We start from the raw sequence: 105,967 nt of genomic DNA, 5'->3' as shown, positions 1-105,967 counted from the left end.
TCCGCAATTGATGGTAGTGTGAATAAGAGTCATGATATCCCTATATACATGTAGATGGTAGAGATGGTATCAAGGTCTGGTCACGGTCGGGGCGTCGAGTATTGTTAATCAATAAAGACTTCAGCATATATAGGGCAAATGCCATAAAATTGTACTTTCCGCGATTTCTTAACCAGAAGAAACTTTAATATACATATGACGACCTGAGATGTTACTTATTGAAAAAAAGGAGCACGAATTAGCCGTAATAGTTAGCGGAATAGTCATCTATTTATCCTTCACTCCGTGCATATAGTTCATATACAACCCGCGGATGGCGCTATTTATGATGTTAACTAAATACTCTCATGTATAATGAATTACTAAACTGTGAAAATAAGTCAATGCGTACGAAACTAGCCAAGTACTTAGATAACTGTATTTTTAACTGAAAATTGTAGTGATCAGTCTGTGTTATTTTGTGTCTTTCCTGTATTGTACTTTTTATGTGTGATCTTTTTAGACCCCCAACTATCAATTTTATCTTATCTTAGCTTACGGAGCAATAAAGATTGTAAAACTTGACAACTTCGTGTACGGATCATTTTGATGGAGAAAAAGGTAAAATAAACACCACATATGACAATCAACACAAGCACGTGTGCGTGCTAGTTAGTGTATAATCGATAAAATAAACACCATTTGTTAACCGTATTCACTGGCCTTACAGTGCTACTCACTTATACGATTATCATGTCATATACAACGGTAGCAACACTATACAATGGTAAGAGTTTATTAATTCAAATCACTCCCAAAACGATAAAATATCGCATGAAATGTCTAGTGAAATGACTGGAAGCCGCGATCGTTTGTCAGAGATGACGTCAGAAACACGCTCCTGCTAAGATAAACAATAACAGTGAGCACGTGCTGAAATAGCCGATTTAAAAGTCATATTTCTAAGTAGCCTAATGGCTGAACCAAAGTTCAAACCAGTGACCAGTGTCAGCAACGTCGAATTCAGTTTACTGCGGTGTAATGTTGCCAAAACGTCCAGAGAGCAATCATTTCTGCCATCCGTGGTCTGAGTGACAATGGGTTAGCATATTTGTACAGTAGAACTGGCGTACGGTAAGTCGGACAGCTTTGAGTTGGAAGATAGGCTCAGTCGGCCGAAATTCCAAGGTCCCGTTTTTTTAGTTCATTTTCCTATCTCATAGTCGGATTCTAGAAGTCGGAACTTCGGCTATGTCGGCTAAAATATTAAGCATTTCAAAGCAATGGCTAATTTCAGTTCTTTTTAAATGATCGTTACTGGTGCTCAGCGTCTATATATAAACTGGTGGATCGATCTTTCTGTCATGTTTAACGCATGTTTGCAATATTAGTCGTCTATAGAATAGAGTATTGACCCCGTGTCACTCAGTTTTTAAGGTTAAGGGTCTTAATTTGTTACAAATTTGGATTTTCCTTAGAAAACCCCCAAAATCCGTCTTACTCATAATCGGAATTTTTCGAAGGCCGACATTTTCCCGTGGCCCCAATTAAATATGAATTATTTCACTCGTTAATCAATCGTTACTTTTTATGTTAAAAATTGATTTTTTATCATTCGAAATCTATATTTGATCTTATTTTTCTAGATTATTATGTTGGACAGTAGTACTTCTTATTTGCTTCCATTTTAATATCAAATTTTTTATTAAAATTGATTTTAGAAGTTATTCATATTCATATATATGAATATTTTAAGAGTAATAGGGATAATGGGGGTATATAACAAAGGTTGAGGGGTCGAAAAATAAATTCGAGTGTGCTTGAATTTATTTTCGACCCTTCGACCTTTGGTATGAACCCCCATTATCCCTATTACTCACAGCACCTCGATCCCAGCCACTTAATATAAGGGTAATCCACGCAGATACACAGTCCCTCGATTGCAGCCACCTTACCGACTTACGTCAAGTTCTCGTGTATATTTCACCATCGCTCCAAAGGCTGTCTATTCCCATTTAGACAATTTTTTCTTTATGATTTTTTTTATCCATTCATCAATGGATATAGTGTTTTTCCTGTGGTCTTCAGGTTCTTTCACGTACTTTAAACGTATACTTAATTTTCACCCTTACGTACGTAGTTTGAAAGTTATTTTCGTTTACTATCCACAAGTTGAAGGAAACTCAACGTAGTCGATCAGTTTTGTTTGCTGCGAATCTTCAACTATCAGCTATTCGTCGATTTTCCGATTTCTTTGAAGAAATCTTTCTCATTTTTTCTTCGGTAATTGTTGAATTTTCACCTTCGGTAGATTTCTCTGAACGACACTTTGTTCAATCTTTTGCCACATGAGCTTACCTTTTCCTTTGCATCGCATTGGATTTCGATAATGTGACAAATAATGTATTGATTTTTACCGTTTCTCATAAATATTCAGTAGAAATGCAATGCAGCGGATTACAGTATACATCATTTCTAACAGTCGCGCATCTAGACCTTTTGCATGACACTTATCGTATTGTATAAGGCGCACTTTTCATTTTCCGAAAAAAACATGAACATTGTATTCAAATTTCGAAAAATCTTTATTTTCAATTTATTTTTTACCTGACTTTTTGGAGGCCACTTTGAAAATTCTAGGGGGTTCGTTCGCTACACGGATGGATTAACGCATGGATGCTGAGTTACATCTAGTATAACTGCTTCGTCGTAACAGGCGGCGGTCCATTAAATCCAGGCTCTTTTTTTCTACATTTTGTGGGGGGGGGGGGGTGGGAATAGGCCATCTCCGTCTCTCCAATGAAAATGAGCCATGCCCATGGTGCTACCCTACGTCCACTCCTGGATCCGATCCTAACGGCATATACACCAACTAGTTCAGGATATATGCAACTACTGTAGTAGTAGCTTATGAAGACACGCCCGCAGTGTGGAGTGTTCTGCACAGTCAGTCTTACCTTGTAATTCACATCTTGAATCTTATCTTTTAAATGAAAGTATTTGTCTTAATTTTCATAAAATTGTTTAAATCAGGGAATAATATTTGTTAGAAATTGCAAAGGTTACGTTGTTGATATTGCGGTAGTAATAGGGGAAATAGGCTTTCAGATCAAAGGTCGAAAGGTCGAGCTCATAAAAAATGAAAAAATATGAAAATAACAACAATTTCTACTTGAATTAGTCGCGAAACTCATAAAAATGAAAAATAATTCTCGCACGCTCGAATTTATTTTTCATTTTTTATGAGTTTCACTCCTAATTCAAGTAGAAATTATTGTTATTTTCATATTTTTCATTTTTCCTCACTCGCCCTTTCAACCTTTAATCTGAAAGCCTATTTCCCCTATTACTCTTAAAATATTTATATACATGAATAAAATATATATGAAAAACATATAAATTGATAGATTATTCAATATAAAGTGTTCGTAGAAAAGCTCTTATAGATAGATATATAGATATATATTAAACATATTTCAATATTTATATTTGTATGAGTTAGATTTTTAAACATAAAAAGTGTTAGTTAAGTGTGAGTGAAATAATTCATATTTAAAACAGTGAATATTTATATTTATATGTGTTAAATTCTTGATTTTTAAACATAAAAAGTGTGGGTAAAGTGTGAGTGAAATAATTCATATTTAAAACAGTGAATATTTGTATTTATAAGCGTTAAATTCTTATTTTTTAACATAAAAAATGTGAGTAAAGTGTGAGTGAAATAATTCATATTTAAAACAGTGAATATTTATATTTATATGTGTTAAATTCTTATTTTCAATATAAAAGTAACGAGTAATTAACGAATGAAATAATTCATATTTAAAACAGTGAATATTTATATAATTATGTGTTAAATTCTTGATTTTTAATATAAAAAGTAACGAGTAATTAACGAGTGAAATAATTCATATTTAAAACATTGAATATTTATATTTGAATGAGTTTTAATAAAACTTTTGTTATAAAAATGAAGAAAGAAGAAGAAGAACCCAACTTTAAAATCGAAATCAATGAAACCAATAAATCATTTTCACAGTTTAACATTAAAAATTATATTTCAGCAACAAATTTAGTGTCCGCAAGACATTATATATTGAAAATATTACTGTAATTAATCAAATATTATCAAATGAAACATATTTAATTACTGAACTTATTGATACTTTTGATAATGGTGTTAAAAATCCTAAAATGTTCAATACAGTTTTTAATTTTAAAGGAACTTTAGATGAAAACATAATACATATTCTTAAAACTCCTTTCAATGAAAGAAAAAGTGATATAATACTTTCTAAAGATTACAATGATTTGATTAACTTAAGAATTGAAAAAAGACAATTATATTATTTCAATTTTGATAATAAACAAATTATCTATAATGAAAATTCATCAAATATTGGTATTCAATGTGAATCAGTTAATAATAATTCTTATAAAGATATTGCAATTCAATGTGATTTAGAAAATGAATTCAAAAGATTTAATCCTAATGAAAAAATGCATTGTTATTGCGGAGGTAAATATTCAAAATCACATAAATCAAAGCATTATCAAACAATTAAACATAAAAACTGGTGTAAAGAGGAACAATTCTACATTAAAAATAAATTAAATAGTCAAATAATTATTGAATTGAGTTAAATGATTTAAATATCTAATAGACTGTTAAAATGATAAATTTTTTGACAGTTAAAATGATAAATTGTTTGACAGTTGAAATGATAAATTGTTTGACAGTTGAAATGATAAATTGTTTGACAGTTGAAATGATAAATTGTTTGACAGTTGAAATGATAAATTGTTTGACAGTTGAAATGATAAATTGTTTGGCAGTTGAAATGATAAATTGTTTGACAGTTGAAATGATAAATTGTTTGACAGTTGAAATGTTAAATTGTTTGACTGTTAAAATGTTAAATTGTTCGACTGTTAAAATGTTAAATTGTTCGACTGTTGAAATGTTAAATTGTTAGACTGTTAAAATGTTAAATTGTTCGACTGTTGAAATGTTAAATTGTTAGACTGTTGAAATGTTAAATTGTTTGGCTGTAAATTTAATTGTTATTTGATTTAATCATTTAAAAGTTTAATATTTTAAAAATGATTATAAAATATTTAGTTACAAACTAGCAAATATTTATTAATTTTCTAATTTCTTTCTTAAATAAATGGATGGTTTCATCCCAACTGGGAAAAGTGATTTGAAACATTATTTAGTAGCAGGAGGATTAATATTGGCTGCGCTTTTCTTTTATTATGAAAATATCAGTAAGGATTTGATTAATGAAAATATAAAATTGAGTAAGAAATTAAAGAAGTTAAATGGAAACAATCACAGAAAAAATAACAATAAAAAAATTAATGATTTAAATGATTTGGAGGATTAAAACAGCATCTTTTAATTTAATTTGTTCTATATATTTTGACTATAAAAATGAGTGAAAATAAGGTATTAGAAATATTACATCTAATGTATAAAAATCAACAGAATATTAGATCAATTATTATGATTTCAGGTTTATTTTCATTCTCAGTTTATGCTATAAAACAGTTGTTAGAATTCTATGATTGCTGTAAAATTAGATACACTGAATTAATAGAAAATATAAATTATATTTCAGATAGATTGAATAATATTAAATGCTGTGAAATATGCAATAAAAGATATAAAAATAAAAAATCATTAAGGAATCACATGTATATTCGTGAACTTGATGAAAAATTATATGAATCAAAATAAGAAATCGACTGTTAAATTAGCTGAAAATATAAAATATATTAGTTGAAATGTATGAAAATGAGTAAATTATATTTATGTTATAAAAGGAGGGTTGAGGTATCAATGTATTGAATACGTATTAAATACGTATCAATGTATTAAATACGTATTCAAGTATGAGTAAGAATCAAAGATTCTTGCCATACATAGATTAATAAATAGTTTTATCATACATATTTCTGTTTCAATATCTATTTATCTCACAGATTTTATTATGAATATTTGGAAAAGTATAAATCATATTCATATATTATTTTAGTTGAATTCTAGTCAAATGTAAAGTAATTTGATATCAATAAGAAATATTAGAAAAACATTAGAAAAACAATACAATTGAATAAGTTAGTATTATTTAGTCAGAGTTAAAGAAACCTATTATAATTCTTATTGAATCTATTCAATAAATCGAATCGCAATCACTATGCAACACGTGGCACCAAATTCACGGGACCATGAAGAAATACAAATACAGCTAGACTCCACTTGCCTCGTATCTATCGAGAACAATTAATTCTCCCCGAGGTACGCGTATATGTATTCCAGGGCAATCGGAGCAGGGAAAAGTTCTCATCACGAGGCAATCTAATTTGGAATAAACGGAGTCTACCGTAACCTTTTGTAGGGATTCCTTTGAATTCGGATCGGTTTTGAAAAATCTGCGCTCATTCGAACATATCGTATCATATAATATCACATAATATCATATCATATCATCATTTACCGTCAATTGAAGGCCTGTAAAAGCCTGTGACAAGACAGCCTCTTGCTTTGAAACTAATTGTACTCGTGAGGTAGGCACTTAAGGTGCCCTCTCAGTGTTCCTTTTTTTATGAGGATGCTGTCATGAGATTAATGTCTATCCTTTTACTTAGTGATTAAAAGTTGTTTTTTTTAAATTTCGTAGTCAAATTTCATTTTTAGAAGTCCTAATGGCTATTCTTTTTCTGCGCTTAGTGTAGCCCTGATTTCTCTCTGTTGTTTATTTACGTGGCTGATTCACAGGGCAGTTGATTCAGACCCCTCTAACGTAGTCTGTGCTCATACGATAAAAACCCGTGCCAGGCCACTTTTTTACGATTTGTATATTCCGAGAAAGTTTAAAAAAGTCTATATCCTTTTGCATCCTTTGGAAAAAACAAACATTGATTGATCGAAAATCGAAGAAGACTGGCGGCTTCGGTATTCCATGCTTCCACGGGGATATGATGGCTTGTAGAATTTGAAGAGCAAATATCGAGTATTTGTTTAAGTAATGGGTTAGTTTATTGATCTAATTTTAAGGTGCTGCCATCTACTGATGATTCACAATGGATGCCATGGCTAATCGTACAAGTCAACCGCAACGCTGTACATTAGATGTATCGAGGAAATTCTTCAATACAGAAAACAAATTATTTTGTTTTCTCGTGTAAAATATTTGTTTTCTCGCGTTAATTTTTGTTTTGGCGGGGCAAGCAAACACATTTTTTGTTTTGGCGGGGTTGCCAAAACAAATATTAACGCGAGAAAACAGATATTTTGAGCGAGAAAACAAAAAACAAATTATTTTGTTTCGTCGCCTGATTTTTGTTTTCTCGAGTTAAATTTTGTTTTCTCGCGTTTATATTTGATTTCTCGCTATAAAGTTTGTTTTGGCGAGGTCGAGAAAGCGAACGTTTGTTTTAACGATTTATTGCTGCGAGGACAGGTCAGCCTACTTAACATTACCACTGTGGTAATCTATTGGTGAATATATTAAAACCATACGGGATACTTATCGCATTCTGGTTTTCCTAGGAACGATGATCGCCGAAAAAAGGGATACAATTATAGTTAAGCAATTTGATTCAATGTAATGAATGTATTTGTAATTTCAATGTATTTGTCACGGACTTCGTTCCTCAAAATCCTTCTACACGTAAATGTATTACGTATACGTAAAAGTACATGTTTGTACGTAGTGTTGACAGTAAATGTGTGAATCTGCGGAGAAGCTATTCTTCATTCCGATATACATGTAATGAACACGTTAGATACAAAATGTTATACAAAATTGTATATCACACGTATCAATTGGCAGTCAGATGTTCAACTGAACTGACCTTGAACTGTAACGACATACACGCCCTACTTTCTCGGCCCCGCCAAAATAAATCTCAAAGCGATAAAACAAACCTTATAGCGAGAAAACAAATATTTCAGGCGAAAAACAAAATAATTTGTTTTCTCGCCTGAAATATTTGTTTTATCGCGTTAATATTTGTTTTGGCGACCCCACCAAAACATTGTTTTCTCGCCCCTCCAAAACAAATATTAACGCGAGAAACAAATATTTCAGGCGAGAAAACAAAATAATTTGTTTTCTCGCGCTAGATATTTGTTTTCTCGCATTAATATTTGTTTTCTCGCTTTAAAGTTTTTTTCAGATTTTTCGTGCCCAAAAAACCTCGGGATGGCCCGAATCAGCCACCATAGTCAACGATATAATGAGCTACATTATATCTTACACGTACCATTGAGCATTGCCATATAAATCGTCAAACCATTGGTTTAACCAAGAATAAGGAATATGTCAGACGGACAAAAATTACAGTACCGAGTGATCCATCTGACTGATATGTGCCCTAGTATAATCCACTCCGCTCACCCCCTTTCAATTTCCAACCATCCACTAGTGGGAGACAACAAATGCCATCATTTTTCCGAATAAGGCACAACGCGTCCTATGAGGGCATGTGACTGGTGTAACTTTAAGCATCTACTCAGTCGTGTTTCCTGGTAAGAGGTAGTCAGTGTATTTATGTTACATTTAGCATTATCAACCAGTTACCGTAGATCGTTGCAGTTTACATCCTGGCCCTGGTATGTGGCTATAGGCCCGAGGTCGGAAGTTTGACCACACGCGTCTTTATAAATTTAACCGGAAGAATAGCGAAAGCGGACAGGAAATAGAAAAAACCTGATAACATAAAAAGAGCCGTGTATGACCCGGTCATATCCAGTATTGCACCTGAAATAAAGAATAGATTTGCAGGTATGATTGGATTGTGTTTCACTGTTGGTATTCAAAAATCGCAGAAACACGAAAACGTGAAATCACCATAGAATTAGGAATTTTAGAAATCGTGGAATCTTTGGGAAACGCTGCAAAGCTGGTGATCAAAAATTCTGCGATCTTTAAACACCGTACTAGCGTATAGCTAATGCCATAACACGTCTAATGCCCACAGACGAATTAATTATTAATAATATCAACCGTAACTAACCGGATATCGAAGGCACAACCATATTTGCGAGGCCCTGAAACATTATTACTAAACCAAGTCCATGAGTAAGATGTTCAAGGCCGAGAAGATCTACCACGATTATTGAACGCAGGGAAACGTAAGCGGCTATTTAAAAAAATGAAAAAAAACATTGTTAATGTGTCATGCAATAGTTCTGGTAAAATGTTTTTGATGGTTTAACTCGGCTTTATACATGTGAATGGGCTGGAACTAGATTCACTTACACATTGCCAGGCCGAACAGAGCTGCACAAGCTGCAAATGCAGCATAGCTCGAGCAGAAAGGAATTGCGATGTTCGATACTGCAGCTAGCACCAGTCCAATGGTGTACATGATTACGCTGTCGACTCTCGGGAAATCCGTCAGCCATCCGAAGGCGATTCGACCAATGAGATTCATTATACCAATTATTGACAAAAGGAATGCTGCCTCATAGCTGCCGATGCCTTTGAAGCGCGCGAAGTCAACAAGGTAAGTAAACACAGCGGCTTGTCCTGAAAAATATTCGCTCATTACTGAACCCATGATATAAGTGTTATCAAGCCCCATAGATCCGATGACGTAACCTTACTTAAGCTAAGGCTGAAAATTATTTTGTTTCTCAAAATTCTGAAGCTCGAAATCGAGTTTTCTGCCTTAAAAATTGTTATAAGTAAAATATTGGCCCACCCGGTAGCCAATTTTTTATTTGATCTTTCATTTGAAATTAGGATATAAACACATGTCCTAAAGATCTTTATCATGTATATACATATTTTTTCTGCGTATCTCCAATCTATCTATCAAATACATGAACAAAAGCACTTGCTAGGGGTGCCGCCACATGAGGTGCAATGGCAATGATTAACACAGTTTACACCCGATCGGTTTAGTTTGTTCTTATTAAAATGAAAAGAAAATTCCAGGCCGGCCGGATTTTATCCTTTTTTTCATTTGACCCTTTATCTTCACTGAGAGATAAGATATCTTTTAAGCCTAATACTAAGAATTCAACGAACGAAATTGGACTGATACGATTAATAATAACTATCGATTAACAATTAACAACTCATACTTCTCGTCCTAATTGAATGATTGCAAAAATTGCGTTTCAACACTTACCGGTCCAGAGAATACTCGATGCGATGATCAGCACGCAAACTGGTTCCTTCAGCAGTGGTAAACCAAGAGACCACACGAAGAAGTAGAACTTTCTTTTCACTATTTCACACCACGTTATATCATCAGCACTGTGCTTTTCTAAATCGGCTTTACTGTGGTCACTGGTACAAGTCATGCTATCGACCCAAGCTTTGCCACCAGGCGGTGCTTTCATTATCATACTCAAACTGCTAGCAGTCATAGCTATATGTGACCGAAACAAAGTACGGGGTTCCTGGAAGCCTAAGTACTGAACGCTTTTATATAATTCACCGTTAGGTCTATGGAACAGACGGGCATCACTGCCAGATATTGTAGATTCGAAGATTCGATGTTTGAGACGGTTAACGGCGTTTAGATCGTGCAAGGACGAGGTTTTTAGTCTTCCCGCTGATAAAAGGCACGTTTCTGCATGTACAGATTGCTTACTCGTATGGTTGTAAGCCTTTGAAAGGTGCAGTGGGGTCAAAGTTTGGCCATTTTTTAGTACGGCGTCGTTTACACATAATGACACTCGTATTTCATCGTTAGTCCTAATGATTGTATCTGAATTCTTTAATCGCACATCGTTCTCGTTCGGATTCCCTTCATTCATTCTGCTTGAACGGCTCGTAAACTGTTTGACACAATGGGATGACTCGCCTATCGGGGGTGGTCTAAAGAGAGCGCCGCATATACAGCCTTGTAACATTATACCGGCTAACACGATAAATGTACCTTGCCAGCTGTAAATCGACAGCAGATATTCCAGAAGGGGTGAAAACACGAAGGCACCAACACCGGATCCGCACAACGCGATACCGTTAGCCAGTGACCGCCGCTTTTCAAAATACGACCCAACCATTACCATTGATATCAAATAAGGAAGAGATATGCCGAAACCTAAAAACAAATAAAATTCTGATGTGGTGAACCATATGTGCGTTGGTATGGGAATTTTTGAAAAATGGTTCAAGAAATGGCACTTTAATATAGATATCGAAACGATACGAAATAAGATTGTTATACGTACCACCGATGAACCCCATCGTTAATATCATCGTTGGTATGTTAGGAACGAAACTACTTGCTAACATGCCAGATGTAGCTATTATTGAACCAGCGAAAGCCACTTGACGGAAACCGAATACCTTCGACAATGCTCCTGCAACTGGTCCTGGAATTGTACATTTCTTCAGATAAATGTGCAAAGAAGAGTGATTGATTATTAGTAGTAAAATGAGTTTTCACGGTACTAGAAATCAATTCGGAAGTTACACGCCTAGAACTTTTCAGGTGAAATCATCGATTAGGTTATGTCAAAATGTTGTTTCTCGACTTCTATTTTGATAAGTCAGAGTACAAGTTGCATTTTTAAACATAAGTACTCGCTTATCTCCTTTTATAAATGCATTTTCGTATGCATTTGATTCCAATTGTGACATTTATTTCGATTTGATTGCGACCTAGTTTAGCGTTCGGCTGCTTGGTAGTCGTTTTGCCAACAAGCCAATTTATCCATCGATATGTTATGCATCTATATGCTGTCGTATATATGACGAGCTATACTCATGATCGTTAAGGCACATTTTGTTTGGGTCAATCGGTGCGGCAAAAAATATTTTTATGATTTTAGTTGGGAATCTGATGCGTACAATCAGATGCTGATCATAGTACATATTGTACGTAGAGTTATGGGGTTTCCAGAACGCCCGATTAGCATCGTTACCACCGAAGGTCAGCGGAATTGATTCCTCGGGCAGTTCTATGACATCCATCCGTCAACATTAATTTCAACTAAGTTCCCAACGTTGTTAATCGATTAGAGGATGCTTACCATTGAACATACACATGCCAAGCAAGAGCGACCCTACCCACGAGGTCATGCTCCGACTTTCACGAAAGTGGTCGAGCAAATGCACAAAAATGACACCGAAAGAAAAGATCAGTCCGTCACAAATCATTTGAAAGAAGAAAGATGTCACGCATATTATCCAACCATACCCGCCATCAGTGGGCACTGGCACATAGTGTCGAACGGCTTCAATGTTTTTAGCGTCGTTTTTCTCTTCCACATCTTTCGAAGTACTCATCTCAATACCATTTCTGAAAATAGATAATGGCACAAATCTAAGAAAAGTCTCAATTTCTCGTTCGGTGTAGAAATCCATCTTCAATTCACTTTGTACAGAGGCATGTTCGACAGATTTCTTTATTCCGATCTTGTTTATGAGCGTCTGTTCTTGAGAGGAATCCAATGCATTATTTTTGATCACACACCATCGCAAAGCCCGATACACAGAGACGTGCAAAAATGCGCAACAAAATACAATTGATTTTTATCCCTTTCAATTTCTCCCTTTCGGCAATAACAGAAACTTTTAACGTCAATCGAAAGTATATCAAATATTTTTCAATGTCTGTTCATTGTAAATAATTTTTTCACGATTACATTGAAGAAGGAATATAAGAGTTTAACGTCATTTCAAACACCCCTGTCTTTAAAATGGCATGTGAGAAATGAAAAACGTGTTGCTTGGTGCTGTCCGAACTTATTTTCAAAGCTAACGCCAAGCTGGAACATTTTGCTCTGGGAAAATTAAAAAAAAAACAGATGAAATTGATTTTCCCAAAAACATGTCAGAAAAAGTTTGGCATAGAAAATTTTTCAGGAAACCGTTTTTACAATCAGTTCCACTGTGTGACAACATATCATCCATAAACACGCGTCATTGCTTACATTATCTTGATTCAGTTTGATGACAATTCCTTCAATAAGCAGATTTTTTCAATTGAGTGGAATATGAGCTATAGTTAGCATTCTTGGATACCCAAGGCTTTCATACGTTCCAGAAGTATATATACATATAATACTTGCAGTCGTCAAGGTAACAATATTTACGCAAACTGGCGAGTTTGCGGTACTAGTCTGTCACTATGTTTCATTCTGTTTCTCTTGATTTTCAAAACTGTGTTGTTTCAAACTATACGATTATATCTTTAGCCCGGTCTTAAACCACACGTAGAACTTTTGCATATACTTATTTAGGTTTTATGTTTTTTATTACCAAAAACCCTATAACTTTCCCTGGATAACTATTATCATTATTTTCCTTACACTTACCAAGCAGTACTCCCCAATAGTCACTAAAAGCCTAAAGCCCATACTAGGATTTTACTGAACCCAATACCCAAGATTTTAAGTTATCTTGATTTTGTCCCCTTTTGGCCCCTTGTTTCGTCCCCGTGGAGGGCCTTAAATAATTTGTATAGGTTTGTAAATGCTCGAATATTATATTGTTAACGGCCCAGGTTCAACCGTGTTCCGTGAATAAGTCTCCGAATATCGGACTCTGGATAGTATGATCGAATACCGTTATCGTTATGTTATCTTATAGAACATTCATTTCTTATTAAACGTGTTAGTCAGTTCCACGACGTGTCAACATTGTTATCGATGTCTAGAGCGAAAAAAGATAGTCACTGTATCTATATATTTCTAAAATCAAATGAAAAGTTGGATGGTTTAATCATTTTCTATGTGCCAATGATATGTTACTCGGTACTAATGTGGGGCTTTTTGATTGTATACTGATAACAATAGCGGTAATGGCTTCAGCAGCTTCGAAGTTTATTCTTACCGAATCGTAAAAAAAACTCTGTTACAGAGTCAAGCAATGTATAATGCATGTAAGGCTAGTGTCTTCTGAGTTTTTCATGTTTCGTTGCGTTTGAGAAATAGGAACTCGGTGAGTTTAGATAAAAGATTAACATCTGCAACACAGATTCTATTTGAATATGAAAACATGTTAAACAGGTTTAATGTCCCACAGTGCCAGTCATCATTTGGTTTGAATTATAATTATAATTATAATTTCCAGAGATTTGCTATTTCCAGAGATTAGTGATGCTACTAAGCATAAAACCCATTATCGCTTCTTTGCCGCTATATGCTGTAGGTTCATCGAAGATAAAGACAAAGTTATACACCTATATAACTCATGAAGGCGACGCGACATAGACAATGTACCGTCAAAACTAATTGTTTCATTTTATCTGACTAAGTAATATTTATGGCCCGCTAAAAGTTCACAAAATGTACTTTGGAGTCATTTGTTAGTTGTATTTCGGAATGGAAAAATGTGTCGGAGATAATGAACAAAAAATCAATTGGACACAGTCGCATGCTCGTCAAAATCACGGTCAAGTTTATTTCCACGATTGAATTATTTTGCGATCTCAAAAATTGCAAAAATAATCATAAAAGACCATTTCTAACGATAATACTAGTAATGATAATAATAATAATTATTATTATTATTATTATTATTATTACTATTTTTTTATTACCATAGATATGATAAATTTGATAAATATGATAATAATAAGTATATATCATTTCCTATATATAGCACATAACTAACACTAATCTATGCGCTAATCTATACGTATTTCATACGTCGAGTTGTGGGTAGCCTAGTCAGTGGAGTTCACGGATGGTGAGGGTTATGCGTTCATGCAATGTCTGCTCTCGAATAGTGTTGAACAATTACGCGAACATGTCATTATACAAATTACAATAGATAAATTAAATGAACAAATCGGATGAATTTGAATGAATTCTAATTCTTATACTATTCACAATCAGAGTTCATTGCAATAATTTGTGCTTAATTTCACCAGCTGCTTTCTATCCAAGGTTAATTCCGTTAAACACCGGGCCGGTAAATGGGTACCGGTATAGTGGCAGGTGTTGAAATATGTCGCGTGATGAGTTATTGGTAGGGGGCGCTTGCTCTCACAATATTGATATCACCACTTCACGCAGATACCCTTCAGCGTGCCAAAATCACGAGGGCTGCTAAAAATCGTTACTGATGTAGATCATGACCTAAGGCTTAATTATTTTGGTACTAGTATTCTATCTGGTTAGTGTACAAAACAATGTACAACAAAACTTCATGTACGTCGACGAACTCATCTTGGAATCTTGGAATAACGACCGAGTATATAACATCGGATATTTGAAAGATTCATTGAATTTTGCATAAAGGCAGCATTTCTGATTATCGCCAATTATTACGTACAAAATCATCCCGAATGAATAGTAAAGAGTGAAAAGAAGCACGTTAAACACTTACGATTGCGACCAATTAGCTGCATTTTTACCAATGCCACCGTTCAGTTGAGTATCACGATTCATATTATTAACGTGTAAGCCTGGTGCATCCACTTTTTGATCTTTTGACAAAAGAAAAATTGAATGTATGGATATAGGAATAGTGACAAAAACAAAGAAAAGACAGCCATTGGACAGGAATTTAGACATTATTCAACCATCATACTCACACGTGTGATCTGCTGTCTATGTATTTTAAACGGAAATAAATCGTCTAAATATCAACTTAAACATGGCAAGTGACCTGATAATTCCCAGACAAAAAAGAAATACTGATTTAGGGTAGACTTTAAAAGATAGGCCACTGGGGTTATAGTTCAAAGATCGAGTTATGTAAGATCTGCATGAGTTGAATTCGTGACACACAAAATATGATATACCGTACACTCATCTATAAATTATTCTCACGCCGTTTAGGTTTTAAGTCGTGAAAAATGATTTTCCACCTAAATATATTTCTTTCCTAATGATACTACATAATCAGACGTGAGTATGTTTCGATATATTCGGCTCCAGATAATCGGTGCTGGTGACAAAATCAATATCTTTTAGTGACTTAACACGGTCACCATGATGCCTATGCGTCTATAGCTGCGATTACACGGATACTACATGTATACACTGGTTCATGCCATTTAGACACGGGCCGAATTTTTGTACGACCAAAAACGTCGGACCAGGCCGCGCCAAAGGTTATTCCGCGTAAATCCTATAACTGGTTTGGAAGTGACTCGACTCGAGAGAAACGGATGAGTGATGTGTACTAGTCGACGCGCTGTTCGTGGTGCGTGCATCCATTCGTAAGAGCCAAGCATCTACAGACCCCTACCCAGGGCGCGACAAGTGCAAAGGCACCTTCCCACAAAGTCCCGAGTTCCACTTGTAAGAATATGTTTTAGACTACTCCATCACTAGTTATCTCATACATTTCATTGACTTTTTATATGGAACATTCACTTAAATTAAGCCAAGAAATTCATCTAAAAGGCTTCGAATTTTAAAGATTTTTGTAGGGGAGGGCCAAACTCTCGGCAGATGTATTTGCGCCGTGGGCACACGTAATTACGGACTGGCAAATGGGTTCCGCCTAACATATTCGCACCCTCCCAGAAAGGCTGTGTACGGACCTGATCTGGCGTATTCCGTTTATGTTGACTAATTTCAATATAAAACCTTTTTTCACGTTTTCCAATATACATGTGCCCTCATTACCACAGTTAATAAAGCTCTTGACGTATCGGCCCCACTCCCCGCGGTTGCGCCACCGCGCGGGATTTACGCGAAGCAGCAAACACAAACATGGCCACTCTCTCAATTTTCAATGATAGAAATCGTGGTTGCATTTCAATTATTTCGGCTGTTAGGGTTTTAAGGCACAATATAAGTTGATGATGTGATATGGCGATGTTAATTAATGATAATTCCGCAGTGAAGCTAGTCACGAACGGTGCCGATTGAGTGTACAGCTGCAGAAAACACTGAAATGTGCGTAGTTGGGTAACTATTTTCAGTGAATTGCAGACGAAACATGAAGCCTTAACGGCCGTTTACAAAAAATTATACCAATCGCAATTGTAAAATAAAAATGAGATAGAACCTAAGTTAAAATTCTGGCCATTTCTAAAATGTTATTACTAATTTTAGTCAGTGCCGAACGTTTAGTTTTCCAACAATAATGAGGGGTGGTAGATAGTCATGCAATTCAAGTCATCATTTATTACACGTTACTTCCGTGTTGTTGAAAATCTCGCGAGTCCTGGACCAAACCCCATTGAACAATGTGATCTGTGTGCTGGCCACAAATGCACACAGATCACACTACACTACCCATTACACACTCCAGGACCCACAGCTTTCCCATATATCCATCCAAATATTTAGAGTGTCTTTCTTCCTGGGTGGCAAAGAAGAGATCGGTAACATCTTTGAATTTCCTGATATATAGATGCACGCATGAGACGCGTGTGGTTGAAGTTTGACTCGCCTTTACGCAGCATAAACTATTAAAAGAATACAGCTGCAGATCAGCAATAAAGTGATCGTGCTCCTTTCTGAATAACTGAAAGCTAGTAGAAATAAACATTTAGCTAGCTATTTTGGTAGTGATAGTCGTATAACAAGTACAGTGGAACGTTCTCCGTGGATTTAACGATTTGTCGGTTATTACAAACCTAGAATTTTGTCCGAAATAGGAAAATTTCAATTATTCCATACTGGATATAACGAACTATCGGTTATGGGACATATTTTCTGGTCCCGTGAAGTTAGTTGTATCGAGGTTCCAATACATAACTGAGATGCAGGCGAAGGAATATTACATGAGCTAATCATTTATGACATTAGTTAGTTACCTAATCGTTGGTGGTAAGCTTTTTATAATCGAATGGGCTTATACCAACGTTAGGGATGACAAGGACCAAAACACGGTTGAAAAAAGTAACACTTCAAAAATATACTTTCTATTCACTTCAGTCCACAATTAATGGCTTAATTCACAAACTAACACAGGTACCTTTCGAAATAATCCAATTTTATGTATGTTTCGAGTGTTTAATCAACATTATTTTGAGAAATTAATTAATTTCTCCACCAATTTCGCCATTGGCCGCCATTTCTCTGTATTGCACATGTGGCATGATAAGACAAGAGGACCTACAAGGATTTATATAAAACTTCCAAGACGAAACGACAACTTTTATTTTTGATGGTGTTCCAACTTATATTTCAAATCTTCGTGTTTTCCATAATAAATAATGAAATAATAAATTCTGGTAAAAGAAAAATGTGAATAAGTGTTGATTTCTTAATTTTTTTCAATTTCGTCGTTTCGCTTCGTTAGTTTGTGCTGTTGTCCTGGCCTCAGTCCACAGGTGCCAGCACCTCCAGTAATTTTCAAAATGGCAGCTGTTGACCCGACGGAAATTTACTCTCACTTTACGGCCGATTTGCACATGGATTAAGATCGTCAGGTGAGGTGTTATAGGTATCAGACAAACTACGAATCTGTTGTGCGTCGATTACAACAAAAATTAGACGGATATCTTAAGAGACAATGAAATGCTGGGCAAATTACTCGTTAGTCAAATTGGCTGACGAAGATTTCATACAAAAATGACCTTCCCATTCCTGACTGTGGTTTGTGAAAATATCCGATTGTGAAACTAAACCACAGACAGGTTACTGACTATTATGACATCGGCTAGTGATTCTTGAGATAAAGACATTTGTCGAAAGCGCTGCCTAGTTGAAAAAGATGTAGATTTACTTACTTTGAAGGTCATTTAAGAATTCTTGGTGACAATCGTTTGGCCGATGATCGCATAGTGTGTCCGATACTTGCTTGGAATTACTTATTCAAAACTAGTAAGATCGTGTATTACAGTGGAACCTCATTACAGCGAACTTCACGGGACCAGAAAATATGTTTGTTATAACCTATTGTTCGTTATATCCAGTATGAAAATAATCACATTTTCTTAATTGGGACAAAATTCTATATTTGTAATATCCGATGAATCTTCGTATCCGATTTCGTTAAAACGAGGTTCCACTGAACGTGTGGCTCAAGTCCATTATAGCATTAAATAGTTCCAGCAGAGACTTATCACATTTGACTGGTATTTGGAATTAATCCGCCAATATTGGACTGATTGAATCTTACGACATTACGCCATAGGGCGTGCGGCTCAACTCCAGAACAGGTAAAAGTAGAGATCTATCAATCCTAAATGTCGGCCGATTCTACTCGTCGACAATGTCTACAACCCCGATTGTCGTCCGATTCTACTCGTCGACAATGTCTACAACCCCGATTGTCCGATTCTACTCGTCGACAATGTCTACAACCCCCGATTGTCGACCGATTCTACTCGTCGACAATGTCTGCAATCCTGATTGCCGACCGATTTTACTCGTCGACAATGTCTACAATCATGTTTATACAATCTTATATAGAGTGGCCGGGATCGAGGGGCTGCGTGTGTGCGTGAATTACCCTTATATAGAGTGGCCGGGATCGAGGGGCTGTGTGTGTGTGTGGATTACCCTCATATAGAGTGGCTGGGATCGAGGGGCCGCGTGTGTGAGTGGATCACCCTTATATAAAGTGGCTGGGATCGAGGGGTGGTGTGTGCGTGGATTACACTTATACAGAGTGGCTGGGATCGAGGGGCCGCGTGTGCGCGTGGATCACCCTTATATAAAGTGGCTGGGATCGAGGGGTGGTGTGTGCGTGGATTACCCTTATATAGAGTGGCTGCTATCGAGGGGCTGCGTGTGTGCGTGGATCACCCTTATATAGAGTGGCTGGGATCGAGGGGCCGCGTGTGTGCGTGGATCACCCTTATATAGAGTGGCTGCTATCGAGGGGCTGCGTGTGTGCGTGGATGGCCCTTTATAATGAGTGGCCGGGATCGAGGGGCTGCGTGTGTGCGTGGATCACCCTTATATAAAGTGGCTGGGAGCGAGGGGTGGTGTGTGCGTGGATTATCCTTATATAGAGTGGCTGCGTGTGTGCGTGGATTACCCTTATAATGAGTGGCCGGGATCGAGGGGCTGCGTGTGTGCGTGGATTACCCTTATATAGAGTGGCTGGGATCGAGGAGCTGCGTGCTTCCGTCAGTTGCTTTTCACAATCAGGGTTGTAGACATTGTCGACGAGTAGAATCAGTCGACAATCGGGGTTGTAGACATTGTCGACGAGTAGAATCGGTCGACAATCGGGGTTGTAGACATTGTCGACGAGTAGAATCGGTCGCAGCCGAATAACCCCTTTTCTATAAATGTATCTTTGAGCGGGGAACTATTCGTCTTGAAATGTTGATTGTTAGTTTAGTCATCAGCCATCCCAATTCTGATCGGCCGTGCACATAAGGTAGATATATGAACATGTACATAAATCAAATAGCAATCATCCGTTAATGAGAAAGATGATTTCTGTCTACAGACGAACGGAACGATGGGGTCCTGATACCGAATAAACTAATGCCGATGGGACGGAGCAAAGAGGATCAAAACTGAAGTTGCAGTATAACATAATATATTTGATAAAAGAAATACATTCCTGGCTGCATTTTTTTCATATTCAGCCAGTTTTCACATTTTACAAATGTATTGAATATAAACATATATATATATATATGTATATGCTATGAACAAATAAAATATAGATTCACTTCAGATAAAATACAGGTGTATAATTATAAACTATTCTAAACGTATTGAGTTTCGTTGGTGTCATGGCCAATTATCTTATTCATCAGTTACGTGCTTTGCATACATGTATATAAATAATCTGACAAGAACAATCATTCACTCGTTATCCAAAAAACTTTATCAAAAAAGTATAAGCAAATAACAATTAACAGTTCAATGCATAGGTACACGTATATCCATTCCCATAGTAGACGAGTAGATGTGGATACATCTTTTCTGGAAATTTCACAGCATAAATTGTTCATATCCAGCAAGTTTTCACATTTTACAAATTTATAGAATACAAACATATATATGCTATGATAAAATAGAATATATATTCACTTCAGATAAAATACATGTACATATAATTATAAACTATTCTAAACGTTTATCGAGTGTTTTTGGGGGTGTCATGACTAATTAACCTGATTCATACATGCTTTGCTGTATGAAAATAATGTAACAACAAAAATCACTCACTCGTTATCCGAAAGACTTAACAAAAGTTTGCAAATAACAATTATATAATTCAATGCATAGGTACATGTACATCCATTCCCAGACGATGCTATTGCATAGATATGGATACATCATTTCGGAAATTGGAAATTGCAACAAGACCTACCGGTACGAATCACCTGATACATTGTTGATAATTTATGACCGGCACCGGGGAGACCATGCCTACCTGAAAACTGATTACAGATTAGACCCAGTGAGACCCCAGTGAAACGATTGACAATCAGACATATTGCGGATGGCAATTACCGAACCCGTCACAATCATAAAAACTAAGGCGTGACTACAATCGATTTATTAATGCAAAATGCGCTTGGTATCGAAAATTGTTTCAATTGCCAACGCCCCTTCTTGGGAAGAACAATACATCGGATAGTCCTACGTTCGTCCTAGCATGGACGTATAAAACTAGATTATACGTCCATGTCTTGGACCGACAGGAAAACTTAGCGTCAAAGCTTGTTGGTATTTCCCTACAAAAGGCATTCCACCTGGCGGGAATGAAGCAAAAATGGCTACCGATTGTGAAACAAAGGACCAACCGAGAATCCACATTCATATCCTTCATAGTTTCGCATTTTGAAGAAAATACCAACTAAATAGCTTCTCAATGAGGAGGGCATAGATTGCATAAATGAATACATGAAATCTATCACGATTGATAAAACACTATATCGGTGTTGAAGCGATATAGAGGGAATCCCACAATAATAACGACAAAAACAGTTCGAAAATGTATCTGAAGCTAGTAGTTTGTTCAACGTTTCGACTATCTCCTTATAGTCATCTTCAGGAATAATGTTCATCATAATCTTCATAATCCTAATCATGATCTTCGTGCAGGATTATTCCTGAAGATGACTATTAGGATAAAGTCGAAAAGTTGAATAAACTACTAGCTTCAGTTACATTTTCGGACTGTTTTGGTCGCTATCATTGTGGGATTCTCTATATATGAAATATATATTTATTACCAAAAATACATAATGATACTATTATGTATTCTTTGATATTCCACACCAAAACTCCACCCGCATGGCTAGCCTAGTAAAAACGAAGAATGATACAAATCAGTTAACAGAGGAAATAGGGAAATTCCAATTACAACCGTTGGAACGCTTCTTCATTGTCCCATGTGTTTATAGATACTGCCGTGGCATCAAAAATCAATTAATACTAGTCTCAACGAATTCTTGATTTCTAGTAGACAGCAGGGTGTGTATAGGGTGTGCGCGAATTTATTCGCACCATGGACGAACTATAAACTAGTCTAGCCTAGCTTATAAGTCCATGTTCGCACACTGTCTACGATTTTAGATAAGCACCGAATTATGCATAGTGCGGTAGCTCGGCTAACTTTGAAATCGAGCCAATCGTTGACGAACTTAATATCACACGATTGACGCCACCATCTGATTTCTACTGAGCTCAAAAAGTTCACCGGTCGGGCCGCCTATCTACCCTGTACAATCCGTTTTTTATCACGATAAAGGTAACTATAACAGACCCGGCAGCTATAGAAATGAATTAGTTACAAATCTCATTGCAGTTTACAAAATTCACCCAGCCGATTATGAGGAAAAGGTATCATCATTTTAGCCTAATATGCGGTGTCGCCGCACCTACAGCGTCATATAGCGTACATGTACTGAAAAATACTTCATGGAATAGACGATTTCGAACAATATTACATGTCATTTGTCATCTTGCAGCCTTCCACTTCTTAAGTTTCACGGGAAGTACAACGACAGCAGCGAGTAGATAGAAACAACCCGATGTTATGAAAAGAACGGTGTACGAACCGGAAATATCGAGTATTGTACCTGAAATAAAGAGATGTCTCCAATGAATAGGAAAATAACGGCGGACCGAAACACTACAGTAGCGATTAAGCCCTAGCGAGAGGTCAGCCCATTCACTGTCTCCTCAAATACTCAATCAAAATCAGTTTTTCATCTTAAAGTTCCATACATTACAAAATATGTACGTGCAAAAAAGTTGTATTGGTCCTAACGCGTATATACGTGAAAAAGATCAAATCAAATGATTTTATAAGTGTCTGATCAACAAATATCTGGGCTGAGATGGTGGGTCTCCCATTCTTACTTACCGGCTATGGAAGGCACGATCGTATACGAAATACCCTGAAACATGATGACTAGTCCAAGACCCTGCGTTAGATACCCAATGCCTAGTAGATCTACCACGATAATTGAACGCAGAGAAACGTATGCGGCTGTAAATATACGAAAAAATAATACAGTCTAACCTCGTTACGATTCGGCATACAACGAAAAGCTCAGTAATACGATAAAGTTAAGAATTCCAGGCTCTGCTTATAGCATTTATAGGCCGATATGACTTGAGCCCAACGCATATGGCACAGGGAACACAAAAGCAAAGCGTTTTTTCTTGGAGATATGCATTTACTGGAAACAAGACACATGGTTTCAGAAACAATGTTTCCCAAATCAAATAAGTTTGATTCAGTATTTCCATTTCCGCCTGCCTTCTGCGTTTAACTTCCTGCCAAACATAAGATCTGGTCATTAAGTCCATTCCAGCCTGCAGATGTATGGATGAACACAGACAGCTGGAGATAAGTCATTAGGTAAAATACTCACACATAGCCATGCCGTATAAAACTGAGCACGATAACAATGCCGCATAGCTCGAGCAGAAAGGAATAGCGAAGTTTGCCACAGCGGCTAGCACCAGTCCAATCGAGTACATAATTACGCTGTCTACTTGAGGGAAATCTGTCAACCATCCGAACGCAATTCGACCAATGAGATTCACCATGCCAATTACAGACAATAGAAATGCTGCCTCGTAGTTATCGATGCCTTTGAAGCGCGCAAAGTCGACGAGATAGGTGAACACAGCGGCTTGTCCTGAAAAACATACTGAAGATGAGCAGTGGTATACCGGTATATGAAATGAAAATGCTCACCGGGTTTTCACTTGTCACTATCGACAAACCTGATTCTAATTAGATTGAATGCGGTCATCTTTGCACACTTACCCGTCCAGAAGATATTTGAGGCAACGATCATCACGCAAACTGGGTCATTCAGCAACGGTAAACCTAGAGACCAAACCACCAGGAAAAATTTCCTTTTCACCAACTCGCACCAGGTGATATCGGCATCAACTGTTTCCAGTGCTAAATCTGTGTTACTGTGATAACTGGTAGATGTCATATGATCGACCCAGGCTTCACCACCAGGCGGACTCTTCACCGTCAAATTCAAAATGCTGGCATTCATAGCGATTTGCGACCGCGACAGAGTATGCGGTTCTTGGAAGCCTAAATACTGAACACTTTTATATAATTCTCCACTAGGACGATGGAATAGACTGGCATCACTACCAGACATAGTAGATTCGATGAGTCGATGCTTGATACGGTTAATGGCGTTCAGGTCGTGCATAGACGAGGTTTTCAGCCTTCTCGAGGGTAAGGGGGACGTTTCAGTGTGTCTATGGTGGTCAGTATCAGCATGATCAGCGTGTAACTGTGTATAGAGCAAGGGCCGGCCTTGTTCTGTAGTTGCATGGATTGTAGATGACGGTCGAATATTGTCAGTTTTAGTTGGGAGATCTGTAACAGAGATTGAATACCTCCTTTCCGTCTTCCGGTTTTTGTTCAGATCAGCAGATGGAGCATCACTGATAAGGCTAGAACAGCTACGTAAATCACAATTCATTACCTCGCGTACAGGAGGTTGTCGGAAAAGAGCACCAAATATACAGCCTTGTAAAGTTATACCCGCCAATATGATGAATGTACCTTGCCAGCTATAGGTGGACAGCAGATATTCTAATAGGGGCGAAAACACGAACGCGCCAACACCGGATCCGCACAACGCGATACCGTTAGCCAGCGACCGCCGTCTTTCAAAATACGACCCAACCATCACCATTGATATCAAATACGGAAGGGACATTCCAAAACCTAGAAAAACAAGTTTGAAATTCTAACTCGGCAAAACAAATGCGATTAATTATGAATCATAACACCTAGAAATAGCGTTACCTACCGCCGATTATTCCCATTGTAAAGATCATGATCGGTATATTAGGGACGTAACTACTAGCCAACATACCAGCTGTTGCTATTATGGCTCCAGCGATAGCCACCACACGGAAGCCGAATACCTTCGATAGTGCTCCAGCAACAGGCGCTAAAAATATAATCATCCGATTGAAATGCATTACCATTGCAATTTTAGATCGGTAGCTAAAATTATGGCCAGGTACGACCATAAACCACGACTATTGACCAAAACTACAAACTTGCTGATCGTATATTGATCTGGTCTTCTTGAATGGAAATAACATATATTTAGTATTCGGGATGGTTCTGTAGGAATACATGTATAGCTCTTTAGAGCTGAGCTTTATTTTCGGGTCAACGGAGTGTGCTTTGCTATCGTTTCCAAGAAAGATAGCGAAGGTAGAGGAGAACGTCGTTAAATGTTAGTAGCGAACTTAAAAGTATCGATTAATGATGGTTCTTTATTGTAATGACTGGCAGGCTCGTGTTTATAGGAGGGTTCTAGGGGTTTGAATCCCAACCCGCTCATTGCGTAAAGGTACGGCTTTCATTTGCGACACTCTTTCGGTTTTTCATACTCTCTTCTTACATACCCCACACCACACAGGGCATTGGCCTTATTTCCTTTTTCCCGTAAAGGGAAATATCCACGAACCTTTCGACCACCCGCTTTCGAACCGAGGAACCCTGGATTGGTGAGACCATCACTCGGTGGCTTAAACCACTCGACCAAAACGTCTCCCAACTATTTTCGTTAGTAGCCTATGCCCGTTGTTTCAAACTTACGTCATTCGAGACCAAAATGCAGGAAAAGAAGCAAAATGTTCTCCCGTTTCCACCAAATATATCAGAACTTGCGAAATTGCTACTCTATGAATTTAATTTCCAAGAATGTTCTGGGGGATCACTCCCCAGACCCTCTACACCGACTAAAACTACACGCCTGTTTCGCTCCCGGCCGGTGTGGTGGGTCTGTAAGGGACATTCAATCAAAAAAATCAAACGAAATTTACCAACCAAATAAATAATAGGTACAATCACTAATTAAAGATAAAACAAGAGCCCAAAGGGGCACTATAGCTAGCCAGTCAGCTTTTCATGCATTCTGTGGGTTAAATTTGTCCAAATACACGGCGCAGCTAATAAACTAGTCAATCCCAGGCTAATAATTTACACAATTCAATCGTGTTTTCCTAAGTAGCACAGACAGAGACTGGGGCTGGAACGAACAAATACCTCAGATAAATCTTTTCCCTTGGTCTTATTGATTTGAATGCGGAATGGAATTGAATTTTCTGAAATTTGCTCAATAAATCAAAATTGAATTGGATTTGCTGTTTAACCTTGTTCAATAAAGTAAAATTGAATTGGATTTGATATTTTTTTGCAGAATAAAATTTGATTGAATTTGCAGTTTGAGCACATGGCTAATTAGCATATCAATGTCATCCATCCGATTCGAGAAAAAGCTATTTTTCCCGGTTTTTGCACAATTGTCAATGATATTTTCTGTAGTACAAATAAAGATATTCCTCCCAAAAACTAAATCAACTAAAGATTTCACAGAAATCGATATTGAAATACAATTTTAGATCTTAGAATAAAACCTGGAAGTAAAACGGTGGACGATACCGCGGGTTCGCGTGAACACCTGCTGATCTTTGCGGCTAGGCCAATCATAGAGGAGTCTTTGCTCTCTGATTGGCTTTTAAAAACAGATATTTTTGCGATCAGAATTTCCCGAAAAAGCTCATATAAATTTTTACGAGGCCCTCTTTCAAAATTCAGCTTCATAGGGGTTGGAGAATGGATAATGCTCTAATGAATGATTTGTAAGGATATATGTTCAGTTGCACAGTCAATGGGTCTTAGCTCTAGAAACCATGTCATTTAAATTCGCTCCATTTGTATAGTAATAGGCTCAGCCTACGGCTGGCCTAAAAACTACACGCCTTTGGCGTGTGACTGCACCTTACAAAAAAATCCACTTTTGTGATAATCCACACACGTCTCTTCTTATACCCCATGGTGTATATGCACTCGAGGTACGAGTACGACCTAAACTTTTAACCTGCTTCCAACACTATACCCATTTGATGATTTTGTGACCTGACCGCATCGAAATCCGTGATATGCACGTTTTTCATTCATTTAGAAAACAACGTCGCGTAGTGTTAACACATGTATATAGACCCAGCGGTCAAAGGGACAGTAGTTCCTATTTCGTTCGTTAGATAGCGGGTGAGCGACGTGCGAAAGAATTAGAAACCAATGTTTTGGCCAAAATTATTGACATTTTAGAAACGATCATTATGTAGTTTAGAAAATAGGGGGTTGGCCAATTTGATAACGCCGTTTCATGGGATTCTGAGAGAAACAGATGTTGCAAGGGAATGCATCAGCATGGGAAAGATTTACTTCAAATGTGTGCGTACATATAACAAAGGATAGTTTTTACTTACCGTTAAACATGCTCACACCGAGAAAAACTCCTCCGACCCACGATGTTAAACTGCGACTTTCGTGGAAGTGTTCGAGCAAGGTCACAAATACAACCCCAAACGAAAATATCAGTCCATCGCAGATCATCTGACAGAAAAACGAACACACGCATATTATCCAACCGTAGCCGCCGTCAGGGGGTGCCGGTACGTAGTGTCTGACCGGCTCTGACTTTTCGTCGCCCTTTTCTAGGTCGCTGTTCTTCGCAGTTTGATTCTCCCTAGTACGGACATTACTGTATAAAAAAGAAGAAATCTTCGATGCGATTTGATCGAACGTGAAAAATTGATATGTCAAATCCAAACCAGCATACACGCGCGACTAGTAACGCAATACTTTCATTTGAAAAAATAAGAGATAACTGATCGCGGGCTTGGTTACTCGAGTGAGTTTACCTGGTTAATTTCTGGCGAAAAAAAAGAAACCACAGGTGACTTACTTTTGCGACCGATTCGTTGCATTAGCGATTACGCCATTCTCTCGAATATCAGGATTCATATTATCATCCATCCACATGTGTGTGTGTGTGTTAGTAGTCTCTAAGTGTTCGCAGGGCTGTTCATCTTTTACCTCCACGATCCCGTACTACGAATCTTCTCTAAGAACAACAGCCTATAGTATATAAATATATATATATATATATATATAAATATAAATATATATATATATATATATTTGTTCATCTTGCGAGAAATGAATATACATTTTGTATCCTTGAATTTCAAAAACATGATACATATCGAATTACGTTATTTCGAGCAGCACGCTCGTTGAAAACCATCTCTCAAAATGCTTGATAAACAGCTCTGCTTCGCCGACAGGGCACCCCAGAGCTCTGCGGATTACGAACGGCTTTCGTACGTAGCAAAACATTAAACGCACACAGACAAATCGCTGGGTTTGAAAAGTTCACCATCACAGTCTGACACTATGGAAGACTCGAAACAACAATTCTATGGATACTAATCTTTACCATTCGCTCGGCAAAGAGTAATGTTTGCGTTTTACCCATCAATCATTCCGTCGAGCGCGTAGAGGAGTCGACACTACTGTTTAGACTAATCGTGGCAGACTCAGATGAGAGTCAGGACCGAGGCGGGCGTTAAAGAGTGGTGGCATGTTTTACTTAGAAATATATGCATATACACACTCGTTAAAAACAGTCCACCCTGACGACACAAATTAAATGACCGACTAGCTTTCCTCTCATATATAGGGCCTACGGACTTATTTATTATGGACTATCACGATTTTCGATCAATTTCGAATGCCAGCTGGGACTCACTGAATCGCGAGTATAAAAGTCTGCAGGGGCTATTTGTTGCTCTCGCTATACTACAGTCCTAAACTACATGGGCCTGAACGTTCCTAATATATGCTGCTCAGGAAATCTTTTTCTATTTTACTCGGCAATGGAAATAGATCACGTGTTATATGGTTTATCAAAAGAAACTTGTACAAGAAGCGTGAAAATTAAGTTCCGTAGTTGATAAACATCATAATATAGTTCAATTCTCGTACCTAACCATGTGACATAAATGAATTGATGCATGATCATACAACATTAATGCTTATTTATCTCGCATTTATTCCAAGGTAGAAGTGATGTGAAGATGACTCAGAATACACCAAATCGTGTCTTGAAAATAATAAGTTTCGGGGAAGGACCCCCGGATCCCTCGTTTTTACCCCTGCAGGCTCGGTTCTAAAGCCCCATCCCGAATTTTTCTTCTGCGGGCACTTGTACTATACGTAAACGCCATACCCAACAGCCGAAAAACGGATCGAGAACCAAGGTTAAATCGCATTAACAGAATATGATCATTTTTACACAATTGGCTGAATGAATAATTATTTCAAGCATTAGCCGAGTAAATTTTCGTTGCCGCGTAATGTTGCTTCGTTCGTATCTGTCCCAGCGAGTGCAGTGCTGCGAATAGGATTTCCGCGTTTGCTATATTCGCCAAAAAATTAAGTCCGCTCTCGAAAATGTATTTCTTTTCACGACGGGTGTCTTTAGCTATACAAAAGGGGTGGCGATAACGCACATTCGAAACAGGATGCATGAACACATATATAGCTGTTATTATATACACAGTCACATATTGCTTTGCACTTATAGCCTATTTAGAGTGGAATCGAATTTTCTAATCGCATTGAACTTGTGGATATCTAATTATATGGTATATAATACTATACCAAGATAAATTGTATTTATCAATCATCAAAACGCCATTCTAATTCGGTGTAAAAAACACACGCACGTATATCCCAACCACAATGAAACCACATAGACCTCACGTCAATATACTACAACCGTTATATAGCCCATACCTATGTGCGAAATTGTGTCTGTGAACTTACCATCGCCGATTAGATCTCGCGTCGGGTAAACTCGCAAACCTCGGACGATCGAGCGTAGATCTCTCGCTATCTCTCTCTCTCTAGTCCGTAGTTTACAAAACGTAAACGTTTTAGTGCGCAGCCGAATATCTATGATCATTCGCTCTGCTATAGAGCATAATAACAGCATATAATGCCGACGCGGCGCGTATACGAGAAACTGTCGCAGTCAGCGATGGAACATTCACACGTTGTCGTGACTACTACTTCTATGCTAAGCGCAAACGGCCTAGATGATGAACAGACAGTTGAATAATAGTCAAATATCTCTATAGCAAGTCGTATATACACATGTACCTATCAATTTAGCTTTCGCGACAGTTCTACTAGGCTTAAAAATGCGCATATTATAGCAATCGTCCTCCAAATGAGGGCATTTACCTTATGAGCCGCTCTAGTTTTAAGAGACTTCAGAAAATATTCTAACAGACTACAACATGCATATTAAATGGAGGGCATTTTCCGCCACCTAGTAACTATACCAACCTTGCTGCTAACCTACGACAATAGCCTTTTACAACAGCGTTCGAGCGCTGGCGATGGATTTTTATGTTCGCTATGTCCGTATACGGGGAGTATTATATATATCATATCTACCATTTGAATGAAGACCTCGTAAACCGTACGTTCGACCCGTGTGACAGACGGGACTAAACCCGTACATAAGCCTACAAACAATTTGCAAAGTCAAGCTGCGCGTCAGATTGGCATATGAATCCACCCGGTGGGCAGATTTAGCCTCGGCCTTAATGGTTCACCGATTCGAACTGCTTGCCATAACGACTACGCTTTGTCCACCGAGAGGTGCATTGTTGTTTTAGAGCAGGTCGATACTGAAAAATCGCAGTATATGCTATGTATGTTCAGACTGGTTCGTAAACGAATTAGCTCGCGGATTTGCTTGAGCAGAGCAGTAAAACATTGACGAATGAAGAGGAAGAGCGTGTTCACTCGGATCGAACTCGCGGGTCTCGTATATCTCCAAGCGCACTAACCCCTGCGCTAAACCAGTAGACCAAGCCGAACTATGTCGATTACTAGCCACCATGGTTATGTGTACAATCCAACGAGGAAATATTACACGCGGGACATTTAAAAAAACACTTTTCATAAGATGTTTCTAGCATGAGCCGCAATCACACGGAGACGATTTCGCCGGTATCATTTCGCAATTTCACGATTTGGCCCGAGTCAAATTTGGCCCATTCCTTCTTAGAGAGCGCGTTCACATGTAATCCGCTCATTCGATACTAAACAATGGTTAAACAAATCGAAGTGAGTCATTTCGGGAACTAGCTGCAATTCGAACGCAATAATTTCACCCGTGCTAAAATCTACCAACCAAATAAATAACAGGGACAATCCCTATTTTAAGATAAGAAAATGCTGCTCCTGGTCCGTTTTATTTCGGTCGGGCCCATTTGGCTCCCGTCTGAACAGTTTTACACGGGCCAAAATGCTCGTGTGAAACTGTTTTTAGTAAACTAGGTGCGTATCATGAAGACAGAGGGCACGCGTTGATCTCGTCAATACATTAGCATTGCGAATAAGGCAGGTTGTAATGAATGGATTATTTGACAAAGATTACGACACCTCAGAAATTATTACCTGTTACTCGTCGAGATTTTCTCCTTGAAGCAAGACTGATATCCGCCAACACGACAAGTAGATCTCCTTAAAATTGACTGATAAGAGGTGCCTATATATTTACAGACTTCAGCGATTAGCGCGACTCTCAATACGTCAATTATCTAAGACCCGGTGCGATAAGACATATCAATGAAATACTCTATAACCCTTGTAAATCAAATGCGTATTGTCCATTGGCGTTTAGTCCAAAGATCTCTGTATTTTTTTCTCATTCAAACGTGTCACATACTGCGAATATGGCTGGGCGAATAAGAATCAAAGGAAGAACGCGGTGTCTAAAAACCTGTACAATGAATGGTATAATATTCTCACTCCCTGCTGTGCGGACATACTACAGAAATATATAGTTATGGGGAAAAACCGGTACTTCCCAAGCGACGCACCAAAATCTCCGAAAAAACAAGCCATAAAACCCCAAAACTAACATCCCAAACCCCAAACCCAAACCATAAACTAAGGGGAGTTAAACATTAGATCAAAACGGCGAGCGCAAAGAAGCAATATTGAGAACATATGTAAAAGCCTTACGGGACTGAACCTCCCTAATCGCTCAAAGATAAAATATATACACGTGTAAGCATCATCAGCCGCGGTAACATGACCAGAGGGAAGTAAAAGTAATTCCTCAATAGTTACCCAACGGTAACCACAATCGTCGAAAATAGAATCCACACCCTCAAAACAGATCGTACCGTATCCAAAAGGCAACTAAAAGGAGTATACTAAACCAACCCTCCAGCCAACATGACCGAAGCCATGACAACGGAAACTAAGAGGCCCGCGGCTGGAGAATTGAAAACATGACACGATAAAACAACAAATTGAAACTGATCGACGATCTAACTTCACTACCAGCGCAAACAATCAACAGATTTCAGACGCCCAAATCCTTTGCAATTTTATTTCCACCTCGGAAAACGGTAAAAGACAAATTGACCAACAGGTAAAAGCCCATGGAATACAAGGACAAACGCAACACGAAGCTGACCAGCCATAAACAAGAAATATGAAAATGCTAAGATCTGAGAAGTCAAAAGGCTCGCGTAAAACTGGAAAATGTAACGTATTTGTCACGCGTCCCGCACGAACGGAGCAAACTAAATCAAGCGTTGAGCGCGAGTAAACAATCCACGGAAACAAAAATGCGCTAAGTAAAATCACCGAAACAGATCAGAAAACCGAAATAATAGAGGAACTCCCTGACCGATAAATCTCACAATAGTGAGGCCAACGTAGTATACCGAAATACACTTAGAATATGGAGAACCAACAACCCTGACCACTTGAGTTTTCCCTGCCCTAAAATTTCATTTATTCATTATCACTCTTTATTTTTAAACGTAACAATTCTTCCATTCTTTTCTCACACAATCCGGGACAGGGCACAGAGCCCTCCATCCCGCAGGCAATAAGACGCACAGTCCTGTGACGCACACAACCTCATGTCCACACACAGTGGCTACAGCAATTTTGTCCAAAGACATTGGACACCCGCACACAGTGGGATACAAAATCTTTCCAAACACAACGGATCGCTTAAAATTTGGTCCAAACACATTGGACGCTCGCACCCAGTGGGCTTTCAAAATCTATCCAAACACAATGTCTCGCTAAAAATTTGGTCTAAACACATTGGACGCCCGCACACAGTAGGCTTTCAAAATCTATCCAAACAATTTGGATCGCTAAAAAATGTGGTCAAAACACATTGGACGCCCGCACACAGTTGGCTTCAAAAATCTATCCGAACACATTTTTTCTAACCACACACAGTGGAATACCCCGGACTCCAAACTGCACAAAAGAGGACACACAGTTCAACAAAAGTACATGCCATGGTCACAGCACAAAGCCGAACCGTGAACCACCACAACCGCACAAGCACGTCCGACAGCGAGGAAAACCAAAGCCAAACTGATTTCTTCCGTCTGTCCGCAGCGCCACGAAGTGAGAATACTGACGGTTGATCGTTGACTGAACTAATATTCGCTCCTGAGAACGGCTCGGAGAGAACCGAATCCGGAGAACACCGACTCCAGAGAACACCGACTCCGGAGAACGCCGACCACTCCGACCTGAGGACACCGGCTCGGAGAAAACTGACTCCAGAGAACACCGAATCCGAAGAACACCGACTCTGGAGAATTTCCAGCATGTCCCAGCTGAGATATTTGTACCTATCAAGCTTTAAATATTACGAAACCCGTTTGATACGAGAATTTCACTTTTGCTCGCAAGATTCGTATAAACGAGGTTCCACTATAAATGCATAAGGCCACGCAAAGAAATGCCCTTATTTCTTATCAGCCCTTTTTGGACTTAAGGTGACGAGGGTGGTATATTTTTATTTTTACATCCCTTTGAAAGAGAGAAATGAAAATCCTCCTTCCAAATTCCAAAAGAATCGAGGGCATCTCAGTATTTTTTGAATGGGGACGGAAAGCACTTCGTTACCGAAACACTTACCTGCCACTGTAAGAATTGGGCCGGAGCGACCGTGAAGAAAAACATAAAACATAACAAAGTGTGATTAGGTTGTTTATCGGGACGCATGCGGGAGTGTTTTACTTCTTTTAAAAAGAAACCAAAACAGATATTTCTTCTGCGTGCGGGATGCGCATTTTTATTTCTAACTAACGAGTTGTGACCTGCGCGGAAAATGAAACTGACGAGAAAGAAGTTGCGTGGCCTTTAAGTAGTATATACTTACCGAGCACGTCGACAGTTTTCTGCTAGGATGTATGTATGAATCTATTGCATGTAGGCAGCATATCAATTCAATTTATGTCATGCCATAAAGCGATGATGATCTAGTGACCTGACAGAGATTGGTTTCACTTTTTTATATCCATATATGTATTCTTCTCAATTTATCCCGTTTACCAATGACTACCATCATTTAATCACATGACTCGTTTAGGCTATAACTTAGAATTTGGCATCCTTCTCATTATCCAAATAGTATTATTCCATCATTCTCAGTCTCCTCTTTAATTACATAATTGCATTTGTGATCTGCTCCAGGACCTCGGCTTGACAATCATACAATGATTTCCGAGGTCCTGATAGTTGTCATGTATAACAGATTTATGTAACTAATTATGTATTTACATTTGTACCATGATGTTAATCGTCAAATCAAAATAAAACTAGAGATAAAACCATTGCTCTTAACACGTGACTCGTTGTTTGCATACATAGACTTTTCCAGTGATACCAGCTTCAATTAATTTCTTCCACAGCATATCGTGATTAAAGTGGTCAAAAGCCCTAGAAAAATCAACAGAACCCCGGCATGCATTTTCTACCTTATTCTTTACAGATGACAGTACGAAACTTTGTTGGATTGTGCCATTGTCAGGCCTGAAGCCAGCTTGGGAATTATTTATACATTGAAATGTTTCAGTCCAGTGAATGATACAGGTGTTTATAATGATACATCCAAAAAGAAGATCCTTCCAAAACAGCTGAGAACAGTTATTCCGCGATAATGACTTGGGTTATTTATTGAACCTTTTTTTGTGGATTGGTGATATGCATCATTTACTCCCAATCGTGTTCATTTTGCGAATTGGTTATGTCTAGGTCATTTACTAATAGATTTTGGTTTATATTTTCATCCGCGGTTGCCTGACTGAGATAACAAAAGAAACGTTCAAATTCACCTAGTGTAGGATTTTCACAGTAGTTTTCAGTAGAGTTCGGATTCTGAGTGGATTTGAGAATTTTCCAGAATGTCTTCGAGTCATTCCTGAAAAGAGCGTTGCTTAATTTTCTGACTATCTTTTTTTCCGGTCTTAATTTTTATTCAGAAATCATGTGCCTATACTCCTTTCTTTTAGTCTGAACGTCATATAAATTATCATCGTTGGGAAATCGATGATAGAGACGATTTCCCTTGCTAAATTTATTGCGTGCTCGGGCACACTCTCTATCAAACCAGTGGCGACGAACACGCCGCCGTCTATAGACGAGTTTTCGATTTGCTTCACAGCTTAATAACAGCAATTACGTCAGGCTATTGATGATAGTATTTTGACGTCATTTACATTGGGAGATAAGTTATGTATTAGTATATCAATAGACGAGGTCAGCTGTTCATTGAAATCAGGGCTGCCCACTTTTCTAATAAAGTTATTTTCGATTTGAGCGTTCCATGCACAGCGGCTTCAGTGGCTTTTATATACGGTTGACTTGGTAATCGTCCCGGTCTAGGTAAATTTTCGTTTCTCTTTACCGCTATTGTTAAAAAGGAGAATGATCAGAGAAATATTTACGGGCAGAGATTTAGAAATCATCAATTATACCTCACGCTGCATGGTTCATTAAACAGTAATCGACCACACTATTTCTTCTTACTTGTAAACACGAAGGTTTACAAATATTCTTATCTTTGAAAGCACGACCGTTTAGTACATTAGAACAGTTCAGTACTTTTACATAAATCTAATAAATCGTTACCATGAGCATTAGAACAATTATCGGTCAAGTCCGATTTACGTCGAAAATAATGCGATATTAATGCGCGACAACAAGGATTGCTTCTGGCTTGCCTGGTAGTTTGGGAGGCACAGACAGAACAGTCTCCGGGTTGACAATGAAGATCTAGGAATAGAAAATTGTTAGCTACTACCTAGAAATAATACCAGGTCTCTATTGGCTTCTGGATTATCGATTCAGTCATCATCAATTTTGTCATAATTAAGGTCCGATTTGTTTGCTGTACGGGCGTTGAAATCACCCATGATTATAACATTACCCTCGAATCGATAGAGTTTGCGACAATTTCCACTTCCAATGAAGCTAACAAATCGTGTCGTATACGTTGGGCACAGAGAAATGTATCCTGATCGAGGTTGAGGGTTTCCCGGCAGAGCTTTAACCTGGCAGTTGGAAGCAAGTGGACGATGACGACCCCTGTATTCCTCGAAGCATGACCCTGACCATCTGTCGACTACTCAACACCAACATAATGAAATACCATAGACGTTATTTGTGTTATAACACACAAAAGGATTAAATTTTATTTGGCAACAATATACAAACTACGACGACTGGATTAAACTACTAAAAGTGAACTACTGCTGGAAATGGGAAGTCAGCCAGGCAGTAAAACAATACAATTCGTATACAATATACATGTAATAATGGGTAACAACTTGTTCATGTTTCCGATAAGACAAACTAAAAAAAAAATACACCGGATTCAACGGGTTGACATGGGAATACGCACCTATAAAAAATTTAAATACATCCTCGACATTCTAGAGGGCTATACAGTCAAACGTCGTTAGTACAATGTACGCAGGAAAATGATAAATCATCGTACAACAGAACGAAAGAAAACCCTGTTTCTCGGGCCCCACTGACCTGATACTTCGTCATTTAGAATAATCATTTTCGAAATAAATTTGCCTATCACCCTATTTCAAAATTTTGGATGACATAACTTTTTTCCAAAATATATATTTGACCGACTGACTACAACTTTCCATTCTCGTAAATATCATTTTTTCAACCAAATTGTGATGTCGGCACCAAGACCGACGTCATAATTAAACATTTAATTACATCGGATTTAACAATATGATTCTATAATGGTACAGCTGTGCTCAATCAGACGTTGATGGCGACCTTGGATTGTAAAATTCCAGGAATTCCATATAAAACATATAGGTCTATTCAAGAATTTCCAAGTGTGAAATATCTTCAAAATGTTCTATTTTTAGTTTATTGAACAAAAACCTCAACTTCATTTTATCATTGTGGTCTCCTAGCTGCTACATGTAATCTATAATTTTAATTTTAATTTTGGTCCAGTAAAAAAATTATTTACATCGACCTACCCGCTGTCAGAAGAATACCCTCATTTATTTGACCCACTTTGTCAATTGCTCGCCAGAGAAACAGGATTTTTTTGGTCTGGCCTAACCGATTTTCGTGGTAAACATTTGATAACTAGGGGTCCAGGGACACCATGCCTACTTGGGAAGTGGTTTCAAATGGTCAACAATCCAACAATTTCAATATTCAACGCCCCCTGGTGACCATATACAAAAACCAATGACCTTGAAACTCACTACAATCATAGAATATGTCAGCAGCTATGATTTTGTAATTGATTGTGATAACAAAATATGCCTCATTACCAATTTAATATGGAAATACAAACTTATTCTACTATTCAACGCCCCCTGGTGACCATATGCAAAACCCAATGACCTTGAAACTCACCACAATCATAGAACATGTCATGAACTACAAATTTGCAGCTGATCATGGTAACAAAATATCCCTAGGTACCAATCTTATAAGGAAATACTAAGTTATTCTACTATTCAACGCCCCCTGGTGACCATATAGAATAACTAATGTCCTTGAAACTCACCGCAATCATAGACGATGTCATGAGCTAAAACTTTGCAATTGATTAAGGTAACAAAATATGCATAGGTACAAATATAATTTAGAAATACTAAGTAATTGTATTATTCAATGCCCTCTGCTGGCCATATACAAAAAGCAATGACCTTGAAACTAACCAAAATCATAGAACACGTTATGAGCTACAACTTTCCAATACATTGCGGTAACACAATATACTTAGGTATCAATATAATGTATAAAACTTTTTCCCACCTATGAATGAGTACTGATGACACCAAGATGGCTGCCAATTGTGCATAATTGGCTATCAAAAATACCTGTCTCAGGTATAAAACATCCCTTTCCAAAGAATACCCATCACAAATTGCAATGAGAAATGGCAAACCAGTAGGAAGCTACAGAACTCAGCCATCTTGAGTCCGATCGACCCAATTTTTCTTATGCTGATGGGCCCTTGGGGGATTCAAATATATACGAAAGATCAAGGTAATTGATCAAAAATTCCCTCAAAAAGTTCAAAAACGTGTAAAAAATGCTGATTTCGGCGAACAACAATGGCTGCCAGTCAGCCATCTTGATTCCGACAGGGCCATTTTTTGGGCTGAAGATGTGTCTAGGGTAGATACTTGTGTAACCCAAATATCAAGACATTACCTTGAAGCGTCTTCAAAACTTCCCAAAATAACTGGATTCCGTCTACGGACGGACGGACGAAAAGTGAATGCAATACCCCGCTGGGACTAGTTCCAAGTGGGCTTAAAACAATTCCATAACTACCTTAACATATTAACAGACACCCCATAGAGGTATTTATTGCACATGTGGGCAGTGCCATAACATATACAAGATAGCTAAGACGATGCATAAATCATCCGGACGAGTTCAACTTTCATAAGTGGGAACTCATTATGGTTGTTTTCTCATAAATGAAATATCAGCTTTCACTATATTGATGTACTTATTATCAATACTTATAATGCCCTCCTTGGACCTCGATATTGTGTTATGTATTCCAGTCAAATTTATCTTTTCGTAATAAAACTTCTATTACAATAAAAAAAAGTATGGACCATCAAGGTACAAAGCGTTTTTATTTACTATAGAGATGAATGGGAGCTTGTAAATTCTAAATCGTACTGGAGTTTCGTATGAACATAGCAAACATTTTTATACGAAAATGCTTTGAAGGATTCTTAAATTCATCGTATTACTGAGGTTTTTGCTGTAAGCCAAATCATACTAGATAGGTTCGACTGTACGTTGATATGAAAGTATTTTCTCTTTTTGACTGTCGCCTCTATGTTTCACTACACTTTCATTTTCTTCACAAAAATTCACTATTTCGCCGGTCCCAGTTTGCCGTGGTTTAATACGTTAAATAGCATTTGCTACTGCTATCGCGTGGGCACATCCCATAGCATAACTGATTCACGACCCTTTTCATCGTCTCCGATGACCGTCCTCTAATATCGACACAGTGACTTATATACCTACGACACGAGACGTACAAAGATGTCAAGGTTTAATAGTAACGCACTGGTGGTTGCTGCGTTGGAGTACTATGGTAAGTGTGCCTCTGCGCCGGATGTGGCGAATTATTTTGCTGACTAGCGTTATACGAGCCCTGAAATGAAAGTCGATGCAATATCATATTATGATATACATTCACGAGAGAAATCCCCACAACGATCCAGCCAATGATAAAAAAGTTCTTGAATATACAACGTTTCAGCTATAAAGACTATTAGCCATCATTATCATCATCATTTTACAGAATTAATTTACAGGATATTAAAGAACAGGCCCATAGCCAGGGCCTACCAAGGGGGGTGCGATATAAACTCATGGTCCCTACAGTTACATGAAATAAAAATTCCCAGGTTTTTCCCAAGTATTTCATGGGTGATTTTTAAAATTTCCTAAATGGAAATGACCAGATACAATCATACATTAAACAGTAAACATTTTAGTGGTGACTGGTTGTTAAAGATGATTCTCAAGGGAAATCACAAAGGAAAGTTACCTATGGCAAAAACAATATGTGAAATGAAAATCAATTTCCGAAATAATTCCCAGATTTGAGGAAAATTCTCCAAATATTTCCAAACTGGGAATCATTATTTCAAAATTCCCGAGTTTTTTACCAATTTCCTTGTTCTGTGGGAACCATGTAAACTACAAGTGGCACCCGGCGCATCCCCTACTGGCTACAGGCCTAAAGAAATCAAACAAATAGGACTGAGTGAGTGACGAATATATAAACATATATACTAGGTCCCCTCAGCAAACACATAATTGAATGTATGCATGCACTCCTTGAGTTGTAAAACTAGCTCTACGTGTATTTACATATCTTAATAGTGTTGCTATTTCACTTAAAGAGCAAATGCCATCAAAATAGAATATTGCGTAAAATTCATTTTCAGATGTGATATATTCACAAATATCAAACGTGCCACTGGTTTGAGTTTTAGTTCAGCCATTAGTGAGAAATACTACTTCTAAATCGGCAATTTCAGCACTTGCTAACTGTTATTGTTATGTTAGCAGGTGCGTGTTTCTGATGTCATCCCTGACAAATGCTCACAGCTTCTAGTCATTTCACTAGAGACAATCATGCGGTATTTTATTGATTTGGGAGTGAGTTGAATTAATAAACCCTTACCATTGTATGCAGTTGCTACCATTGTATATGACATGATAATGGTATATAAGTGAGTAGCGCAGTAGGTCTGTGAATGCAGTGAACAAATGATGTTTATTTTATCGATCATACATAGGCAACGCATACTAGTGCGCACATGTGCATTTGTTGATTGGCATAGATAACATCATAAATAGCAGCGCCACTGCGAGTTGTATGTGAACTATACGCACGAAGTGAAGGATAAATAAATGACTCATTTACAGCTAATTAGAGAAACTTTTTTTCAATCAGTCACATCTAAGGTCGTATATATATATATATATATATATATATATATATATATATATATATATATATATATATATATATATATATATATATATATATATATATATATATATTTTGACAGCATTTGCCCTTTAAAAACAGTCTCAGTAAAATTACCTGTGTGGTCGGATAGGTAACTGGTGTTGACTGTGGCTGAGTGCGTACAGGGTAACCGCTTACGATGCTTCCTTTATTTTGAGCTTGTTGTTGCAACTGGACCTGAGGTAACATAGCTACTTGTTGAGGCGGTACACCAGTTATGCTTCTCATCGCAGCCTAAATGTGTGCAACAATTTTATCAACGTTCTTATCTCAAATTCATTTCAGCTATACATGTATTTGGAGAGCCCTGAGCCCTGTTTCGCGAACGGGGATTAAGCCCGTAATTCATTTGGCTAATTCGAATCAAAATTCAGAGGTTTACTTTCGATACCCTGAATGCTAATTGACTCTAACTCGAGTAATTATTTCAGCACAATTCTGGATATCATCAATGCCATTTTCAATCAACTGCTCAAACTGGAGAAGTGTTCTAGTATTGATGCAAAGAACTGAGGTAAACCAACTAGAGACCCTGGTGAACATGGCGGCACATGAATCAACCGATTCAAGCAGTCATTCTAACCTGTTGCATTTTGTATTTTTCTTCAGCATAAACTGATGCCGTTTTCTGACCGTGATCCAACTGTTGTTGCATGGCAGAAGTATGCTGGGAACTCAAGTAACCTAAAAAGACAGCAAAGGAATTATACATATAAGATACCGAAAACCCCAGATTAGGCTTAACTATGACACCTTGTTTCTCAGCAATGGCCAAGTCATTTTGTAAAATGTAGTAAAATTTGTAATTAGTTCATTTCCATAGCAGCCAGGACTGATATGGTAAAATTGATCACAATTTTAAAAAGTCATGTACAGGGTGTGTAAGCGGTCGACCAGGTCAAAGTTTAAGCTAAGTAGAAAGGAGAAATAAGGTATCAATTCTTTAAGCGCCTTATCTAGATTTTTATCTTCACTAGACATCATTGACAGGCCACGTTGCTGTAAATAATATCATCTAATGTTTTATGGCAAAACAATGAGAGGCTACCCATTCTAGATGGGACTATTGCACTGACCCGTTTCATATGAAAGAACATCCGAAAAATTCTTTCACGGGATTCATGTCAAGGCAATAACCCCCTACCTAAATGTCGAACCAGATGTACGAGTTCAACCCGAACAACCACCTGTACGTTTAACCAGGTGTAACCAGCATGTTTTTTTCCAGAATTCTATAGGGGCTTTCATGACGATTAACTCAAGACAGTGCTTATTTGATACTTCATCACAACAGATGATGCCGCTAGTGATTTCACCTACCCACGTATTGATGCTCTTCAGTGGTATTGTAGGATTATGTAGACATATGTAGTGCTTTAAATTCCCGTGCATTTACAGAATCCTTATACCCCAAAACCCTAAAATCTACTTTAACACTCCCTGAATAGAAGCTTTATCGATCAAAATACAATGGATCTGCCTTTCTTTGAAGAATTTGAATTCATAGTTATCATTCATTTTAAGTATAATTGACATTATAAATCCTTAGCTAAAGTCACCTAAGAATGAGGGTTGGGGACACCCCTCGTTTGATATCTCTGGTAATATGTGTGGTAATCACAATATGAAAAGAGAAGATGTTCATACCTTGTTGAATCCGCTGAATAGGATATCCAGTAGGATAGTGGTCCGTTAACTGTTTCTGCTGGTGGGCATAGTGACTAGGATATGAGCTAAATGCTGACTGACTGGCTGGATATTTGGCGCTGGTACTCTGCTGGCTGGTAGTGTAACTAGCCGCGTGTTGTTGGTAAGGTGTATGGCCAGACTGACTGCTATAAACATGACTTGTCTGTGGTTGGAAAGTTGTGTGTTCTGTAAAAAGAATTATAGCTAGGGCTACAGGAACATCAGGTTGTACATTCTGTTAAAAGAATCGAAGCTAGGGCTACTCAAACATCAGGCCCAGTTGGTGTAATATTTGACAATCTGACAATTTAAATGCACAGTACAACATCGGGTGGACAAATACGGAATCTAATAACCTCAATACTCGCCAAAATCACACAGAATGGGCCCGTGTCATTAAGTACAACATTGCAATTGATTGCGATTACAAATATACACAGGTACCACTATAGATAAACCATTTGGTCAACATACAGTACTTTAAGTAATAAGAGTGTACCGAATTATAGGGGGAAATTATGCTATTGTTGCACCAAACACATGGCGAATTAGCATAATACAAACCATTAAAGATCAAGTGTAGCCTATTCATCAAAATTCTTATTATGATCTCACTATATGGTTAACTAACCCATCTACCAGTAAACAATGTTATTTTTTCCGACAATCACTGCATGTGAAATAAATATATATGGAAAACAAATTACAGGTGCGCAAAGAACACACACTGACTACTGGTATTTGCTATGCGTGTGACATCATACTGCCTATAAAGTGCGCGGAACACACATTAGGCCTATCAGTTTTTTTTACCTACATCATCGTCAGCACCATCTACATAGGTATCAGATGATGAACTATGCCATGTGAAAATTCCTTCAAATTTACACTTTTCAAACGTTAATATTTCAGAAATCCATCAATCATTACGGCTAAAATTTTACAAGAAATATGCATTTATGTAACATAATCTATCATTAAAAACAAAAGCTATTTTAGGCTACACTTGATCTTTACGGCGATTTGCTAATTACGAATGACACTACTTAACACAACAAAGACGTAGCTTCATAGTCTTGCAATGCATATTAAGTATATTCGGTTTCAATCTATAGGAAATCAAAAAGTCCCAAGTGGGCTAAAAAGTATGTAACAACTGATAAATCATTATATACGAGGTTATTATAATAAGGTGTCACTGTATACGATTTTGATATTCAACTCCCTCTTGCGGCGAAAACAAACTAAGGGTCCAAGGTGAAATGCTTGACAATCTGACAATTCAGTATTCAATATCTCCTGGCGTGCAAATACAGTAATCAATAAACTTGAAACTCACCACAATCATTGCTGCAACTGATTGTGGATACAAAGTACGCATAGCTACCGATACATACGGAAAATTACAGAAACTAATGATTTTGAAACTTAGTATAACAATAGACCACTTAATGAGCAACAATTTTGCAATGGATTGTGGTAAAAAATTGTGCGTAGGTACTGATATAATTGTATATAATTCAATATTCTCCCCCCGACGGGGAGAAAAAAAGACTAGGTAATCCCAAAACCATGTTAAGAGATGTGTCCTATGACAATGCTGACAATTATCCCATATAAAGACTCAAAGTTGAAATCAGTAGACGGGTTCCCCGAAAAGAACCTTATGCATCAACGCATGCAGACTGATGAAACCAAGATGGCCACCAATTGCATAAAAGTTTGACTGATCAAAAACCTGCCTGATATGTTGAAGATCATTTCTCATGATACACCCATCACGAATTTCAATAGAAAATGGCAAAGCATTAGTAAGCTGCAAGTCTCTGAATTCAGGAAAAAAATAACCTTTTTGGGCACAAAAAAGGTTACAGGATGGCCATCGTGCATCCAATCAACCAAATTTTTCTCAAGATAACACAAATACATATGAAACATCAAGGAAATTGGTCAAAGCCTCTCCTAAATTTCCCCTGAAAACTTCAATGAAACAATTCAGGAGTTTTAGAAGCAAGCAATCAAATCAAACAGCAGATGAAGACAAAACCACGTGATTTTACTAGATTTTTGTAGTACTTACTCTGTTGAGGACCGTAAGGACCTTGTTGAACCTTACTTTGTGAATACCCAGAAGACTGAGGATATTTACTACCATCCTGATAGTGCTGTCCATACACAGATACTGGTGGATGATGTGAAGGCTGTGGAGATGGACTACGTGGTCGTTTAATACCCTATCAAAGTCAATTTCACAAACATTAGTTTAAAATGAAATACATGTAGCATAGGTTAATTAACACTTGAAGTCTAACCTGCATCATATGATGTGATTGAGGAGGCTTGTAGAGTGATGGACGCCCAGCCGCATGTGCAGCACCATGTAAAAACACCGGATGAGAGACAGGTATCTGCTGGGCATAATGCTGACCCATTTGTAACAACTCACTGGTGAAAAAATAACAGAAACATGTCTTATGGAACTAGGGGTCCAGGGACACCATGCCCACTTGGGAAGTGGTTTCAAATGCCCAACAATCTAACTATTTCAATATTCAACGCCCCCTGGAGACCATATACAAAAGCCAATGACCTTGAAACTCACCACAATCATAGAACATGTCAGCAGCTATGATTTTGTAATTGATTGTGATAACAAAATATGCCTCATCACCAATTTAATATGGAAATACTATGTTATTCTATTATTCAACGCCCCCCCCCCGGTGACCATATTCAAAACCCAATGACCTTGAAACTCACCAAAATCATAGAACATGTCATGAACTACAACTTTGCAATTGATCATGGTAATAAAATATGCCTAGGTACCAATATAATAAGGAAATACTAGGTTATTCTACTATTCAACGCCCCCTGGTGACCATATAGAATAACTTATTTCCTTAAAACTCACCACAATCATAGATGATGTCATGAGCTACAACTTTGCAATTGATTGTGGTAACAAAATATGCATTGGTACAAATATAATATAGAAATACTAAGATATTGTATTATTCAATGCCCCTGGTGGCAATATACAAAAACCAATGACCTCGAAACTCACCACAATCATAGAACACGTTATAAGCTACAACTTTCTAATTCATTGTTGTAACAAAATATGCTTAGATATCAATATAATGTCGAAAAACTTTTTCCCACCTACGAATGAGTACTGATGACACCAAGATGGCTGCCAATTGCGTCATAATTGGCTCATCAAAAATACCTATCCAGGTATAAAATATCCCTTTCCAAAGAATACCCATCAGCAATTGCAATGAGAAATGGCAGACCAGTAGGAAGCTACAGGACTCAGAATTCGGGCCAAAATTGACATTTTTGGGCACTTAAAAGGTCATAGGACGGCCATCTGAGTCCGATCGACCCAATTTTTGTTACGCTGATAGGCCCTCGGGGGATTCAAGTATATATGAAAGATCAAGGTAATTGATTAAAGCCTCTTCAAAATTTCGCTGAAAAAGTTCAAAAACGTGTAAAAAGTGCTGATTTTGGCGATCAACAATGACTCCCAGTCAGCCATCTTGATTCTGACAGGGCCAGTTTTTGGGCTGAAGATGTATCTAGGGTAGATACATGGATAACCCAAATATCAAGACATTACATTGAAGCGTCTTCAGAACTTCCCAAAATAACTGGATTCCATCTACGGACGGACGGACGCTACGACGGACGAACGCTATGACGGACGACGGATGAAATGTGGACGCAATAGCCCGCTGGGACTAAAGTCCCAAGTGGGCTAAAAACCAATCCGACTATTTCAGATGCACCAGGTGAACAAATACAGAAACCAAGCAGCCTAAAAATGTACCAAGTGATTAAGAAAGTTCAGATATCTGTGATTGGAACACCTGCAACCTCTGAACCCTGCCACACCTGTTCATGAAATCATACATACTTATGCTCTTTCAATTGAGTTCGACGTTTCGTTTCATCTTCATGATGCAGCACCTTCTTCAATGATGAAAACAATTCATGTTTTTCAGTTCTCAAAGACTCCAGTTTTTTTTCGAGTTCAGACACTTGGTCTTTCGTTTGTTCCAACGTCAATGAATCTTCTTGTTCTTTCTTCTTTCGCATTTCCCGTTCTTTTCGGACCCTTTCTTCAGCTGCTTCTTGATCTTGTTCAGCTACATTAATTTTGTGAATAGATAATTGGACAATTCTCGAGAGAATTAATTAGTTGTCTTCCACTTTTCTTAGCCTTGATCAGGCAGGGTTGCTAGGAGCAGGGAGGCGATTCCCTGATGAGTAAAGTCGTACAGTATAATGAAATAAGGTTTCTTCCTCTGTTTTAAGTAAACTCTAATAGGATTTTATTTTATCATGTTCCAAGTGCAACCAGCCATAAGTCAAAAGACATACCAGAGTTGCCGACATGTAAGTTGAATCAAGGACAATCAAAGAAAATTCTCAGGAACCATCCTTGCTTAACAGGGTTCGATTCCCTTCAGCCGAAGATCAAGCCAACACAAATCCTTCATTGGTCTACTACACCGAAGATTTCTTAGGCAGACTGGTGGCCGCTAAGCGGCAACCTGTCTGCACAAGAAATCTTGGTTGGTGTAGTAGACCACTCGAGGGTCTTCAGCCAGGATTTGTGTTGGAGAGAGCTTTGGCAGGAGGCAATTCTTACAAGCAAGGATGCTCACGGACATGATAAGCAAGTAAAATGAAATAAATTCATTCAGGGGGATATAAGACAAGACTGTTTGTGACGGTATTATCAAGGACATCAACCCATTTTGGGGACTATCCTTGTTAAGTGGAATTGTAACGGAGGGAAAAAGTTCTTCTAAGATAAGCAGGGGAGTTTGACTAAATATTTGATATCGTTCCTGCAAAATGGGAGGAATCAAGGCAACCCTGGGACCAACTTACCTTGTTTAATTTTGTCACGCTCTCGCATGATATGTCGTTTCAAGGACTGATACATCGTCCTCGTCATTTTCGGTCGTTCAATTAAAGCAGGCATTGTTTGTTAATGAAACAGCTGGAAAAGTTAGGCAAAAACTTTGGTAATAGATAACACAGTAACAATTACCGGCAGTTATAAATTGTCAGTCTTGAGATGGAGTGCTTAAAACCTCGGCCTAGGCAAACATGTAGACCCCAGGCAATGTACTTTGCTCAGACTATGATGCATGAAAATTGAAAATTTCTTCTTTTTGGCCCAGCCTACAAGGATAGTGACACTAACACAGGAGTTAAGGCCTAAGGCCTTTTTAATATTCTTTGAAAATAATTATTGATATGGTCTCCTGAATTTCTCAAGATGTTCTGATTTAATAATAAATATAATCTTTAACCCTTTCAGTGCGGTGTAGGCTATAAATCAGTGATATATTTTGTTAATACAACGCACTGTGGTGTATTGATGTAATCAGTAATTATCTCTCTCTTGAAAAATGGTAGCAACAGTCAAACAGTGAAATACTAGTAACTAACAATACACCGCGCCGCGGTGTAGACGCACTACGGTGGTATTCCAATTATTCAAGACACTAGGGTGGAATTTTCTCCAGCACTATAGGGTATCAATAAGTCAGCACTGAAAGGGTTAATTCAATATATTTGGGTCATTCACAAGAGGAATGGATGGATCTGCACTGTTTTGCCTATGTTTTTACTTACTAACTAGACCTACCAAAACTGAATTGAGCTGGGCCACCTGACTGAAAAAATGTTGCAACCCAAGTTGAAGTATACTATACCTAATCTGAATGAGTTGTGGCACCCAAAGTCCTTTCAAACAAACTGGGCATATCACGATATTTGGGGGTTCAAATCAAAGATTTGACCTAGTATCCCAGGTACCACATAGAAGAGGGAACTAACATTTTGACACACAAGAATTGACATTCTCATTTCGATCACCCAGGCCTTTCATAGCGTCTCACATCCCCATACATTGTGTGTCATAAGCTATGGTTATTCTATGGTCTTAAATATTTGTGATGCGCATGGCAGGCTGAACATTTTAATCGCATATAGCGCTAGAACTTGCTGGGATTTTCTGTGATGTCACCGCGGGAATATACAACGCGTTTTCCATTAAGTTCAGTTAATAAGCTATCCAGCTATCTATAATAGGCTTATACATGTAGATGGAGATTAACATCCGGAAAGCATATCAGCTCTTTCATTTTTCTTTGGAAATAAGCCACATCAAGGCATCCTAAAATGTTCTCTGCTCACATAGGCCACTATTCTTTGTTTGAATATATTTTCTCAATTTGTAGTAGTAAGCATTATGCCAACGCAGCATTATTCCAGTTATCACTATTTTGCCACCTTCTACATAAGATAAACTGCAAATAATAATATTATAATGTAATTAAACCTAACCCTCTAGACCCTAACCTTAAACTTAATATATCATATTAGGTTTAAGGTTAGGGTCTTGAGGGTTTGGGTTAGTTTTAGCGCTACGGCTAGGGTAAGTGCTATATCATTCGATGGAGTTCACAACAAGCCTCAGTCTAGTGGGAAGACGCTGCACTAGCAATATGCTGTGCTGGCCCGTATATTTTCTCTACCTCGGCTGAACCCTAAAATTTTCTAATTAACGCACATTAGTTTAACTAATCAAAATGGGTTATCAGCAAAATAGTGTCGACTAGAATAATACTGCGCCAGCAAAAAATATCACCTGCCTTTGGTAATTTGTAGTGGGCCCAGTCTAATTGTACATTGTAAGATAACGCCGCTAGTGGGGTCTGGGGTTATGTTGAAAATGGTGCTTCCGCTTGGGACGTCGTCGACGCATCGAATAGTTGAATCAAGTCGCCTGGAGGTATTCATGAAGATCCCACGTTGTTGATTTTATTTAGTTGGAAGGACCCTAATCAAAACAATGGCACCTAACATGTGAGGCAACCTTACGGGTGAACGATTTATTTAAATTTCATCATGTTTTGTGTGTGGTTTGGCACGTGACAAGATGGAGCACGCCGCCCGTTTAGGATGATGGTTGTCAGATGTTCAACAGAGGGGTCATCCACGTAAGATTCAGTCGTCTGTGTGTGATTTAGTTGTACGTCTCGTTCAGTAGAATCATCGGACCAACTGAGCGGACATCCGTGTATGATCTATCTACTGTCTGTCACACCTCCTCTACGTGCAACGTTTTGGTCCGTAATGTTGTTAATAATCAATTGATCTGCGAATACTATCTATCAATTCGTCCAGTAAGGAATTTGCATTCAGAAATAAGTAATGAATTGGTATTAATTTGTTTGTGTTTTCATCTATCAGCGATTGTTTACGTAGCATACACTTGCGTAATGCTGAAAAACGTCACGTGGCGCCACCTACATTATTTTGTTATGCTAATGATTAGGATTTCCAAGCATCTGCCGAGCATTTTCAGCACTAAGGCCCAAGGGAGCGTATGCCGAGTAAACTAATGTCTATTTATTAATTGATGAGACCTGTTTTTCTTGGATATTTTGCTTACTTTTTGGGGTACATACCTCATTTATGTCTTAACAGAATGCCAAAAGTCGCGGACAACAACTGAATATCCGATATATTTCCAGTTCTGTACCAATTAGATGGATTGGCAAAAAGACTCCTTAAGTCAGATTGAATGAGAGAGAAAATCCTCCATTTTGTGAAATTTCTTGAATTTTAACATCGTCACCATGCCTACGAAATGAAGTTATTTTTCTTGTGGGGTCTCAACAACTAAATCAGGGTGGCGTAGGCATGGTAACAATGTTCAAATCCAAGAAATTTGACAAAATGGAGGATTTTCTCTCTCATTAAACTGGACTTAAGGAGTCTTTTTGCCAATCCATCTAATTGGTACAGAACTGTAAATATATCAGATATTCAGTTGTTGTCCGCGATTTTTGGCATTCTGTTAAGACATAAATGAGGTATGTACCCCAAAAAGTAAGCAAAATATCCCAGAAAAACAGGTCTCATCAATTAATAAATAGACATATTAAACTTCGTTTGCCATTGGCATTGGCGCTTATCTTTGATTTGAAACCCAAGCCAGGCCTACTGTGATAAGCCACTGCGGTTAGACTCCAAAGCTAATCCTCTATCGGGACGTGTGTATAAGGGGCCTATAAAAGCGCCTACCTATCTTGAATATCATAAATATGCTATCGCTAAATATAATGCGAATTGCGTCCTTCGCGAAATCAAACCGACCGACCGACCTGCCGTCTAGGATAAGACAAAAATGTGGTTACGGACTTTATGCTATAGCCCTATATTCCGGAGAGCGGACTTCACGAAAAATTTCGATTTCCCGCGACCAATATTCTTTCCGCACACTTGTCGCACACTAGTAGCCGTTGTTCCCCGAATTACGTTGTAGCTTCGGTTTTATCAAAATTAAAACGATGACCAGTGTTCCAAACCAGAATTGGCTACGCCACTAGCCGGTTTTTGATTGATAATATCGTTTTTGTGTTCCGAAATTCGAGTTTTTAAATCACGATCAGTTTCTCCGAAGTAAATTTTGTCACAACCGAAACGAATGTAAACTCCGCAGTCCAAAGGTTTAGATTGATTGGTTTTTTTTTTACCTAAGTCTTACTAATTTTGTCTTCATACGTAAAAATGATTGTTTATCCAATAAAGGGAAAGAGTGGCGAAACTGTTCCAAAACGTACATACGGAACTACAATGAATTCTGAAATGTGTTCTTTATTTTTAGGTTTAGAATTAAAGAAAGTTCATTTAGCCTTAGAAATAGCGATTTTCAAAATGTGATCGGGGTAAGCCAATTTGGAGTTGGAAATGTGGTCTAATTCAGCCGAAGAGAAGGTTTCATCGCAGATCCGTAGTGCACGGAGAAAGAGGCCGAGTCCAATTTTGATTGATTAAGCAGCAAACGAAAAGAAGATATGCCTCAGCGTTGGTTGGTTTACTGTAGACTGAGAAAATCAAATGAGAATATTTATTGCGAATTAGAACATCTAAAAACGGAATTTGGTCATTTTGTTCCCATTCAAAAGTGAAGATGGATATTGGGAATTAATGAAGTTGATAAAAGAGGATCAAAATCATCGGAAACTAAGCACAGAATGTCATCGACATATCTAATCCAAAAGTTAGGTTTAGAGCCTGCGTAATTTGGAATAATTTCTGTGTGAATGACACTGTTTGTGGTTCGGTCGTTTCTCTCAGCTAGCCTATGATCACCATCACCGGTCTTATTTTAGAGAACCCAAGGGGTTTTAATTCCACTTTCGCGTACGGTAACCGGTGCAAAAGGTTTTTTTAGCAAATTGCTTCATTTCCAATCAAATTACCGGGTGATCACACATTTTCGGTTGTGGCATAAGGGCCGAGGGCCTCAAAAAACCTTCCAGAACTTCACGGTCAATGCCAAGTTTGTCCAGTGTACCTGAGTAGGCCTATGTGATAGGCTAAATGATGATGGGGTACAAATACACTAAGTTATAAACAGCAAAATAATAGGCCTTCGCGGCGTTCACCCTACTTTGGTAACATGGTTCTCTTACCAGGCATACGCGACGACCCCAAAGTACAGAAGCGTATTTTTATTTTTGGTTAGGCGTGCCGTATCGGTGAATTTTAAAAGGAGACCTGAAACTTTAAGAAAATGATAAATCAAAAATGACATTTCAGTTTATTTCATACATATTTTATTGTAATTTCCATTTGTAGAGAAATCACTGTTCCTCCATATCTCTGTATGTACACGATTTATTTACAAATAACTTCATTACACAAAACAGATTTTCAAACATGATTTACACCATATATATTTATAAAGTTTTTGACGTTTCACAAAAATATAAAGATGGAATTAAGTAAGGCACATCACATTTGAAATTCGACTAACCTGTTCCCATCTGTTTAGGCTATATCAAGTACATTTACACATTACTTTTTTTCAGTTAGAATAGAATGAAACGCTGAAAAACAGATGACACGCGCAAAAGTTGGGAATTCGATTCCCTTCGAAATCAAGCTTTCGTCCAATGGAAATGGTTATGAAATATTTTCATAGCCTGCGGTTGCCAATTTTAGTTGGTATTTCATCGGTTTCGAGGATATGAAAAAAATACACAAACGACAGTGCTGCGCAGTTTCCAGCCGAATAATTGTCCGAAAAGATTCGTTTGTACGTTGAATATTGTGCGATTCTAAGTAAACTACTTGTTTATATTACAACGGTAAACCCTACGGTCAAATACACGCCATCTTGTCCACCAACGCCCGTCATTATAGACGCCGTCGAATCTCGCGAAACAGAATCGAAAAATAACAACGGGAAGGACCCGCAAAGTCTGCCTAAATAGCTACTTTATGTCAACGTTCTGCTAGAACAAGGGCAGAAATATTCCGTAAGCGGCGACTTTTCGTGGACAAGACGTCGGTGTACACAGTAATGACCGAAGTTTGTCATACTATGAGAACGCTAGCAAACCATTTTGTCAAGATAACACGTAATAATCAGATCTAATAAGATTTTTAAATGCAACGAGAAGTAGAGTTGTCGAAACAGCCAACAAAAGTTACGTATGCGCACGTAATACGTAATGCCCGGCGATCTGTGCGAAATCTCTATAGCTAAAAACCGAATTGAAAACATTACAACATTATTTAAAGTTATATACACTGGATGGACTAAATCTCTGTACAATCACAACCCAGCTTGTAGATAGCTAGAATTCAATTTTTATCCATTAGTTAAATTCGTTTTTCATGTCTTTGATAATAATGATAATAATCTAGTATGTATACTTTTTTTCAGATATCGTTGAAGATACTGGTATATTTTTCTTTCCCTGCTTGATACCCGTCCAGCTTCGTGCTGTTTCGAGTGCAAATGGCGACACCCGGACTGAGAGAGTAAATATAGCATATCACCGATCTCATATACTCGGCAGTTGACCTCTTTTTCAGAAACAATAAGAGACTTTTTGTGCGTCACAGTGGAATTCAAAACAGCATTTTCGTTGCATTCGCTATAAATGGTTCCTATTTAGAAAAATATAGCACAATATTATATTTCACTGATCAATTATCCAATCGAACTGGCATTCAGGTAGTTGCGTCGCGATCATTTGTTACAGTTGCAATCGGATGAATCTTAGTCGCCGTTTCAGTTTCCGATTTACCCACTTGCGTTACATCGCTACCGTCTACTTTCTCCTGTTTTATTTTACCGTGTTTCCTGCGCTTGTGGCCACGGTGACGGCCCCGGCCCCTACCGCGGCCTCGGTTTCTATGTTTACGTCTACGCTGTCGTTTTTCAGTCCGTTTGTCCACTTTGTCTTTAGCGTCCTTTTTATCTTGCACCTCGGGAATTTTCGTTTTATTTTGCTCCCTTAGATATCGTTTACACTTACAGCTTCGTACGACTTTCACCCTGTACGTTCGCAGTTCTCCGTTTTTACACAAAAGTCGAATGCGCTTTTTCTTCACGACATCGTCGTGGCACCGATATTCGACCATTTTTCTAGCCGACCACACTTTCAGGTACTCGGCGTACCATGGTAAGTCCGTGGGCAGACAATGTCCCGTACACACAACTTCTGTTATTGGTTTTATCGACGTACAAAACCCGTCGGAGAAAACTCGTCTTGACCGCAATTCACGACAACCCCATTGTTGGCTTTCTAGATAATAGAAGAAAAGAAAACACATTAAAAAAAATTTCAGGACATTAAGTGATTAGGCAAATGGCTTCTATTGATATGCTTTGTTTGTTTTTATTTCCAATCGAAAAGAAATATCAATACTTCATCTGATACAGCGATGGGACCGAAAATCAATTTACTGTCGAAAGTTTTTCATAGCGTTGCATTTATAAAGTACAAAACAGCGCTGAATTGGTGACCTTCAACGAGACAACGAGCCATTCATATGTGTCGCTTTCTATTCATAGCAATAATTAACGAATGATTTAATATGGAACAGGTAAAGGGAAGAGATTTAATAACGCCTAGTAGAAATGGCATATAACACAACCGCCTCATAATGAACCTTTTCATGGAAATAATGCTTCTAACGCTATCATCGCATTCACGACCTTTCACAAATATTGCAGGAATCTTTGTCCCCATATGAACGTAACATTCACAATAATATAATTATCTATGAATAAGACACAATTAGCGATATGGCCACTGCTGCATGATTCATGAAAATAATGTTACAACCGTATATTTTCTATAAACTGGGCTAGCTCATCTTCGCTTCAATAGATCTGTTTCGCTGAAACGTCCAAGAATAACAACATAGTTCTGTGACAGAAACATCTCCAGAACACTGAAAAATCTTTTTATCGTTATATTTTATTGATAGGCCCCGCGTGTCCATGAGAACTCTGGCATACGTTGATATAAAAATGAATAGTACGTAAGATTTTATCATATGTAGTTCAGTTATCCGCGGTTATTTGCATAACACGGGGCAAATAACGGATATCGCGCATAGCATTTGAAGATTTCCCTGGTATCCTATAGTCGTCAAGCGAGAAGCACATGAATCTACAATTATCACGGAACTACTTATCATGACCTATGTATATATATATATATATATATATATATATATATATATATATATATATATATATATATATATATATATATATATATATATATATATATATATATATATATATATATATATATATATATATATATATATATATATATATATTAGAATGTGTTATTAGAATTAGTTTAGAATGTGTTTATTTTAAATTTTATGTTGTACGTGTACCTTTTAATGACAATAAAATGCCAAGCATATATACGTATAGTTTGACAATGTGGGCCTACTACGTATATAACAAGCAAATGCAAAATATCATATGCAGACTGTTGACGGGTATTTCTCATGAAAATGAAGGCGAGACGCTAACTGAGACCCGGAAGGCGTTTTTGTTTCATAAGTGCGCCTTACATCGGTGAAAAAAGGAAACCTGTGCAGTCGGGTTGTTGTCGGGCTTTGGAGCAATTTCAACTGCCAACATCGTCCGATCACGAAGTACTGTTTGAACGCTCAAACCTTCACCTTACCGACGACGCGATTAAATGGTTCCCTCTCATCAGTTCATAACCTGTAAAATCTATGAAGAGCAATTGAAGCTATGATGTAAATATGGTGTGTTTAGCCAAGATTTTGACGTTAAGTGCAGAAGTATATTTTTAAAGTTTTTCGTCGTGAATGAAATAGAGTTAAGAGCACGTTCAGGTTGAAGCATGTTTATTCAAAAAAGATTGGTAGAAAATATCCATGAATGTGCTTACATTTTCGTATCATCGCATATTTTTCATTGTTTGTTGTGTCGTCAAAAGATTCAATGCTCAAGGTCAACATTCTTATCGAAGTTTTTTTCCCCGGCGATTTAGAATACATTCTGCAAAGTATTCTATTTTACGAACTAGAACGCGTGGAATCTTTCCGACAAAATTGACCCGTGTTTAACCTTTGTCAGTGAAAATCACAGCTTTTGTAAGGGCAGGATAATTGCGGTTTTATGCCCCAAATAAGACGAGCTGATGTAATACTCCAACCGGCTGATGACGTCAGCTAAATAGTTTTTCAGTTTTTTTTCTAAAGGCACTCAACTTGTGTGGGTGTATGGGCGGGAGGGATAAACCAAGGAACGACGTCTTACTACAGTAGAATGCGCATTAATAAAATGACGTCATTAGACCAAGCAAATCTACCTATACGTCTACTGATAGATTCTCGCATATTCGGAGTAAAATTATCGTATATATTTGTTAATCGCCGTAGAAATGAGGATGAAGAGATGTAAAGAAAACAGCAATTCTAAGATGGTCTAACATCGAGCAGAGCGATAACCGACGACGTGTAAAAAACTCCTTAATTTCGATTTTCTCACAACGTGGTTGAAATAAGCAGAGCTATCTGCATTGTATAAAAAGTACTAGGTTTCAAGAAATAATTCTACGCATTTATTGTGTCAAGTTTTATTTGAATGGCATGTTTAAAATGGAAGTTACATAAATACATACAGAAAATACCATTTATGTTCAAATGTGACGCAGAAACCTGTATTTACCAACTTGACAATAATAACCATATCCTTGCTGATCCACGAACGTTTTGAGTGACACTAGAGAATGGGGAAACAAGATGCGAGCTTGGGCCCAAATTGGAATGTACTTAAATAAGCAAATGTTGGTGAATTGACAGTTTTAAGTCAGCAGCGAAATGTCCTTCAAAAACATTGGCTAATCCGTTATTTTTCCAGGATAGTATTACCAGTCTTTTCCGATTCAAAACTCCTCGTCACTCAAATTCAAACAGTCACGGTGGTGGAAAGGGGGAATGTTGAGTTCTAGGGCACTTACGACTTTTATTACTCTCAAGTCAAACGGTCCCGGATGGAAGGCTCGGTGATCGAAATTCGTGTTTATTTTCGCCGGTGCCTGGTTTGAATTCATGGAAATATATCATAAACAACTGGCATTTCAAACACGTCTGTTTTAACATTCATCACACGGAATGTGTGCTCAGTATATTCATAATCCATTTGTTGTATAAGGCACTAACCCCTTGCCAGGTTTCCACCTGCATTTTGCATCTGACATTTTCAAATACATGTATTCTTATTGTCATTTCTTGTAGCGCTTCAAACAACGATATTTCGAGGAAATCATAAACCCTAGAAGCATGGGCTTCGTCGTAATATTTCTCACGGTCCGTGGGGTAGCATGTCGATCCATGTCAACTATTTTGCTCTAATTTGTTCAGAAGCCTTTATTAGCCAATAAATCAGCAAAGCCAAAACATATAAGTCAGCATAAATCCATATAATTTCGCTTTCTTTTGGCAAAGAACAAGACACTTTGCCATGCCATTGAACGGTGTGTTGATTTAGAAACCTCTGTCAAGACCATAGTTTAAACACAAGAGGTTTTAGAAAACGTTCAAAAAGATAGGTCACACATGTACAACGTGTATCGTGACAGTATGCGGGAAACGAATGTAAGGACTCGAGCTCTATGTGGGAACCTAACCGAGGTAGTCACTATCTAGAATGATATTGTAATCAGACCTGTAAAGAACAGCTGTTCCGCTGGGGAAAAAATCATAATCAACTGGTCGATATCGTGCATAATGAAATAGTCAAGCAACAATGCAATAAAATTGAACCGATAACGGTCAATTGTGAATAATATGAGTAGGGCAGGAGGTTTCCGGCTGCCGTGTGCTTTCTTTTAAATGCAGAAATATCAATAGAGTATATACTGCTTTCACTGCGCTCCGACGTCGCGTGTAATAGAAGTGGTTATAACAAATTCAACTTGGTCGTACGACACCGTCCATGTTTGGGAGGGACGTAATCGTTTAGTTTGAGTATTTCTATCGTTCAATCTTTTAAACGGAGACATTTTCCGGTGGCATTACGTAGTACGCATATGTATAGCGATACGTATACAGAAATCAATATCGGCGTAGTTTTTAACAATGCACTACCGCAAAAATAATCATCAAAAATGTGCAATGTAGACGATCACACTTTTACTATAGTTATGTGTATAGGAGATAGGAACACCGAATTAAAAGCGCCCTTGATTGTACAGCATGACATTTTGTCGCATCGACAACTGGCCAATATTTTAGTTTGAGTGTCCTTATTAGTACGAGATGAATCTTTACTATGGAAATATAGGTGATATCGATAAAAAAAAATCTCTCCAGCGTCGATCAATATACAATAATCACCAGCGATAAATCACCCCGAAATTTGACGACCTGCTAATAAAAATACGATCTCGTATCGCGGCAGATATATTATGCACCAAGATTGGAATTCAAAATATCTTAATAATATCAACGGCAATAACTGAATGTCGCATCAATTTCTAGGCACCGTTATGGAAGGGCACCGCATTTAAAGTATTGACTAAGGATTAAGTAAGATTATCAGTAGCTATTTCTTTTTATCATACGTCTGACGCTAATACGTAAAATTCGTGCTCCTAGCAAACAATGACTACGCATCGGGCATAAATACGCCAGTCTCATAGATGGATCTGATAAAACTGCAATAATACTTACGTACAATGAAGTAGGCAGGGTGAGAGTAAAAAATGTCTAGACTTTTTATAATGCAATAAGACTATCGTTTCAGTTAATATCTCACTATAATAAGACCTATGTACAAAAGTTTTAAAATCTAGCATTTATTCAATGAATAATAAGCTAAAAAGACACGTCGTTTCGAGCTGACACTAGAGATCATCGTCAGGTGTGACCCATCTCTAGTGTCAGCTCGAAACGACGTGTCTTTTTAACTGATTTTTTATTGAATAGATTCTCGATTTTAAAAACTGTTGAATCTGTATTTGTTTTTCATCTTATTATCTGTTCTCCGCGTTTCAGTGTGGTTATTCTGCTATAATCTTTCTTTAGTCTCAATCTTTCATCGATCATCGCCGTAAGGTCGATATTTCATCTTAATTGAGACTTTTCCATCCACGCACACGCAGTACACTAGAACGTGGATTGAACAGCGAGAAAATAACTACTTATCATAAACAACGCTTCGACTCAATACAATAAAAAAGCATTACTCATCGTTTTCCTTTTCATGAATAAATCTTACATTCAACTTGAATTTCAAATGAGATATTTTGACATCCGGTCGCTAACAAACTTGCCTTTTGTTCTCAACATTTTTGACCTATGGCATTTTAACGACTGTGAAGTGCGTGTCAGGTGACATACGTATATCGTCATCTCGAGGAGACACAAAAAATGATCAGTACATGCATTTTTATCTGTCCAAGCGGAAGGCAGCTGCTTCGTAGACATCTGCTGGATAGCAGATATGTTTCTTCTTGAGTTAGCAACTTGTACAACTTATTATAGATTTCAATATTATTTGATATCAATTCTTATATATGCGATGCTTGCTAATATTGAACTTATGAGTACTTTATGAAATATAAAGCAAATTCCAAGATTACCAACAGCAAGCGAGTCCATATCACTAATGAATTGATAAATAGACGGTTGGAAAAGAATTATTCCGATGGCGACCGATCAAATTACGAGGCTTCGGTAAAATGGGAGAAATATAATGCTGTTGAGAACCATGAGATTTAGTAAAAATACCAGGACATGCACTTGACTCTTTAATTCTATGGAAGTTATCCACAGATTTGAAAAAAATATTGGTTTAAGTATGTATTTAAACGTGAACCATACTAGGAAATAGTCCCCAAAAATCGTTGCACTCAGAAATGCTAAGAATAGACTTCTTGAGTTGCACGTGTCGCTCATATCAATTTTCTCTACGATATGTTTTTCGCGTCGTTAAGCCGACTATGAAAAATTGCTAGAGTTCCGGCCCATTTCACCAATCATTCGAATAATTCTTGACACTGTGAAATTAACCCGTTAGACTTTTCTTTTAGAAACGTAATCTTAAACCCTACCTTACGTATATATCTTTGATTCGAATGGGAATTATCTTTTTGTGGTGTCTATTGTTTTCATGATGTGTGGAGCGCGGCCATTATTTTTATAGTTCGCAATATAAGCGAAAAAATTATTATCAATATCATCATCATAATTATTATTATCAATATTATTTTCACCGCTGATAACAGATGGAACGGATGTTTCGGGACTAGACGATTTTCTCCCACAAGACTCCGACTATGAGCAAGTCGGATTTTCTAGGGTTTGAGTAAAAACAACGACTCAAAAACGTAAACGGTCTCAATCTTTGAACCATCGACTCGTCTTATATAAACCCTTATGAAGTGACTGCAGAAGCAATGCCTAACCATATCTCGGCCTATTTCGGCGTGGCACGGACGAGTTTATCATAGCGTGGTTCAGCCAGTGGTTTCGATACATCTTTGATTATCATTTAGACCATAAGTATACTACAATATGGCAAGTTGCCGTTTGTGGCCGAAATCAATTTGAACAAGACGAAAAAAAAATGGATCCAACCATTTCCTTTCGACTGTAGAGCGTTAATTCATTCGAATTTAAGCGCCGACTTATACGCATAATTCACTGTATAAAGCAGATCGGATTTTCCGCCGCATTAAGCTTACTATTTGCTAGGGTATATTCCCAACAAAAGAATACGCTCTTTTTCTCGTCCTCGATTTTTGCGCCGCACTAAACGTTGATCAAAAGCCCACCACACGTTCAGTTTCAACTTAAAATACAATCACATTGTTAAACAAATCGTGAACTTTGATTTCACAAAAGATATTTTTTGCTCAACCCACATTGTCTATAAACCGAGTTTCTGATTTATAATCCATTCTCACGGCTATAATTTAATTTCCATGAATGGCAATGTTTGATTTTTACTTCGGGGTTTATAAACGAAACTGTACGGCCATTGTTAGAAAATGAACCTTCCTAAGTTTCCTTCCTGAAAACATCAAAATAAGGTCGAATACTCCATTTATCAGTCGATTCATTGTATAGGAAGTTCTATTCACTTTTCATTTCTAAGCGTACATTTTGGTCGCCGTAAACGTGAAAAATAATCATGCTTCGTGTATGAGAAATGAATCAAATTCATTATTGAATGAGATCTCTTTATTGTTCGGGGATTATCCAATGCGCAAAACGGCAATTGACTCTCCTTTCTCGCGCAATAAAATGATTTCGAATTTGCGCACATGTATATGTCCTAAGTCTTAGCAGTAGATTTGTCTCTAATCATTCTCGCTACTTTTCGGGTTCGGGCCTAAAGAACGCTGACTGATTAAAGATTTAAAAAACGAACAAAGCATCCGGAATGACTCAGAAATCGTACGATAAATAGAAATACTGCATGCACGCCAAACCTTTTCGATCGTGAGGTAACTTCATTTTTTTCCCAGGTATCGAGCCACAGGGACCAGTGACATGAAAGTGTTGTTTAAAGAAGCTTCAAGCCAAGCCTGTGACAAAGGAAGTTCCACAGAAACATATAAATATTCGAATTCTAAATATTGTCACGTTTACTTGTCAACCTCTCCCCGTAGTATTTTTTTCTTTTTAGTATAAATGCCAATAAACATTTGAAAATACAAACTGTCATTGAAGTCAATGTTTTACCCTGTTCAGTTCTTTCCTTCTCGTAGGATCTAAAGCCAAACGCGCACAACAACAAATTATGAACCCGAAACATGAAACAGAAATGCTTTTCTGATCTTCTGATGAGACGGTTGTTAATTGACCGTAATGTGTTTTCGCAATTTGAATGTATACCATGTACAGTTTCTATATAACGTGCTTGTACGTACATATATCAAAGTAGTCATATCTCATTGTGATACAACTTTTCCTCTGCTCACAGTCGTGATACGTAATTTGTGCCCGATATCCGTGTGACTCTGTCCAAAAGTAGAGTGATTATAAAGGCTTACAGTAAGCGAGATAAGATTGGTTGATTTCTTCTACTTTTGAAAAATCGACTATTCTTAGAAACAGATCGGTGTATTCCTTACGACGGGTAGTACCGACGACGACAGTGAAGTCACATTGTTTAAACCCTTTCAGTGCGGCTACACCACAGTGCGGTGTATAAATCAGTGATAGATTTAGCTAGTACACCGCATCGCGGTGTATCGATATATTTAGTAATCAGTTTTATCTCTATTGAAAAATGGCAGCACCTGTCAAACATAGTGAAATATTAGTAACTAACGACACACTGCGTCGCAGTGTAGACGCACTATAGTGGTATTCGTGTTATTCAACACACAAGGGTGGAATTTTTTCAAAATTTTCATATCATCTCCAGCACTATAGGGTATTAATTAGTGAGCACTGAAAGGGTTTTAAAGACAGTTTGCGGTTATTATCAAGTACGTATCATTCCAGGACTTTAATGACTTTTGTGCGTCGGGTGTCATTATTTTTCTGATTTTCTTATCTTTTTTGTACGATTCAAGAACCTCATTCGTTTCTAGTAAAAATTCACATTTGATCGAAATACACATTCTAACGCATTCTGTCGAAAGGTCACTTTTATTTTGGCATGCACTAAGTGCATGTTTGATATCGCTTTGCTTTTGATACGTACGATGAATGAAGGTCTATTAAGTTCGATAACACTCTAAGGGTATCGATATCAACTATAATGTTCACTGTTCACTGATCCCATTAGCCGCCGGGGTCGTAGAGGCGTTGCAATGACGAACGCTGCACCAGCTTGCTCCTTGGCGGTTGTGGGCTAGTGCCTGGGTTATGGGGAAGCTTGTCTTGGTCTGTTCAGCTATGTCGTCTCTACGAGCAATGAGATTATTGCTCGTAGCAGGTGCGGATCCAGGATTTTTTCCAGGAGAGCGTTCATAAAGTTGTTAATAATAAATTGCCGACGAAAATCTCTAATGATAGGGGCCTATGACGTATTGTTTAGTCAAACATAAAATGATATGGTACCGATTATCTGGTATTGTCCGCCCACTTTGTCTTGAGAACATTCCTTCACGAAAACAATTAAAACATTTTTTGGTAGCTGAGCAGGTGGGGGCGGGGGTTACGACCCCTGAACCCCCCCCCCTGGATCCGCGCCTGCGTAGGTTGTACGTCCATTTCTTTGATCATCAGTCTTCCTCGCCTTTTCTTCCCCTGGACCTTCCCTTGTGGTATGGTCTTGGAAAGCCCTTTTGATCTTGTCACATGCCCCACATCATTAAATATGACCCCTATCGAATGTGTCTATCAATATTTTGTCCATATCATCACTTCTAGCGGGAATGTGATATATACGTATATAAAGCCATTGTGACGACATTTGCATCGGAGCACCTAAGAAAGGATGGACGACCTTGGCGATGCCTTGAGAGAGCCGATCGATTTCCACCCACGTTTTTTTTTCGTGACGCATCCAGACTCAACGCGTCTAAGCACCGTGTCTTTTGTGTCAATTAATGTCAAGGTGAAAATACACCATTCACACAGATTTGAGTATGACATATTCAGTGCACACACACATATATATATATATATATATATATATATATATATATATATATATATATATATATATATATATATATATATATATATATATATATATATATATATATATATATATATATATATATATGTATATGAATCACTTTTTTGTAAAAGATCCTAGGAAAATGCGTGTATATGATTCACGATTTACTATGTAGTAATTCCAATTATTTGGACCATGGATACTTTTAAGACCAGACGGAGTGGTAGCTGAACAAAAAAATATTAGTGACGTAAATTTGTGAAGAAAACACAGATTTAGTGTACACATCAAATTGATTTAAATACTTAGAATTTCCTATCTTTTATCGTGAAACTGAAACCCTGAATTTTAGTGAAAGTTTTGCTGATCAGTTGAATATCAACTGAATACAGTTACTCTTGTCGTAGTGTTAATAACTGCAATGACTCAGAGTACTTCTTTTTCAGACTTATCGTGTGAGTGGTTTGTCGGTTAGATTTCAAAAAAAAAATATTTCTCATTGTAGGCCCTCGAAAGGTGTTGTGAATGATAACGATTTTCGAAGACCTACCGTATATAGGTCGTGAGAAAAAAATACAGCCGTACTATAAACCCAACATTAAAAACGTGCGAACAATGGCGATTGTAAGATCCATATATGGTAGATTGTTCAACTGATGTTAAAACAGAGACGGCTACGACGAAAACTATTACAAGTAACTTTCTTGAAATAGGCACGTCTGACAGCATGCTACGTATAGTAGCCTGTCTCGGAGATTCCAAAGCACCTGACCTTGGCAAAGGTTGAACGATCAATCCTTCATACAACTGGTACAATAAAAAGGCCACTCCTTCCGATCGGAATCCTTTTCAATCGCTAAAAAGGTGACCATCGGCATCACAACTGGTAATTGTGCATGCTACTGAACAAGGTGGGGCAGTGACTCGAATATTACTTGTTCCCTATAGGTCTACATTCATACAAAACTGTTCAATGCAGACTCGGTAGTTATCGACTCCAGCCCATCCCTTCCACATGACCCAGTAAATAACTACAAAGACAACAACGTTTTTGGGATCATTCGCGTTGTTCGCGCGTTCGAAAAAAGAACTGTGTAGCCTAATTTAAGAATTACAGAAGTCCCAAAATATTCAATATTCACCTCAAAGTTTCTGCTCCATCCTAACAGCCGGGATATCTATGGTTATCTAAGATCGAAAGCATCGTATGATACTAGATTGCTATGATGCGACAGAGGCTCCGTAACTAAAATTGATCGGATTGCTGCAACCATGATAGATGTGAAGAATGATTACATAATAGAACCAGATAGAAATGTACACGTAAAAGTTGAATGACTTTTGATAGTGACATATTTCACCAGTATTACGCTGACATGATTTTGAGAAGGGCTTCACGTTGTTAGTAATTTAAAGCCACTCGAAAGAAATCCATAATATTTAGCTGAAAATGCACTGTCGGTGTTGTGAGAGCCTATCGTGTTTAAACTATGTATCCTAGCATCAGTTGACGAGGAGAATAATTATCGCGCCGTGACTATTGAATTATGGACATACCATACAAAAACCATTTCCAGTAATTTCCACTAACGTTTATTCTATAGCCCCATTAAACCTATTTGAATAGTTAGGACAGCCTTCGACTCCGGTTGCCGTTGATTCACTAGATCAATGTAAATGATTCCAAATGGTACTTTACGCCATAGGTTAGAAAGCTACCCTGGATTCTACTGCTGGTCTTCACCTGTGCGTATTCGCTGTTCAAACGTCGTTGGAAACCTCATAGCGGCAGAATTCTGTTAGTCAATCATAGTAAGTTATAGGTTTTGCATTGGTTGACATATATGAAATATAAATGAATGAATGAACCACCCCACTTCTTGATCATAATCTTTGATCGATATTTAGTATATGTGTAGTAGGTTTTGGTTTGACTAGCCTCGAAAAATGTTAGAAACACACGGGCATGGTATATGTGCCAGCGATAAATTGGTTTGGCTACGTACTTTGCGTTATTACGCTACGTACTTTGCGTTATTACGAAGACGACCAGCCTGACAACTGGTATTGTTTGCGATTCAACGTCTTAAACAGGTTCAGGCGACTCCAAGAGTACATTTGGACCTTTTGCGTACGTATCAAAATCTTAATAAAACCTGCATGTGTCCGGTTTATAGAGATCTAACAAACACTGCAATCATCCTATTTAAACGCGTCTTGATGTCAACCTGAATTGAGGCGTACACGTCGAGCTAATCAAATATTGTTGCATAAAATCATCCCTAAAGACTTTGACTCATCGTAGTACCAGAACATTTAGTGACAATTCCATCTTGATATTAAACGTATCTTTGAAAACATAGATGTCAAGATCAACTATGTTCTGTTATGTGTATAATAACCCGTTGTGTAATTAACATTCTGCATACTAAGCCTAGCTATTTAAAAAAAAGTCCATCAAGAATCATTCATAAATTAGAATACGCATTCAGCTAGCAAGTAAAGCTCGTGTTGTTCATCGTCGTGTTAAGCTCGATCATAAAGAGTTTGTTCCGTTAAAAGTTGCAGGCTCATCAGTTTCACGAAAGAATCTATTAAATCGACGTCTTTTCAATATTAATGCAGCCTTTTTCGATTTGGGAATTTATCCTTTATAGTGAAACCGGACCCCGAGGTTCATAGATTGCTTTTTTGTAGTCTCATTTCAAAAATGTTCCATCCAACGACAAAATACCATCGCCAAGTCTACAATGTATCAAACCACTTGGTGACATTGACCTACATAGTTCGAATAACGTCTGTGAAAAGCCAGCCTCCAAATTATTAAGATGATTCTCCCCGATCAAAAAGTTGTTTTAATGCAATGAATAACGTATTATGTTTGTAAAGGCAGGGATTCGTATCGCAACGCAGATGTGCATCTGTCACTCTGCAACTAGATGTTTATAAGAGGAAATCAAAATCAAAAACATGCAAGCAGTACGTACAACCTGGGACGCGTGTCCCAGTACATAACGTACTGAAGTGGAAACGCTCAGTGTGTAAGACCTGCATACTTAGTTGGAAAACATATCAAAATGCGATGACACGATATCATGCATGGAGACATTGTGTAAACGGACATACTTTTGGAAACCGGACGCTTCCGTTCAGGGAAAGAATGTCACGTTCCGTAAATCATACTTCCTTTATACACAGAACAAGTATGTTAGTTTACAGTAATTGTAAAAACATATAACCCTTCCACAGCTGTCACATGTTTGTGTGAAAAAAGGCTTTTTTACCTGCATATACATATATACCTGTATATAGTAACAATTTCATGGATTCAGTTCATGCCATGTGTTGACAAAGCTTTGTGAAGGAAAACCAAATGACCTAGATTTGGTTGAAATCGGTAATAGAAACGGTAACGAAAAGTGGTACAACTGTAATCTTTTAGTCTTTTTGAAAGTTCAGTATCAAGTATACTTTAGTAAATACATCAAGAATACATTTCGAATGAAAAGAAACCTACGTATTTGGTTAATTATGTCGATCAGGTTGCTCTGTCGAGGCATTTAAGCGATTATTTTGAAAGTGTGCGTTCCCCGGAAATTGTGGCATTGGTTACCGCGCAAATGCTATACCGAGCGTATATATAATACGTCGTTCAGCACGATGAAGAAATTGTTACCTATGTCCAGGTTGTTTTTGAATTATTTTGGTTGACTCTTCGATGTGACCTGACGTGTACGTGTGTTTTCGCAAACAACAACGACGACAGCGTGGAGCGGTTCTACCGAACCATCCACCATCTTGTTACTATACGTAATCATTGTGTCATACGTACGTTGCATAAAACTGCGGATTAGCAGAAAAATCTTCTCTACACGCATTAGATAGTATTGCATACTCTTTCCATGAATTAAAAGCTACGCGAAGCTACTAGAAGTGTGGACCCAGCAAAATTGATAGCGATACAATGTTTCGTAACATGGGTTTGAATTATTCATGTGATAATTCTGTTGCAGGTAATGCATTTGAAACAAATGCTGATTTACGTAGATATGTTGCGAGGGGATTAACCCAAACTTCCATATTTAGAAAGCGTAGGCGTCTTGATAGCACGTGTTTACCAACCTGGCCGAGGATTCCGGTATCTTGACATCAATGTCGCCATTTCTTCAGCGGTACTGTTCACAATATGGGGTACATCCGCAGATTTTTTATAATCCGATCGTCGCGCCAAACTGGACACAAACATTGCCAACGTTAGCACAAAGATATAGACTCCTGTCGCTGCTAAGTACATGATTCCAGATCATATGGAAGTCACATTGTCGTTCGCGATAAACGCTATATCTCGATTAGACTGCCACCAGAATCTGCACGTGTAACTTTGAAGGTAATCCCGATGCGCAAATACCATGTTCCGGTCGTGTAAGACTCATTGCCTGCTTGTGGCATGTTACGATAATCCGAAGATGGCGCCGGTTTTGTGTTTAGCCCTATAGCATAGCGAATATTATTAGTTGTAAGGTAGCTATATGCTTTTAACGTTTCTTCTCCAAGTATAATGCGAAAAAGCCATGTAGGCGTGTCGTTTTACAAACGCGTCACGTATCGCGACAGCTGTCATTTATGTGTTCTTTTGGGTTCATGCCAGCATTGCTTTCACATGAATATCCGTACTACCATTGATTCATACGTTGATTCTCCGTGAAAACTATACCTACGTACACTATACACTCACGAGAGCTCTTTAAGCACCTGGATTTTATAGTTTTATGTATTTATGTGCGCGAGTTCAATTGAAAAAGTATTCAACTGACTTCTGCGGGTAAAGCTCCACATTGAGTTTCGCCATAAAGAATTTTTGGCGCCGCGTGTATTGTGCGCCGATGACCTTACTTCAGTTCCCGAAAACCTGTTCTTTGGACTGAGAGCGTCGCTCTTTAGTATTGAGTCGCCAAGACAAACTGAATATTCGACCGGGGATTCAAAACCCGAAGAAGTGTCCGCTTCGGTGACAATGCAAGATTTCACATTTTCAAATGCTTGACAAAACCTGATTATATGGCACTTTTAAATTGTGCTCTTCGCGGTGGCGGAATATTCTTCTGGCACAGATACTGGAAAATTTGAGGAAACGTCCAAACGCAGCAATCGAAAGTATAGATATCCTTCTATCAAGACAGCGCGATCGAATGCATACCGGTTACTGGACGTTTCACGCGATAACTTCCGGTTACTGACTCCCAGTTACCAAGCAATATTGTGAATCGGACCACGAGCTACATTGTCAATTAAACTCGTGTTTTGTTGTAACGATACGTACATGTGCATGAACTAAATCTATGATACTTATTTTGTTGTTTTAAAAAGTTTTTCCAAAGAGATTCGAATGGATGTCGAGTGTAACGCATTATCAATGGTCTACGTACGCTATATACAAAAAAAAGATTTCTTTGGCAGATAATAATTCATTCTGTATATGTAACGAATTTGTGATAATCCACAAAAAATCATCTCTCTGTATAGGATCTCGCAAGACTGTGAGCTTTGAAAATTTGCACAACTCATTTTCGGAGAGTGTCTGTTTGTTATAGCGCGTTAAGTCATAAAGACTAAGATATCTAATCAAACGATCTGCAAATATACATATAAAAAGCCACCTGTGGGTACGAGTACTTCGTTCGGTTTAATACCTTGATATTAAGTCGTACGCGTTTAATTACTATTGACCTGGATTTCATTTCGAAGTAGAATTAACTTACTTCTTCACGTTTGATAGTTGTCAGATTTTTTTTGTCATCATCGTAGAAGGAAGTAATACCATTCCGCGGTACCATCGTATTAAGGGCACATCGCTGAAACGCGGAATGTCTTCCAATCGTTTCGGCATCAATGACCGACAAGAAGAAGTATGGTACCGGTGTCTGTCGATTGATAGGACGCCGGAATCGTTGAGTCGGCTGTTAAACATCCGCCATCTGTTGGCGCGTTTGTCGTTGCCTCGCATGTCGCACTTACTCAAACACGCCGAGTCCTCCACTGAATCGTAATTTCCTGCCCACACGTCAATCGTACCTTAGTTTCATCGTGGTCTGTACTAAAGACAGTCGAAAATACGCGCACGCGGTTGATCTTGCGTTGCAGCAGCAGTGCCGTTGTAACGATAGTCGATATGGAAATATGCATCGGTCGTGACACGTCCGCACCGACATTTTGCGAGGCATTATCGCAACGCAGCCGCCGGAACCGCATACATGTCAGTGTCTCTATCGTCACAAATGTAAAGGAGTGCAGCGACATCCGGAGCCATCACACGATCGCGAGAGATCAAACTCTTTTCAAATTGAAACTGAACCAATGCGGTAAACCTAATTAACTGTTAACTCGGACATCTTCGATAATCGGTATTTTTTCCGAGTTAACCGAAAATACGTGGGAAAGTCAGACACCGATTTCATTTTTGTCCGAGATGGTTAAAGGACTTCGCCGTATCGATATCGTGATTTGAAGTGAAGAAGTACTACAATTAGAATTTAGATTGCGTTGTATTGAAATTACAACTTCTCAGATGCATAATTAGACCCATTTGTTCGAAGCTTTTAAACAAACTACTACATCATGTAAAGCCAATGAGCACATTTCATATAGATTTTAGACTCGATATTAGATGATGATTATAATATTGTTATTATTGTTATTGGATATGTTCGCTTGCACCCGACCGCGCAATAGCCCCGGGAGTACAAATACCTGTAGCCAAATGAAAAAAAGAGCGATAATGCAACACAAAGTATGATTTAGACTTTTTTATTTATACCTTCGTGAGTTAATCTTAACTTTGATTTGGAGCACCATTCACAAATTTGAAGGCGTAATTCAATTACAACATTATTACTGTACAATTCATGCAAATTACATACAAAATACACGTGATCTATACAAAAACAATACATTAGAACATTCTACATCTTTCTATTTTTGTTATAATGCATTTTTTTAAATGATGGCAAGGTTTTTTCGTACATCCACGCACCAAGGTGATTATTTCAACATGAGATTTATTTGGTTTGCTTTTGCTATCACTGGTCGGTGATGTCATACTTCAAGATATCAATTAACTGGATAGTACATTTCTATTTATAAGGTTCTGGGATCTGATTTGTTTATACTTGTTTACGTCGATAGTAACTACAAAATGAATCATACAATAAAAGATGAAAAGTTTTTTTTAGAATATACAATGCATTCATTTCTGAATACAGATGATTCTCCCATATTTTTCTGGATATACAATTGATAATAGTATTCCTCTTCACAATCAGCTCTGCATCTGGTTGTATAATATCGACCATTTTCCGATCGAATATACGTTAGGTGAAGGAATCAAATAAAGGAACGTATACAGCAGCCCCATAGCCAGCCATGTCTTTGGAGGTGGGGGTTCGAATTTATTGATAGTGGAACATTTTGTTAGATGGTCCTGCGGGAGGGATTGTCCTCGCACAACAACTTCTGGCATATTTGGCATACGGGCCTGGTACAGACAGCTACGACAGGTATATTCTAATAACAAATGTCCAATATGTGCGCTTGATAAAGACCTGGATTTAGATCATTTTTGTAAGTACACAAAATCAACCGTCGTGTTTTACTGACAAATTGACGCCTCTTTAAGAATTGCGAATTATAAGGCGATGATCTTTTTTAACGAGGGGTACTTTTCGTTATATTATTTTTCTTATTAATAAACACAGCTTTCCATATATTGGCCTGCATGGTACATGTGCTGCGGAACACTATGATGCTGGACGTATGGGTTGAAATGATGCTGACTGCCCGGGTGTTGCGTCGACTGGCTCTGATTGGCGTATTCGAGGGGATGGTGACGGGCGCCGGTGCTAGTCGGACAAATCGGATTCGGAATAGTTTGGGGTACGGTCACGTGACAGTCTTCGAACATAACGGGCGTTTCGCGAGGGACGCATTCTTCGCGCGGTAGTTCCATTTTGAGAACGGGTCGGTGGTTATCTGGAAAAGCCATATTAAACAGCGCCTCTGGATCACAGACGAACTTATACACGTAACGTTCACCGGCCACTTTCTGCATGATGCCCTTCTCGTAGTAATACCTCAATGAACGGCTGAGTTTATCGTAGTTCATCGCCGGCCGATTCTTTTGGATACCCCATCGTCGTGCCACCTGGAAAAAGCAAAAGCCCATAAAGAATTGATTCAACAAACAAGATGCATATCTGTAGTATGTAACTTATCCATTAGGTGGATACATAATCTGATAATTCCGTGAAGATTTTCACTGAACAGATATAAACGCATTCTGAAACATCTACTTTTCTGTAAAGCGTATGGACTGTAGACGCAGTTTTCACTAACCTCATATTTTTGTTGAAACAGGTGCTTTATAAATTTGTCTGATTATTATCGTCATTATTATTTTTATTAAAAAAAACCCAAATAAAAATGTGTAAACTTGCACTTTTTACGAGCCGTGCGTAACCCCACCAACATCTTCGCTAAACGTTCCCCTAATCGTACGACATCGAACGAAAAAATGGTATATTACCTCTTCAGGTTCTATGAGTTTGAACTCAAGTCCTCGTCCTGTCCATGCTATGAAGTTGGAGTTTGTCGGGTCGTCGAGTAAGGCTACTAGAAACTGCCATAGCTGTAGTGATCCTCGTCTCTGGTAGGACGGATGAGAACCCTCTCTGTATTGCCTTTCGATGTAATTATCTTTGCAGAAATCGCCATTTTTCGTATCAACTATAGAAATAAAAGGTAAGACAATTTAGGTGCAGTGTTCAGTGGTGAACATGTTTTGCGCCATCGTATTGCAGTCGACGAGCAACAGAGGAGAAATTAACGCCATTATCAGAGTTAATTCAATCCCGATCCGAAGCTCGTCAGTCTTTTGTTGCGCGTGAGAGCTTAAGTGAAAATCGTCTCGCGGAACGATGAATAGAGGTGGTACAAAGTAATCTAATAATTCCGCGATTCACTAACCCCGGACAATGATGCAATGTCATAAATCATGGACGCATCTTAGGCGTCAACCAGCTTCTTTGTTACTGGTTGCTGAAGGCAAACGCGTATCAATTTTTTGTTTCACCGCTCGCGGTCCCGTGGCGATAATCAGTAAAATCTGGTGTAAATACCGCGAACGTTTCGGCGTTCGGCAGATTCTATAGCGCGTTATGGCACGTATAACGAATTGAATAACATCAATATCGATCGAAACGGGTATTTCTCATTTTTCATCGGGAATTCATTTTCGAATTATCTAGCTCATGTTCAGTATACGGATAGTGTCCCCCACACCGCATTATCTATATTATCTATACGACGCCCAGTTGCAAGTTCCGTCCTATCTACATAACTTTTCAATATCTATCATTCGACTGCCGAGCAACATTTAAAGAATCTACTTAATTAGAGCATAGACTCTAAAATTCGTTTTAGAGTCTATGGTTAAAAGCGCGGACGTATAAAACTAGTTTATGCGTCAATTATTTAAGAAAGCCATACGACAGATCGTCGGGAATTTATTTTCCAATTATCTATACGACGCCCAGTTGCAGTAGCAGTTGTGTCTACCTTCTATTGACCTCGTTTTAGAGTCCACGGTCAGCCGACCGACATGTAATGGCGCATGTAATCCAACACAAATGATCCGTATCCGTATTTTTTGTTTGAGATATTGTGGCTGCGAGACACAGTTTACTTAGCGGTCCCAGTTAACAAGGTTTATTCGTTAATGTAACAGACAATCAAGGATAATCTTGTTGTTGGTGATTTGATTATCTGGCGACGATTTACAACGATTAGGTGGCAATCACTTATCTCGAAGCTGACATAGAATACCCATTAGAAACGTACTGTGGCACTTCGCTGAGATGTGGATTCGAGAGGGAGGGTGCAGCAGAAAACCCTATAATTATTCGGCAATTACTCTTTAAAAAATGAGCGGAAACTATTGCAACAACAAGGACCACGCCGTAAACCTATTGAAATAAGTACAAACCTCGGTAATCAATAATGGTAAATGATAATTTCAAGATCTTTTACAGGCAACAGCCTGTTACGAGAGGCGGTCGGAGAGGACATTGCGAAGACTAAATATACACACGTGTAAAAACAAAGAATGCGCATGATGATCGTTGACAATTTCCAGATGGTTGGACATCGTGTTTCCAGCTCGATTCACTAACCGTACACTGTCAACGGCCACGGGCTATGTTATTCATTGAGAGTCTAATTTGCAAACAGTGATGCGGGCAATGCTGGAAACATCGTAATTATTGTAATTACGACTGGCTCCCGAGTTGCAGCATGACAACACGTCATTTCTCGATGCTTTCAAGCGGCTTTAATTAAAGTGGCTACTAATTGAAGCTAAGAGAAGACCGAGTTCAATGAGACCGTGCCTGCAGGTTCGGCGACGAGCGGCACACGGCTCAGATCGTGTACATGACCAATGCATATAATCCCCGAGTCCCCAACACAGGTGCATGGCGCGAGTCATAGCTCGAATGCTGCAAGGATAACTCGGGAGACTCATGAAATATCGAATACACAGAGAGCAGGTCCGTTTTGCGGTGTCATCATTCACTGGAAATCGGCTTAAAAACGTTGTTTTACTAATCTAGAATCCCTATCGTATCAATTATAGCTCATAATATCGAGCGTATATTGTTTTAAATATGATTCCCCCCGGTTTTCGGTACAGCAGTTCTGGAGCCCGGTAGTATGCGAAACTGCGGCGAGGTTTAAGAAGATTAGTCCGGTTACATTTTCAGTGTGTCGTTTCAGCTTCGGGTTTTACACAGTTCGAGATTGAGCGTTAATTCCGGCAAATACACCAGTGACCACACGTGACGCATAAGACGTACGTCATTCAGCCCAATCGGGCGTTTTCTTTTGTTTCCTCTAATTTCAAATTCAGTTTTTATTTCTCGCTACGCAATTTCCGTTTTGTGGTAAACATGTGGAAAAAACTAAATAATTCCTATTTTTACATAATTACATATACAAAAAACCCAGGAAAACATATTCTGACAAAACAAGGCCCTAGACTCGACTGAAATAGCCGATTTGTTTTCTAAATGCGTGCCATTATTCAGTACGGTACATCAGAAGTGACGTATACTTCGTATGACAATCGTTCCCGTGAACAAGAATTTGTAGATTTAACCCAGCAGCAAAAAGAACAAAAACTTATAGCCGCGCGCGTTCGTCAGAAATCGCCTGAATACCAGTATTTCGAATAGAATAACATTTGATGAAATTCACCGCACAATATTGTTCGGGAAACGAGCTTCGTAAGAATTTACATGTAAATGCGGCGTGAAAATTGTTTTCATTGTTCGCGAGGTTTTTTATGTTTGTTAAACGAGGCAGTCGCCGCTAGGAGATTCAAACAACTGAACTGCGAACGAGTGTTTTGCTCCCGCCTGCAGGCGGCCGTGTTTTAGTATAATTCTCAATGTCGAATTACTTTTTCAAAGAAAAACAGAAAGTTCCATAAATGTGAACTCGGCGACTGAGCCTATTATTAGCCGAAATAGTTCACGAAAATCCCGTCGACAACTGTCGTTACTTGGCATTTAAGCGTTCCATATGCTAGTTAATTCTGGTCGTGAATTGATCTATTCTCGATGACTTTCTGTCTCGGTCGGTATTTCTGCAGCGGTGCTTTAGTTTGTTATCCGTTGCCGAGGTTGCGGCGGCAAAGAACGCGGATAGGTAAGGCGAAGCCTAATCACGGTGCTATCTGAGCTTATGGCTGGCATTAAGGATACAATTAGCGTAATACACGGATTTAAATTAGTTCTTTTCGTTGTTACACAGTGCTTTTACTCCGTTTGACAGGGTGGCATTTATTTTTCCCGGGGGTGTTGGTGGCACCATACGGCGAGTGTCTGCTCCCGCTATGGAGCCATGGAATCGATCATACGCATGGCGTGAAACAAAGAATGAAATGAATCTAGCTCCGAGAAGGCCATAGAGATAATTTTCTTGACATGAACTGGATTGGAAAATGATGATATTACCGAAGCCAAGTGTTCAGATTTAATTCAACCTTTTTTTAAGTGGTATAGAAGTCAGTGACTCCCAATCTGCTGTGAAATGTATTGAATGAAAAATGAAAAGAGATTTGTATAGAAATTGCCATCCCTCCGCTTAACCTCACCGAGGCAGAAAATGATATTATATCGTATACACACGGAGAAACAAAGCAAATGCTTAATACAAATATCTCATTAAATCAGGACATAGCGAAGAGGAAAAGGGAAAGTTGAAGAATGGCCGAAAATAAATTCAGAAACTGAATCATTAGCATTACCGAAACGGAAATGTGGAATCAACAAACAACGAGGTAAATAATGCAGAAGATCTTAATCTTCGAGTATTTTTCTATTCGATGTGTTTTACCCGTGTATTACGCATGAAGTGAACTGTCCACAACTACTGTGGCCATCAATCTTTATCAAATGTCAGAAAAGAGCCACACTTAAAACTGTTCTGATTGTTTTACTGATCGGCTGGTTTAATTGGCTGGATATAGTGCCATATATCGTCTTTCTTCGGTTGTAGTACGGGGCAAATAGCGCGTTCCTGATCGCTGTGTGTTTGTTAATGATTTCGCCAGGGCTAATTTGTCGCCGGTGAGCTTAACGGCGACTGGTCTAATGCGGTATGATGGATGGTCGGGGCTTAGGGTTTCGATTCATTGCTATCTCATCGTGATCTGGGTAGATCGTCGGTAACACTCGTAAGAGATTTACGCGATGAAATTCCATCTCGGCCCCGAACACACGAAGTTGCGTAATTGATCCACCGGCAGAAGACATCGCGATGCTATAATATATACGCACATGCTCATTCGACAATACCGCAGCGGAAAGCTATCCATGCTATCCATGAAAGCTATCCGCCACATCATGGCAATCGGGAATTACAGGGGCGAATCTAGGGCCCTAGCTCGAGGGGGTTCCGAGTTGTATAACGGCACTCACTATTACGGGGGAGGGCACTTTTTATGTCAAATCACGGCAAAATGGGGCACTTAACATCAAACCTGTGGTACCTACTACGCCAAATCATGCCAAACGCGGGCACCTTTACGTCAAATCCCTGGATTTTGCGGCATCTCCAAGGGGCTCAGACAAAGCTCGACGGTATTCCAGAACCAACGGAGCCCCCCCCCCCCCTGGAAACGCCCCTGAATATGAACATTCTTCTTTCATTGATTCAAACCCATATCTATAAGCTCATCGTGCCAGCCCAGCTTGTTGACGATCTGCTTCCCAACATTCGCACGTAGACTGCGTACATTTTTCTGGCCTAATTAACGATCGTTTTTTGCCACATACACCGCGGACAAACTATTTTATCAGGACACTAATTAAATCCCCAGCGTACGGTATTAAACAACATACAACATGCCGATCTCTCCGCGACAAAAGATTCGCTAATTAATAAGCGCGGTAAGTCAGACAATTCTCCAGACACGAATGGCGACGGAGGCTGAACTGAATTCCCTACAGAAGAAACTTCAAAATGTCCGATGTTACGAAACGTGGATCCCAATTTTAGCATTTATTTCATCGTAACTTCTCCTACCGCGACGCAGGGCTTTTTTCAAATATAAAGCGAACCTGCCCGATGTCGTCGGAGAATCACGTACTACGACAGTTGAGATGTTTAATAGGACACTAACGTTTAGAAAAGCCCACCGACTGGAAAACGACGTGGTTAAGATGAATGAAAATAGTTATTACAAAGTTCGGCTGGAAAATCGTGACATATCAATATCAATAAAACTCGGGTGATAAAACGTAACGAACTGCAGTGAATATGATTGATACACCATTTCCTCGATACATTAACAACAACGCTTGAACGGAATCTCCAGCAGCGAAATGTATCGTGTCAATTTTTCTCCGAGCGCCAGTCGCTCGAAATTTTGTTTGAATTCGAGCAACTAGCCCAGGAGCTTGTTATCTAGTTGAAAGATAAAATATCCAATAGGCCGTGAGATCATACTATATAGAAAAGGCATCATTCTCTATAGTCATCAGTCGTGAAGCTTGGAATATTCTATTTGTTCTATCAGTGTAACTCGAGGGCAGATCCGGGGAGAACCACGGGGCTAGTGCTCCCCTTAATTTTTTGAGGTGCCCTCAAAACTTTTTTCTTCAATTTACAAAGAATTATGAATGGTCCCCCCTTCCAAAAATCCTGGGTCCGCCCTCGCATCTACCAACCGCTGAAGACCACATTCCGCGTCATGATGGGCTCAATGTGTATTCTTCTAACATTGTGTAGGCGAACCAGAGATAAACGAACGTTGAAAAGTGACTCTGTCATCGCAAGGATTTGGTTTTCAACTGAACTGAAAAATTATCTTACAGTTTACGCACACAGACCAGACATACACACACGGCGCAGGCCTGTAGTGAATTCGGTGAAGCGTCGGTACGAATGATAACTGCATATGAACTGGAAATGTTACCACGTATAAATCCTGGTTTATGTGCCAATTAAAACGCGCACCTGTCATGTCGTGTAATTCTTCACGTAGACCAGGAGAGCGATGCCCGCTTCTGATGACACTTTTCTTTTTGATCTTCCTTTATTGAGCATTATCATTAATCCTATTATTGCAGTCTTACGCCGATGACTGAATGATCTTCGTTAATAAATTGCGTCTCACACACGGCCACAATGACCGTTATTACGGCTTCCATTGTGCATCGGCATATGCTGAACGTTCATCAGGGGGATTTTATTTTAAAGACACGACGACAACAATGGCGCCTGATGCTCGCGAATTGCTTGATTTTCATATTATTTTCATTGTCTCTCGTTTATGAAAGAACGTTTTCCCTAATCACCCGAGAATTCATCCCGTACGACGCGCGTGTAAAGGAATATTTGAAAATCAGATTAAACCGATTCATCTGCCGTACGTAAATACCATACGACATAGACCTATTTATCATAACAGAGGCAAGTAATCTGTATACTGAAAACCGTTGACAACACTGAAACAAGAAAGACAGCGCTATACATAACGATTACGATGCAACAGTAATAGTTCGCAAGATTATCGAAACAAATTCGAACAACAGACGTCGTTCTAGGGCGATTTCTTACATTTCTACGAAGTTGTTTTACTGAATATGATAATAACTCATTTAGATTACATCGCGGTAAGCTCATAATTCGTCTAATCATTGGTAATTTACATACAACCGGTAGGTTTCTCGCTGTTAGTACAGTTCCTACCTCATATGAATCTAGATAAATTTGATAAAGAACATCGTAAACGACTATGGTAAGATAGAACGATGTACCAACCAGTTACAGTTCCAGTTAGAGGGTGCGCAAACCTTAACAGCGCGTCATTGGCCCAGGTCATTTTTGGAGAGAAAATCATTATTGAGCAGTAAAACGCAGCAAACTTCCAGCGGCTCTTCCATTGACCATTGGCCCGAAACAATATTTTCAATGAAATTTGTCTAATGTACTTACGATCGAATTCCCGGTAAGAATCCTTCGATGTGTATTTGTCGATTTTGTCGTTATCACGAAACTTTTCTGGTATAGGCGGGTGGTTAACGTGTGGACTGTGGCCGTACAGTTTCATCGAGCAATCCGTCGGATATTGAAAACCTGAAGAAGAAAATGACGATCACTATTTATTAGACATTATATCCGTGTTGTAACGATAAAGGGAGTCCGAATACAAAAACGAAAACAATAAGTCATTCGCTATATAAAAAGGACGCATAAAAAGAAAGATAGGCGTTTAGGGAAATTGTTGAGGGAAATTGTTTCTACATTTATTTCACTGAAACAAGAGCCATCAGTAGAAAACATTTCAGAACTGAAACGGGCGTAAAACAAAGAAAAACCCTTAAAATCTGCGGCGTTTTCCAAATGAACTTTCAAAACGAACACAAAAGATCAGTTCTAGTCCGTGAATAGAACGACAAATCCATGATGGATTCGGTACACGCGTGCCACTGGCCCGGCCGCATTAGCATGATGTGAAAAGACAGCAAACGAGGCGAATACAATAGCCCGTATCATGCCGCACAATTTTATGCAAAATCCCTTTCTAGAACCACCGATCGTTCAATGAAGTTCGTCGCCACTCGAGTAAAGTCAAGATAATAGCCTGAAATAATCCAGGGTAATTGATTATTTGATTAGCAAAATGAGAGAAAATCCTATCACAGCGCGCGAGCCAGACAAAACTTCGTGCATGTGACGCGTTTACTGGAACTGAGAAATTACTAGAATTTACACTGTTGAAGACAAGTTTTCTATGACAATTGAGGTAAAAACCTACGAGCCATTTTCAAAACTGAATGATTATACAAGGGCAATATGTTAAAATTAAAACAAAGGTATCGACATGGTTACTTTTTTTAGTCGGTTGTAGCTCACAATATCCGTGATAAAACGATAATAATAGTAAAATCCCACAATAAACAAAGTACTTCATTTATTGTTGATCTACTATTTCGGTTAAGATGTGATGCCTGTAGAAGCTAGAGCATAAAAAGTGATCAGTTACATTGGGCGGGGGCGGAGGTGATGGTAAATATGCAGTATGTGAAATCACAACTTGTTTTCTTCATAATAGTGGGTTGCTTCTTTTGTTAAATTATAGAGTTACTTAAACCAACAGTTTCCTACGATTCATTTATCTACGGAAGAGCAATGCGGCCAACAACATTTTAGTTCCAGTTTAAAAAGTCGACTTTTCGACTTACATAAGTCGTGTATAATTACTTGTTCTGTTATCACGGGATTTGTTCCTATTCCTATCTCCGTTCTCGTGAGAGTCGAGAGCGACATCGGCGGGATCGTAACATTGTTCATTATATTCAAACGGTTTAAAAAAGATCTGCTTCCTTTAGGAATTTCAATCAAGGTGAAAAAGCATTTAAGTAATTGTTTTCGGGAGGCAGTGGACGTCAATCAATTAAACGAAGCAAGAATGAATATTTCATCCGGTGCATGTTAACATTGAAATCTGACGATTCGTAACCCTGAATTTACCTACACAATCACAGACATGATGAATTGACATGAAAAGTATCGTCTCAAATTATGATTGCATCGTTATCGCAATTACTTACCGATTCAAGGTAGCGTCCACATATATTTATACATTTCAATTCAATGCGGGGACTATAACCTAACAAAACTTTTCTAACAAAACCTATATGGGACAATTATTGTCCCATACTCTAGCCACTGAACGTAACTTAGGTTCGAGAATTCTTTTCTCCACTTATTGGGAGGTAGGCCAGAAAAGAAGCTAGTCGACCAAGACGTATGCAGCCGCCACCAGGGACCAGTATATATATATATATATATATATATATATATATATATATATATATATATATATATATATATATATATATATATATATATATATATATATATATATATATATTTGTACAACTTAAAATAAGAAATAATCATGGTCAAAACAGATCAAATAACGCTGTTGCAACCTTCATTTCGTATGCGCGAACGTGAGAAGCTCATTATCTTTAATAAAACTGAAAAAGCACTCGAGTTGATTGTGTTTTGTGTTCACCGGGGAGGCGTTCAGTTTCTATATTAACGACATTTTTGTCCTCTGGTATATACTGGAGAAAGGATGGATTATAACTAGAAATCGGATAACTATCACACTCTCTTTAGTTAATTAGATAATATTCCGAATTCTTTTCCCGTTACTCCATGCGTCATAGAAAGCTATCGGCGGGGTCGCGAGTACAAATGGCTGTTTTGTTGAACTGATACGCTAGGTTTCTATGAACGTCGGTATTGGGGTAATACTACTGATGACTGTAATGAACTGATATCAATCTCAGTACAGTTAACAAATAAAAACCCACAGTAAATTGTAGAAGGAGTTTATTTCCTAACAGTTTAGAAACTGTTAGGAAATAAACTGCTTCTACAATCTACTGTGGATTTTTATTTGAATACTACTGATATTTTGTGTAACGGTGGTAGCTAAGCGTTGGCTTTCTACGACGAAAACAAATCTTTTCTCTCGAAGAAAAAGGTTCGGTGTAATGGGCAGCAAAGAGGTTTGTGCGTAGCGAGTGAAATGCAGCGGGAATATCTGGGTACGGCATATAGTCACGTCCACCATATCCGCGAAGGAGATCTCCGCGAGATAATCGCGTCAAGCGTTTCAATTGACCGTCGAACAAATAACGACCTCGTCTAAATTGAACAATCGTAATTGACTCTTAACACTAGGGCTTGGAGCTTTTTGTTACAAGTATACGCCCCTTGGGGGTGCCTGTTCTCCTTTTCTTGTACTGCATTTTGTGTAGAAAAACACCAACATATTTTTGACGCCGTAAACACCGTTACAATGCTGTTTATATACATTGATACCTTAGTATGCGTTATATGAGGTGAGTCGATGTGCACTACGTCATCAATATTTGCGTTTCAAAATAACAATTACAATTGTGAATTTTGGCAATTTTTGTAAGTAGACATGTTTCATAACTCTCATTTTATTTTAGATAAATGTTCATAATTATTTTCTAGAAGATGTGCCCTACGTCATCAATATGTCAGGCCAAGTTTGGTTGCCGGTCAATCCAATTCAATCATCGATATATTAAATTCCAGAATACGTAGCGTTATTGATCCTTGATATTCCACATGTATAATTTGTGTATTATTGATTGTCGACAACATTAAGCAATATATCTGCATCTTTCAAGTTAGTTTTCTTGTTTCAATACAGTAACGCTGATGTGACGGTATTTTATATTTTACATTTGTAGTGAAGATATGCATTAATCATAACGTTAATATTTGAAAATGCGGGACCCGGGGTTTTCTTCCGATTTGAGCTAGTGCTAGCGTAGAAAGAACTTTTTTACCTTCGGTGGGACTGCCATGTAACGAGGAATAGGTGTTGCGTGGATAACTGACACACGAGTTGGACGTACCTTAAAAACAAAACAAAAAAAAAACTTATTCATTTAAATCGTGTCGTTTGTGTAAGCTAACAGGGCGGCCACTTTCCGAGAAATTTATACATATGAATATTACACACTATCAATGCATCTTTTCACTGAATCATGTACTGATAAAGAAATGCGGGGTCAATAAAATTTCCAGATTCCCTGTGTTTTCCAGGTTTTTGGTAAAATTTGTCAAGTTCCCTGAGTTTTCTGTGATTTCTTTTCTCTAGACTTTTCTAGATTCCTTAAATTTTCCAGGTTTTTTGGTGAAATTTGTCAAATGTCGAGTTTTCCATGATTTTGTTTTTTTCAGATTCTAATAGATTCCCTGAGTTTTCCAGGTTTTCCAGGTCCGTGCCAGCCTTGCAGAACGCGTGCGTTGAAGCTCGCAAAACCCCCAAAATATAGAATCCTCGAAACCTCATTTTTGATCGTTACAGCGCTTTGAAATTGTCTGAAATATAACGAATATTGCAGCCGTAACGCTACCGCTAGGAATAAAACTATTAATCACACGTCGCGTCATCAATGTGTAATTTATTCCGACATTTCGCCGGTTTTATGCAGCAAAATTGTCGTATATTTTGCCCCGAACGGCTACGTTGCGTTTCCTAGGCGACTCCACAAAGATACTTGGTCAGAGATGATGAAATGCGTATAAATTTATTCTCTCTTGCGCTAATGATTGTGAGCCCGGTTTTAAGCATTAATATTTTCTTATCTGTTCGCCGGCCCATAAGAAATAATAATAAAGTGTGCCGCGATAAGCCTCTTTCGGCCATATTTTGTGACTTCACCCCTGATCCTCGGTGAATAAATACAGCTCTACGAAATAGACTATTTCTAGGCGATTACACAGCGCCCAGAATGTATTAAACATTGTATATCATCTAGGCGGATTTTGACGGCTTACTGTCGTCGAGTTGACTCGAGAACGGATGTTCAGCCAGGATTCCAGGTTTTTACGGCATTATGACCGTTATGTAGTGTAGTTCGTATTAATTTTTTGCCTATTGTGTTACTTCTTCGCGCGGCGGTACGGTAAGCTCCCCTGAGCTGAGCCTTCGACAAAACAACTCGAAAAAGAACATTTGTAAAGGGTACAAGTCGCCGAGGACATAATCCACCGCACTTATTTATTGTTGTTGCCAATGTCATCATTTATTTCCATTCGTAGGATTATTCTAAGTCTCGATGTCATTCTCGCACCTTCGAAGTTTACCTAATTGCAGTTTGAAACTTCAAGGTGTCGTCGGCATCGAATTGTTAAGGCGTGATCGGATTCGTATAAACGATCCATCTTTCGTTGGTGTCAGTCGGCGTTTCTTCAAGTGGTTTGCCTTTTAGCCACCAATGTCGCCAGCCAACACTCAAACGAGTCAGTGTTTGTTCTAGTTGATTACGAACAAAGACAGATTATCACTTGAATAAACGGCTCAGTTGCCAGTAAATCTCAATGACACTACAAGTCAATGCATTTTGAGAAAAGCCAACGCAGATATTTATACAGAACAAAAAAACAGCAAAGGTTACGTAGTGTCAAAACTGGAAAGAATATTTCCGTATTTCACAGTGGGTTATTGCTCAATCAGTTAAGTGGACCTTGGTTTAGGTTCACTACCGGATTTTTTCACAAATGCATTATCCGATATACGTAGAAAAGGCTCGACATTAACTAGCTTTCTAACTATGTCGAATAAGCATTTTGTGCTAACCCCGATACGCGGTGACTGGAAGACGGACCCGTACAGGGGCGGATGTATGGGAATTCGAAGGCCATGGCCCCGAAGAAGAGAAAAGTCCTTTCTAGGATAAATCAGCCATATCAAGAGCTACTAGTGTGGGGCACCATCAGTTCGTATATATTTTTGAAGAAATTTACCCTAAGAGATGAAATTCCAAGAGGACGAGTGTCAAATTTGTATAAAACAATCCACCCCTGTCGTAACCCCTGTCGCTAGCCTTATAATCAGAATTTATAATCTTATCATTCTAATAGGCCTACTAAGAGCCCTTACCTATGCGCACGATAAAGACTGCGTTTTAGTGTTTTAACTACAACAAAACGACATCAATTTCAATAACTCTGGATAAGGGGATAACCGTGAGGAATCCGGGTCTCATTCGATCCGGTGGATAATTCGTACGAAAGGCATACGATGTCAAGTTGTGGTAGAAATAATCAAATTCAGGAATCAGACAGGAATTTCAATGACGCCTGCATTAATCTGGATCAGTTTCATTCAGATCTTCGAAATTGCATACAGTGGAACCATGTTACGGGCTGTCCATAAAAAACGTCCACACAAAATATGGAAAACCTAACCCCCTCCCCTATGTCCACATAAAATCCATATCAGCTTGACCACCCCCTCCCTCCTTGTCCGGCGGACAGTGGACCTTAAGTTTCACACTTGATAAAGAGTTGATGCAGTCTTAAATATTATCAATGTATTTACATTTATTCCCTTAACCTTGTATTATAATTATAACTTGTAATATTCTGGTAACTTGTCATTGGAGGATTGCATGATTTTACTTATACTTTTATTACACAAAAGATGTCCCTAAACTAGTGATCCCCTTTCAAGATGGACATCCATATCAGAGGACCCCCTCGCCTTGTCCACAAAAGTCCAAAAAATCTAAAAACCCCTCCCCCTACAGCGTGGATGTCTTTTATGGACAGCCCCTAAGCCAAAATTGCGTCCTGGTCAGGATTTCGGACGACAGTGGGCGATTTGAGTCTGGGTCCGTCGTTTATTCACTACCGACATGATGCGCAGTGGGCCCAAAAATAAAGTTGATGGTCACTTTTAAAAGATGTGGCCATTCTATACAATATGTGCGTTATTACTAAATTCCTCTATTTTCAAATCCGTTAAGAAGGCGAATATTGACCCGCCGCGGCCCGGCCTGCTGCAGGGTCTTATCCCTTGAGATCGGGTGATGATCATAGCGCGTTACAATTTAAAACCAAAAAATTCGCCTGATATTCACGTCAAATCATGTACAGTCTATAGTAAAGCCATTTCCCATAGCGAAACACGTCTGTTATCATATTTAACTCTTTCATATCCAATATAGGTTTTTTACTTTATTTACATAATATGTATATACATATACATACACATATACATTTACCAGTAAAACAATATCCTACGAACTGGTTTTTTCATTCGTCCGACTCAATCTCGTAATTGAAGTCGCACGACGAAGATCATTACCACCGATACGAAGTAACGCGAACAATGAATCCGACTCGCCAAATTGGAGAAAAACTCGAGAGGCCAAATGGCAATCTATTACCGGGGCCATGATTTTTTTCTACTACCAGTCTGACACTGGTAAACGAGATAAAGACCACCGATAAAGATACCTGAGAGTCGTGTAACATAATTACGTCTTCGTATATCTCAGTGCGTTATTAATCAACAAATGATTCCTAAAACGTGGCGAGAGGGAGCGTCATCCCTTGTCAAATCGATGGAAGATATTTTCGCCGCGAAACGCGCGCGCCAAAATAATGTGCTACGTCCAGCTTTCCGAAATGGCCGAATCGCTTTACGAATCTACCATATACGTATAAACGCTGGCGAATAACCTAAAAACGAAAATCGGCCGATTCAAAGACTGCTTTTTTAATGCGCGTTTTCGTCGCTGTCATTAGCAGAAATTCAACACCGTTTTTGTAAATCGCTGATGCGCGTGGATGACGGCGGCGCGGAGAGACGAACGCTCAGTTGATGACTATCTTCGCTGTTTGACAGGTCAGCCACTTTGGTGAGATGGGTTTTATCGGGGAAGCTGTACCGTTACGGGTAGATACAAGCTACGGTGAAATGACTCGACTAATGGAAAACGTATAAGATTTCACGTATAGCGCGCGCGCGTGTGCGTCTACGCAGATATCATCCGAAAAAAAACCCGGGTCGTTTTATGTGTTATCGTTGAAACATTTAATCTAGCTAAATGCCCCCCCCCCCCCAAATGGTTTTAATTACTGATGATACGCGTCAGATCATCGCCAATTTATAACTGCTACTTCATTTCATATGCATTAACTTACACAATGAAATTTAATATAGTAAATGGGGTGATTCAATTGGAGATAAAATTTTCTACTAGGAAAAAAAAGTGATGAACTTACTTGATTCGTATCCGGTATCACGCGGTTCCTGTTTGACAGAATGTGCCATGTGAATGGGAACGTCGTACGGTTGTTCTGCTCCGGAGCAGAAATCGTGTTTGAACATTTCTGGGCTATAGTGTGACGGTATTGGCGGCACTCTAGGCGGAGGGGGGTTGTACGGTGGGCTGCGATGGTGATCTATGGCGGTGGTGGCGTATCCTGCCCTTAGGTCACAGTTTGGTTGGTTGTATCTAAAATGCACGATTGAAATTATAAGATGATTAGAAAAATCGCTAGGATAATTCAACCAAGGCAAAAAGAAAACCTCAATATACAGATTATGGGCAAAAAAAAGTTCTGCTCATTTTCTATGCTGCCCTGCACGATTGGGCACAAACTGCCCTGCCTTTGGCCTGACCAAAAACGTCGGAACTGTCCCGTGCAAAATTTTAGCACGGGTCAAATTATTGCGTTCGAATGTTAGCACATGCCAGAATTGACTTCCTGGTCCACTCGGATCAAATAGACTCCTTGTAATTGCGGCCCGTATAATAAAGATAGATTATAAGGCTAAGTCTAATAGGGCATCGACCGTCTTGATATTCGTGACATAGACCGGTATGTATAAAGCAAATAAAGTGTGATCCAAATAATGAATGATCATTAGATACTTGTTACGGAGCAGCGAACTGCTTGAAAAAAAATTAAAGATCAAGATACGGTAGACTCCGATTGCCTTGAATCTCGCAGAACTGATGAATTCTCTCCGAAGTACGCCAGTTCAGGGCAGTCGGACCAGGTAGGTAATCATCACGATGAATTGCAGTATGTAAAATAACGAGACGAGTAGAACTATTATCATATAAATTCTTATTTACTATATCTATTACTATTAATATTAATATTTATTCTAAAACCAGTTAATACGGCTACTCTACGAATATTCTCATTATCTAAATTGTAAAATTGATAAGGGATACACGACAGCTGTGTTAACGGCCACTTCTATATTTCTACCCGAATCGAACTTTAGGGTTTGAACTATTTGCAGCCTGTCGTGCGCTCCTGGTCCCCACGTAAACGCTGTTTATTTCCTACGTCAAGTCATCACGGTATTAGCGCGGTGATTTGCCTTGATCACGTACCCGGTCTGTATAGTAATTACCCGCCATCATTGCCCGGCTATAATGGTTTTACTTTACCTCGAAACAAGTCTATTACACCGGGAGACAATGTTACAATCGTGAACGAACGACGGTGATGACTCGGGTGAAAAGAATTTAGAAGACTGACTAAATGAATTATCCCTACTTGGTTTTAGCCAAAGTATCCATCTTTCCCCATTATCGTTTTACATTATTTCCGTGACGTTATTACATATTTACATTCAATTAACAAACCCATCCCCATTGAATTATATGCTGATCATAAGCTATTTTTAACTTAAAATTAGTCAGTTTATTCATCATAATCAAAATCAGCAGAAAAATAAGGAAAGAAGTACCGTAGTGTAAACAATTTCAAACATCAAAATTAAACATAATATTCAAACCCCGATTTAACATAGTCTCCCAAATTTATCAATTCCGATTTACTGCTGATATCATTAAAAATTCTATTCACATCATTCGCACCAATATTTGCCGAATGAAATTGTGTTCTAAACGACTGGTTGCGAGGGCACTCTAGCTTCTGAACAACTGAACTTGTCTTTTTATTGGTAAACATCGACTTGTTAATCCATGAACGAAACGTTAGGGGTTTAAGAACTTTCAAAGTAAACGTTCCCAGAACTATTCGAGATGTAATCAGATTATGTATCATGGCTGCTATCCTTTGATACGAATAGAGGCTATTATGTAGATACAAACTTTAACATGTAACCTAATAACTTTAAATACCATTAGCAAAGCTGAAACTTTCTCTTCTCTCTGCGAACCCTCATTCAACAATGTACTCTATATTCTGAATTCTGAATTCTATAAAGCAAAATCCTGCTCTTTAGATAGAGTAAGATGAAAAATGAATTACTGTAATGACTATCATTGCAATATACAGAGCTTTACAATATTTCAAGCAAAAAGTGCTGTTTCTCCGCACATCGTATTTTGAATTTGATGCGCAGAAGCCCCGAATTATCCATAAAACTATTTTTCAGAGCTAATGATCCTCGAACCCATCGAAGTGCGGTATTTCACCAATTACGCCAGCCCCCCGCCAACTAATTTCAAGTGTATGAATCGGTCTCTTAAGATTGCCAGAATTTTAGATTTTTGACACATGCTGATAAGCTAATTGCCGGAAGGATTTTTCCAAATAGAATCTTAACGAAGAACCCGTACTAGAATCCACCGCGAATTGGGCTGACTTTCAGTTATTCTGACGATTCAATCGAACGCCCGTGGAGGTAAGAATTTGTGGTCGCTGTGACAATGAAGATGTCGCAGACGAATTCCATTACGTCATTAAACACCCTGCACCATCCGCACTAAACCATTTTTCAGAACCAGGCCGAGCGTGCACACATATTTCAACCCAACTAACGAACACTTTGCATGCATACAACTTACCCAATTCATGAAAGCCGCTTTCAAATTTCTCTTTTTGTATGTGCGTCTATGTATGCTAACTGTTTATTGATTATCGACTTATGTAAACCGCACATTTGAATTTCAATTAATTTTTGTTTGTTTTTGTGCTCTTAGCAACTGTATTTCTTTGTCGATCAGTAAAATATTTTCTATTCTATTCAGTAAATCAAGATTATCAACCCGATATACCCGATTATAAGTTGTTTCAAATTCTTTCTATTTCTTCAATTCATTTGAAATATCAGTTTTCTTCGCATTGATAGAATTGAGTTTATGCAATGAAAATAATTGATCGAAATTATAAAATCCCATTCTTGCAGAACAAAAGTCTGGAACACTTAATCGAGCTAATGATTTATGCGACGTTTCGACTAAATCATAGTAGTCAAATGCTATTAGGATATTGTCGAAACGTCGAATAAGCAATTAGCTCATGGAAAAGATTTGGACACTTTCTCATTCCTAATGTTGGATTTTATGATATACATCTTTCCGCTCGAGCTCGGTGTTTCATCAACGGGATTTTTGAGCTATGAAAATTTTAGTAAAAAAAGCCCCTCAAGCCGCGATCACACACGGATAGGATTTGGCCCGAACCAAATTGACACGGAGCAGGCCCGAGTCAAATTTGGCCCGAGCCTAATTAGAGAGCGCGCTCACACGTAAGTCACTCACTCGATACTAAACATTGCTTAAACAAACCGAAGTGAGACACTTCCGGAACCAGTTGCAACTCAAACGCAATAATTTGACCCGTGCTAAAATTTGACTCGGGTCGAAGTTTTTTGTTTGGCCCGGACCAAACGGGGCCCGTTTGGCACCCGTGTGAACAGTTGTTCCGGGCCAAATTTGGCACGGTCCGAAAACGCTCGTGTGATTGCGGCCATATAAGAACCCATTCCGAAACATCTATACATATATATAAATACTTTTTGAGAAAAAGAGATTCGGCGCCGTATACAAGAAATGTAACGGGCGTGTAGTAAATAGTATAGTCATGATTGCTCCGCGATAAAAAGAGAAAATCATCAGCTAAATTAAAAACCTATTCGCCGACGAGAGGTCTTACTTTGCTCGACTGAGGTAGATGGCAATCTCATTTGCAAGATTAGGTTCGTCGATACGATGCGCCGAGAACCGGGGATCAAAGATACAAGAATCTAAATGAAAAAGCTACTGATGCGAACTCCGTGTATCCTATCCATTATCCATTGTCGTGCCCGTTCTAATTACACGCGGTAGAAAAGCTGTAACCCGCTAATTTACCAGATTTTATTAGTTTACTTAATATGAAACTCGGATATACGCTCCTCGATACTAGTCGAGACATTTCCGCGAAAGTATGAAAGAAAATTTGATATTCTTGAAGATGTATATATTAAGCTAAATACCGTTATCAACTACGATATGAGGTATTGACTTGTTAAAAGTATGGAAAGAATATTGTTCAGTGTAAAATTTTCAGAGAACAAAAATGGAATAAATGAAAAATGAATAGACCAAAAATTGAGTCTATGAGTAACGTGATTAAACATTTTAACCGACAATGATGTACAAAGATTATAGTGAAATTTAGCTTTGCTATACCGTTCCTTCTTTTTAACGTCTTAGCTCTCAAAAAAACTGAAGAAAAAGACGTTATATTATTCACCTGAAAATGCACCCGCAGGCGTCCGCAATATTCACTTTTCAAATTGCATGCGATCGAGATCGATTTCCGTGGTTAAAAGTTAAACTGATAACCGGACTGTTAGGTAAATGGAGGCGTAATAAAATTGTGGTGTCTGTGGAAGATCTGTACACTAGGAAGGTAGCAAAACAGCAACTTTACTGATTGATAGTCAACGACATTAGGATTAGGTATTGAGGTAATATATATTACCTTAACATCAAACTATCCCCGACGTACGAATTATATTGTTTTCGTTGCAAAATACAAAATACAAGATGTCCCAACGAAAATAACCCCGTCAAATATTCATATAATCATTTTTTAGAAGTCGGGATTCAAAATCAAATATCATATAATCATTAATGTTAATTTATTGGTCTTTTTCATGCTACGCTTCATTGGTCATGTTGACAATTCGGACTCATCGATTAACTAAGATTCGGAATAGGAAATCATACTTATTTCTTAAATTGGAGCGTATTGGCATTTATCAGCAGAACGACGGGATATTATTCTTTGACGTAGAGCCCTGACGTTTCCATTTTTGCAGAATAGAAATTATTACTTGTACCTTCGATTATATGCTGTATATATGCTTCTACTACTCAACACAACCACACATATTCATTTCAATCTTCGAGAATGAAATGACTTATAAACCCATATTTGATGGGAAATAGTTTCAATAATGTTTACGTCAACTCAGCCGAATAAAAGTATATACACGTTTAAAGTTTGATTCGCGCGTTTTCTGCTTTTGCACATCACCTCAAAAATGTAACTTTTCTTAGACACAAAGGCCGGTTTTATAGACTGGTATTACCTTTAACCCGGGGTTAACTTAATTCGAGTTAGCCCCGGGGTTAAAGGTGTTACAAGTCTATGAAACCGAACCAAGAAATTCAACGTCTATCGGTCGAAAAAACCTTTCCTTCGATCATCAGTATAGAATTTACACAAAAGTAAGGGATTTATCATACCTAGCAGCCACGAATAAAACGATAAATTTCGTATTATAGAGGACGAAAAGATAACAACAGATCGATCAACTTATTGACTAATTACGATTTACAAATTCATTATCCCGTCATACAGATACACGGTTATCATTGCAGGTGATAAATCAGAACGGTAAACTGCGATAATCCAGTTCGTTTATTTGCTTTGATTACGACGAAAAAAATAATAATTGCCGTTCAATTACCTGAAATAAAGAATACGTTATTATCCCTAAGACATCCGGACATCCGCTGGCTGTAACACGCTGCGCGACGTCGCCAGGAATTTACCAATTTATTCCTGGGACACACGCGAGCATTCGCTGTCTAGGTTACAAATGTTTGATTTAGTAAATTGTTGAACGTACCTGGCGGACGTCGGTATGGTATGTTCCCGCGTGTTCGCCGATGCGTATTGGGACGAGCCGTTGCTGCTTCCTAACACCATATTTATCGACTCGACTCGTAGTTTATATTATATAGATGGTCGAGAGAGAGAGAGAAAAAAATTCCAGTTTTGCAATTGCGTGCGGGTGTATAAACTGTGCGTACGAACTAACACGCGCTAACCGATAAAGCGAGATACCCTAACACGCGCACGATTACCGACTCGGCAAGTGATGCGCAGTGATTGTCTCGCGGCGACCAATCAGTGCTCTGGCGTACAAATCTGAGTGCGCTGATAGGAACGTCGTCGGAGCAGGGCTGCAACTTCAATGATGCATGCAGGCGATATTACAAGAGTGTCGTTCGTTATATCGGACGAAGTAACGCGCCGAAGATTTGTACGTGAACTAAGAGACTATTATAGCGAATAACAAATCTCGATGTCAAAGCGCTTGTGAGGAAACTTCAGGCTATAGTCTACCAAAATACGTAATAATGCATCGAATGAATATATATCAAACATTCGTAATATTGGATATATTATAAACATAACAAATTCGTGAGAGGCGAAAGGGAGATATGCATTTTTAAAATAAATGATTTCTACATATAGCATATGTAATAATGAATCAGCTGAGAATCACAATATCCGTGATAAGATGATGAGTAAAAATTCCACAATACATGAACGAATCTAAAAAGTCTATTTAAAAATTAGAAATATTTCGTGTGTTCGCTACCGCCCTTCTTCGATCTAATCTTTTTGGCATTTTAGACTGAAGATAGGTGGTAGCAACCACCCTATATATTTCTAATTTCTAAATAAACTTTTAAGATTCATTCAATTTATCGTGGGATTTTTACTCATACTATCTAATAGCGTTGCACAGTTACAAAACAAAAGATGAATCAAAAATACACACGTATATGTATATATATAATCACTTTTACGGTTGTTTAAGGTGTGAGTTTCGTATACGCTTTGTGTAAAGACCTTCAAAAAGAGGTCGCATCATTTCTTTCTTATCACGTTAAGTGGCGGTGTACGAATTAATAACCGTGATTACACATTTCTCATCTACGCAATTATACCACGCTTTCAATTAGTAAAAGGAATCTAGAAAAGGCCAACTCCGATGGTTCCTACTATAATAATAATAATAATAATTGTGTAACGAGATATACACCTATTCTAATATCTAAGGTTATCCTGCGTGTAAAAATTCTGAATATTGAACTAATTACATGAACATGATATATGTATCCAGTTTGTATGCTTTATCGTGAATTATTTATGAATTTGATATTTGACATCCGTGATTCGACGACTTTCTACGATATAGGCCTTCACGATGACCGGTCGGCTGATAATTGCGGGGATGCGTCATAAGACATTTAGAAGATCCGTCACCATTGAGCATGTGACTTAGTTGCAATTCTGATTTAGCTGATACGAAATTTGTCATAGTCGATCGCCAACTTTTAGGCTGTAGTTTCAACGTTTCGTTGGCCTACCTTTTTTGCTCCGCCTCTTGCGCGCCAGGTGCCATATTTGCGCAACAGTAGTGTTCGTAGAGCGTGTGGTGGGGGAATTGATTCAGCGGATAGTCATTCAGATATCCCATCGACAGAGGTCTATTGACTCGCATCATTATACGGCAATCTATAGTGAAGTGTTGTCGATTGTGTGACTGGTGTCCTCTGTGATGGGGCAACTGCCTATTGCCGTGACATTGGCCTTAATAATGTAGACAAATTAAATATATATCAATTCTCCGTCGAACAAATAATTTACGAAAAAGCGAATGGGTTAGGTCAAGTTTTTAGCATAGCATCCAAAGATGTTTACCCCATGGTCAAGATAACGCCTGAGTCCGGTGATAAACACAATCTGCAGGAGTAATAGCTCTTCGATAATGATAATCAAAACTTGAGGGCATCCATTGTGTAGATTCATAGGGGTCGATTTTTTTTAAACTAACACATTTTTTGTTGCTTAATTTTTAATTTTCGTTTCAAAATTGGAGATAAGATATATCTTAAGTTCCTGGTGGGTTTTGATGATATATGAATTATGAATCTATAAATGATTAGCTTACTAAAAGAAGCTTTCCGGACTTCATCTTACGTTTGGTGTGGGACATCGTCACAACATGGACTAGCGTTTCACCAATGGTTATGGGTTTTTTAAACAATATTTACCAACATGTTGGCGCCAAGATGAATGTTGTGATTGAGCACCGAGTTGTTGGTCATCGCAATGCGGCCTTGCGGCGGTCGTGGTGCATGGCACATCTACTGTACTGGCAGGTGGTTGAGCGCTTGTGATCGCTTGCTGTTGCGACCGTCGTTGACCGCGTATCAGTTCCGGCGCGAAGCGGATTAAATCACTGACGTCGTTAATGTAATCGTCTGGAAAGATTAGTAATATTACCGCAAAAATCATTCATTCATATTACAGTTGAAATATCGAAACCACAAAAATCACAATGAGGCGATTACAGGGGCGGATCTAGGGGGTTTAGGGAACCTCGACCTCCCTCCTGCTCCGCGTTCGAAAATGTTCTGGTATCGATATCAATGCTATTAATGATGAAACTAACCACAATTCAAATTTCATTGATTGCGGTTTAGGCGTCTGCTAGAAATTACTGTTAGGCAAGTAATGCACAGTTTTTTTTTCAATTTGGTCATCGAATTTCAGGAGAATGCATTTTCATAGAAATACAGGAAAGTTATATCTAGGGAAAACACCGCACTTGACCCTCTGTTGTTTGGCTGTATATCCAAGGTATTCAAACACCTTGACACAAACATGAGCAAATTAAAGAAAAAACAAATAAAAAGGGATGAATTGATGAAAAATGATGATCAATTTATTTCATACAGAAGTATATATCACTGAATGAAAATAGTATTTTGTATGGTCTACATTAATCAAGTACCTTAAACAAAATATCAATATCAACATCCGTTAAAGATATCTCCTTTGAACCTACTTATACGAGGGTGTTGATATATATATATTTGAAAAAAGATCGGATTTTCTACGCCGAAAGTGACTGAGATTCTAAGGTTTTGTCTTAATACGCACGCAATGTGATTGATAATAATGACGGTATCAAATTCATTCGATCACTTGAAAAAGGCTTTTTCCCGACACGTGGCCGCCCTGTACGCTTTGCAATATGCGCCACGTTCTAACGCACGCGCAAAGAATCGGGCCACGCGATACGCATCAAAAACACCATGAATATAAGATAATACAGCCAGCCGACGACGACAGCGTGTGTTTCGTTTCGAAATATAATAAAATGCAAACGAAATACCGCGCAGAATGAAGTTGCCGGGTGGAGATCCCAGAATTAATCCCGTCAACGTATGTAATATTCATCGTTGTCAAAGTATGTTTGATATTCATTAGCATCGACAGACACTGGATTAATGGCGAATTAATTCGGAATACTCCACCTAAAGCTTACATATAAAAGAAGCTCAAACGAATAAAAATGAGCGAGGACAACCGGGTTTTGCTATCAGGTCTCTGCAATTTGTTTCGCTTTTCAGTGTATCCAACAGCCCATATCAAAACCAATTTACCAATAAAACAAGTGAAAGCCGTGTCTTGTATAGTTTTGAGGCGTGAACGCTTCGGGATGATAATTGATGGAATTGTGTGCTTTATCAGCGTTGGAATCGCCAGCGAGTAATTTTGTGGTAAGATGGGCTTCAATATGGTGTGGTTGACGAATTACACCCTTGACAATGGGCAGTCGTGTCAATGGTCCATCGGATGAAACACTGGGATGATACAGGTTTCAGAGCATAACTAACTAATGACGCTTGCTTAAAATTGTTCTTAAATCCGTATCCAGCAAGCCATAATTTTTCATTACCACTGGCAATTCGGTACTACCATGGACTCTTCGTTTTAGAGTCCATGTTGAAACTAACAATTTCGCAATGGATATACAGAATATTCATATGTATTCTAAGGTGATAGGTTTATCTCAAAATGGGAGATACTTGCGAAGATATTTTTCAGAGATCTTATTTCGTGTGTTCATAGCAGCTACCTGCGCAACGATGTTACATATATTCCTAAAATCGTTATACCGAGATGGGAATTCAACAGATGGAAAGCTTTATGACCGCAACCTTAGAAAAATAAGTGAAATTGAAAATCCACCCTTTGTTGGTGTTCAAGACAATTGATGTGAAATAGTGGATACAATTTCTTTAAAATGCAGAGGCAAAACGAAGCGTTTAATGCAGGGAAATGAAAGAAACAGAGGCCGCGTTAACAACATCTGGAGATAAAATGAAGTTTCAATCTTATTTTGCAAGACTTTATTTTCATCTAGGTCCTACATAATCAAGGGCGTAATCCAAGGGCCCCCTAAAATGTCAAGTTGCCCTGGAATTATACGGGGAAATGAAGAATATGATACTGATACATACAAAAAGTTTAAACTCACGACCCTAATCAGCTATAATCAAAAAGCTAAGGTACACACACATTGTGACGTAGGGGTGAGTGTCTCGTTGCTGTATACCATTACGCTTTCATCAGCCATGGGTATTAACAATTGATAATTACGTTAAATTAACGCGGATTCCTCGGGATTTCACAGACTAGCTGCTGCTTACGCGGAACCCGTCAAACAGATGCCAAACGTTACTAATAGAGCTTGCATATAAATGAGAGGCGTGCGTTAATTAGCGAGAATTGGCCGCAGCCTTGTCGTTCAGCGGACGATGCGTATGTAATAATACCAGGGAGGGTTACCTTCCTGGATATACGGAGAGATGGGAACCGTATCACTCAGTGCTGCACAGTGTTTGGCTAATATCCCACTATATGCAAATGAAATATTGTGGTGCCTGAGAAATTTCTGAATTCCGAATTCTCAAACTGAAATTCCCTGATGAGCATCGTACAGATTTCTTCGACGAAAACAAAACTATATCGGTGATAGCTAGGAAAGCAACCCGGAAAGCGATTACAGAGATGATAACAAGATGGCAGGAAGGTTTGCCTTCGTAGAACCATGGACGCTTGATTGTTGTCCCTCTCCATATTGTTCAACTTTCTGCGACTGGTGACTGACGCTCAGTCAGCCGCTCGAAATCCAGTTGCTTCAAGTTCCGTCGTGTCATAGAGGCCGACCCGAGCAGGGCCTTTATATATCAATTTTCATTCTTTTAATTCGTATATAATTTTCTTAACAATCGATCATTTGGTGTCCTTCATATATCGCATATACCGAGGAGATTAGATGAAAATCTTTCGTTGCGAATATTCGACGACGACGGTTGAGAACAAATTGCTGGCAATAGAACTAACTTGTCGTAGTCGGCATTTTATTGTCTTTCTATGACTTGACGTATTGCTTTAACTGCCTTCGCACACGTGTAATTTCGTCGGCAAATTTTCTCTAAAATTGATTCAAAATGCGCGCAAACTACCGGGTTGGCGATACCTGGTGTGAAAATTTACCGCGTTAAAAGCACACATTACCCGGCGCAAGTAATGAATAGACACGATATTATATTGCACCCCGGGGTATAAATTATTTCATGTAAATGTAGTTTTTGTCAGAAAAATATGTTTTTATTGTGAATTTATTGCTCGCAGATTGTCGGCGTTATTCACGACTGAAGCGCGACAATTGCCCATATTTCTCAGCGCTCGGTCGTCATTAAATCGGCGCGCAAAAACAGATTCGAATGCGCCGGCCCCAGTGTCGATTTTCCCACCACCTAGATAAACTCGAAGGACTAAAAACGGGATCTCTGTTTTGTGCGTTCTCTATATGGAAGCTTGGCTATATCAATCATCGTTACTGACAACGACACATAACAATCACCGTTATTATCTCATCAGCACACCTTATGAAAGGTTTTTATGAAAATCGTCTTTTTTTGTTTCATATACATTTCAGTTTTAGAGTTGAATTTAGCGTTTTCCGATATTCTAGGGTGTTTTAGGGTGGCGTTTTCGAAATGAATCACACATTCAGTTTCGATTCGTTGTATTTTAAAACCATGATTAAAAACATAATTTCTGGAACTGGAATCGATATAGTATTTTAAAAGGCGCGTTGGATACAATTTTTGATTGCCGTGGCCAATTGACGATTTTTTACAGGTTCTCACATGTAGCCGCGGCGAATTTACTTCAATTTTGTCAAAAACATGATATTCAAAGTAAAAAAGAAATCTTTCAGTAAATCATTGTCGCTGCACTTAAAACTTAATGACATAACCGCCCGTTAAGTCATGTTCATCTTGTAGTTAAATAATGAGTAAATAAATCAAATCCTTAGTCATTGGAATATCGACGACTTCTGAGGAATTGGACCGTCATAAAAACAGTATAACGCCGTAAACTCTGTAATGGATTGAAAGATTTCCCTGGTGTTGGTAGATAGCCACACTCAGACGTGGAGAACAAAACCCACTATATACGGAATTTAAAAGATTAAAAACGAATTCCATTTTTTGGGTTTTAAACATATTATTCAATGGGATTATACGCATTAAAACATGCTACTGGTGATTGGTTCGACTATGTGATCATTCGAAATATCTACTTCCTCATGAATATAGTCTTATATTGTCAAAGATCCATCTTGTGTGGATCTATAGAGATCCATCTCGGTTGAGTCGGGAAATTCCCGGTAAAACAAAGGCCCATCAAAAAAAAAACTCGATTCTCACTGTCCATAAGCGTGGATATGTACGGTGATTTAATTCCTCGAAGATGCCCTGAAGCATTGATCTCAATGAGAGGTAAATGTTTTATTGAGTATGCAACCATATGGTCACAAGAAATACGAACGCATTAAATAGCGCATTAGATCGGATTAACATTGAACAACGCGCTCTGTCGTTTTATGACCGCATTGCCGCATTTCAGTTGAGCGAAGGCGTATCTTTCCGCGCGTAAAGTAATGCTTTCATTTAATAAAGGATACTTTGCTTTTAGTTGTGGAAAGATACTTTCATAACAAATCATCATAATCAATACAGTTTTATTTCGGTGTTTCGATCGATATTTTCGCACCAACCCTCTTTTCCAGCTCTTTGGCATCACGGCAATGGTAAGATACATTGAATCATTTTGATTTCAGATTATGAAATATGACGAAGATACGAACAAAAATTACGTAAACATAAAACTTTGGATAAAAATGCTATTCAGGATGTACGGTACTATGTACTTGGAAAGTTATCCTTCATTTTCAATGAGCTACGGCTTTCCTTATTTCATTCATCTTCAGAGCGAAAACTTTTGTTTTTTTTCAGATTAGAAGACATCGAAGTTTAGATATCTTAACATTGTGATGAATCCTACATCACAGTCATCCCAGGTGAGAATGAACATGAAAGTCCCACATAATTACGAATCAACTAAAATAGTCTAATATACTCGGGACTACCATCCTTTGTCTGTCTAGATTATGTCCAAATGATCATGATTATTTTCATTTAACCAGAATTACATTCATATGAACAACATAACAAAGTAAAATTGGAACTCATGTATTTGTTAAAGTCATGTTCTGAAGTCAATGAACGGTACTCAAACGTCGGTAATGCGATACACAGGCAGATGACGATTAATCTGAGCATAGACACATAGGTTTCTAGAAATCGCGATCAACTTACGTGTATTCAACATATAAGCGACATTTTGAAGGATTTCTTAAACAAGCTACACTTAATTTTGACATGAATTGCCAGATAATTGGCCGGTTTTTCTACGCGGGTTATCGCTGCTGCAGCGCGAATTACCAGATTTGTGTGCAGATCTATTCAAATATTGTCTAATGCGTCACTATTCAATCAATATTGTGTGTCTAACTAATGGTCGAAGGCCTTATCGAGATCTAAACAGTTGACAAAGTGTTTGACTTCTTTAGCGTCCACCCTCCGGACGACTGAAAATACTCGGCTCTGAATTTCCAACTTTTTGTTGGCGACGATATATTAACGAACGAGGTCGTTGCTGAACAGGAAATCGCGAGCGAATATCGAGACGTCGCGCGGTGCTTTCGATGGATTTGAAGGGCGCATGCGTTTGGCCGAGTAACAAGTGAAAGTCTTTTTTCACCGATTTCGCATTTATAGCCCTCCGTTTATAGGTCTCCTCTTTCGCGTGTGGCGTATGTTATATTAGGCCCCCCTTCTAGGTAAACCCACAGTAAGCGACACCCACGTAAGCACTAGCAGGTGCTAAGCTTTTTCCCGATTACGGGTGGGAAGCCAGAGAAGAGCAGAAAACTCTTTGCCGGCAACAGGATTCGGACACACGATCACCGACTGGATCGATGAAACGACCGCTTGCTCAGAACGTTTGGGCGAATTTCGGCTTTCGTAAGCAGAGGACTGTGGGGCACTTCGATCTTACTCATTCCGCCGTGTCCGCCATCTTGGAACTGGCTCTGAACTACAGCGACCGCGCTCAATCGCATCGTGCTTACGATTTTCTTCGGACTGTAATTCGGTCTAGCCATGGACGTATAATCTAGTTTATACGGCCATTGTCAAGCCGACATGAACTTTCTCTAACAGTCGACTAACTAACAAAAACCGAACTTCGCCTGGACTGCTCCGTAAAATCAATAAAAACGTTAATTGTTGTTCGTATCGTTGCTATAGGACGAATTTACCTTCGGCTTCAATGGCATTTTCTTCCTCTTCCTCATTCTCACAAGACGCTGAAAGGATGAAATTTAAAATTGAACAAGTCGTATACCGCAGGAGAAACGAATAATTTCATTTTTCATCAGTCACCAGAATATTTCGAGCGAAAAGATTTCAGAGTTTAGGATTGACTATAGAATCTCGTAAACCCTTTTCACTTATAATCGACTTATTTTTCATACGGTGAAATTCAAGCCGCGCACTTTTTGAAAATCTGAATGAAAACACTCGACTCGCGCCCGGCACACATTGACTCTTCGCGATGCGCCGCGACAAAAGGAGCGTTTTGAAAATTAATTGTGATTAATATCTGATCATCGCGATAACCATGTTCATCGAGTCCAATCGCCGTCGGCTATCGACGGCAAAGATGTCTTTTGAAAGAAAATGGATGTAATCTTTGATTAGAATAATGACATTGTTACCGTGGGTAGCTTCATTCAATTAACGGGCGCGCCGTGATAATAGATCGACTTTACGACTGACTGCTGTATGTTAATTTGTGCGTCGCTGTCGGTTGCGCAGTCGAACTCCAGGTGCGCAGTCACAGAACAGGGGTGGCAGGCTGCTAACGCGTTGACAATAAGATTTTCCACGTTTGGTCGACGAGAGAGAGAGAGTCTGTAACACTGTAAAACTGCGCGCGCGATAACGATTCACTTTTCCATACGATAACTACATACAAAGCTTTTCTGTTTAACGGTTAATATTGTCAACTGGAGTAATTGCCCTTAGATTTATTTTTCTAGAAGTAAGAGAATGACGATAACCGTGGGTTTTACTGATCTGAAAGATACACGTGTATTTTGCCCCCTATGAAGGAACGTATATTATTTTCATCCAATTTCATACTAGGACCCAATATTGGTAAGCAACAAGCTGCTATCACACGATTGCCTTTGGCCCGGAACAACTGATTACATATAGGCCCGAGCTGTTTTGGTCCGGGCCAAATTCACAATTCATAAAGTCATGGCACCAGGCCCGAGCCAAATTTTAAGCACGGAAAAATTGGGTTATTGCGTTTGAATTGCATCTGGTACCGGAAATGACCGACTTCGTTTTGTTTGAGCATCGTTTAGTATCGAGTGAATGGTTTGCGTGTGAGCATATGCTCTCTAATAAGGCACGGGCCAAATTTGCCTAGGACCTGATCCGCTCCAGTTTGGCCCGGGATAAATCTTCTGCGTGTGATCGCGGCTAATGTGTATACGATTCCTACGCCTCGTATTTTGTACATTGATATATGTATCGTTGAAATCAAATCATCCGATGGTTTCCTTGTGTGAAGCTCAGATTGTTCACCAAGCCACTGTCTACCGTATTATAATGTCACTGATACCCAATTACGTAAATCGGAATAAAAATTCTTCTAATTCTTCTATACATCCCCTCGGTTGAATTCGAATAAACATTTCTCTCGAATAAATCTATGATTGATGAAAACTCTACATATACAGCACAGAGTAGAAAATGAGCTTAATGTATATTTCGTGGGTGCTTCGGGAGCCGAACACCTCAGTTCAAAGTTACTGATTTTGACAACGTTTTTGACTGAATACTTAAGTCGCTTCATCTTGCGGGGTAGCTGGTGTTGCGTTCCCAATTACGAAAACAAGTTAAATTCGACCTCAAACAAGAAAAGTAAGAAGTAAGTTTGTCCACGCCTTGAAAATAAATAAAAATCTAAATCGGCGATGATAAAGGAAACAAGGCACAATAAAGTTAATTTGAATTTGAATATACCGACAATTAAATTAATTTGAATGGGCCGGGAAACAGTCTAACCCGATATTGATGACTACACCCAATCGCACAATATTCTAATTCATTATCAAAAATGCGTGAAAAATCATTAAAAGTAATGAAATTCTCTGTAATTGTTATTTTGAAACGCTGATATTGATGACGTAGTGCACATCTACTTATGCAGAACCCTTTGAGTATCAGTCTTTGAGTATTTGAGAGTTATTCAACAAAAATGCTGTTTCTGTAACGGTTTTATACGGAGTCAAAATAATTTCCCCATGCTTCCGTATATGCCGTTCGATTCAATTCGCCCAGATATGATGCGTTCATCATTCGCCATCTACCGGAGTATCCGGAATACACGCGGAATATGTCACCACGCACGCACGTATATAAACGCTAGAGTCGCCGCTGACAATTTACATGTTTACCACAAAATAAAAAAATGTTTATTTACCTTCCAGTAGCCACGTTTCCTGTAGTTGACTAAGGTCGTTGAACAATTCTGAAACAGAGGATTGGTAGTATCTTAATCTTGTAGTCTGAACGATAAATACGCATTTGCATTTGTCCGAGCGAATCGCCGGGATTCTAGGCTCACTACTATACTCGGACTGATGACATCAACTAACCTCGAGAGTCCTTGCTACAGTCGTCGCCTACGGAAACGTTAGAAACGCTTTTTCTTTCATCCTTACGGTTTGATCCTTCTAGTTGAATTTGACCTAGTTGATCGACGCTATTTCCAGTTTCAGACGATTTCGGCAATTTTTCATCTTTTTCGTTGTCTTCCTAGAAAGAAATAAGTTTTAAAAAGTCAGCATATGTATAGTATTTTCCACGCATAACCAGCTCGTTCTGCGAAAATATTCATTGTTGATTGGATAATCATTTATCCTTTGACGGAAATTCAGAACAAACTAAATCTATGAAACATCGAACGAAATACAGTAATCCCAGATTGTCTGTAGACTTGTAAATTGACCTGCAAATTGAGAAGTCGATAATAGGATATGTTCTGAAATAGGATCCGACTAAATTTAACGGACAAAAAAAACCAGGAGCCTTCATACATTATGAATTAGGTATCAAAACATTTTTTGTTTAATCTCAAAATAGCGATTGACCTCATTTTTCATTCATTCGATTGGTTGATTTCTTTTGATTTGTTTTGATTTGGTGTCCCTTACAAAAAAGCCAGCAGACCAACCGGGAGCGAGACAAGGGGTTTGATATTGAAATCGGAAATCGAAGTACAGATATAGTTGTGTATCAAAACGTTTATCGCCCTGTCGATGGGTGGAAATAAGTTAGATATTTTCAACGAAATAATTTTCTGGGGATTGAACCTCTCCCCTTCTTTTGGTACAGTTTCTAGACTTAAGGGCGTCCTTTCAGTAAATGATATCCTGTTAACGTTCTATATTGAAACTTTCGGACTATATATACAAGTGGAAAACGACCAAAATGTAAGAATAGACAAAAATGATCTTCAACCGTGTAATATAGTATTTTCCAAAATCTCGATGTATTAGCTGAGACAGCCGACAATATTAACCCTAGTCGCTTGCCGGTTCAGGCTGGTTGGAAGGTTGTTTGAATGAATCAAAACCGAAATTTCCAATTGCACGTTTGTACTTCGATTTAAACACAAATATTCTGTAAACTTGGCCGCCGACCACACAACTATATCTGTACTTCGATGGATTTTTGATTTAAATATCAAACCCCCTGTTTAACCCGCGGTGGATGTGGCGGGTTTGTAAGGGACACCGAATCACAACAAATCAAACGAAATCTACCAATTAGATAAATAACAGGGGAAATTCTTATTTTAAGATATAAGAAAATACAAAGAAGCTTCTGTAATTCCTAACTGATCACACAACTATATCTGCACTTCGGTTTCCAATTTCAAAATCAAACCCCCCCCCCCGTTTCATCCCCGGTAGGTGTGGCGGGTTTGTAAGGGACGCCACATCAAATCAAATCTAACGAAATGTACCTTATCAAATAAATAATAGGGTCAATCCTTATTTCAAAATGAAAGAATTTCGATATTGGATCATTTGAATTATCAAAATCATGTTTATCATCTATTCGAACATTCATCGTGGAACGAAATGCATTTATTCATAGAAACTGCCAGGAATAGATGGGAAGAACTGTGATGTTCTTCGAAAAATGCACAAAAAAATTAATGCAAATCCATAGCTTTCACTACTTCGTAAGGTCGGTGGGTGAGAGTATTGCGCCCACTGTGTGTGCGTGTGTTTGTTGACGCGGTGCGGTGTTCGTGGTTAAAAAACCGTCTGGCGCAACTTTTGATAGAGCATGTAACACGTTCGATAGTCAAATACTTCCATCGATGATAAACCGTGCGCGGCGTGTATTTGGGAAATAATCTCATTGTCAGAAGTTAAACAAATACCGATAGGACAATAAATAAATACCGCTAGATAACGACGACTATTAATAACGTATAAATTGCCACATTAATAGCGATATAGAAAATCGTTTTTTCTTTGGCGAAAATGATTAACGATGTTTCAATGAACGTTTGTTTAGTAAACACGTAACTGTGTGCGTATAGTCGTGAAATTACTCGTATGGGGCTTGAAATATGTTTTTTCGCACGATCGGACCGAAACGGGTAGAGATGGTGGACGGATGGAAATTGTTCCATATGGAATTTTCGAAAATAAAATCATTTGTTTTGTTTTGTTTAGTTTTTGTTTTACGTCGTTTGTATCTTGGTTTCCTACCCCTATTGGATAATTCATTTAATATCACGACCGAACGACCTTTTATTTGAAGTGTTGCCGCATGCTGTAAGCAGCCAGCAGCGTGTAAGGTTTTGTGTGGAGGGTTATTATATTTGCGGCACTTAACTAGCCGATACCTAGATACTTCTGGCGGCATCCCAATGAACATACATTGGATAGCCTTT

At 38.4% G+C, this 105,967-nt stretch overlaps 4 protein-coding genes across 12 annotated transcripts; all 4 read right to left on the bottom strand.

The window, feature by feature from the left end:
• Positions 1–7,016: 7,016 nt before the first annotated feature.
• On the bottom strand, positions 7,017–34,561 carry LOC141906789 (monocarboxylate transporter 12-like). Of its 8 annotated transcripts, none has more exons than XM_074796156.1 (8): positions 31,617–31,752; positions 28,045–28,217; positions 27,566–27,840; positions 25,087–25,230; positions 24,069–25,001; positions 23,668–23,937; positions 23,154–23,279; positions 7,017–8,753 (listed from the first exon to the last, which is right to left on the bottom strand). In XM_074796156.1, exons 2-8 carry the CDS (start codon positions 28,119–28,121, stop codon positions 8,614–8,616), a joined length of 1,965 nt encoding a protein of 654 aa, XP_074652257.1. In that variant the 5' UTR covers positions 28,122–28,217; positions 31,617–31,752; the 3' UTR covers positions 7,017–8,613. The 8 variants fall into 8 exon arrangements, with proteins under 8 accessions (XP_074652257.1, XP_074652258.1, XP_074652259.1 ...); XM_074796157.1 differs by lacking the exons at positions 23,154–23,279; positions 23,668–23,937; positions 24,069–25,001; ... (2 more) ...; positions 28,045–28,217; positions 31,617–31,752 and adding exons at positions 9,010–9,135; positions 9,255–9,524; positions 10,132–11,052; ... (2 more) ...; positions 15,291–15,390; positions 18,598–18,902; XM_074796158.1 differs by lacking the exons at positions 23,154–23,279; positions 23,668–23,937; positions 24,069–25,001; ... (2 more) ...; positions 28,045–28,217; positions 31,617–31,752 and adding exons at positions 9,010–9,135; positions 9,255–9,524; positions 10,132–11,052; ... (2 more) ...; positions 15,291–15,390; positions 15,499–15,584.
• A 2,122-nt stretch (positions 34,562–36,683) lies between these two features.
• Positions 36,684–50,953, bottom strand: LOC141906967 (uncharacterized). 2 transcript variants are annotated; one of them, XM_074796473.1, is made up of 10 exons: positions 50,872–50,933; positions 48,492–49,621; positions 47,659–47,770; positions 46,676–46,907; positions 45,063–45,195; positions 44,831–44,984; positions 42,709–42,936; positions 41,645–41,745; positions 41,137–41,295; positions 36,684–39,669 (listed from the first exon to the last, which is right to left on the bottom strand). In XM_074796473.1, exons 3-10 carry the CDS (start codon positions 47,750–47,752, stop codon positions 39,568–39,570), a joined length of 1,203 nt encoding a protein of 400 aa, XP_074652574.1. In that variant the 5' UTR covers positions 47,753–47,770; positions 48,492–49,621; positions 50,872–50,933; the 3' UTR covers positions 36,684–39,567. The 2 variants fall into 2 exon arrangements, with proteins under 2 accessions (XP_074652574.1, XP_074652573.1); XM_074796472.1 differs by lacking the exon at positions 48,492–49,621 and having other exon boundaries at positions 50,872–50,953.
• Positions 50,954–52,392: 1,439 nt separating this feature from the next.
• On the bottom strand, positions 52,393–68,286 carry LOC141907017 (uncharacterized). The gene is made up of 2 exons (XM_074796554.1): positions 67,856–68,286; positions 52,393–54,392 (listed from the first exon to the last, which is right to left on the bottom strand). The coding sequence occupies exons 1-2, from the start codon at positions 68,025–68,027 to the stop codon at positions 53,815–53,817; spliced, it is 750 nt and encodes a 249-aa protein (XP_074652655.1). The 5' UTR covers positions 68,028–68,286; the 3' UTR covers positions 52,393–53,814.
• Positions 68,287–71,471: 3,185 nt separating this feature from the next.
• Positions 71,472–92,617, bottom strand: LOC141907737 (ETS translocation variant 1-like). The gene is made up of 6 exons (XM_074797477.1): positions 92,538–92,617; positions 86,927–87,159; positions 82,693–82,761; positions 79,286–79,426; positions 72,312–72,511; positions 71,472–71,930 (listed from the first exon to the last, which is right to left on the bottom strand). The coding sequence occupies exons 1-6, from the start codon at positions 92,615–92,617 to the stop codon at positions 71,472–71,474; spliced, it is 1,182 nt and encodes a 393-aa protein (XP_074653578.1).
• Between the last annotated feature and the right edge of the window lie 13,350 nt (positions 92,618–105,967).

This window comes from Tubulanus polymorphus, chromosome 6, assembly GCF_964204645.1.
Source record: "Tubulanus polymorphus chromosome 6, tnTubPoly1.2, whole genome shotgun sequence".
Taxonomy (NCBI): Eukaryota; Metazoa; Nemertea; class Palaeonemertea; order Tubulaniformes; family Tubulanidae; genus Tubulanus; species Tubulanus polymorphus.
Note: the sequence above shows the minus strand (reverse complement) of the source record. Positions and strands in the feature narration are given on the sequence as shown.

What these genes read in the sequence shown, in the direction of transcription:
- LOC141906789 (XM_074796156.1), bottom strand. Translation starts at nt 28,121, where the DNA reads ATGTGGATGGATGATAATATGAATCCTGATATTCGAGAGAATGGCGTA. An exon ending in TACAATGGGAATAATCGGCG is followed by an intron (nt 25,002 to 25,086) that starts GTAGGTAACGCT and finishes TTGTTTTTCTAG; the next exon opens with GTTTTGGAATGTCCCTTCCG. An exon ending in GATCGTGCCTTCCATAGCCG is followed by an intron (nt 8,754 to 23,153) that starts GTAAGTAAGAAT and finishes TCTTTATTTCAG; the next exon opens with GTGCAATACTGGATATGACC.
- LOC141906967 (XM_074796472.1), bottom strand. Translation starts at nt 47,752, where the DNA reads ATGCCTGCTTTAATTGAACGACCGAAAATGACGAGGACGATGTATCAG. An exon ending in ACTCAATTGAAAGAGCATAA is followed by an intron (nt 45,196 to 46,675) that starts GTATGTATGATT and finishes TTTTTTCACCAG; the next exon opens with TGAGTTGTTACAAATGGGTC. An exon ending in TCCTTACGGTCCTCAACAGA is followed by an intron (nt 42,937 to 44,830) that starts GTAAGTACTACA and finishes TTCTTTTTACAG; the next exon opens with AACACACAACTTTCCAACCA.
- LOC141907017 (XM_074796554.1), bottom strand. Translation starts at nt 68,027, where the DNA reads ATGTACTTAGCAGCGACAGGAGTCTATATCTTTGTGCTAACGTTGGCA. An exon ending in ATACCGGAATCCTCGGCCAG is followed by an intron (nt 54,393 to 67,855) that starts GTTGGTAAACAC and finishes TCTATTATCTAG; the next exon opens with AAAGCCAACAATGGGGTTGT.
- LOC141907737 (XM_074797477.1), bottom strand. Translation starts at nt 92,617, where the DNA reads ATGGTGTTAGGAAGCAGCAACGGCTCGTCCCAATACGCATCGGCGAAC. An exon ending in ACCATACCGACGTCCGCCAG is followed by an intron (nt 87,160 to 92,537) that starts GTACGTTCAACA and finishes CGTGCATTTTAG; the next exon opens with ATACAACCAACCAAACTGTG. An exon ending in TGATACCGGATACGAATCAA is followed by an intron (nt 82,762 to 86,926) that starts GTAAGTTCATCA and finishes TTTGTTTTTAAG; the next exon opens with GTACGTCCAACTCGTGTGTC.